This window comes from Solanum verrucosum, unplaced genomic scaffold, assembly GCF_900185275.1.
Source record: "Solanum verrucosum unplaced genomic scaffold, falcon-dt-bn FXZP01000278.1, whole genome shotgun sequence".
Classification (NCBI taxonomy): Eukaryota; Viridiplantae; Streptophyta; class Magnoliopsida; order Solanales; family Solanaceae; genus Solanum; species Solanum verrucosum.
This window is the reverse complement of record NW_026020332.1, coordinates 3,107,359-3,249,775: the sequence shown is the minus strand read 5'-3', so window position 1 is coordinate 3,249,775 and position 142,417 is coordinate 3,107,359. Positions and strand designations below refer to the sequence as shown.

Below are 142,417 nucleotides of genomic sequence, written 5' to 3'. Positions count from 1 at the left end.
TATTATCTTTGGCAGTATTTATCTGACTTTAATTTGTAATTAGGTTCCTCTAAAATATATGCATGATACTTTGAGTCATTTTTCTTCCAAAGGTAACATCAATTTCATATTTGAACTCACACTTTGTCGGGAAAGAAAGGAAAATAGAGTTCAACATGGTCAATGGCAAAGGCAAAATATTTTCATCACGAAGATTCAACATCTGTTATATATATTTATTTCACTTGAAAAAGAAAAATTGAATATACATAAAACGAATTCATAGGAAGAGCCATATGGAACATTTCACAAATGGTTCAAAAGTCGAGTCCCTTGCTCAACGGTTAATTAAATCAACACTTATATAATAACTGGTCATCAATTAATCAAGGCGAAATCTAAAACTTTCTAGTGACTTATTGTAACCTAACACCCTAAGACTTCAATTTATTCACACAACAAATTATTAATTAGAATAGTTGAGGGGAAGGGGGCAGCCAACGCACATTATCATTTTATAGAAGATCAGAATCGACTATTTTCAAGATTTAACTTCAATTTTTTGTATAATATAATGTGATTTTTAATAAAGAGATCAAATGAAATTCTTCTACACTTTAGGTAACACTGTTTCTAATGAGAGACATCTACCATTAGAGGTTTAGAGTTTGAGCATTATTAATAATAGAAAAATATCTGATGATAATTGATAGGTATACTACTTTCTCTATTTTATTTTTTTTGGTTTCCCACTCGGTGTTCGGTACCCACATTAGAGCCCGACTAAATTCGGATTCGCACCGAGAAATTCTAGATTGAGGGTAAAGGCTTCCTAAGAAAGGCGACTCCATACCCAAGGGGGCTTGAACCCGAAACCTCTTGATTAAGGATGAAGAAGTACTTACCACTCCACCACAATCCTTACGAGCCTTTATGTGATGTGAGTTTTGAGAATACAAATTGTTATAACAACAATATATATGAAGTGGAGTGTGAAAGGAAGTTATTTTTCTTCTCATTTAGCTAAAGTAGACCCAACATTTACTTTCTTCTACATTAGTTGCTTTGCTTTTTTCACTTTAGCAAACCAAACAAGAAAAGGAAAACTTCTGAAACCTCCCTTTTTTCTTTCCTTTATATCTATATTTCTCAAATAAAGGAAACCCCACTAACAAGGGCTGTGGTGAAGTAGTAAGTACACATTCATCCTTAATTAGAGTTTTCAGTTTGAGTCTCCCTAGCTAGCTACATAGTCGTCTTTGTTAGGGGGTGTTTTACCCCCAATGTGGGACTTCCTGATGCGAATCCAGATTTAATTAGACTCCAATATGACTATCAAACAATAATGGTAGGAACCAAAAAAGAAAAACCCCACCCACCCTTAATTGACTCCTAATAATATAAAACTTAATATTTTCTTCTTTTAACATAAAGAGTAACATAGTAACACCTAGATGAGCTTCAACCCCACCAGAAATCTTAATTATTATTGTTTTCCACCTAAATTATGAGAAAAAGTAACCACTTCATGTTATTGAAGTTTAAAAATTGGGACTATGAAATGTAAATTAATTTTTGAAAAAGAAAAAGAAGGCGCCAAAAAAGATGTCTTATCAGGAGAAATTACTTTTAATTTGTTAGACCAAAATCTGTAGAGACTTCCAGCTTTGGGACCCTCACGCATACGAAATTTCAAGTCACATTCAATCGGAAAGGATGTTATTTCGAATGCATTTCAAGTAATTATAGTAAAATTTTGACTTGTTGTCCCTTTGATCGTGATAAGTGAAACAATAACACAAAAATTAAATGAAATGAGTCATCTTTAGTGACGACGCTAGAATTTTAAAAAAAAATAATACTCAAATAAATTAAGGGAATTTAACATAGATATAGTATATGTATCATCTTTTAAATTTATTTATACATGTGGAACTCAACACCCTGCCCTGCCATATGCATGACTATGACTAGAACTGAAAAATCTGAAACATGAACAATATAAGATGAGAATCTAACATCAGGTTAAACAATGACTATCAATTGTATCAATACATATATATATATATATATATATGGAAAAAAAGTATGAAATATATCCGAACTTTGACCACAAGTGCTGTAACAATACTGAACTTTGGAAATGACCTTTTACCCATTGCATTATTTAATAGTGTATTTTAAAGGTATTTATGTACCCATGTGGACATCATAAATATTGTATCATTATAAATAGTAACGTGTCCATGTGGGCACATATATACCTTTAAAATACACTATTAAATAGTACAGGGGGTAAAATATCTTCCATAAAGTTTGGTATCATAACAACAACTTCAACCAAAATTGGAGTATTTTTCAGACCCTTTTTCCCGTATATAATAAAGGCCTATAATAAAATAAAACTCTGATCCTTTTCATTAGCATAGTTCCCTTTACATGCATAAAAATCCATCACCTTCTATCCTCCCACCTGCCTCCCACTTTTCCATTCCTACACTTTTTTTCTCTCTAGAATTATTTTCCCTTGTTAGATACTCTTTTATTGTTTCTCTTTCTCTACTATATATACACACCAACACTTGACTTTCTCTACTATATATACCTTTCTACATATATACTCTCTCCTTCAATAAGTGTCAAACTAGTATACTATATACTACAATTAGCTACTACTACTCCAACATCATATGATGAAGGAGTGTGGAAAAAATAGTAGCTCACCATGTGCAGCTTGCAAGTTATTGAGAAGAAGATGTGGCCATGACTGTGTTTTTGCACCTTATTTCCCTGCTGATGAACCTCACAAGTTTGCTAATGTTCATAAGGTCTTTGGTGCTAGTAATGTCAGCAAAATGCTACAGGTTCCACCTTTTATATATCTTCTTTTTATCTTCCTAACTTAACATCTCTACTTCTAATTAGGGCTATCTTCTACAATTCAACACCTTAACTATCTATAAATTCGAGTAGTGGAATCAGTCGTCGTCACTGATGTTTGTGTCATGCATGATAGTAAGATTGCTTATATCACCCCCTTGAGGACCCTTGATCCTAAATGAATACAAGATATTTCGTGCACCAGATTGTTATATGAAGTATTCAACATGAGATGGATCTAGAGATAAGCTTATTTAATTAAATAAAAATATTGGACATGGAACCTATACATGCACTTGGTCTGAACATGCTATAATAGAGAAGAGATAATGTATTTTAACATGTCACATGCAATAAAATCCAAAAGGTTGGAGTAAATATAAGCATAACAGACAAGTATATAAATATGATAAATATATAATCGCTTAAATTAAGTATCATAAATTATGGAGTATTTCTTAAAAGGCACCAAATAATGTTTATGCTTGAGCCTAATACGGTATAAAAAGTTTTAACCATATTTGTCCTCTAGCTATTGATCAAAATGTGCCAAACAATCACATAATTAGGAACAATGTACTATATTATTGGGTCAAGTATTTAAATTTTCACTTTCATCTTAACTTCAGTAGTGAACCACAATACTAACTACAAATTCAACATAAATCAATAATTAATTTGATTCGAAAAATCATATATTTATGTTAACAAAATTATTTAATACGTATAAATAATCTATTCAAAAATCTCAACAATGTTAGCTTTATTATGACAAAAGTTGTAGGGTCGATAGACTAGGGGAACAAAGAGATGTTTGTTAGTTGTTGAAAAACCGTTTCATTTGTTAAATGTGGAAAAAGTTTTAAGTAGTCTATTTTTGTCCCACATCAAATCCTAGAAAATATTGACAATTGAATATAATAAAATTTGAAATTTTGATGATCAAACAACGATTTTCGAGACATTTTCTCATGTTGAATGGGTCCTTAATTTGGAACCATAATCTCCATTCTCCATGTCCAATTGTTTCTTTATTTTCTTAAAATTTGAAAGTCAATTAATTTATTCAATATGAATATGGTCACTATCACAATATATATACTTTTTACAACTGAAATCTTAGGTGGACACATGATGTTTTTTCCTATCGTCATTTTTCATAAAATTTCTGGGGTTGTTAAATGGTCTCCTATTTTAAAATTTTAAAGGACAAAAGAATCAACTTTACTTCAAGAAAATGAACACATTTATTCTTTTGACCACATATATATACATATTTTGATAGTAACATATCACCTCTTAGCCATAATTAAAGACTTCTCTGATTTGACCTAAAAAAAGGTGATTTCTCTCTCTTTTTCCCTTTTCTCCTTTCATTTTTTCAACTAAACACTCCTTTTTAGTTATTTTCATTTTTATGACACAAAAATGATGTCAATATGACATACTCTTTGAAGATACCTTCTTGGGGTCCTCAAGGTGCAAATCAAGCCCATTAATTAGCCTATCAAACTTATTAGGGTAACTTACAAGATATTGGTGCGTACATGTATTTCGAGATACATAAGGTCAAAATTAAGTGTAATTTTTTCTACATACATTGTATCTAAGTGGATTCACATGTATCTGAGATACAAGTGACAAATCTCGTTCGCTTTCCTCATAACTCGCTCTTCGATCTCCTATCTCGCTCGTGTATGGTATCTCAGATACATGTGAATCACACCATATACATGTATCTGGTGTGATTCGCATGTATCTGAAGTATATGGACAAGTCTAGCTCGTCTCCCTCTTGTTCTTGCTCGCCTCTCTCCCTATTTCAGTGTGTCTGGTAGCAGAAAAAAAAACATGTATCTAGGTAATTCTGATATGAAAATATTAATTAGTAAGACAATAGGTAATTATTTCAAACTATATGGAGAAGTAGTAAATATGGTAAAAAGCCCATAAGGATTTTGTCTCCAAAGTTACTAATTAATGACATAGCACATTATGGCTATGATAAAAGTTGTACATGCTAACCACTTTTCGGATCGATTTTTGAATAATAATTAGTTCTTGAAAATTCATAAAAGTAGCCGTTTTATATGCAAAAACACAATGACAGTGTCATGGATTTCGATCTTAACGTAAAATGGCGTAAAATTGCAGGAATTGCCAGAGCACAAAAGAGGAGATGCAGTGAGTAGCATGGTGTATGAAGCTAATGCTAGAGTTAGAGATCCAGTTTATGGATGTGTTGGAGCCATTTCATCTCTTCAACAACAAATTGATATGCTAAGAACCCAACTAGCCATGGCCCAAGCTGAGGTTGTCCAATTGAAGCTAAGACAATCAACAAACATTACTAATAGCCCACCAAATAGTGGGTCACCCATTATGGGCTCAGTGCCCAAAGGATATTACCATATGGATTTGGATGTAGATCAGTCCAACACCTTCAATGAGCCTATGTGGCCATATTAGATGAATTTTGTTGTCTATTTAAACTTCAAAAATTATCTTGTGTCCTTTTGCCTCTATATATCTTTTTCTTATAAGAGCAAAGGTGATGATTAGGTTGTTGTTTGTGAGCTATGTTGTTCAGACTCTTCCAAAATGTCGACATGTGCGTGTCTGATCCACACGGATGTGACATCATTTTTAAAAAGTCCGAACAACTTAGTTTGTGAGTGTGTTAGAATGAAATCAAACCCTTCATGGGGTGTTCGGCCTTTTGGCAAAAAAAGATTATACTATCATCTTTGTTCTTGTGTATATATATGTAATAGGAAATTTTTCTTAAAAGGACATTGTGCTTTTTTTCCCAATCTTGATTGAAGACATTAAAGTCCCTTAATATACTTAACAACTAATGGTCCATAAAACTCTTATTTAACCGTTTGATATCTGAAATTCATGTCGCGCATAACACATTTAAAGGAGAAGAATTCCCTCGAGACCTCTATTTAAGGATAGAGCCACGACAATATCTATTGATACTTATTACAATCTTAACATCATAACATATAGAACTAATTAACAATCATCCACCACAAGATCTACACATAGTATATATGAAATTCTCAATGTTTTTTCATAATATAAACAAGTGAAAGCGCGATTACATGAGAATATCAAATTAGACATTAGGATCAATGAGATCTCCATTCAAGTACTCTCTGTAAGCAGCAACAGGCCAGATGAAGCCTCTCCAAACGAGCCTATTAGCCAACGGAACGTCGATTATAATTTCTTTCATTGTTGGTTTCTTTTCATCTCTTACTGCAATCAAGTAGCTCCTTCCTACCCATCCAATCCATCCAGCAATGTACAAGAAGAGGATCCCTGGTGTGATGAACTCACCCCAGTGCCTTTGGTCACCACTCACAATCAAGTGTGGCAGTCCATCTGATCCACACAACAATCCTTGTTTACCATAGTTGTCGAACCTGTAATGACAATAGTTGCGTGATTTTGTAAGTGAAATAATTGAGTGGATTTCTGAGATAATTACCTGCGTTTAGTTTTTTCAATAGTGGCATTAATAGCAAGTGCAGGGGCGCTATCAGGTGCATAAAGCTTCAAAGAACTCTCAAGTTTCTTGATCTGTTGCTTCTCCCTCTTAGCAAACTGTTTTGAATCCTTGCAAGGTGTGAGCCCAGAGATGTCAGCAGAAGCTGGAAGAACTGGTGCTGACAACAGAATAGAAGACAAAGCAAGTGCTGCAGAGAATGCTTTTAATGAAGATGAACTTTCCTCTGTTGAATTAGAAACAGGGGTCTGGTTTGAAGAACACACAATGCTTGAAGTTCTTTGTTTTGTGGTAAATTGAGACCCAAACTTAGATGTTGAAATGGGTTTTGAAAGGTTTGAAGGAATAGTAAGAGACATGGTGTTTTTTTTTCCTCTCTTTTGTTTTTTCAAGAAAACAGAGACGAAAGAAGGAGAAGATTGGAGTGTGGAGAGTGAAAGGATGGTTTTTTAGGATTTGTGGAAGAAAGGATTGGTGATCAAGAGAGAGGATAAGGAGTTGAAAGGGAGCTTAGGTGGAGGGATTTGATTGGCTAATAGAGTTGGATTTGATGAGTTTTGGGGATTTTTTGATCCATCTGTGGAAGAGCAAGAACCAGGGATTTAACAGATACAGATATTATGCTTTGGATCATGTACACTTTTGCCACACTAATTTGGGATAGTCTTTAATTTTTGTCCGTCGCGGTAAATAATTCTTTGCAAGGTATAAGTTTATAATTTCGTATCATAATAAATATCTTCGTAAATGACTTCAGTTTTTGAAAAAAAGTTTGTAAGTTCTAGTGCTAAAGAACAAAAAACTTAGAACCTATTTATTTGAAGAGTAGAATTAATAGATCAATACAATTTTATGATTTTGAGCAAACTGGCCATGCACTTCATGGGCTCTCAGCAAAAGCATATTTCCATATGGATTTAAATGTAAACCAGTCCAACAGATTCAATGAGCCCATGTGTTCGAATGAAATTTTAAATTTGATCTATGTACTGAGGGAACCATATCAATGTGCACACCGTGATCTCTATGCTGCTAAAATTTTGGTCATGAAGAAGCATACTATATTATGGATTTATGTTTCCATTATTGGGCCAAGAGTAGTTAGCTGAATTGTAGGCAATGGGTTGTAATACAGCAAGTTTTGACGAAAATAAAATTCATGAATTTTCCAGTTCGTTAGAGTGGGGCAAGCACCTTGACGAATGATATCTTTTCATCAACTGGTACCCTTGTCATGTTAAGCTCTCCATGTAGCAAATGTCATCTTCAAGGATACTTGTTTATGCCATATTTTTTGTATCCCATACTTGATTCTTTTTTCTTCCATCTTACGACCTCCCATGTTCATCAAACTACTGAGAACTTGCCCATTCATGTTAGCAGGAACAAGGTAATGTGTTTTTTGTGCTACCACATGCACTTTGGACTGTGGTTGGAATCTCCACATCTATCATATCATACTGTAAAGTACCTCGTTAAGCAGGATATTTCGGTTTTGCTCCATCAGGTAAATGACTACAGAGGACAATGGGGCTCTATTTTTGTTCAGTTGGCATACCAGAATGATATATTTCCCTTTCCAGGCAGACATACAATATTTTCTTTAACTTAGAGGTTTATGTCACAGAGGGCTCTCCAGCCGCATGACTGGCCTGAATTATGCACACCACTACTTGTTGACCTGATTATGTTTCATGGATCATACATGTGAAATATTTTTAGGGTGGCATTGATATTTGAGCATAGAAACCTCTATCAATTGTGATACGATATTGAAATGAACGACGAGCACACTCTTAGTTAATTATATTATGTCACAACATTAAATTGGAGACACTCATTTAGATGCCTGATCAACTTATCAAACCGTGAGAACAATTTCCAAACGAATCATAAAAAGAACATTAGACAGTGAACTAGCCATCATCTAGCAACACATGGTATAGAAAATTCACAATCTTTCATGGATATAAACAAGTGAAAGTATAATTCCACGAGTCTCCAACAAGAGAAATTTAAACATGGGTAATCAAAATTAGACATTAGGGTCAATGAGGTCTCCATTCAAGTACTCTCTGTAAGCAGCAACAGGCCAGATGAAGCCTCTCCAAACGAGTCTATTAGCCAATGGAACATCGATGATGATTTCCTTCATTGTTGGTTTCTTATCATCTCTTACTGCAATCAAGTAGCTCCTTCCTACCCATCCAATCCATCCAGCAATGTACAAGAAGAGGATCCCTGGTGTGATGAACTCACCCCAGTGCCTCTGGTCTCCACTCACTATCAAGTGTGGTAGTCCATCTGATCCACACAACAGTCCTTGTTTCCCGTAGTTGTCAAACCTGCAATGACAATAGTTGAGTGACTTTGTAAGTGAAATGACGCTAGTTTAGTGGCTTTCTGATGAATTAAACATCTACTCGAGTATCAAGGGGTTTGTATCAAAGGGTATGTATATTCTATTTTTGTATCAAAGGGTATGTAATGCTCTATTGATTCCACCATAACAAGCTGCTTTTCTTTGATAAGCAAATGTTAATGTACTTTGTGCTTTCGTTTGTAAAGAATGCTTTTAGCTCTTCCTCTACTCCTATGGGGATTAAAGAGAGAAGGCGTTGAAGGTAGCCTCGTTATCCATACTTCTGGTGGGATCAATAGAGCATTAGCCTACCCATATTTTTACGAGAATTGGCAGGTTCTAGATTCTACAGTACTGTCTATCAAGTTTACATACCCCGGTGATCATTGACACCATTTCCTTTTTTTATTTGTTTTAAAATGGAATGCTACATTTTTATATTTCACAACTTTTTAATTCTAAGCTTCTTAACTTCACCATATGCTATCATAACTATAAACATGTACTTATGTCTAAGATCACAGTTCTAAGAATACTAGTCCACAATCAAATACATCCGTGTAAGTGCAAGAAGGGGAAAAAAGAGCAGCCCCGTTACATTAAAGCTCCCGCTATGCACAAGTCCGGTATTTATTGAAGTATTAAAAAAATGATAACTAGGGGTAGAAGTAAACTTTTCAAGATTCCTGGAAATTATGAATAGGAAACAAAGGCAAACCTGCGTTTAGTTTTTTCAATAGTGGCATTAATAGCAAGTGCAGGGGCGCTATCAGGTGCATAAAGTTTCAAAGAACTCTCAAGTTTCTTGATCTGTTGCTTCTCCCTTTTAGCAAACTGTTTTGAATCCTTGCAAGGTGTAAGCCCAGAGATATCAGCAGAAGCTGGAAGAACTGGTGCTGACAACAGAATAGAAGACAAAGCAAGTGCTGCAGAGAATGCCTTTAATGAAGATGAACTTTCCTCTGTTGAATTAGAAACAGGGGTTTGGTTTGAAGAACACACAATGGCTGAAGTTCTTGGTTTTGTGGTAAATTGAGACCCAAACTTAGATGTTGAAATGGGTTTTGAAAGGTTTGTTGGAATAGTAAGAGACATGGTGTTTTCTTTCTTATTTTTAATGTACTACTATTATTTTTCAAGAAAAAATGGTAGAAGGAGATTGAAGTGTGGAGAATGAAAGTATGGTTTTTTAGGATTTGTGGAAGAAAGGAGAGAGGATAAGGAGTTGAAAGGGAGCTTAGGTGGAGTGATTTGATTGGATAATAGAGTTGGATTTTATGAGTTTTGGGGATTCTCTGAAATTTTATCTATCTGTGGAAGAACAACAACCATGGATTACAGATACGCATACTTTCGTGTGGCCACCACATAGGTGAAGAGAACTCTTGAATGAGCAATTATTAATAATATATATATTGGATGAGCATTTACTATTTTACACGATAATTAAAAAATCATTAGTCATAGATTTATCGACATTGTTATTTTGCCGCATGTCATATCAATGAACATAAAAATAAGTTATAAAAAATATTATAGGTTTTGGGTTGTGGGTTGCCCAAGTGAATTGATCCAATTTGATTTTATCCAATTTGATTTAATTAATTAATTGATAATTATGTTTTAAAGGATAAGAGAGAACAATTACAAATTGCTCAACCTCTCCTTTAAAGACTTCTAATGGGCTTAATTTTCTAAGCTTGATAAAAAAGAGTAGAGAACGTGAGATCAGAATTAGAAAAGAATCTGAAAGAAAAAACTATCCTAGATTTTTCACAATTCAATCAACACACTAGGGAGATTCTTAATTTGTGAATTGTACTACGTTTTCATTGAGAGACAAAGTCGATCTTGTGATTGTTTGAATTTGGAGAGAATCTACAACAAAAGGATTGTCAACAATTTCGGATGCAAGTATTTTTAAGGTACACATCATGTTGTTGTTCTGCCACTAAAATTTTTAGATTGGTTTCAGAGCGTGGTTGATTGATCCGATTATTCGATGCTTCCATGTGAATTCACTGAGTTGTTTAAAACGATTTTGCGATTGTTTTTTTTAAAAAAAAATCGGTGAATGGAATAATTTGGGAGAAGTTAGGGTTTTTTTTAGCCTTTTGGATATGGATTAATTACATTGTAGTCATGACCTACTCGTTCGTAGCTTTTCGTGCATATATTATAAGAGTAAAACGAATTTAAAACGAGTGAGATATGATTTTTTGAAAGTTGGCTGATTTAGGACTTTTTTTCCGGAAAAACTGGTTCTGTTTGTTGCGTTTTCGGAGTTGTTAAGTTTAAAATTATGGATTGAAACTTGATTTTTCAAGATCTACTTGTTTATAGCTTTTCGTGGATATATTATATGAGTAAAACAAATTAAAAACGAATGAGATAAGATTTTTTGAAGTTGGGCTAAAAAGTTGAAAAAAAACGTTTTTATTCCTTTTTTTTAAGGATTATTTTTTTTGAGAAAGTTTTTGTGTCTTTTTAGGATTATTCTTTTGGAAAAGGATTTGGTGTCCTTTTTAGAATGGTTTTTGATAATATATGTATTTATATATTATGTTTTTCAAAAATTGGTCTTGATAATTCGTTTAGTCCTTAAGTTTCTTAAACAATTTTGTCTTCTACAAATAATAGTGACATATGTTGTCACATTGAGTGGTACAACCATTTTTATTGTTTCATTATTCCTATTTAAGACATGCCTGAATAGGAACTAACTCGAATGATTCTAAGTGGGAGTTTTCAAGGTCGAGCAAAGGGACAGAGTAGAAGAACACGTCGTCGTAGGACATGTTTTCGAAGGCTTGAAATTGTATTGATTGGTATTACAAGGACGACACAAAATCTGTTAAGGAATCAAATTAAAGGGTTATTCAAAACAAATGAGAAAAAGCTTTTAAAGAGTTAAAGTTTTTGAAGATGGATCATCTTGACTCTTTGGTAGACTTCCTCAATCTTTTAACTTGAAATTAGATGAGACTGATGAAAATTTCATTCATGTTGAGGAAAAGGTTACATTCGACGTTTTGTATCATTTCTTACCAGAGTACTGGAAGATTGAACTAATTAAAACTTATTATGACATTGCACATAATGAACCATTATAGAGGTATATGGTGGATATAGTAGTTAAGTGGATAAAACTTTCCATAGAAGCATAATTTAGTATTGAATATCTAGTTTATTCTTAACAAATTATGTGTTGAACATCTTTGATTATGCTTTAATACAAATAAAAAATTTAAGAGATGTAAGTGCGTCTCCACTTTAATATGAATATTAAAGCATAATCAAAGATGTTCCCTACATAGTTTGTAAATAAATAAACTAATTATTCAAGACTAACTATGCTTCTATGAAAAAAAATTACCCATTTAACTCCTATATCCACCATATACCTCCATAATAGTTCATTATGCCCAATATCGTAATAAGTTTTAATCAGTTCAATCTTTCCGTACTCTGATAAGAAATGATACAAAATGTCGAATGCAATCCACTTCTCAACATGAATGGAATTTTCATCAATCTCATCCATGTTAAAAAATTTGAGGAAATCTAGTAAAGAGTCAAAATAATTCATCTTCAAAGACTTGAACTCTTTAAAATCTTTCTTCTTTCATTCGAATAGTTTTTTGATTCCTTAACAGATTGTGTGTTGCCCTTGGAACACCAATATGTGCAATTTCATGTCCTCAGAAATATCAAATATGTCCTATGGTGCATGCTCTTCTACTTTGTCTTTTTGCTCGACCTCGAAAATTCTCACTTGAAGTAATTCAAATTTGTGCTTGTTCAGTCATGTCTGAAATAGGAATAAGGAAACAATAAAAATGATTGTACCACTCAATGTGACACTATTATTTGTAGAAGACAAATTGTTTAAAGAACTTAAGGACTAAACGAATTATCAAGATCAAGTTTTGAAAAAAACATAAATATATAAACACATATACTATCTCATTCGTTTTTAATTTGTTTTACTCATATAATATATCCACGAAAAGCTATAAACAAGTAGATCTTGAAAAATCAAGTTTCAATCCAATAATTTTAAACTTAACAACTCCAAATACGCAACAAACAGAAGCATTTTTTAGAGAAAAAAATCCAAAATGAGCCAACTTTCAAAATAACATATCTAGCTGTTTTAAATCCATTTTACTCTTATAATATATTCACGAAAATCTATGAATGAGTAGTTCATGAAAATTAAAGTTTCATGCCAAATTTTGAACATGCAAAAAACACAGAAAAACGGTAGGAGATTCTCTTAAACAAATAAACCACATAATCACTTTCATTGTAGGACAAGAAATCCTATCTACAATATGAGTCAGTATCATTATAGGACAAGGAATCTTATCTAAAATGTAATTAATCCGCATTAAAAGGCTTTAAAACAATCTTAACTTCTTCCAAACTTTTCTTTTCACCGATTTTTAAGAAAAATCAGTCACAATTAATTTCTTAATAACAAGGGATAAAGGTCTGAAAAATATCTCAACTTTGGTCGGATTTGCTGTTGCGATACTAAACTTTCATGAGGACCTATTACCTCCCTAGACTATTTAATACCGTATTTTTTACCCCCAAAACTATTTAATAGTGTATTTTAAAGGTATATATGTGCCCACGTGGACACATTACTATTTATAATTTTGCATTATTTTTTATGTCCACGTGGGCAAATATATATGTTTAAAATACGGTATTAAATAGTCTATGGAGGTAATAGGTCCTCATGAAAGTTTAGTATCGCAACAGCAAATTCGACCAAAGTTAGGGTATTTTTAAGACCCTTATCCCTAATAACAACATAGTGAAATCACATGGAAGCATCAAAAAAGGGGATCAATCAATCATGCTCTAATACCAATGAAAGATTTTAATTATTATTTTTTTGCCATTAAAATTCTTTCAAATATATAAAGAAGCCATATTAATTGTGGGGGGGGGGGGGGGGGGGTGAGAAAAAAAATTAATTAAATTTTTAGTAAGACGCCCATCTAATATACAACAGAGGGGGTATCTTTTACTGAGTTTTCAAATATATAAATTTTATTTTGAGATTTATTAACAAGTTTAAATCTTGAAAAGTAAAAAAGTATCATATAAATTGAAACGGAGAGTAGTACTCTCTACCTTTGGTAATTTTTAAATGTAAATATCTTACACGACATATTTAAAACTACTAACATTCATATATACTCTTATGTCCCAATTTATATGACTTTTTTTTATTTTAACTCAGTTTCAGAAAAAATGACACATTTCTACCTTTAGTAATAATTTGTTTTTAAAATGCTCATTTTATTTTTAAAGAAATAATTTATAACCACACAAATATATATGACTTATTTTAGATCACAAGTTTCAAAAGTCTTTTTTTCTTTCTTAAATTTTGTGTCAAATCAAATTAACTCATATAAATTGAGATGGAAGGTGCGGGCGATATTTGGAGAGAGAGGCGAGAGGACATATAAGTAATTGGAAAGCAAAGTTCAATCTAAAAAAAGACTGCCAGACATTTGCATTATATTGTTTTAAGATTTGAGTAATTAGCAACAATATTAGGGCAGGAATCATAGCAATAACAAAGCCAAAGCACAAGTCCAGAACTACTTCAGTTAAAGAATAATCAAAGAAAAAGTAGTTTAGGCAAAGTAATAAAGGCACGATGTTCACAAAAAGGAGGTCAGCAGACAAGCAATTATCTCTAACATATTATTACAATATGTAGAGTTGTTGGTCTCTAAAAGAATCTGATATGCAAATGATCTTTGAAGAACTAAAAGAAACAAATAAATGGAACCAAAAAACAAAAGTATAGCAGAGCCAAATGCCACAGAATTTGATCACTAAAAGAGTGCTGTGTTCAATTGCCTATCACATTGAGAACGAATGAGGTCAGAAATGTTTGCTAGGATGGTGGAGGAGGTAAGTTGCATGACTTGTTGGGGCGCAGAACTTGTTCAGCGCGATTAACAAGACTTAGGTTCTGTGACTTTGAGATCATGCTGACCATAGATGGAGTTTCATACATGGTGGCGCCACTATTGCTTGAGCTACCACCTTGCAGTAATATTTGTGATGTCGTGTCTCCTCTAGTTGTCGCTCTTTGCCAAGAATGTGAGCTCAAACCTGAGAGGACGTAAGCTCGTCCAGTTTGTTCATAGCGCTCCCTGCTTACCATCCTCTCTCTGACTTCAGTCAATTCCATGTCAAGCCAGCTACAGAGAGCATCGCCTGCTTGAGCAGATACAGAAGATAGAAGAGTGGCTCTTCGGTTAGTTAGTGCGGCTTGAGCAGCCTCAAGATTTCCCATTTCTGCCAATTGTTGTGCCTCTGCAATGGTTTCTGCTACTGCCAGCCTGTTTATCTGCCTATCAACCTCACGACTTATTACCACATCTGTAGGCGACAGCACTGGTGGCCGACGTATCTCAACTGTCTCACCCTCCACACTGACCATTTCTTCCGATGTGGTATTCTTGTAACTACATGTAATTTGCAACAGAGATGTCTTTGTTGCGCCTTGCTCAATTTCAGCTGAGGGAACAGACAAGTAGACAAGGAATTCTTTTTCCTCATCTGCATACAGGTTTCCAATGTTTATTACCCCTTGCTTTCCCTGTTCAGAAATTTCACTTGCATATCTTCCTGAAGGAATGGATCCAATTTCTACTCCACGTGATGCTGACCGAACAGTAAGCTTGAGTTCCTGTACTACAACACTGAGGAGACCACCAATACACATTGCAAAGGCATCTTGAACAGTACCAACAGTCTCAATGAACGAAAATGTACCACCTGATGCATCTGAGATAGCATGCATAGCAGAGGAATCATGGTCTAAACCAAATCCAAACGTATGTACATGGAAAGTTGGCAGCTGTCCTGCTGCTAGTCCTTCTCTATTGCGAGGACAAATGGAAGAAGGCAATAGATTCAGAAAGTCGGGACCTGAGGTTGCATTAGAGGATCTGCAGTTCCGAGGACTCCGCCGTTGGTTGGCATTATCACCGTTATAGGTGTCTCTCCCATCTGACAAGAGAACAATGCTTGCAACTGGGTTCCTTTCACGTCTTTCTTCAAGAACCCGAACCCCCTTCTTGAGTCCTTCCACGATATTTGTCCCACCATTTGCTGAAATGGCATTGACAGCCAGTGCAGCCTCTCTACGCCCCTGTTCTGTCATCCTTCGCAAGGGGAAGTTTCTTTGAGCTCCTGATGAAAAGGTAACAATAGATAGACGGTCAGAAGGCCCCAAGTTATCTATGACAAAACAAACTGCTTGTTTCAAGAGAGTCAATTTTGATCCAGCCATGCTGCCACTAATATCTAGAACTGTGACCAGGTCAATAGGTGCACGCTCTTGGTGCCGAACATCATCAGCAAGTGGGGGTGCCCTTACTCCAACAAGAACAGCAAATCTTGACATACTTCCAGAAGCAGCAACTGCAGAATATTCAGGAAAAGCTTTCAAGACAGCAGTCTCTGGATGGACTGTGGAAGGGGAGGGGGTCTGATCCACAGTGATGCTGGGAAGATGTTCATCATCAGAGAAATGAAGGGGCTCAGGAAGGGGCAGAGACACGGGTGGTGGAACACGAGGAATGTTGTCAAGGTAATTATCTTCAAGTGGAGAGACACGAGTCCGCCCAGCATTATTAGTGTTTACATCAGTACTGAAGGACGACATGAGAGGAATCTCTTTCCATTTGCATCTGCAGATGGGGCAGAGGTAGTTTCCATGCTTAACGCTGTTGGCAATGCAGCTGAAGTGGAATGAGTGGGCGCATTCAGCAGTGAATATCGCCTGACCATTCCCTGCTTTCATACTCCCAAGGCAAATGGCACATGTTCGCTACAATCACAATAAAATGAAGTGGCAAGTTACAGTTAGAATATTGTAATCAGCACATAAACATGTAACATGCTCAACGAGGCAAATACATAATCACATTTGCTTAATCACTTCTCATTTAACTTGAGAAAAACTTTTGACACATACATAATCACATGTGCTTAATCACTTCTCATTTAACTTAAGAAAAACTTTGACACTTTAGGTATATCCACTCATCCAAGCAATTGCAACCTTTGCCACCAGTATGCATTCATGGTTAAAACAGTAAAAAATATTTTCAATAGTCAAAAAGGCTCTAGATCCCTTGGGCACATATCATTTCAAGTCACAAAAAATGAGAACATGGACTTCATTGACTAAACTAGTCATTGTTAGAATAAGCTTTTAGAGAGTCATTGGTTATAAGGTATTAAAACTTTAAGAAACATTGACTGACATAAATTGTCTAAACAGTAAGGACTTGTGGATAAAATATACTTGAGGTCATCTAGAAAAAAATTGCCAAAACGAAGTACTGATAAAAACTATTGAAATATTAATCTTGTGCATTTAGCAAACATAATTTAGTAGAAAACTGTAAGCAAAAGTTTAGCTGTATGGAAATCATCACCTCTTTGTAAAAACAACCACTCATGACTTTGCTACTTTGCTAGGGAATCATTATTCCATGATAACATTGTAAACAAATCAAATAACTATGGTCTTGATCTCAAATTACTTAAAGACAGGTCTTGATGGTAACAATGTGCAAACAATACAATTGCATAGGGTTAGGTTGAGTTAATTGAGCAAACAACTACTAATAAATTATATCATGTTGTGCATTAAAATGTATAGACCACCCAAGTCCTAATTAAGACGTCTACTAATCCAGAAACAACTAAACTAAGCAATAACCAGTTCAAAATTTACAAAAACCAACATAAAAGTCCAAGTGACATTTGTGACAAATGATTTGTCCAAGTATAGCTCCTAATCAAAGCCTATTAAACTAGCAAACTTACATTCAATATAAAAAAACCAAACAACAATCCGGCCGACCCAATTATATGACATTTTTTCCTTTTTAGTTAGGTATAAAGGATCTATGACTTATTTATGTCTTTCATACTTAAACTTCGTGGTCAGTCAAATAAATTGGGACAGAGGCAGTACATAAGAAGCAAACAAGTAATGTATAGGAAAATAATCTTCGTATAGGTAGCAAAAGTCAATTATAGATATGTTTAAGCTATCACCATTTATAATACTAGATTTCAGAAATGGTCCAACGACATGGACATACACATAGCTGGTGGCGTAGGAAAATGTCAAAAAGATCTTAACCAACAATAAAAAAGATCTCCAATTCGTCAAAAGCTGAAATCATCATAATTCCCAGCTAACCCACAAATAATCAACCTATTATATTAAATTATTAAAAATAAAATTATTAGCAAGTGTTAAACATTCATTAGTACCTTAATTAATAGTGGTTGTACACTAGGTGCCATTTTTTAATGAGTAGTAGAAAAAGGTATTTTTCACAAAGTCAAAACTTTAGAAAAAAGGCCTGCACGGAAAGCCAAGAAAGGTAATCTTTTTCTGCTTGTGGAATGACCTTTTTGACCTCTAGAAGAAGGCGTTGATACCAAAAGTAGAGGACAGTATAGTAATTTACACATACATTTCGTCATCTAAAACCTTGTAAAGCTGAACTTCCAATAGTTTATTCACTGATTAAGATCAAGCCAAACAAACGTGATAAATTAAAAATTGAATTTCCAATAGTACCCCCGTTACAGATCCCCAAATAACGTGAGAAACCGTAAATTTAGCAAAAACAGGTAGGTATTTTCGTCCAGAAAAGTTCTCCTTCTATTCCTTTTTTGGCAAAGCACAATTTTCTGCTCACCGTTCGCGATGGTAAGACAACAGCTGTCACACCGGTGTTGAAAATTGAACACGCAACCAACTTCCGGTCCCGGTCGAATCAAATCAAACACGCCGGCGAAACCAAAAACAAGAAAATACACAAAAATAAGGAAAAAAGGATGAAAAAAAAATTCGAAAAGAAAACGAACCTTAGAGGATCGGGAGGTACTACTGAAACTTCTGGTGAAACGGGAGAAAGTGGATGAAGATGCGGCGGAGGACGGCCGAGTGGACGGTGGCGATTTGGCATCAGAGGATGCATTTTCTGGAGGAGATTTAGGTTGCCTAAACGAAAGCGCTTTTTGGAGTTTGCTCCATGAACCTGACATTCTTTCTTTCAGCTCCTTCAACAGAAAGAGAGAGAGAGAGAGAGAGGGGAATTGATGTTAGGGTTTGGGTTTGTAAAATGGAAGAAAAGTAACGAACGCGAATTTGGAGAAGAAGAGATGGAAGAGGAGAGGAAAAAACAAGAAAATTTTAGGATTTTGAAAATGATTAATATAATTTTATATCTTTTTTTAAAATATAAATGAAAAGGGCAAGTATGATTACGGCTGATTTCATTTATTTACTCCTTCCGTTTTATTTTACTCGATATTATACTGATAATAAAATAAATATTTTGTTTTACTTGTTAGCACATTATAAAAAGTATTATTACTTTTTTTCATACTACCATGAGGCCCCATTTGAATATGACAAATGAAATCATTATTTGAAATTAAGATTTTGTTTTGATATGAGTATAATTTAAATTGTAATTTTTCTTCAAAATATAAAATTTTATAATCTGTGAAAACTATTAAAATAGTTAATTTTTATATAATTTAGCAAAGGAGCTAATCATAATTTACAAACAAAATATTGAGATATTTTAAAATGTCTTATTGATAAATCATATATATATGTGTTCCTTTTATAAATAAATAATTAAAACATTCCGTATACAATAAATTTTATGAAGACAAATTACTCAATATTTTTTAATATAACTCTTTCACGTTGTATGAACAATTTTAATGTTGAGTATGGGCCCTTTCTTTTTATTAAATTTAAAATGATGGATTTTTATTTTTACAAAATAAAAACTTATGAGTCAAATTTTATATTTAACTAAATTTGAAATCATGATATAGAATCTCAAATCATGTTGTTTTTTTAGTTGGAGTATTTAGATTTCAAACTGCACATTCAAATGTTTATTTGAAGTCATGATTCTATATCGCATATATATTCAAACACAATCTTAATAATAAATAACTACACAAAATAATTATGATAATCAAATTAAAAATTCTAAACTATTAATTAATAAGGTTAATTTTAAAATAACCGCTAATTAAAATATTTTTAAAATATATCGTGAATTCAGGAAGCTAAATAATATAAAACGAACATAGTAATTTTTATTCTTGATTTGGTACCATAAACGGAAGGTCTTTTCGTCTTAGCATATATATAATTAAATATAGAAGATTTATAAAGATTAAAACTGCGCGTTATTAAGTGAGTACCATTTTGAGTAATAAATAAAGTAAAAGAGGTGAATAGGGAAGTAATATTGGGACTTTAATTTCATTTATAGTAGTAATATCTTCATCTTTAAAATATCTAGATCTTCATTGTTGACTTTTGGCCATTTTATAAATTGTGGTCACCCACTTATCAAAAATAATAATTAACAATCTAACCATAGTGTTAAAGTTAAGATAAGATCTCTACTAATAAATTCAACATATTTATTTTAGTTTAAATACGTAATCAAAGTACTACTACAAATAATAAATACTTATAAAAAACAAGAGTATTCACATATACTTTATGAAGTTAAAATAGTACAAACTCACTTATTTCAACATTATATTTTTAGTGTCTGTTTGAATTGACTTATTTTTAGGTGTTTTTAATTTTAAAGTAGATTTTTTTTTATTGGAGGTGTTTAGTAGGTTATAAGGTGTTTTTAAGCACCCACTTTTAGGCCAAAAAAGTTTTTAAATAAATTAAAAGTAGGGTACCATCTACTTATAACTTTTAAATTTTGATTTATAAGTTACTTGTTATAAGCTCATCCAAACAGGTCTTTAATCTATGTTCTATTTTGCGATTTACATCTTATTCTATTTTTTCTATATGTGTGATTTGCATCCTAAATTTTATTATTTGTCAAAATCAAACTATCAATTACCTAACTTGGCCACATAGAAAATATCGAAAGCTCCTTTCCTCATCCATAGTTGCTCAAAATGGATCGACAAGTTTATAAAAATAGTAGCTTTATATTGTTTTACAAAAAATTGAAGATCTGGGATACAAATCATAAAAATAAAATTAAAAGGGTAGGATAAAGTGAAAATCACAAATTAAAAAACACACATTAAGGGTGTGCAAAACATCATACTCTCAAGTCTCAAGCATTATTTAGAGAACAATGAAGATTTCGTTTCTTGTATATTTATGATACGAATAGAATTAAGTTCTAAAATAATTTTCTTACTTATCTTCTCTATAAGGGGTCGTTTGGTTTGAATATGAGTTATGATGGGATAAGTTATGTTGGGATAAGTTATGTTGGGATTAGTTATGATGGGATAAGTTGTCCTGGGATTATTTCTTATTGAGTGTTTGGTTTGTTATATTCAAAATAATATATATTGATAAATTTTAAGAACAAGTTGTTTGTTTACAAAATTACCCTTCACTTTATTTAAACTTTTTAAATTTTTCTTTGTGAGCTTTAGTTATTCATTTTTTAAAATAAAACTTTTATTTTTTTTAACTTAAATATTTTTGTTTATGTATTCCCATGATAAGTACCATGTGTATTTAAAAATATAACTTTTTTCTTATTTAGCTTAAAAATAGAACTTTCCTCTTAAGTTTATTAAAGAGAAGAAAATTTATGAGAAATCAAAATAAAATAAACATAAGAATTAGTCAAATAAATTCATAAATAAAAATTATATTTATATAGTATAATTTTTTAATAGAAAAATATGTATAATTATCATAAAAATAAGGAGTAGTAAATATTATTATACATGGTATTAAAAAAAATGTAAATATACATAAATGTAAAAAATGATATATAAAAAGGATTTAAAGGGACATATTTGTCATTTACCTATTCTATCTCGGGATAAGTTATCCCGGGATTACTATACCACCCATGGGGAGGGATAACTTATCCCGGTACTAATTATTAATCCCGGGATAAGTTATCCCGGACTTGCCAACCAAACAACATAATTTTTTTTTTATCCCATCACTATTTCCTTATCCCATCACTATTATTTCTAATCCCTCACACCAAACGAGCCCTAAGTTTCTTTGTTTTATTCATGAGTCGTGACTCAAACTAACAATCTTAAAATTGAAGGTGAAATATGTTTAGCACTTGAGCAACTCTCTCGTGTCAATTCGAGAAAATTGATGTGTCTATTATTTTTTTCAAACTCGAAAACGGCAACTCTTGGAGGTATGAACAAGTTGAAGATGTAGGGCACAACACAAAACGCCAATCCCTTCAATTCCTCTCACACGAGACTCTCGTGACAAAAGGATGTTAAACATCATTGAATTCATAATAGTTACTATGCTTATATATTATATAGTAATTATTATAATTATAATAATAACTCACTTTTCAAACTCCTATATTACTTGAGATCTCCTAAGTTACTTAGTTGATTAATTGAATGTTAATATCAACAAAGTCAACCTAGGGAAGTAGTTACTTTTAGCACTTTGAAGGCCTCTTAAGAATAAATAACAACTACTTCATCCTTAATCAAAAGGTCTTGAGTTTGAGTCTTTTTTGTACAGAGTCGCTTTTGTTAGGAAGCGTTGTACCCTGTGTAGGGCTTTCCAGTGCGAATCCAAATTTAGTCGAGTTCTAATATGGATATCAAACACTGAGTGGAATACAAAAAAAAAAAAATTAGTAAGAACTCGTTTGGTCATGAGTATTTTTCATTTTTTTCATAGTATTTTCTTACTTTATATTTCAAAATTAGTGTTTGATTATAAAAAATTTAGATCCAGCTTTAGAGTTGAATTTCAAATTTGAAAAATTGTTTATATCTTGTTTTCCAACTCCATCTTCAATTTCAAGTCCGAAAAGTGTTCTCTTCTCTTATTTTGCAAAAAAATATCACCGAACATAACTTCATCATCAACTCTAACCTCATAAATTTAAGAAAAAAGTAAAAAAAAATAAAAAAAATAAATTTAAAACTTATGATCAAAGCCTGCTAAGAATAAATGCTTTTGAATAACACAAAGTATAGACTATAGAGTATATACATAATCAAAGAATAATATCTTTTTACACATGGAGAATAAATTGACTTAATGAGTATATATAGTTGTGATCACTATTTTGAAAAAAAAATCATATATCCAAAGGATGCTGATAAAGAATATGAAGTGTTGTCCAGTTTGTTCTTTGAAGTAATGCATTAGAAGAATACTCCATATTTTAATGAGTATATATATATATATATATTATATTATATACATCGTGTAAGTAATTTTTACACCAACAAATCACATTACAAATATACCACATGTTAATGAGGCTTATCTATACATACATATATTCTTTAATTTATATAGGTTCAGAATTTTTATGTTGACGATGTATATACATTAAATCAAAAATAGAAACAAAAATCACAAGCTACTTCAAGTAAAAGGACAATTAAGAGACACCAAGAAGTTACCAAAGGTCAAATCATATTTCATTTCTTTTGACATTATAACTATTAATTAAAAGGTAATAAAAGGGTTTATTGATTCACTTAGAAACCAAAATACACTACTCCTATTTCCTAGCTTTTAATGTGTCCAATACTCACATTGGAACCAGACTAAATCCGGATTCACCCTCTCTCAATTCTTACTTATCTATCAACCTCTAAATTGGTATAAGAATAATCAAGTACATTCAGAAGGAGTTTGTGGTCCAAAAAAATTCATATTTGCATTTGAACAAGTTGCAGTAGTGGTCTGTTGGCCATTCAAAGTTAATTCCAAACCCCTTAGCTCAATCCCTTGACATGGTACACTTTTGCTACAATCAAGCACTACTCCCTCTTTTGAAGCTGAAGTTCCTTTTATATTTATGAATTTTACATCTGAAATCTGCACTTGTGAATCACCCTGTACATAAATATATAATTAATATACAAGCTAAAAAATGCATTTTACAAACAATAAATGTTAAAATTCATATATTTTCAAATCTTTCTATAACAAAGTCGTTTGTACACATCATTTGATTGTTATAACAAGGCCGTTTGTCCATAGATGGGTGAACTATCTTAAAATATTTGTATTTTATTTTGAAGTAGGACAAACAGAGAGTTAACATTATTTGGGACAATTCGTTCATTTGTTGGCAAAGTGTCCATTTTTGTCTGTACGTGTTTTTAGAGAGGGTCCTTTTTGATATGTGATGCTCAAAAAGTGTTCATTTTGGAGTCTAACTAGACAAAATACATAATACAACAACATGAAAAAATGGTTTTTTTTTTTAAAAACGTGATTGTTATTGAAAGTTATTTATTGATCTCTGAATTAAGAAAGATCAAAATTGTACTCCCTCGGTCTAATTTCTGTAGGCAATAAGTGACTAGATGATACAAGAGAGAGAGGAAAACTATTTTTAAAATTTGTAATGTAAAACAAGTGATAAATATATACGTAGCAATAAATCTTCTCAATAAGAATAAAATTGAAAAAGAAAAACGTGTCACATAAATGACGTACCTCATTTTTACAAGATGAATGAGGACAATAATGTTGATCAATGATGATAGGATTTTCAACATAATTCATATTAATATTATCAAAAGTGACATTGAAAACTTTGCTAGGAGGTGAAGGTGCCCAACTCTTTATCCTTAGTCCATTTTGAGTTTTCCCAATATTACAATTTGTCACAATAACTCCATTCACATCACCTTCATTTTGGTATTTTCCTAAACTTCCAATGCTAATGCCATGTCCAGGCCCACAATTAACCTCAGAAATGTGAACATTAGAAGTACCAGGCCCAATAGAAACACAATCATCTCCTGTCGAAATATTTACTCTGTTAATAATTATATCGTTGGAGTCGCCTATATGAATCCCGTCAGTATTTGGGCTTTCGTCCGGTGCTGTTATGCTCAGGTTCTGAAAATGAACTCCTTTACTTTTATTAATTTGGAAGTGGAAGAACTTGCTGTTGATTGATGTTATGCCTTGTATTAAAGCATTGCTCATGCCGTTGAATTTTATAGACTGTATATAATATAGTAAAAATAAAATGTTGTTAGTCCATAATAAAAAAATTCAATACCTAAGTGAAAAGCTGTTTACCACTATGTGTTTTCTCCGTGAGTTGGTTCGATGGAAATGGAGTGAAAAAAATCATATTTTATAGCACAAAACTTAAATTGATTTGCAATGAAAATCGCCTATGTTTCTAATTTATAAAATATGTATATAATAAAAAGGTAGTGTATACTTTATATACATAATATACATACACTGTGTATATACTATATAGTATATACGTATATACAAATATACAACCAGAGTATATATATAGCGTATACTTAGTCATTTTGATAACCTAGATAGCTGAAGGGTACATTTACACATAAGGCTATCTTTTTCTTCCATTTTAATTTTTTTTTAGTTATGATTTCCTTGTGTATTTACTAAGATAATAAACAATTAAAAGGGAAGAAAATATTTGATATGCAATAAAATATTTTTTTTACCGAAGGAGGATTTGGGCCGTTGGCGTTATATAAGGACCATGCAGATGGGCCTTGACCATCTAAAGAACCTTCTCCATTAATAGTCAGCCCATCAATATGTTGAAATAATATCCAATAGTCATCTTTGCATTTACCCAAAGGAGCTTTCAAAAGTCCATTAATGTTAAAAAAGATTGGGCCTTTGCATGGCCCATTAAATGTTAATGTATTCAACAAAAAAGTTCCTGTTGGAATAAGGATTGTGCCTCCTCCATTGTTTTGACATGTTTGGTTCCATGTCTTCAAAAATGCCTACAAAGAAACAAAAAGACTTTGAGAATCATGATTACGATAATCGGCAGATGTATAATATATGTATAACATGTGTATAATGAGTGTATATTCTATGTATATTAACCAGAAAGGGTAAAAAGTGATTAGACATATACATTGAAAGAAGTTATTTATCTACGCACTGTAATTATCCACCAAAAATGCATCGATAACTATTTTGGACAAGGGTAACTCTATCACTGTATACATTATTAGTATATTGTAACATGTTATAGTATTATGTCTATCGTATTTTCTAGATTACTAATTTCGACTATTGTGATTTTACCTGACTACTATCAGTCTTCCCATCAGGACTAGCACCAAAATCTTGAACATTAAACACTGAACCAATAGCATGAACTTGAGAAACCTTATTTATTATTATCAAGAAAATGACAAATAAAGAAAGGGAATGAAAGAAAAAATGGGAAGAAGTCATTTCTTGTATTGTTTGATTTTGTGTTTTCCTTCAATACTTGTGGAAAATGATAATTTTAAGTTGGGCAATTAAAAGTGATTTATTGGAGTATTTATTTAGTCAAAATTTTATAGTCGAAAATGGAAATGAAACAAATCAAATCCCAATTTTAACGTGAAGATCAATCAAATTTTAACGAGGCATCTCACTTTCCACTTTATAAATATGTTATTAAGTTATATGGATCAACTTAACGATTTTTACATTATACTTACTTAGTATATAACCTTGCCTATAATTAGTATAACAAATATTCATATTCAGTATTATTATTCGTTATACACTATGTCAACCGCCCTTAATAAGATAAATGTATCCTTTGAGATTTACTATGTTGAGTTGCTTTTCTTATAATTCTTAATCACTGAATTAGGCAAAATAATCTAGGTATAAAGATAGTTCTTATATTATTACAATCCTAAATCATTTATTTAATCACAAATATACTACTTGTAAATACCATGTTGATATTTTTACACTAGATAATAGATTTTTATCATCACAATTGCTTAACATATATATTCCATTATTTATAGGAGATATGGAGTATATAATTTCCAATAAACCAAAAATATGGTATACTGTTGAAGTATATGATAGAGATTGCTTTGCCTTTTTTCTTCTTTTAAAAATCTTTAATAAGAATCCTATAATTGATTAAATCATTTTTTTTTTATAAATAATAATAATAATAATAATAAATAGACAAAATATTAATTTGCAAAACATTACGCCAAGATTCAAGGTTAATTCATTTTATTTTATTTTTACCATTTTGGTATTTTGTTTGAAGAGATGAATGAAATAAGTAGAAGATACGACTTTTTGTAACATTATTAGCGTTTGGAGGGTTAAATGATTTTATTTTTTCAAATGAGATTTGAGGAAATAGGTTTTTTTTTTTAAAACTTATATAAACACATAAAGGGAAAATGCATAAGTACCCCCAGCCTATGCCCCAAATCCCTGAGACACACACACCTAACCTTTACTAATGTCCTATTGCCCCCTCGAACTTATTTTACATATAATTTTCTACTCATTTTCGGTCTACGTGGCACTATCCTTGACAAAATTGTCAACACGCGCTGGGCCCACAAGATAGTGTCATGTAGGCCGAAAAGGGATAGAAAATTATATATAAAATAAGTTCGGGGGTAATAGGACCTTAAGTAAATGTTAGGTGTGTCTCAGAGATTTTGGGCATAGGCTGGGGGTACTTATGCGTTCTCCCACACATAAATAATAAAAAATTAAAAATTGAAGATTCTCTATTCAAATTCACTCAATTTGACATTTGGTATTCCAAATCATGCCAGATAATAAAGTAATACAAGAAGGAGTAAAATTTACCTACAGATAAACAAGCGAATTAGTTCGCACTCAATTGATACAATTTCATTACCAATATGATCAAAACATACTTTAATCACCAATTCGTACTACAACTTCAACAATAATAATAATAACAACATACTCAGTATAATTTCACTGACTCTCACAAGTGGAATTTGGGATAGTATAGAATATACACGAACCTTACTTTTACCTTATCAGGTAACAATAATACAACTCGAAAGAAAAGAAGTAAAATATATCATTCACAATATGATAAGCACCATAAGTCTTGAACTTTTACACATTTGAAGTATTGTCTTGTTTGACAATATGAGTTGAAGAAAAAGGAGCAGTAACATAAGTACCAGGTGGTGGGGTGGGTACCCCAAAGACTTGTGGATTGGTTTTTAAATCTTGTCTACCTTTAGCTCTTCCAAAGAAAAAACATCCAAATCCAATAAGAATTGTGAAGAGTATAAATGGAAGAGAAATAACAACAACCATACCCATCTCTCTTTTTGTTCTAATTTCTTAGCTTTTAATGGAGTGTATAGAGAATATTTGTGTAGATGCTCTATCTTTATAGGCAAATGGTGTGGGGGAATTAATTGGATTGTAACGTTAGGCATAACGTTCAACTTTTCTAACGGTTACTTTTTTTTGTTTAATTCTGAAAAGAACATGGAATATATGTTTGATTGGTTGGTTAAGGCGGTAGGGATGGCAATGGGGTGGAGTGGATGTGGGGTGGGAGGGATGCGGGGCTTGTTGAAGTGGATTTAAAAAAAAATTAATATAGGGTGGGGCGGGTTGCGGGGTGCAGATATATGGGATTTTATGTAAGATCAAATTTAAATTTAACTTCTTACATGTTATAAGAGTGATAGACATTATTTATTAAGATTTTTTTTTTAAAAGCTACTAAATATTTAAGATAGTAAATGAAAATGGTTCAATAAAAAATAATACATTTTTTACATGTTTCCTAATTGACCTCTAAAAATAAATTTCTAAGTCATTATCTATTAAATTAATATAACTTAATGAATAATGAATTTTATTTTTATGAATTTTATTTTTAACTAGAAAAAAAATATTTAAAAATTATGGGGGCAGGTCTATGCGGGACGGGTTGAAAATGAAAAAAATTATTATGCGGGACGGGTTGAAAATGAAAAAAATTGTTATGCGGAGCGGTGCGGAATAAAAAAATTGTGGGTTAAGCTAAACCCGCCCGGCATCACCCCATTGCCATCCCTAGTTAAGGGTCTCATTTGGTAGCCTTTTTGATAAGGTGTATAAGAATACTATTAAATAGAATTTATTAGTAATGTTTGTATTAATATGCAGAAATTATTTTTTATGAATTGTTTGATTTTGTATATTAAAATAGAATGCATTACATAATTTTCAAAAAATATATATTTATTTATAAAGATACTCTCCACAAATATAGGGAAAAAGATGTAAAATATGTTTTAAGAGGCAATTGAGTTTTTAATCATGCTAAGGCATTAAATCCTCTTGTATTATTCATACCATTAATTTTCATATATTAGTAATACACAATATACAATAAAATTTGTATAACTAATGCAAGCATAAGCTAAAAAAATTATACCAGACAAAGTATTATTAATACACAAAACTAATATATACCTTATTTCTTATAAATCATTATTTATCCATGTTATAAACTAGTATATTCAAAATTTGCGGCACAAGCTTAACCCTCCCTCGCCCCGCATCGCCTCATTGTCATCCTTAGTTAAGAGTCTTATTTGGTGGTCATTTGATAGTGTGTATAAGAATAATATTAAATAGAATGTATTAGTAGTATCTGTATTAATATGCAAAAAATATTTTTTATGCATTTTTTTATTTTGTGTATTAAAATAGAATGCATTACATAATTTTCAAAAAAATAATATTTATTTATAAAGATACCCTCCACAAATATAGCGAAAAAGATGTAAAAAATATTTTAAAAGGCAATTGAGTTTTTAATCATGCTAAGGCATTAAATCCTCTTGTATTACTAATACCATTAATTTTCATATATTTAGCAATACACAAGTCAATATACAATAAAGTGTGTATAACTAATGCAAACATAGGCCAAAAAAATTGTACCAGTACACAAAACTAATATATACCTTATTTCTTATAAATCATTATTTATCCATGTTTATGTTGTCGTCTTTGGTTGAGTTAGGTCCATTTGACCATGAATATATATTACTTTTTTTCGAAATTAAATTGTTTAGCCATAAAATTTTGAAAAATACCATAATTTGAATTTATGATTGAGCACAACTTTAAAAAAAAAATTGCATTTTAATTTTTTTTTCAAATTTCATCTTGATGGTCAGGCAGAAATGTCTGGAAAAAAGGAAATGAAACTTGAGAGTTTTGAACTGCACTAACGGAGTATTATTTATTTGAATTTGGAACAGACAAGCAGACCTTACTAGTAATAGTTCTTCAATGTAGCTGGTTATTTAAAATGAAAATTCATACTAGAAACAACTAAACAGATGGATGATCATAATAAAAAGTCTGAGAAATTCTTCGAAATCAATTTGCAGGTTCATCAGCTTCAGGAGTCTCTTGTTCAGCTTTCTCTTGCTCAGCTTCCTGCACTTCCTTCTCTGTCTTCCTTCCTTTCTTCGATTTATAGTACACACTCATGAATGTTCCGATAGCTTTGTACTTCCTTCTGCATTGCTCGTACAAACTGTTATCAAACATCCTCCAGAAATTCTTCTCTGTCAGCTCAGTCACCGCGTATTGAGCCTGAAATCCATGGTTTTCTATCAACCAAAGCTCAAGTTGGCGGCATTTCTCTGAACCATCAAATGGCTCACCCCTCAGGACTGCTCCCGGAACATAGTACACACCAACATCAGTGTACATTTGTGCATATTCCGTGTCACCCTGCCTTTTGTGTTTCTCAAATCCTGGTTCAGGGTAGATCATAGGTCTCACAGGCAGCTTGTAAATTCTGTGTGGGCAGAGCCAAATGGGATATACCTAAACAAATTCAATTCAATTCAAATACAATCAAATTTGTATATCTTGAACATAAATCAAATACTTCCTCCGTTAAAAGTTGTCAAAAACCAAAAAAGGAAGTAAGATAAACAAATTTTGAATGGAGGGGTATAAGAGTTTTACCTCCATCTCGCGGTGAACCCACTCGAGACAATCGCCGACCTTGTAAAGAGGAACAAGCAGATCCTGAATGACATGATGGTCATGGTAATAGTTTCTAATAGCCTCACTTTGGGTGGCTTTGAGCAGAGCAATCTTTGGTGGCATGAGCCATCCTAAGAGGAACCTAAACCAGAACTGATCACCAAATGGAAGAATTAGTTTCCCTTCCCAATACAACGATCTCGTGTGCCTGTGGTAGTAGTCCCTAGTTGGGATGTACTCCACAAATTCCCCTCTTTTCAGTGCGGTTTGAGCGTGTTGGTAAAACCATGGTTTGAACCACCAACCATAATTGTTGATTACATTACCCCTTCGTTTGGCTTCTTTCTTCGAAGCATACATACCGGTCATCATAACACCTTCCGTTGGACCATAAATCATGCCTTCTACCATCTCTGGAACTTTAGAAGGATTGTCCTGATCTCCATCTTTAGGTGCAAAAGAATCCGCATAAGCCTGTGCAAGCTCTTTAAGATTACCCCTTACAGGTTTGTAGGTAAGTTTTACGTATTGATCAACTGGTATAAGCTTGATTTCAGCTGAAACAAGAAGCCCCAATGTCCCTTGAGACCACGGAATAGCGTAGAAAAGATCAGAATATTCGTTGTCCTTTGTAGCTCTAACAACCTTTCCATCAGCTAGAACAACCTCAAGTGCTACAACAGTGTCAGAGAACAATCCAAAGATGTGAGAACTTCCTTCGACCCCGAACCCATTGATCAAACCACCAACGGTAAGATCATCAAGCTCAGCAAGAACTGCAAGGGAAAGATTCATTGGAATAGTGACCCTTGACATTTGGCCCATATTGACAAGAGGCTCAACTTTGGCAACCATACGTTCCGTGTCAATATCAAGTATATTTCTAAACTTAGAAAGATCAACTTCAAAATGACGAGCACGTTTATAGTCAACGTTTCTCATTCCAACAACAACCCAAGGAGGCCTGGCCGTGCAGACAAGACCATCCTTTTCTGCATTCCTCTGTCCAAGGCGCTTCACAACCTCTTTAACATTCTCATCGTGTTCCATCTGGCGTTGCTTGTAAGATTTCTTCTCAGACTTCAAATCCCCTAGATATATGGAGAAGTAATACAAGAACGAGAATGGAAGGACAAAAAAGATAACAATGATCCATCGGAACGAAAGAAGAAAGTCCACCAACTGGATCTTCCTCCTAGGGTGAACGGTGGCCGCGGGGGCCTTAGCATCCGACATCTTGGAAACTTGAGGACGTATAACTGTTACAACGACGAATCCAAGTTATGAACCACAGCCAAGAAATGTACTACTTGTCATCATCAATCACATATAGCAATTGAGCACTACTTTTCATATAAGAAACTCAATGCTATTGAAATAAACAACACAGAACCTCTTCCAAAAACATAATGCTATTCAAAGTAAGATTAGCAACATGATGTAACAAGCATTTGGAGAAAAACGCTAACTTCAGTATAATCTTGAAACTAAAAGTTGGAAATTATGCACAATATATAACCATTGACTATCCATTTTCTTGCTACTAATTTATCATTGTAAAATCAACTGATGTAAAGGTAAACGTCACTAATCTGAATGGTCACTCAACTTATACTAATTCACCGTTAAACGTCACTAATCTAAGTCGTCTTCCAAAAATCATCTAACTTTTTGACTAATTGACCTCCATGGTCATTTTAATTAGAAATATAATTTCAACTCTTCTTTTTTATATCCTCAGCCTTACAATCCTCTTTCAAAAATATATCATCCATTCACAACAAAAAACAAAAAAAAGAAAGTAAAAATAATCCATTCGGCATTCTCAATAATTTATTTATTCAAGTTTAGGGAAGAACAGTAGTAAACGAAAACAGAGTAACTAATGACAATTTTTGTTGACATGCAAAACTAACAAAATTACTAATATATGCTTCTAATTGCAGCATTACCAAAATAAGATTATGCTTCTTCACTTCAAAATTAGTAACTCATTCCACAACAATATAATTTGTTCTTCACAAAATTTAGCTTCAACACTTTGGTCTATACAAATAACTTCAAAAAATTAAACCCAAAAACTTCAGCATGCATGAAAACTCAATGAGCAACAAATTAATTTGTTCTACTCTAAATATGGCATGCATTGTACAAAAAACCAAATTCTTAATACTAATTATGATTTTTCATGAATAAATAGCTATAAAAATTAGCTTGAATTTAACAAAATAATAATCATACTGAGAAATAATTGAGAAGAGATGAAAAAATGAGTACCTGATAATTTGATTGCAGAGTGTACTCCCCAGAATGAGAGATGGTTTAGTAATGGATGAAAGTGTGCTTTATAGAGAACTTACAACAATAGGGGTATTTACGGAAAAACATGTCATTTGGTTGGTAGGGGAGGACATTGACAAAAAATGATACCAAATACACTCGTAAATTAGGCATAAATTATTAGTTTAATTCCTAAATTATTGATCGTCTTAAAATAATATATTTTTGATCTGGCAACATAAATACGTTATCTAAATTTTCGTTAAATTTAGAGATGTTTTCAATATTTCTCTCTTCCCATATAGACCATATATATATTTAAATGATGAAACAAATCAATCATGAATATAAAAAAACCAAACTCATTTTATCAGTGAGATTAATATCTTTAGCCCACCATTTTAGCCTACCAATCAAATGACCCCACACTACTTTAACTATAATTCAGAAAATGTACAAAAGTATCACTATAATTTTACATTTTTTATTCCACTTTTGAAGAGTCGTTAATTGTTCTTTATATACCGTTAAATGTCATTATAGAGATAATATCATTTGAAAATTACATAATTATTATAGTGAGGTACTATTTAGATTTTATTTTTGAAGAAAAGTATGAAAAATAATTAGTTTAATGATTTTGAATATAAAAAAGAGGCAATATATTTGTTAATTAAATTAAACGATAATGGGCATTCATCGTGAAGTGATAATCATAAATCATTATTTATGGACATTATTCAAATATGATGGATTTTAGATATTCATATTTAAAAACACTTATTATATATTTAACTTATATATTATATATTTTCCACAAAATATTATTACACTGTAGTTTAATATGTCTAGTATAAAGAGATAATTTTACGGATGATTTACTATTATATAATGAATATCATTATTCATATAAGTAAATAATATTACAGAAACAATTAAAATAAACATGAAAATTTGGTTTTGCACTAATTAGGTCAAATCCTGTTAATAAAATACTGTTACAGCGAATAATTATTGATAAATTAACTGAGGTTTAGTTTTAATAGATTTAAATAATTATAGATACTACTTAATATTGAAAAATATTTTTTTTCTTGATAAGTTAAATTAGATAACTAAATATAAAATTAATTTTTAATATATTGGGGAAAAAATAGGGAATAAAAATTAGAAGGAAAAAAGACAGAGTAACTTATCGCCCGCTGACAACCACGTGACCTTTGGCCCGCTTTCCAAGTGCATTATTTTGGTGAAACAATAAATGATTTGTCTGCCACGTAAATAGGTAAAATTATACTACCTCCGTTCACTTTTAATTGTCACATGTTTTTCAAAAATCAATTTAATTAATTTTTAAAGTTAAATTAGGTTACAAGTACCATAAATTGCAATATTAATCATGTTAATATGATGAAAAATACATCATAAAATATTTGTCAAAATTATTCTAGTTTAACTTTTAAAAAAGAAATCATGTCAATTAAAAATTAACGGAGGGAGTATATGAAACGTAGAATTTATTGAGTGCAAATGATGAGCTGAGAAAAATTGAGAGGTCTTATGTGATTATTTTGTCATTGTTCTATAGTATGAAATAACTTATTATATAAATTATAAAATAAATCAATTTTGAACTTAAACTGATTGCTTATCACACTTCACAAGATAAAAGAAAAAGTAATTTTATAAATTATTTAAAATTATTACTCTTATCCTATCAACAGACTTATCAAACGTACAAGTTAGATTTTGTAATTTTTTTTTATTTTTCCCTTTAACATTGGTTGAGCAGCATTCTTGAATTGTTTTTTTTAAAAGAAAATCCTATTAGAATATCTAGCTCCTTCAGCATCAATATATATATATATATATATATATATATATGAAATTATGATATTTCAAACCATTATAAATAAAAATAATTTTCATAAAATTCACTTTTAATTTAAAAAAATTATAAACCTTTTACACGTGTTCATTATTTATTCAAGATTCGTTTTGTTAATCAATCAATCTTAATAGCTGTTTCTCTGACCGTCACCTTGTTTGTTGATACTAAATTTATCAACAAAACAAAACAGATGAAATATAATACTACTAAAAAACTTGGGCAAATAAAAAAACTTGAAAATTCATAGTTAAATGTGGTCTGCAACGTGTACATAGATTAAGTAGACGTCAGAAAATATAACTATATACAATGAGAGAGTGACCATTTGTTAAAATTAGAGTTTTTAATTAATTATGAATACATAGATTAAAGAGATGTCGTTTTTTTATCTTTCTAAATTTTGAATTTTTCCTTATAATATTATTGTGACAGCCCGTGTTAAAACTATTGTTGATTCGAAGATAGTCGTAATTGGATATGTGAAATTCATAATCAAAGTATATTCTTTTGAAACCCCAAGTGACAGAATTGCTAACTACAGTTAATAATCCCAAAGTTTTACTTTTACGTTTTTCGGCTATTTCAAAAATATATTATTTTTTATTTTTAATATATTAAGAAAATACTATTTCTAATATATAAAATTATCATTCCTCTTTTCTCATATTATGTGGTACGATATTTAAGAATGTTTTTTATAAAAAATTGTTGTTCGAAACAATCTTTGGATACTTGTATAATGATAAATAATTACATAGAGTAAAATACTCATATCAAGTACTTCATCCTCCCAATTTAGAAAAAAATTTGAAATTTCTAATCTAAAATAAATCATAGATATTTGTATGTTTATAAATAATTTTATCAAGGGTAAAATGGACGTTTTAAAGTTAAATTATTACTAAATATATAAATCTGTCATTCTTTTTTGGACTGATTAAAAAGGAAAGTAAGTCATATAAAATGGAATAGGGGAAATATTACTTTCCTCTTATCCCATATTAATTGAATGATATAAAACATAAACGTGTATTTTAACTTGGCATCAACTGATATTTATGTTTTTCAATTTAGAATGTGCACACGTAGGCATTTTACCTTGTGTGAGGACTCAAACAGACTCTCTACCCGTGCGCGTGCCTATTTCACTTTAGGAGGTATCAGAGCGGAGTTTTGGGTAAAAACCGTCCGATTTCTACTAATTCTCTTCTTGTTGTACCATGTACATGACGATAGCAATGGAATGCAATTTTATATAAGTTTAACTATCTATTATTACATACTCAAAATTGGAGGGCATAGATACAAGCTGAAACCTACTTAATAACATATTTATATATTATGCCTAGTTGAATTTAGGGTATACCACGCACCCTTAGAAAATATATTTAAAAGTATAAAATCAAAGACTATTTTCTATATTACCCTTCTTATTATTCCTAAATTATTCTTATAGATAAATATACATTAGTGAAGAGCCTCATAAAAAAGAAGGTTTTATAAAAAAATTCAACTATTTTATTAAATGTAGGAAAATTTAATTATTTTTAACGATGGAGAAAGTCTCAGACAATTTTATTAGATATGTTTAGCCATTTGATTCAAAACATTTTAAGAAATTATTGGAGTTAAAGTTTTGTTTGAACATGTATTTTGTCACGATTCAGACCGTCGTGATTGCACCCACACTAACTCTCTGGTGGGAGAACCATTACTACAACCCAACTACACAACTTAACGAACACCAGAACATTTAAAGATACGGAAGAAGGTTTAAATGTCTAAAGAAATCTGGAGTTCCCATAAGTCCGAAAGTTAACAAAAACAAACTACCAACATTGCGGAAAACAATTCCTAGAACCTGAAAGTCAATGTACCAAAACTCTACTAACAACCAACAAGTCTAAGGAAAAAGGAGTACAACCTCGAAAGCTAGAACATAACAAATACCTAAAGAACTAGTCTAAGTCCGAAGAGAATGGACTAAACACAAGAAAATCCATGGAAGCTTGGAAGAACTGGCTCACCCTTGAATTCGGTCTCGATCAGTGATCTCCGAAATGAGATCTGTCAGTAATCGCATGAAAATGCCATGTATTCAACAAAGAAAAAGCAAGTGCAGTATCGGTACACAATCACAGTGTACTGGTAGGATCATGTGGCTACTCCCATAAGCACAATATACAACAAACAATCACAACATAATAAGCACACATATACATAATACCGTTCAGTTATTATTTCAGAGCAACATGCAGTCTTCCATTAACAATGACAAGTAGACATAAGCATAACAATCAAAATAGTTCTCTCATAGAGCCCATATCCAAACGGTTAGTGTGTCGAATCGTAACACCTGATCCAAAGTATGTGTCGGAACGTGACACCTGGTCCAATATATGTGTCAAAATGTGACACCCGATTCAATATATTTGTCGGAATGTGACATCTGATCCAATCAGCACAACCACAATCACAATCACATCCATAATAAACATTACTCAAATCCTAAAATTAAGTAACGGGTTCATAGCATGTATTGTTCACACATCATCATTTCATTAGGTTCGATTCACATTTCCCTATTCACATACACGCATTCATACAATGTAGCAATAAATCGACATATATCACACAAACAGGAAATCAAACAATCACATACCTCGAAACCAAGCTTGAATTCTTTTCGCTTGTTCTAGGTCTACAAACAATTAATACAACGCAAGGATGAATAATTAAGGTCTAATTTACCCGAATTATACCAAACCCATGATCTTAATGTGTAGCTAGGACTTTTTTCACCATTAATTTCAGGCCAAAACCCTCTCTTAATGATAATTACCCATGAATCTAAGTTCTATGGATCGAAAAACAGATCAGGGGAGTAAAATCCTTACCTTTAGCACCAAAAGTCGTGCAAAACTGTTAAGAATTCGTCAACTCTTAAGAATGAAGATTGCAGAAAAATAACAAAATTGAGATTTTTCTCTGACTTAAGTCGCGACTGGTCTGCTATAGTGACCACGCCCGCTACAGCGGCCCTGCCCTGGTGGCTTACACAGATACAAAACCTCGTAATTTAAGTTTCAAGCCCCCATTTCACAACACACCTTCAACCCTTGACGTTCAAAAACTACACTTTCACGCCAAGATTAGTTTCGGGAGTTCTACTTGCCCGAATTCGATTCTGTAAAGTCATACGGGTTCCTAAACGTCTTAGTTATCCACTCATGTGATCAAATTCATAAATATATCCCCCATTCATTACCAGATTTCTCTAGACCTCACTTGACTCAGATTTCATCCAAATCTGGACTAGGCTACAATTTTCTAAGTCACTACTCAAAAGTTTTTTGGCCCTAATTCTTTTCCCGTTGGCTTTTCCATAACGACGGGAAGTTACATAATTTGAATTGTTAATTTATATTTTTGCTCATACACATAAAAATTCAAGAAGTTGCTATAAATATTAAAATTGCCTCAACTATTTATGCAATCTTGCCAAATAAGTAAAAGTTCATAACAAAAGTATAAATATACTATCACAAAGCTATGTTTTTGTTTTGAAAAACAATACAAAATTTATTATCGAACTTTAGTTCAATAAAAAAGTAAAATTAAACATTAGTTGTAGTAGATTACTCTTTAATATAAACTGTTTGTTGAATAATAATGAGAAAAGACATAAAGTCACAATTGAAGTTTTCTCGAATTTTCAAAAAGACAGCTTAACTTTGCAACCGTCCTATACCCCACTAAACAATTATGAACTGATATTATTATATCATTTTTTGATCAGCCCCATATTTTAAGAAGCAAGTGTGTTCACGCACCAATCATTACATGACACGCGTTAATAAAATTAAAAATATTTCTCTCTATCAAATTTTTGACTTATTTTAATTTTGATTTTATCTTAAATTCCACTTCATCTTCCACTCCCAACTTTCAAGCTGACCCATCCCTCCATTTTCTTTATTTTTCTTCACCTCCCACCCTCACCACACCCCCCACGTCAAGTTGAACCCCTCTCCCTTTTTATTCATTTCCTTTTCTTCTTCTAGTCCAATCAAATTCTTTATTTCAATAGTTTTTTTGAAAAAAATAAATCATACTATTTTCTAGACTTTATTGATTTATTGATAAGAAAGCTGATTATTTTTCTAAGAAAATTTAAAATTTTGAAGGTATCATCAATTACTCCTTTTCATATAACTTCAAAATTAGAAATGATAATTTTAAAAGAATCAATGAATCCCCCGAAAATTGAAAGAACTTGATTGAAATCGGATAAAAAAAACTATATGATACCTCCTAATCATCTTGAAATCTAATGGGTTTATTAAATTGTTCGAAATGTAAGAAAAATATTTAGATAAAGTTTTAAAATTAAAGAGAGTAAAACTAATAGTAGTTAAAAAAGGAAGGTGAAGTTGTGGTAAAAACGGTGACATTGAAAGTCATGAGAAGCTTAAATAGAGCTGACAATGAATTTTTGAAAGAGAAAGAAGAAAGAAGAAAGAAAGAGAAAAAAAAAATTAAACTAATAAGAAAATATATTTTATAATAAAATACTTGTAAAATAAAATTATATTAGTTATTTTAGATTGTGCACACACTCTATGTAAGGTGGACAAAAAATGATGTAATAATATCAGTTCAAGATTGTTTAGGGGTAATAGGATGCCCACATAGTTAATGTGTCGTTTTGAAAATTTGAGATAAGTTCATGTGTGTATGTCTTTTCTCAATAATAATATCATTAGTAACTATATCATCATGGTCATATTTTATAAATATTTCATAACTATTTTAGTATTTTCGTAAAAATTTGTATACATATAATTATTTATTTATTTTTATAAAATATAGACTTGTGGGAAAATTCTTTATATGTGAAATAAGGATATGAAATTTTCAAAATTTATTCTCTTTATTTGAAATTAAACTATATCTTCAGACTCTGATTTATCTCATAATTTTAAATCACGAAACAAAATTACATATCCAAATACTTATTTAATATGAACTACAAGAAATATTTTTAAGAAAACGTTTGAAATTAATAGTGGTTAAATAAAAATAAACTTAAAATTTCACAAAATAAATCTGAACCATTAAATAATTGCAGTGACACGTGTATATTGTGACTGGGCCACATAGTGAGTGTCGAGGAGCCAAGTCCGGAGTTGAGGGAAAACTATTCCTTTTCTTCTGCCATTTTTGGTTACGATTCCATTTGAGAATCACGTGCTCTATTAGAATATTTGTACTTGGCACGCCGTTTAAAGAAAAAATAAAAATATTTTAAAATTTATGATTTAAAATAAATATTGATATTTGTGTGGCTAAAAATATTTTTTTTTTTATGTAATATTCTTAACTAAATAAAAAAAGAGAAGATTTTAGAAATAGCAAAAATAATACTAGAAAAATCTATAGTTATAGTTTTGATAATTGCGCTCTATAAATATAGTCTTGTTTGCTATATAGATTGTGGTTTGTATGTCTCGCTTACAAATAAACAAATAGGACAAGTATATAGAACTCCATTTATATACTTAGCTTGTCAATATACAAATAGCGTAATTCATTAATAGTTTTTTATAAATCATATACAAATAGAGGGTAAACATATATACAAAATCTAAATTTATACGGTCAAAAAATGAATTATACAAATTCTGAATTTATAAATTAAGAAATCAAATAGCAAAATTTTACAAAATTATATACGTTAGCAAAACATAATTAAAATTATAATCATATTACATAATAAGTATATTTAAGATATTTGTTATTTCACGTAATTTTTCCAAAAAAATAAGAAAATCTGAAAATGTCAGCGGGAAGTGACATATATCTAAATAATGCTTCCGAAGCATCAATGCACAACCTGTCATGCTTAAAATGTTTTCTTCTAAAAAAAATATGGATTTTTAATATAAATTTCGTGTTAGAGTTTAGTTATTAAGTCATAAGTGGGTGTTTAATCATATTTTACTATAAAAAATTATTTTTAAAGTTTAAAATAATATTTGAAAATTGATTGTATTTGGTTATTAAAACAAATTAGAGTTTTTCTCCCTTTTTTGTGATTAAGTGAAAAAGGTGAAAAGATTTTTTATTATTTTTCAAATTTTTAAAAATTCAGAAATTCAACTTCAAGTTAAATAACAAAGTTTAAAAATGCATTTTTGGAGTTCAACTTAAAAAACAAGTGAAATTTTTTTTCATAGTCAAACGTATTCATTTTTTACTTGTCTAGTATAATAATAAAAAAAAAAAAAAAAAAAAAAAAAAAAATATATATATATATTTCTTTTTTACTTGTCGTTTTAAATATATTAAGAAAGAATTAAAAAAGCTATTTTATTTTAAACATTAATTACTTATTTTCAAATCATTAATAATATCTAATTCTAAATATTAATTAATATGGTACTCCCTTTAATTTATATTAAGTGAATTATTAAGACATTTTTTTTATAGTTCAAAATAAATAAATTAATCAAAATTCAAGAAAATGATTAAAACTTTTTTCTATATGTACCATTCATTTAATGAGATTCTTACTACTTTATATTTTCTAATAGAATATATTTAAAAATAAGTATCAAAGGGTGTGTGTCAATTCCTAACTATTCACTTAATATAAATTAGAGTCAATACTATTATTATAAACAATACATATCATTTATTGTGTTTTTAAGGGTATGCAAAGTCCAAAGTCAATAATTCAAAAATCACTCACCAAGTTAAAAACTATTATCTTAAAAATATTTACACGTTTTCTAGCAAAATATTATTGGGATCAGAAAAGTGATAGAAGACAACAAATTTAAGGGTCATGGTAGATGGATAAAATGCAGGTATTAGTAATATAGGTATTAGTTATACATATATTAGTTATGCAAGATTTAGTTATATATGTATTAGTTATATAGGTATTAGTTATGCAAAGTTTAATTATGCACGGTTTAGTTATACATGTATTAATTATGCAGAGTTTGGTTAGGTAGAGTTTATAAACAAATTAGTGAGCTAATTTTATTTCTTAATTTCAAAACAAAATTAGTGAGCTAATATTTATCATCAATCATGAAAATAACCAACTATATAAACAAAACATTAAAATTAAATAAATATCAATAGCTAAAAACAATAAAATAAATAACAAATAACTAAAAATAACTAAGTAATTGTATTCAATATGATTAAGCAATAGATAATTTAATTTAAAATAAATAACAAATAACTAAAAAAAATAATGTATTGACGGTGCGTTGTAGAGAAACTAAACAAAGAAATTAATTAAAACTGATAGTCACTACCTTTTACCGCAAAAGAAAACAATTAACAAAAATTTAAGTAAAAGAAACTAACAGTAATTAAGCAATTAACTAAATAAAAAGCTCGAAGAAAAAGACGATTAATTACTTATTTCACATATATTAATTATTTGATTTGTTGTAAATTAATATACATTTAAAAGTAAATTAATAGGGATAAATTTGTAATTACTATTTTAATACATGTATAACTAATACCCACAAAACTTATTCCACCTTCCATCCCGCATAAATTATACGATTCCCTCATAAGTTATGCAAATATTAGTCATGTATGATTACAAAAAATACTACCAAACACCATATAAAAATAATACATGAATAACTTTTATACAATATTTGAAAACCTACCAACCAAATATTACTTGAAATAAATATATAAATAATTTTTATTCTAATCAATTATGATATAAAATTAATACATAAATAACTACGTTATTCATATATTAATTTTGAATTTATCCAACTACCAAGTTATTCTATTACAGAGTCATTTTCCTTCTCATTTTTGTTGAATTTTTTTTTTTTAGAAGAAATATTTTTAAAAATATTTGAACCAATGAAAAAAATAATTATACCCAATTAACCTTAGCCCTTAGGTCCACTCAAATACTTCATCTAATAGAGTTTTTACTTCTATTAGATAACAATATGAGTGGACAGAATAAAAGGACACGAATTATCAGTAACAGGCTAGGACGGTGCATGGAAAATGATCGGGATTTTAAACTTGATATACTAATTAAATTATTCCGCAACTATTATTTCACAAAATAAGATAAAATAATTTCAAATAAAATATAAATTTTATTTCAAATATTTTTATCTTATTTCACTTAAAGATTGAATAAACTACATCACTACTAGATGATATGGTATCGCAGATGAAGTTACTCATTTCTTAACCAAATATTTATAAGGCTCTACAATGCGTAATGCGAATCTGAAATAATCAGGTATATCAATTTTTTTATAAATGTGGCAGGTGGTGTGCTAAGCCATTTCATTTTATTGCATTTGAATGGTTGCAATTATTTGCATATTTTTCATGAGTGATAGAGAGCACAAGTATGGAATTGACAGGCTTTTAATTGTTGAGATCTAGACATGAAAAATTGGGCCTACTATATATTATGCAATTATATACCAATCTTTATAGACACGTTGTAAAAAGATAGGTGTGCTAAAGATTTTCGTTCTTTGAAAAATTATATCATATAATTTCATGGATAAAGAAAAACTTTTTTGCTTATGGATATTCTTATTCGAATCAAATTATTATGTTCCCACATTGGGTGAAATGCTAAACTTTACTTCTCTTTAAATGATTTTGGGCAATCAAACATCACCTTATAAGTTAGATGTTTGAATTTAATAATGTCTAAGGTTTGTTTTTCATTCATCATTGTTTAAGAGTTTGAGTTTGTTTCAATCTTTATTTTTATTTTTTTTATATTTCGGGATTCTACATGTTCGATCCAGCATGTGGAATTGTTGAGTGCTCATATCGATTGGGATGTTAAAACTTTGATCTTTTTATATAATTATTAACAATTTTCACCTCATAATTACATTTTGAGGTCGAATTAGATGCAAGATTCATTTTGTAGCACCATTTTTATGTGGAAAAATATAATTTTTTGCAAATATCATTCTTTCTCAATTTCAACGACTAAAGTACTAAATTACCCTCACCTCAACAACTACTTTTTACAGTCTCCCCACAAAAAAATTGAGGGCATTATAGTCAATCCCCCTTCTCCCTTCTCTCACTATAGTTTAAGTGAAATCTCAAAACTGTCCCTACCATCAGTGGCAAGTCAATTCGAAGTACCCTTAACTCTTAGCCCTAATTTGGGGATTTCATTCCATTAAATCATTATCTGCTCAATGCCAGAGTGTCAGAGATACTATTTTATATTTATATTTTCTACTACTATATAATACTCCCTCCGTCCCATTTTATGTGGCAACATTTGACCGGGCACGGAGTTTAAGAAATAAATGAAGACTTTGAAATGTTTACCAAATTGCCCTTTTAAAAAGTAGATTCAATTTCTCTCTCCTCATAAATGTATTGGAGTATTATTTTAAGATTAAGTGGGACCAACAAGGATAAAAAAGGAATTGTACCTTTAAATACTTTCCAAATAAGAAAATGTGACATTCTTTTTGGGACTGACCAAAAAGGAAATGTTGCCACATAAAATGGGACGGAGGGAGTAAAAGAGAGTTTATACCCAAAACATAACATTATCTAATATATATATAAGTTTTGGTAAATTGTGGTGAATAGTCATTTTCTAGACCATGAATTTTTGTCGTTTCTATAATCTTGATTTTTTTTCCCAGTGTAATTAGTGTCTTAATTGTAGTATTATGCTCTAATTGAGTAATAGGGTGATTTTAACTTTATTTTGGTTTTCTAGAAAAGTTTAGTACTCTATCCGTTCCAATTTATATAATGAAATTTGACTTGATATTAAGTTTAAGAGAGACAAAAATATATCCTTTAACTTAATTTTAAATGATATTAAAATCCTCTAATTTTTAAGTGCACAAGTAGACATTTAAATTATTATAATATTGAACCGGTAAGATGCACACAAACAACATTGCAAATCTAACGCAATTTGTCATGTAAGACGCGTGCATCTCAGAAAAGTTTTCATGTTAGACTTGTGTGTATATTCAACTTTAAATGTCTATTTGTGCACACTTAAAATTGGATCACACAAATGTCAATTTAGATCAAGTGTATGAGAAAACTTTGCAGTATTCTAAGGGCCCGTTTGGCCATGCGATATGGTATCATGATATGAAATCATGATATGGTATCATGATATGGAATCATGAGATGAAATTGAAGGTTTGTTTGGACATGCGATATAGAATTTTTGTGTTGTATATTTTCTCATAAACATAAAAATCCATAAGTTGTAAAACTATTAAAATAGCCCCAATTGTTTATTCAATCTTATCAAATAAACAAAAATTATAAAATCGCATAATAAATTATTACAAAGTTATTTGTTCTTCAGTTAAATAATTGTTTCATCTAACTTTAATTTAATTAAAAAAAATTGAACATAAATTGTACTTGATGTACATATCTCTCAACTACTCTTACAAATAACCTATAAAGTAGGAAAAAAACATACATTAGTGAGTAAATATTAACTTAGAAGTTAAATGCACTAAGATAAAAATTTAACAAACTTCACTAACTTCCAACTATTTACAAGAAAAATCAATAGTTAAATATTATTGAATAACGAAATTTTAAAAAGTTACCACAAGTTTGAGTCAAAAACACTTCTAATAAAATTTAATCAAAAAAATTATAACTAGTCCACTTGACTAAATATTAATAACTAATTGATCAAATTTTCCTAAGTCCTCAATCAATTGGACTTGAAATCCTTCAGTCATGTGAACGAACATTTTGCAAATACTAAGATTAAGAAAGTGTTGCACCGCCAATGAAAATTGTCTTTTATCAATATTATGCTTAGTCATAAGATTAAGACGTTTTTTTTTATTATGAAAAATCAAAAAAGTATTACTCCCTTTGTTCTCATTTATATTCACCAAATGAATTTCTACTTTATCATTTATATTCACCAAATTTAAAGTGATAATAAATTTTATATTGGTGAGAATAATAAATTTTAAAAAGTAATGATGTGATTATAAATTTTATTTACATATGAAATAAATGGTTAGTAAATATAAATGTGGGGTTGTTTTAACAAAATATAAACTCATGAATCAATTATTGTATTAAAATATCTCAAATCATGATATGAAATCACATGGTGATTCCATATCATGGTTTTTGAAGAATATGATATCACCTCTCATGATATGGAATCATGAGATGAAATCAACGTAAAATCGCATGTCCAAACGCTGATTTCATCTCACGACACCATATCGTGATATGATATCGCATGGCCAAACGCTTACTAAAATTACCTTTAAAATAAATTAAGTAGATAAGTACACCTACGTAGACTTTTTTTGCCAAATATATATATATTTTTTTTATTTTTTATTTTTTTTTTTAAAAATAATAATTTATCATGTATGGCAGTCCAGGAATTGGAAGTTGTATAGGGGAGCAAAGGTGATTATAGATACAACAATTATCATGTTTAGATATTATTCGAGGCTTAACTTGCATAGCCCCTTCTATATAAGGTCATTGCTGAGTAGTTAGGTGCTCTTTAGGTGTATTGGTTGGATTGTTAATGGTAATATTTATATTTGTTACCAAAATAAATTGTCTAAAAAAATGTGTCATATAAATTAGGATAAAGAGAGTCGTCTCTTCGTAGAATTACGATTTATAATTGTGTGAAGTGTTTAATACAACCAAATTAGCAGTCAATACTTTTTTTAAAATATATTTTAATAAATAGGTGTAACTTAGCAATTATACTATATATTATTATTTTATTATCAAGTGTGAAAAAAGTGAAAATGATGGTTAAAATTATGTAAAGGTGTATCATCTATTCAGAAGGTGAGAACTACTCTATATTTCGAATCTTTGTTGTTCACTTGTATTATGATTTTATGGTTACTAGAATTTTTTGATATATTTTTTTATTTCTCATTAAATGAACTATATCTTCTTCTGAAAATCCTATCGACTTAACTTTTTTATTTCTTTTTGGTCAAAGATCTTATTAGGCTGTTGAGGATTATTTTTAAAAAGATTTGACTTTGAAAATTAACCCTTTACGTTTAGCGAGTCCTTTTCTTCTCTAACATGCTTTAACCTTTTCATTTTTTTAGGTAATTCAAATCTATAATCTCAATACGTTAAACTTGAAAAACTAATTTGCTTAACATCCGAACAATTCCTTGAATTTGTTGAGTAATTTGTGAAAAAATAAAAGATGTTTTTTTTAAAATAAATAAATTGTAGATCTGTTTTTGGTTTAAGTGAGGTGAATATAATGTTAGTTGGACAAATAAAAGGACAAAATAACATATAGCCTGCTGGCAACCACGTGAGACTTGGGTCCGCTATACTTGGCATTATTTTTATGAAACAATAAATGACTTTGTCCATCATTAAATAAAATCGTAGAATATCTCTATAGTTTATTAATTGTATTGGACCTAATTAATTGTACAAGATACATTTTGGAGATTCTGTTTTTTTTTTTTTTCCATTCGGTGTCCGGAGCTCACATAAGAGCTCTGACTAAATTTGAATCACGCATTGCAGGGCTCATCCGGGAGTGACGCTCCCAACAAGATTTTCTCCATACCCAGGACTCAAACTCGAGACCTCTGGTTAAGGGTGAAGCCTCACACCAGTGCACCACACCTCATGTTGGTGAGATTCTGTTTGAAATCTTGTTTGAGTCACAAGAATAAATAATATGGTGGGTACTCCTTCTGTTCACCTCTACTTGTACATTATACTTCTTCCGTTTAACGGTAGTTGTTTATTATCAATTTTGTATATTTTAAAATAAATTATAAATAAAAGGCTATTTTTACTATATTACTCTTTAAATATAATAAATATAATGTCTTAAAAAAGGTATTAAGGAAATAACTATAATTAATGATAAGGATAATTTAGAAACTATCCATTGATTTATAAAGTGGACAAATATTGTTGGATATCCCAAAATAGTATCGGAAACAACTATTGTTGGACGGATGAAGTATTAAAAATAAGGCTTTGTTTAATAATGCTCCATGCATTCTTATTTACATGTTGTATTTACTCTAAATAAATGTTTGTTAATATTTGTCATTTCACAAAATTAACATATAAATAATATTGTTTTTCCTATTTTATCCTTGAGAATTTTTAGCTTTGGAAGTACGAATTTGACCTACATAAGAAAACTAAATGAATAATTTATGTTAATTGGTCAATTTAATTAATCAAAATAAACTATTTATGTTCATTTATTGAAACTTGACTTTAAGATAATACTAAATAAGAGTACAATGGTAAACTTATTTAATTTATAAAGGTACATAAAATCTAAATTGGTGATATATAAATAAGAATGGAGGGAACTTGTCTAGTTTAGAAAATTAAACGATAATTTACTCTTTTGTGTCTATTTCACCCTTATTATCAATCCTATTAAATATCTAATATATTTTCCTAAATATTAAATTTAATATATCCAAAGGGGATTGTGATAATATTATCCGCATTATACATTGTGTTTTTGCTGTATATGCCAAATCAATGATGACTAACTATTGTTGAATAGAGGGAATCTTATTTTAAAAGATACATTGACATAAACAGATTTCTTTCTTCTTTAATAGCCACTGAATTTTGAATTCAATATATCAATCTTGAACTTTTAGATTTCAAATTTTGGTACGTATTATATCATTATCATATTAAATTAGTTCGTATGGTTTGAAATTGTTGGATCTAATTTTGATATTTAGCAATATGATAATTTGTTAATCATAATTTATTTGACTTCAACTTACATGTATACATATAATAAAGAATTATAACTTTAATCTTTTCAAAAATGTCTCAATCATATTTGAGTAATAACATAACTTTATCAATCGATTCCACAAAAGAACAAATCAATCACGATGAAGTAATCAATAATGAATAACATAACGTAAATTTAAGCATAGTCCTATATAATTTTACACCAAAATTTTTATTCACTGACAACAAAAATCTAACTTGATTTACATAGCTCTTTAATGATTGAAATACTATTGAAATAATATTATTCAAATAACGAGTACTATTGCTGTGTGTACTTGTGCACATGTATACTAACGATACTTTTGACCAAATTAACAGTTCATTTAAGTCTCTTTATTGTCTTCATGCTTCACTCATTTTCAGCATTAATAGCCTATTATTAATTGGACTTTTCTTGAGCTAGGATATTACTTATAGATCTTTCATCTTTATAAAAAAAAATGTTAAGTCCTTTTCCTTTGGGAAATAGTTCAATACAAAATCTTTTAGCTACATAGTATTGTGTTGAGTTTTATTTCTTAATGATTTTTTCGGTTAATTTTGTGCTTTTAATTTATTATTAGAACAACTTGTTAAAATTTTAAAAATATATTTATACCGAATGAAATATCTTTAAGAACGATGTCATAGACACATCACAATTTTTGTAATTTCCAAAAATAATGTTTTTACACTATATGGCTATTAGGGTAAAATTATTTTCAGAACTAGCCTATATTTCAATTGTTACCTGCGTTAGTCATCAACCACTTTATATATTAAAACTGGCAATCATTTCTTCTTTATTTTGTGTAAAAAATTTAAGGATATGTGTAAAACTCTATTGTTGGAGTTCTAAAAAGGTTGAATTTGTTGAAAATTTAAACAAATTGATGATTGTGGTTTGTTAGCGATCATTTCATAATTGTATTTAATTTTTGATATTTGTATTCAAAAGATAACCATTTCGAATGAAGTTTCGTAGTCTAAGTTAGTAGGAAAACAACTCATTTTTATGTATAAGTTTGTATAACAACCTAAGCGTGTATAAGCACTTCTTATATACAATAATAATATGCTTTTATACAAACTTTATACCTTGTATATACTAAGTATATAACATTGTATATTGTGATTCGTGTGTATAAGTACTGTTGCAAAAAAAATTCCCTCGTGAGATAGCTAATTTTTAAAATTAAGTTAGACTTTAAATTCATTTCTTAACCAAAATATAATTTTTTATGTGAAAAACTATAGAAATTTTTATAAATTAGTTCAAATTAATTCATAATTTTAACAATACAACAAATTCAACGCTAAGATTTTTAAGATTCGATAGGTAGAATCACTTTTATGAATATAACGGCGCTAGTCTATTATGAGGGGACTTAGAAAGTTTAGTACTATTAACTTGGACCAGGAAGCTATGTTTAATTTCTTTTTTTTTTTTTTGGTTAAATTTAGACCATTGGCCTTTTTATTTCCAAATAATTATGTACAAGATGGGCCACAGATGTGACCAACTAACAACCACAAAACAAAACTGGATAGGCCATCCCCTTAATTCTAAAAGGTATGTTGCTAACCCATAGGAGGAAGGAACGAAAAGTAGAGTTCACTATCACTCTCAAAGAAGACATAGAGGCGGTATCAAAGAAGAGTGATAGTATGGATTAGGAAATCTGTTAAATTAGGTCTTAGGCCTAACTCACACCCCAAAAGCTAGCTTAAAGGGAGGAGGATTGCCCAACCCTTATAAGGAGTCCACCCATCTCATTAACCACCGATGTGTGACTTTTGTCATTCTTTAACACCCCACCTCACGCCCAGTGCTTAGCATCTGGTGCGTGGGCAATTTTTGATTTTGAGGGCCCCAACATCGGGTGAGACGGGCCCTGCTCTAATACCATATTAAATTAGGTCTTAGGCCTAGCTATGTTTAATTGTTTATCAACCAAGAGATATTTTTATTTTTAGAAAAGAAAGAGAACTGAATATTTTAAGGCGTAAATAAATTCATCGTCTCTAAAAAAAATATTGCTCGTATATCCTTACATTAAAGCCAAGATTATTATCGAAGAATCTTTAATCACTTTTAAGATAAACATAATTTATAGAAGAAGAAGAAAATCATCCTAAGAAGATTTCTTTATCTGAACAGGTATTTCAGTTAAAACTTAAATTTGGATTTCAAGTAAATTAAATTCATAACAAAAAAATTTTTTAAAAAAATTAAAATATTTTTTATTTAAAGATTGGATTCGCGTCTGTTTTATTTAAAAATATGTAAAAGGAAAAATGACTGAGTTTCTGAAAAATTGATTAAACTTATGGTTTAAGAGAAATCGAATTTCCAAAAGAACAGAGTCGCCACTTAATTTTTAGTAAAAAATCAAGAAAAACTATCGTTTTCAAAAGACTAAAACAGTAAATCTATTGAAAACTATTTAGGAGGTTCGAGGTTCCTATTAATATTCTAGGAAGGTTTTTAAAGCACCTAGAATATCCGCTAATACGGTTATCCGACAACTAATTTATTTGGCTAAATTAACTGTAACTTAGTTTGAATTGCAAATTGAACTATTTAGGACCATTTTAAGGGAGAAAAAGAAAATTATTGAAATATTATCTAAGCGAAATATTTTGTAAAGCTTATTTATTTGTTCATTTATTTGTTAAGTCAAGTAAAGAATGAATAGTTTAGTTTAAGCGATTAATTCAAAATGTGTATCCTTTGGGGCATTGATTAGGAAACCTTAAAATTAAATAAGCACATAAAACATGTTATAGCAAATAAATAGATAAGGAAAGAAGATTTGGGCCCAAGTCTGGATCTGTCCGCCTGGGCCAGTACCTGGGCCCATTTCCGTTTTGGCCTTTTAGCCCATTTGAGTCGCCTGCACCTGTCCTAACTAACATGAAATAAAATATTATTTGAGCCTTAGGCCCAATTTTCACCTGTCCTAAATTTCTAACAGAAATAATGATAAGACGACAAGGGCTTAGGCCCAAAACAACAAAATACAAATTTGAATTTTGGGACCTTTAGGCCCGTTTTCCCCTATTCGTATACACTAGGCGTATACTAGTGTATGCAATCCTGTATTAGCTCCAAACACCTGTATACCCACGTCAAGGATATATTCTTCAATTTGGAAGGTTGATCGACTCAACAAAAGGGGATTGGGTCTCCAAGGCCCCATAAGAAATGTAGGAAGGAGATGGAGTCCGCGAGGACATGGGCAAATTTCACATGCAACAAAAACAAGTAAACTTATGAGTAACAACCCACACAACTTAATATAAGAAACTAAAGGAAAGTAATAATCACTACCGCCTAATCATCACAGTGAAAAAGAAAATAAATAAATAATAATAATAAAATAAAAAAGAATAACGTTAATTAGGATTAGAATTCCACAAGCTCTAATGTTGTATGGTATATATTGATAGTTGATAGGAATATATATTGTTATATTCTAAAATGAAATTTGAAGGACATATGTATAATAATTGCTTCCACGTGAAAAGCTGATGGCAAATTTGGACAAACATTGTTGACCATTGAATAGTGATGTGTTAAAATTGGAAATGGGTTGGAAGTGTAATTGTTAGGCATGAATTAATGTTATTATTATAATGTTAGAAGATTGAGGTGTTGTATTCATATGGGTCTGCATATTGACATAATTAATAAGTAAGCATGGAGAAACAAATATTTCACATACATATATTTGTATCCCATAGATAGTAGTAAACATACAACCATGGATTAAAATGAACTAAATTCAATAATTAATAATTTATTTTTATTTTTACGGTAAATTCATTTAAAGGACAAAACCGACGGACAAGTTTAACCAAAATAAAAGACGAGAAGCACAAGGCGGATGAATGAATCCCAAAAGAGATAAACTAATAATATGCATATGGCCTAAGAAAGTGCAAATTGACAAATAGTCCTTTTGAAGGAAACATGCAGAGACACGTTTCTCAATCCATCACTAAAAAGGGACTAAACATTCATATCCCTTGGAATTTGATAAGAGATGGCAGCAAGCAAAATTAAAATAACACAGTGGACTTTTAACACATTTTCCATACATGAGCATGCATCCAAAATAAGCAGACAACTTTAGCTTTGGTGTAGATGAATCCTAGCAAGCATCTAAACATATTGAGGCATGTCATAAAAAGCTGGGCATGGAAATTTAGATTCGAAATGGCACAAAGCAGAGGCCACTCGCTTTTGGCCTATTATCCTCACCACGAGACCAAAGTAGACATCCAAAGAAAATAGACATGACTTGCCTATAAGTCGTAAATTAGACTAATAAAATACGTAACAGGCAACCTAAATGGACTGGACAAAATATCAAAACATACACAACAATGGGACTAGATTATACGGGTATGAGGCCATTTCAGAGACCGAAGTGAAGCAATTATTTTCTAATGACTAAAAGGTTCAGATTTTGCTCCAGTAAACATATTGAAAAGAGGAGTGATGGAAACACGGAAATGAACTCGGACAACTATATTTAACTGATTCATATACTTAATTTAAAGCAAAGAAAGCACGATACGATGTCGAATACGGATCATTTACACAGATTCATAGCAAACACACATCAACTAAGACTAACTTGTCATTTTGAAACTGATCATGACAACACTACGAAAGCTAGGACAATAAAGAGTAGCGGCAATTAGTAAACAATCTACCAACATCTTTATATCTGCATTCCGGTCAAATTATGACTAAAAATAAAACAGAACCATCGACAGAAAAGGACAGAAAAACCCCAAAACTTGGCGTCTAAACACCTCAAAAGCTGAAAATCAAACACACTAATGCATTGAAACCAATATAGACACGGATTGAAATTAAGAGAGGGGTTACCTTTTTTTCGAGCAGCAAACTGAGCGACGAGCTAGAGACAACGATCCTTTACCACCGGAATATGATCCTAAGAACTCCGATGAGCAGAAGGAGCAAACCCAGAGCAAAAAATCAAGCCAAAATTTTAGCTCCCGACCTCTACCGTTTCAAAAATTATCTAAAATACTCCTATATATTAGAATAGCTGAAAATTTGTGGTGTATCTCGTCCTTAAAGCTAACCGTTTTCGACTTTCTTTCTAGCTTTTTCCAATATTTTTCTCTAAACCCAAATTTTCGGCTAACAAATCTCCTTCTTTTTCTTTTCCCCCTGGAAATGAAGAAGAAGAGAGTTTATATAGGGGATTTTCTAGGGTTCGGAATGGGGAAAAAAGAGAGATGAAGATCGGACTCAAGGGCCCAATTCCAAAATTCAAACTCTTAATTTCTTTCACCCTTTTTGGTGCAGCACCTTTTTTCGCAGATTCAAACCATTCCGAAAGAGGAAATGGTGAGAAAACCGTGTTGCTGCCATGAGAGGGACGTGAAGAAAACGACAAGGAAGGGCAGAGTACTGTTGTACTCGTAGACGCCGTGACGATTTCCGTGAGTCGCCGCTTGAATTTTTGTTGTCGTTTGCTGCTGCCAGTGTTAGCGTTTTCTGATGCTGTGTTCTTTTCCGTTGCTTCACTGTTTGGAGTGTTGTTTGAACGTTTGGATCTCTTTGTGAAGAAAAGGGTGGGGCCGGGTCGATGGAATTGGGTATTGGGTCGGGTCAAAAGGGGAATTAAAGGAGTGTGGGTTGGAGGGATTGAATTAAGCTGATAATTGGAAGTGGGCCTGGGTTAAAGAGGGAATTGGGTCGGTTGGTTGCTGAAAAATTGAGAGTAGAGGGCCCAATATTTTAGTTTCTTTTTGTTTTTGATATGACCAAGTGAATTACTAATTTGGCCAAGTTGAATTGTAATTGGCCAATTGAGATTACGAATTTGACCAAATTGAACTTGTTTGCAAATTCGGCTAAAGATGAATAAGATAAATTAATATAATTAATTCATGAGCTTCTCATCTTAACAAAATAAAATAATTAATTCCACTATAAACCAATTGATTTTCTAAATTAACCGTGATCTTTTTAAACTAATTTTAATATAATATATAAAATAAAATATATCATGAGACATACCGATTATATCTATAAAACCATATGAAATATATTTACTATTTATAAATTATGAAAATCGACCAAGATCACTTAAAATGACTTTGAAAAGTATTTGAATTTTATAAAACTAATTATTCTAAATCGTTTGGAAATTGAGAAGCTCGAAATTAATTATTACCGGGAAGGGTCAAAATCGGGTGTCAACAACGTCTAAGCTCAAAGTACAAGTTCTGGTTATTAAATATACAATATTTATTTATAAATACAAAGACATTTGAAGAATTCACAAATTCAAGTACATATAGGAGGCGAAAATACTTGAAAACTTATCACTCCGGAAACAAATCTGGATTCTCAATACAAATACATAAACATTATATTCGTTAATAACCAAATTATAATAACAACACTTGAATTACAAAGAGAAATACTGAAATAACAAGTAACTGAATATAGATAAGAATGTGGATGAGAAGTTGACTAATAGAAAGAAGATGAGAGAAACATACCGTTTCTTTACAATACGCATAACCCTTCTGTATAACTCCTAGTCCTATTTAATCACTTGGTAATTGAGCCTGGATCTCAAATAAAACTCTCTAATATTTACTCGGCCCAATAATCCCATCTAAATTAGCCTCATTCAACACTTCTAACACATAAGCCCATATGAAGTCAACTTGATTCACAACAACTCCTTTATAAGAAGTTCTCAATAAATTATTCCTAACAGTTAAATAAACATATTATGTGTAATAATTTTCATTATGTTGAGAATATCATTAACTAATAAAAATGTCATCTTTCTAGCAGCTTAAACTTGTAGATAAGATGATCACACACTTCAATATGCTATCAGAGCAGAGCAGATTCTGCAATCGAACGAACACGTAGAGGATGAAGCAGTCCTATGATATTCTCAGCTCCAAACATTTTACTTACAAACCCGACAAGATGATCAACTCTTCAAAAAGTTGTTAGTACCTAGAGAAACTGTATTAGTATGAGAGACTACGTGTAATTCTCTCGTTGAATTCTGAACAATTTATCTCACTTTTTTGCTCTAACAATTGGTCAAATTGATCATCAAATTCAAATTAGGACACATGTAGTTGAAAAAAGGGAGTAGCTAGCATATTTTTCATTTATAAAGAAGAAGAGTAGCATGGAGTTTTATGAATGTATGTTTAATCTAGGGGTGTCAAATGGACGGGTTGAGTTGAAATTAGAGATATTAAAATGGGTTGAAATAGAAATTTGGTTGGGTTCTGACCTGCCCAAGTTTACTTTGGGCTCAAAAGGGTTGGACTCCAATGGGCTTAAATACAGACTGGGTCTTGACCCGCTTAATTCAATAATTTTAATATATTGTTATTTAAGTTTTATAACCACAGTTTGAATTTCAACTAAAGAATTTTATTTTTTTAAAAGAAAGTTACAATTGGATAGATAAATCCTAAAATATATTAAATAGATAATAATTTATACCTTTAATATTGAAACACATTACATCAATGCAAATAAAGAGTCTTTGATGAATCTTATAGTCATGGTTTCTCTTTTGCAGAAAGAGCATTGGTTTCTCTAGAGGGATATCTGATTATCATCCTCTATATTTTGTTGTCAGCTTGGCCTGTAATCTGTATAATGTTTATGGTGGTGCATTGGCAAAATTGGTTAATATATTGCCATGAAAATTTTAAATACGCACACATAGTAATAATGAAATGCATATTAGATTGTTGAATATGACTATAAAAAGGGCGGCGCATTAAGCTTCCTTTATGTGCAGGATTCAAGAAAGGACCGAACTATAAATGTTTATCGTACAATTTTATCCTAGGCTGTTTCACAACCTTGAAAAATCGGGGAAAAAAGAGGATTGCAGCCATGTAAGTTTGAAGTAAGATACTGGCATTTTCACTAGCTAAATAAAACACTATAAAGTATCATTTTCATTATAACAAAACCATATTTGACAATATTTGATTGAAATTGAAGTTAAATCTTATTAAATATTTTATAACCATTTGTCAAATTAATATGTTAAAACACTTTAATTTTATGATCACACTCGACTCTAGGGCAGAAAAATGGACAAAGGAAAACAGTAAACCTCAACTTGTAAATGTTGTTTCAAAGCAAGAACATCTGTTTAATCTTCAGAAGGAGTATCTCAGTCGCTGCGGCATTTTCCTCAAAACCCAATTCCCCTTTCATCCAAGATTCAGTTTTTCACAACACAGAACAGGTTTTAGCATCGAAAATAGCTTCAATTTTGCAATCTTGCACAAATTCTACAGAAAATCTTGGTTCTATTCTTCGTAAAGGGGAGCAGGTTCATGCCCAAGTAACTGTAAATGGAATCGACAACTTGGGTATTCTTGGTACAAGAATCCTGGGGATGTATGTTTTGTGTCACAGATTTATCGATGCCAAGAAATTGTTTTTTCAGCTTCAGTTGTGTTATGCTTCCCCTTGGAATTGGATGATTAGAGGGTATACAATAATGGGTCGTTTTGATCTTGCAATCTTGTTGTTCTTTAAGATGTTGGTTTTTGGTACTTGCCCTGATAAATACACTTTTCCTTGTGTGATTAAGGCTTGTGCTGGTATAAATGCTGTGAATTTAGGTAAATGGCTACATGGGTTAGTACAAAGTTTAGGTTTTGAGGATGATGTGTTTGTGGGTAGTGCTTTTATTAAGTTTTATGCTGAGAATGGTTGTTTGGATGATGCTCGCCTTTTGTTCGATAAAATGTCTCAAAGGGATAGTGTCTTGTGGAATGTGATGCTTAATGGTTATGCTAAAGATGAACAGTCTGTGAATGATGTAGTTGGGTTATTTATGGAAATGAGGAAAAGTGAAACTAAGCCTAATTCAGTAACATATGCTTGTGTTCTTTCTGTTTGTGCCTCGGAAACGATGGTTAAATTTGGTTGTCAGCTTCATGGGCTTGTTATGCGATGTGGGTTGGAAATGGATTCTCCAGTAGCCAATACATTGATTGCAATGTATGCTAAATTCTGTTCCTTATTTGATGCACGCAAGATCTTTGATTTAGTGCCACAAGCAGATCGTGTGACTTGGAATGGGATGATTGGAGGGTATGTACAGAATGGGTATATCGATGAGGCGCTGGATTTATTTCGGGAAATGGTAGCTAGCAGTGTCAAACCAGACTCTATCACCTTTGCTAGTTTGCTCCCCTCTGTTTCTATATTGGAAGATTTGTACCAGGGGAAGGCGATTCATGGCTATATCGTGAGACATGATGTATCTATTGATGTGTTCTTAAAGAATGCCATTATTGATATGTACTTCAAGTGCAGGAATGTTGTGGCAGCACGCAACATATTTAGCTGCAGCCCTGCGGTGGATGTTGTTATTTGTACTGCTATGATTTCAGGATTTATTCTTAATGCCATGAGTTCTGATGCCATAGATGTTTTCCGATGGTTACTTAATAAGAAGATGAGGCCCAATCCTGTTACTCTAGCAAGTACCTTACCAGCTTGTTCTGGTTTGGCTGCTTTGAGATTAGGTAAGGAACTGCATGGTGTCATTGTTAAGCGCAGCTTTCAAGGAATACTTTATGTGGGAAGTGCGGTGATGGACATGTATGCAAAGTGTGGAAGATTGGATCTTGCTCAACAAGTTTTCAGAAGGATGTCTGAAAGAGATGTTGTTTGTTGGAATTCAATGATCACGAGTTGTTGCCAGAATGCTGAACCGGAATTGGCCATTGACTTCTTCCAGCAGATGGGTGCAGTTGGAGCCAAATATGATTGTGTCAGCATATCCAGTGCTCTTTCTGCTTGTGCAAATTTGCCAGCTCTCCATTATGGGAAAGAGATCCATGGCTTCATTATGAAAAGTGCATTAAGTTCCGATGTTTTTGTGGAAAGTGCATTAATAGATATGTATGCTAAATGTGGGAACTTGGAGGTAGCTTGGCGCGTATTTGACTTAATGGCGCACAAGAATGAAGTATCATGGAATAGTATTATTGCAGCTTATGGAAATCATGGTCGACTTAAGGACTGTCTGAATTTGTTTCATGGAATGAGAAAAGATGGATTCCAGCCTGACCACGTCACTTTTCTTGCGATCATATCTGCTTGTGGCCACTCTGGTCGAGTTGAAGAGGGAAAACACTACTTCAATTGCATGACTAAGGAATATGGGATTACACCCCGAACAGAGCATTATGCATGCATGGTTGACTTGTTTGGCAGAGCTGGTCTTGTGGAAGAAGCATTTGGAGAGATTAAGAGCATGCCATTTGCTCCAGATGCAGGCATTTGGGGGACATTACTTGGGGCTTGTCGCTTACATGGCAATACCGAGCTTGCTGAAATGGCTTCTGAGCATCTATTGTGCCTGGACCCCCAAAATTCCGGCTACTATATGTTACAATCAAATCTACATGCTAACGCCGGTAAATGGGATATGGTTTCTAAAATTCGTCTCATGATGAAGGAAAGAGGAGTGCAGAAAGTACCTGGTTACAGCTGGACTGAAGTTAACAATAGCACTCATATATTTGTTGCTGCAGACGCGAGTCACCCGCAGTCTGGTCAGATATATCTTTTATTAGACAATCTTCTAATGGAGCTGCAAAATGAGGGTTATGTTCCTCAAATGAATCTTCAAATACAACACTCATTATCCCCAGAACTCTGATTAAATTCACTATTAACCAACCACAAGAATAGAGCTTAGCTAAGTGCACTGTATCCACAATTCAGGTAGCATAGGCATTTCATCTTTGTGTTGCAGCATTGATTAATTTATATTTGACCTTACAAAGGGAATAATGATCTAAACAGAGAAATGTATCATTTATAGGAGTATTTTGTTTTCTGATTCTTTCATATAACAGAATATGTGCATTTGTTACAAAATAAAGCTCTTAATTCTGATCTCCATTCAGTTCAGCAGTTTTCTTAGTCACCTGAGCAGAAAGTGGATCACATCATTACTTGAGCGGAAAATGGATCTACCGTGAGAGCACCCAAGGGTGTGGGGGAGTGTGGCCTAGTGGTGAATGGAGTGAGTTGAAAATCACGAGTAGAGCCATTAATATAGGCTAGGCCCGTTGGGCCAGCCTGGCCTTACCCGTGATTTGATAGGGTTGAGTTAAGATTTTTGGAGCCCATTTAAAAAAAAAACTTTTTAGTCCGGCCTGAATAAGCCAGTTGATTTGTGGGGCTTGAGAAATATGAATAGGGCGGATCAGTGGGTCAAATGAAAATTAATTAAAAAATAAAAATAAAATAGAATATACAAAATAACAAGAGTCCAAACTCAAAATGTATTTAAAGTTTGAAATGTTAAAATTTAAATACAAATTATGTTTATAAAATATGCACTACATAACATAAATATCTATATCTATATTACCTTAAAAGCATGAACTCCTAATTTGAATGTTAAATTACTATATTATCCCTAACTTAGGTTGTGACTTTTTCGATGAGTTGTGATTTTTTCATTAAGTTGCGACTTTTTCAATAAGTAGTGCCTTTTCCAAAGTGTTGTGACTTCTCGGAAAGGTCATGATTTTTCAGATAAGACACATAAAACAATTGTTTATACTACCCTTTGTTGACTATAAATAGAGGGACTTCCTCTCAATTTTCAACCACAATTTTTTCTAATCTTCTACTCTTCTTCTTCTTGAATTTTAATTTTTTTTGTGTGATTTATTGTCGTTGAGTGAGATCGAAGTTTAGCGGAATATGAGGTACCACTATTCTGATGAAGTAAGTCGTTCTATCCTAAGAGGGTATATTTCATAACCTTGAGTACTTGAGGAAAATAATAAGTATAATTTTGATGATATAATAATTATTTTTCTTAATATATACATTAATATGGAATGTTCCAATATATGAAGTTAACATGATGTAGTCTAAATTCATTTGTTTTTGTTAACAATTTCTTTTGTGATGTAGATATATGATTTTGAATATCTTTTTCCAAAATTTAGAGAATTGTCACGATTTGTTTGTGATGCTCAAGAAAAAAAAGACTTTATTTATCAATGCTACTTATGTAATTTAGACTCTCAGGAAGTTTGCTTCAAAATTAGTTATTATTACTATATAAACATTGCCCTTTTGTTTTACTTATTTACGATTTCTTAATATTTCAGTATTTTAGAAGAAGAAAAGTTCATATGACTTGTAATAATGCCAGTTGAAGTTCGTATTAATTTAATTTTTATTATTTATTTAATAGCTAATTTTATGAGATAAATATTTTCATTAATGCAAATATATATTTATATTTAGATAGGTATTTGTATTTAAATTAAAGTATTATATATGTCATAAATGTATTATCAAGTTAATGAGATCTTCTAACTTCAAAATATATTATTTAAAATGTTCCGAGTTCTATTTTTTTTTTTTAAAATAAAAATTCACAACAAATGTGAAAATATGTGAATATATAAAATGTAGTTGTTCTTTTTACATGTTCATATGACATCTAAACAATTTAACTTAGAATACACATGCAAAGCACATCTGGTTAGATGACAAGAAAAATACAAAGCAAATATTGTCTATAAGGTAATATTAGTGAGGTAAGATTAATTACATGAACCTTGAAATAAATATATACATAATTGCATTTAACTAATAAAATTTTTCATTGACCATCTTCATAGGTTTGTGTGATTAAGAGATATATATGACGATCCACATTGAACATTCACAAAAGAATCTGCAATATTATTTTTTGCTAATCTTATTATTCAAATCTTCGATAAAATAAACAATACTATTTACTATAACATATATTTTTGAAATTGGTAATCACGTGCAACGCACGTATCAAAAAACTAGTTCCCTAAATTTTCTAGGGATTCATTACGTAAGCCGTAACCTATGGAATACTGTCATAGATTTTGTGTTTTATTATGATCATTGAAAAACAATTAGGTTACTATTTCTATTTAATTATTCATGCTTTTACTTGAAATCAAACTTGCTAAATATTATAAAGATAATTTTATTTGTGCATTTGATTAACAAGTAATAACACTAACACCATATAATATTGTTTTATCGATATTTATGATAATATTTTTAAATTATAATTTGATTTAAAAAATTATAAAAAAATATACTTTTAAAAAAATTGGGTTGGCCTGGCCTGACACAACCCGTAGCCCACGTACTTGTGGGCAAAGCTGACCATTTTTTGGCCCACAAAAAATGGGCTAATCGGTCAAGTCCGTCAAATTTCAAAGTTTGTATAGATTAGCCCGGATGTGGTGACCCAGTTCATATTGACAGCTCTAACCACGAGGTTTCAGGTTTAAATTTCAATAAAGACAAAAACCTAGCCGCAGTGGATAGAGTTACCTGCTACCTGATGCTGGTCGAAAAAGTCAAGTAACTCATGAAATTAGTTAAGTTGTACACAAACTAAGCCTGAACACCACAGTTATGGGGAAAAGGCTCGACCATGAGCAGTTCAAAAGTAGTAGGCTTTATTATAAAAGGAAAGTTATATTGATAAAAATATCTTGTAAGATTCACCAGTTAGATTGTAAGCTTCACCAACTGAATACATTAATTTGCTTTATCTGTCCAAAACTAGTAGAGTCATGCATCACATAAAAATGTCATTTTTATCCCTTTAGTTTCTTTAAATAAAATACTACTACTAGAGTTTTTGGAGTGTTAGAGTCATGCATCACATAAAAATGTCAATTTTATCCCTTTAGTTTCTTTAAATAAAATACTACTACTAGAGTTTTTGAAGTGTTAAAACTGAAAATAAACCATTAATGTGGATTGTGTACGGTAAAAATTTAATTGAAATGTTCAAAACTTCATGATCGATTAACTAACATTTTTTGTATGCTAAAATTCAAATATCATGAATAACAACATCATAAGTACAAACAATGACAGTATATTTAGTGTAATCCCACAAAGTGATGTCCTAGGAAGATAAGTGTACACATATCTTAGATAAGTGTACACATATCTTACCTCTATCTTGGAGGTAGAAAGGTTGCTTTCGATAAATCCTCGGAAAATAATTATGAGTATATGTTCGCTAGAAAACTTGATATCTTGTTTCTACATACATATTCATATTCTTATTGACTTTAATTCCCTTTCCTATATACTTTGTCTTGAACCTCCAAACAAAAAACCAAAAAAAACTAGTGGCAAACTAAAACCTATGCAATGATGGAATTTGAAGACCAAAACACAAAGGAAATGCCTCTTTACCACAAATTGAAAACCCAAAAAATAAGAATCTTAATCCAATTATTGTCCTCCTTTTTTCTCTACCACATTTCTTCTATAATGAAGAATAATATAATGTGCTTTTAGTAGATCATTTTAATGCAATCCAGAAGCAAGTAAAATTTTTTCTAGCTGCAATTATTAAAAAGAGGAAATATGGTAGGATTCGTTTTTTCATTTTGGAATTTACATGTCCCATCGCTAGCTATTTAGTGGAACTCGTCATTGAGGTGACAAATACAAAACAAATTAAGAATGAATGAAATAATTGAAAAAATCAACTAGTTGTGCCACAAGATTCGTTGATGTTCCACAAAAAATCAAATTGGTGCCTGTATCCTGATTTTCCCTATTAAGGGAAATATAAATGTCAGTGACAGAGCCATGATTTTTATTAAAGGATTCAAATTTGAAGAGTAAACACCTGTTGAAGGAAATTCGAATGAACCCCTTGATCCTACCTGGCTCCGCCCCAGATAATAGAGAATATAATATGGTTTCTTTCATTCTAGCTTCTCTTTCACATGCTTATATGATCATAATAAAGATTCGTATACTTCGAACTTCGAAGTAATTGAAAAAAAAATATGAACTTCAATTAAAATATGATTTACTACGCTATTCTGCCTTAATTGGTACTTGGCATAAGCCAATTACTACTAAAGTCGCAGTGCTTCTTAAACTTATATTTGCAAACACTTTTTAGATGTTTTTTTAACAAAATCCTGATATCAATTATATATTAGTGTTTCTTAAATGTATACGTAAAAATCTTTGAAGTATTTTTTAATAGAATCTTAATTTCGTCTCTGTCTAACTTGGTGTTACCTTCATTTTTGTTGGATCAATTACTGAATTCTCGAGACTCTCCCTCCACCCTAGATTAACTTTCAATTGAAACAGAAGATGATTTATAGTTCTAGCAAAAACATATACTCCTATTTATATACAGTACATAATAATATAACAAGCTAATTAATTTTAATTCCAAATAATTAAAGCCATTAATAATTATATATAGCATCTACTCAAACTCTAATCACAAATATTAGTACTAATCCGCTGCTTAATATTTCTTCTTTTCTTCTTCTCATAAGCAATCCCCCTCGCTTTGGCTTGCGTGTCTCTCACTTCCTTCAAATACAATCTCACTGCTCGAGCACCAAACGGATTCGTCTCCGTCCGTCCTCCGTTCTCTTCAAAAGCGGCGCGTAGCCTCCCAATTAGCGCGTCAAGGCTCCCCCACGCCTGTTTCAACGGGCAATTGCACGGCGCCGGCGGATGAGGATCGCCGAAAAAGGGACAATTACAGTTGTGAACTTTCGTTTTTCCGAATTGATCCAGGTATTTTAAGAATTCTAGAATGTTCGCTCCGCTACATCGCGAAAGTATCAATGGTGGCTTGTGGTTTCTCAAGTACTGTCCGAATGTATTCCAATCTCGCCGTTTTTGGAGCTCGTAACGGCTCACAGTCGGTGGTGATGACGGCGGCGGTAGTGGCGGCGCCGATGGAAGGGAGAAGTTCTGTGAGACGGAATTAATGGTACTATACACGTCTAACATGGCTGTGTTTGTTTTGTGGGGGTATTTTTTGAAGTTGTTTCGACTCACTATATATAGGATGTGAGAGAGTGCAATAGTTTTACTTCTTGTGGGTTCATGATTTGATACATACAACTCGGTCCGGTGTACTGAATGAGGTTATTCAAGTCTCGACTTTGAATTTTGGAAATGAAAAAATTATTAATAGGGAGCGGACAAGCGTTATATATGAATGGAGCTCTATTTGATGTAAATTTGAATTTTATCAAACTCCAATATAAATATATTATATCAAATAGAAAATAAAAAATAAACTCACTTATCTCGTTTAACCATAGGAACATAAGATAATTATCTCAAAATTTTAGTGTTATTTTTATTCCGCATTGAGAATGAGATAACACTTGAAAAAATAATTTCCAGATAAAATATCTTAGTTACTTGGGGCTAGTTTGGCATGTTACGATGAAATTTAGTGCAGCTTTTGTCTCTTGTGTGGTTATTAATCCTGAAAAAATATATTAAGGTAAATAATTAGTATCAAGATTAGTTATTTTTTCTACGGTGGAATAACATTAGCAAAATTAGTTATTTTGGGATAAAATAACAAAAATGTCAAAAACATTTTTCTACTAAATAAGGTAAGGGATATTGTTGTAAACAAAATTTTTAATATAATAAATCAAATCATTAATAATAATAACAAGATAACTAGATTAAGCATAACCTGTCTTCAAACTAAATGATTCTTTAATTCTTTATTTCTTTTTACTCCATAAGTAAAATTCGTATATAATTGTGGATAAAATTAAATATATATAGTGGCTTGATTCAGAAGATCAAACTATTTAACGTTTAATATGTGAATTTTGAGAATTTTTAAATAGAACTTTGTTTGGTTTATAGTCTACCTAGTTATGATGGTATTCAATAATATAACAAAGATTGTTATGCAATGATACCACATAAATTATTATGTAAAGTAATTTTAAAAATTCTAGATTTTCTTATATACTTTCTGTGTAAAGGAGATAAAATAAAGGTAGAAATAGTGAAGAGAGAGTAGTAGGGGCGGCTCAACGTTATTGGGATCTAAAGCAAAATTTTAATACGAGGCCTAAAATATAAACAAACTTCATATATGTATTTATTCAAGAAAATATTTTTCTTACATTATTGAGATGAATTTTATTAGTATTTAAATTGTTTTTTTCAATCATTAGTTTTAGGTAAGATTTCATCAACTCAACATTGAAAACATCCTTTTAGTGAGACAATTATTATATGAATTGTTAACATAATTCAAAAGTAATAAGTTGATGAATATTAAATAAAGATAAGAGTTAGAACCATAAAATTTGACTCAAAAAGTTGATGACTTGGTATATCCCATTTTAATATAATTGTAGTAATGCTTGAAACTATAATTTAAAAAGAAATAAAAAAGAATTTGTAATTCACTTCGTTCAATACTTTTCACTATTAATTGTTATTTTTAACAAAGTACCAAAAATGCTTAAGTGGGTAAAATAATTTTTTTTTTTAAATATACTTTTTATAATAAATAATTAATTTTTTTATAAAAATTTTAACACATAATTTATTCTTGATAAAAATTTGGGGGTCTAAGGCAAAAACCTTATTTCCCAAAGCATAGAGCCGGCCCTGAGAGTAGCTAGACCATTTATAGAGGAAAAAGTAATGGCGCAGAAAGAAGGAACAAAAGAAGATAATGAGACCTTAGTGGCGCAGAAAGAAGGAACAAGAGAAGATCATAAGATCAATATGAGTCTTGGTGTAGTGGTGGGATTGGTTTAGTTTTAATTAGAAGTCTCGAATTTAAGTTTTGAATATAAAAAAAAATCCTATTAAAAATACTGTCTCAAATGAATGCAGTATTCTAATATGAACTCTGAACACTCGATAAAAAATAAAAATAAAATTATATATGGGAGGAGGGGGGCCAAAAGAGTGAGGACAAAGTAATATCACTTCAACTAGTCATGTCAAATGTAACTTCAATTCTTGTCTTATCAATTTCACCCTTTCTTCCCTTCCTTTTATTCGTGTGACAGTGGGTTAACTTGTATTGACCAACGGAATGTTTCGTGTGGCCAGTAACATTTTTGTTTTATCCCTTTGGCTTTTTTTATTTTGAGGTACCACTAGAATTTTGAGCAAATAACAAAACTTGATCCCTTCTAGATCTAATAATGACATAATAACAATAATTTATCCAGTTAATTTTATATAGTGGAATTTGAAGAAAGTGAATGTATACGAATCTTATTTTTATCTCAATATTTTTGATTAGTCAAGTTTTCACTTCATATAATATAATTTATTTAATCATTGCTAAGATTCATGACGGGAGAATCTAAAATACTTGAAACTTTCTCGCTTTTTGATGGCATGTATATCAAGTTTCATTGTCCGCCTCAGTATGCAAAGTATGGTTTTTCATCAACATGACTCTTTAGACTTCAAAAAATTGTCTTCAAACTTCCAATTTAGCATCAACTTCACTCTGAGTCTTTGCCAATCAAAATTATCTCATCTGCAAGTAACATACATCATGACACACTTTCTTAGATATATCGCGTCAATTTATCCATCACCAAGACAAATAAATTTGATCTAAAAGTTGATGTCTGGTGCAACCCCATCACAATTGAAAAGTGCTTTACGTTTTCTAGGTCTTGACTCCTTCATACATGTCCTTGATCTCTTTAGTGTACGTCATAGAATCCGACATCAAAACGGACATTTTTTGAACCCTAAACATCAAAAGGGATCCTCTCTAAAAAATGTTGGTGTGTGTGTTTTAAAGAGGGTCTATTTTGGTGTTTAGGGTTCAAAAAATAGCTGTGTTGTGTTGGTACCAGACTCGTACGTCATAGGGACACCTCCAACTTCCAAGCATCTCCATAGAACCTCCTTCAAGACTCTGTCTAAAAACTTTTCTAATCAATGAACAATTTTTTTCTCTCACTGTAATGCTTTACCAATCTCTTTATAATGACTTTTGAATACATGTGAAATACGTTTTAGATATAATGTGTATAGAATAAATTATATCTAATTTTGACTCGTGTGTATCTATTATGTCAGATGGATTAAAAAAATTCTGAGAGAAAATATAATTGGAAAAATATAGTTTCAGCATATAAATAGCACAAATATAAATGTGTGTTTTGTGTTGTTTCCTCTAAAATTAAATACAATCCGTTCAAATTTGAATGAGTTGTTGATCTACTCTTTTATTAGTTCAATTTATTTCAGTCTGTTAAAATATAGTTCATAAATAAATTAAATTGACTAACGAAAAGTGAGTTTATGTATTTTTAAATTATTAATACTTTTTATTTAATTTTTGATATATAAATTTTATACTATCAAAAATGTTAAAATTTCAAAATTAACTTGTTTGCTTTGGAAATCAAAAGCTCCCCCTCCACAAATTGGGACGGAATGAGTAATTTCAATTTTGCTCTCTGAAAAACAGAGGATTTTCAGTTGTTGGCTCAACCTAACTGCCTGCTCAATCGGATCCGGCGTTTTCATCTCCGGTATTCTTTCTCGTTTGGTAATTCTCATCGTACTTCTGCTTCGTTATTAGCTGTACTAGTTGTGGTTTCAGTAAAGGTTAACTTCTTATACTTGTAAACTCATTCTCTTGTGGCGGCTTGAATCAAGGATTTTGTTGTCCAGTTATGGCAAACGAAAAATCTGTTCAAAATATTTAGGGTTCTTTTTTGTTGGAAATTTTGAGGTTGTGATTTTGACCTAAAACTGTTAATTTCATAGATAGAGAGATTTTGTGTAATTTCATAGTGAGTATTGATTAATGGTATTTCAATTAACTTGTTCAATGATTGCTAGGAGTCTGTTTAATCTTTATCAGATATTTGTATGTTAGTAATAGGGAACTTCTAGTCTAGGGTTATAAAAACCTAAATTATTGAATATTGGAATGAAAGGGGTTCTAATGGAGAGAATTCGTATAGGAAACCCAAACTAATTCGGGATGGAGGCATAGTTCTTGATTACTGAGCTAAATTAGAGATAAAGAGTAAGAGGTGCATTTGGGATTGATTCATTTCTCCTTTTAATAACTATCTAATTTTACAGTTTTAGGTTTCATGAACTTTTTTGTTACATAATACTATCTACCCTTTTGGTTTGCTTGGGATTTTTCTACCTTCTTAGCTTTAGCTTAGGCTACTTGTACTAGTGCTGAATTTTTTTTTTCCCCTTCTGTACTAGATCTAACCGGTCACATCTTTTTTAATTTGGCATCTGCGCGATGCCCATTCAAGGATAGTCTTTAACCTTATCAAAAAGACATGGCTGCGGCAGTAAAATTTTCAATGTACCTTTTGATTTAACAACTTGAGCACCAAATTCATGCTGATGTTATGGTATTTTTTACTTGGAGATAAGAGTTTACTTTTAGTTACGATGGATGGGTTCAGTTTTAGAGGGTTTGTTCTCTTGGGTAGAAAAGAATAATTCTTGTAATAAGATGTGGATGAAATGTCTTTAAGGATTGATGGGAAAGATATTTTTGAAGTGGTTTGCACATTTCAGAATCTTAGGAATTATTTCTCTTTGCTACTCAGTCCATTAGTCCGGTTCAAGCTTTGATAGTTTTGGCTATTTATGTAGTACATGATTACATATGATGACAGTAGTTTATCCATTTCAGAACCAAAGTACCACCAGGTTTCAGCTCAACAGCCATTAGTTATGGACCACTTTGGAGGAGGAAGTTGGACAATGATCCCCAACATCCAAACTCACAGTAATCCTTCGACACCCTCCAATCAAGACAATTTATTTCTTCAGCAACAGCAATTTCAACAACAACAGTTCAATCAACCGCAGCTCTATCAGCAACAACAGCAGCAGCAACAACAACAGCAGCAGCAGCAACAACAGCAACAGCAGCAGCAACAACAGCAGCAGCAACGGTATCAACAGCAGATGCAACAGCAACAAATGCAGCAACAGATTCAGCAACAACAACAGCAGCAGCAGCAGCAGCAACAACAACAACAGCACCACCAATCACTTGCTTCTCACTTCCATCTTTTACAGGTATTGGGCGAAAACCATGATCTGTAGCTTGCTATTTCAATAGAGTAACGTGACATTTCTCTTTCTTAGTGAGACCTTTTGTTTTAACTTTGATTGTCATCTTACAGTTGGTGGAGAATTTAGCTGATACAATTGAAAATGGAAATCGAGATCAGCACTCAGATGCATTGGTTTGTTCTTCTCTTGATTGAGGCATTATACAATAGTTTGATCATTACATGTTGATTTTTCATTTCTTCTAGTTTAAACCAAGTGTATTTTTCCTCACCAGGTAACTGAATTGAAAAATCAGTTTGAGAAGTGCCAGCAGCTGTTGACATCAATATCAGGGTCTATTAGCTCAAGATCTATGGTATACTCAAGAGTTTGATTATTTTTTTTGCTGTGTTATTTCTTTTTATGGTGCTTTTCAGTTAGGGCCTGTTTGTGCAACTTATAGCTGTGAAGAATTTTACAGAAAAGTGGGGTTCATTATGTTTGATACAATGTTTACTTGAACAAAGTTACTCCACAAATTCTAATTTAGTTGTATGTTTTGATGCTTAAATGTGGGTAAGATAATTGGTCAATCCTGTGTTCTTTGGACAGACAGTTGAGGGACAAAAGCGCAAAAAGGCAGAATGCGAGCAAATGCTAAATCAACGGAGGTGTGTATCCTTTTTTGAGATGTGTATATGTGTTTCTCAAAGTTGTATTATTATCATTAGCTTCTATCGGATGGTCATGATTCATGCTTAATTCCAGGGATCTTATTTCGAGGTACAAAAGTTCGGTTGAGGAGCTTATTAACTCTGAACTGTAACTGCTACTCGCATTTTAACCAAGGTAAGATTATGCATTGCAAGTTGTTTCTGGCCTGCCCAAAGAAGTTGAGTTGAATCTCCTGTCATTTTGCTTTTATTCAATGCGAGTGGAACAACTAAGCAGTGTACTGGATGCAATCAATTTGCAGTTTGTTGTAATACATAATAATTAAGTGCTCACGAGAAATCTTTATTGATGTTACTGTTGTAATCACTATAGCGCCACAAATGACTGATCTGATTGTACTGAGAACATAAAACGTTTTGGGCCAAAGTTATGATAAAGATTAGTATTGCCTTCTTAACTGACTGATTGTATCTAAATCTAAATACATCGAAGTGAAGCAAATAATTGAAGTAATAGTGCTACCCGGGCTCTAGTCAGGCACCTGGATGGCTGATTGTTCAGTTTAATACTTGACTAGAAATAGTCTAAGCATTTAAAGTAGTTTAAGTAGCATGGAGCGTTGATCTTTCCATATAGTGGACTTTGAGGGCACACAGAAGTGATCTATGTTACATATCACGTACATTGAGAACTTTCCAAAGACATGGCTTTTGAAATCTGTATGTTTGCCTAAGTTGTTGGGAGCTTTGATTTGCTAAAAGATTAATATTTTGTTACCTTATGTATTCTTTTGGGTTGAATTCAATGCTACATAGAATTCAAATCAGCATTAGGAACTTCACATTTAAGTTGGACATCGCTAGCTATCGAAATATACAAGTTGGCATTTGCATCACTCTTAATCTATTCTCAAATATTGTTAAATATTCATTTAAAGTGCGCTTAACCTCTGAAGCTAGGTGAAGCCTGAGTTGGGGGCGGCTTTGCCTTGCTTAATTGACTCCTTGGCTCAGGCATCAAGTAGCTAAATAGTGTCCTTGTCATCTTTAAAAGTTAGACTACAGAGTAAATGTCAACTTAGTTGACTGATTGGTACAAAAATGTTGTTAATGAATTTTTAGTTGTTACGAGTAAGAAAATTAGAAATTAGATAAGAAGAATAGTTAGTGAAGACTTACAACTGCATTACATCCAAATCAGAAATTAAATTTCACTTAATGATAGTAGTTCTTCTAAGTCTTCTATCCAAATAATTAGTGTAGTACTATTATTTTTGTGAATAGTTATTTTTCCTTGTTCATCAGTGTTTTTCTTTGCATACGATCTCACTTGAACTTTTCACTTCAAGTCCCAACAGATTTTGGTGCTTTTCTATGCGTTTCACCTATAATAACTCTTTGATATTTTCAAATGGAATATTCCTCTAGTAGCTGGCTCAAATTCTTTTTGCCAGGATGTATTTGGTTATCTATGCTGGATCTGCATACCATCTACGGAAGTAAAACATGTTGAATCACTGAAATTCCTCTATGCTGGTTCTGAGATCTTGCCATTTTTCTCTCTTAAGCACTTGTAGTATTTTCTGTTTATATATGTGACAGAACTTGGCTAACGGATCATGAACCTAGAACATTATCAACAATGAAATGATGACTTTTAGTAACAATGGTTGTGACCTTTATTAAACATCTGAATTATCCCCATCCTTTTTCTTGGCACAGGAAAAATACACTAGCAACTTGTCCGAGCATTAGCATCTTTCGGTGGGAATTCATCATCATCAGGATTTTGCAGAAGAACATTAAATTCGAGCTAACGATGATGAATCCTTAAGACTCCATCATCAGATATGTCTTTATAATGTATTTCCTACAAAACCTATTTAGTGTTTTGACCTTGTTTGGATGCAAATTATTGCATCTTCCACCATTTATTTCTATGAGACTAGACATGCAGCACTTTTAAGCCCCCATTTTCTCCAATTCTCCACACTTGAACTTTTTCCTCTTTTTTGACTTGTTGACTGCCTAGCTCTATTACTATCATCAAACTCAACTGGAGTCTGCTGGTACTAATGAGTAGGGAGAGCTACTAGTAGGAAGGCGGCCATGATAGATGACCTACACGTAAAAATTAAATAATCTGTATCGGTATTTATACCAAATCAATACATCTGTAAGTCAGATAGTATCTTTTATATACATTCGTTTTTTAATTGTTAAGATTAATATCATTGATTTGACAAATAACAGTTGTTAGAACGGGATTGTTACGTGAGTTTGAAATACTGAATCAAATACGATCAATTACTATTACTATATGCTTTGTGGTCCCTTTATAGAACAATAATTTATGGTATTATTTAGAGAGTATAGATACTTACCCACCTCAACTACACTACTTAGTCCCTTGAAACATAATTTCTTTTGTACTCTGAGACGTCATTTAATTTTCAGGTATAGGCACTTTTGACTAAAGTACAAGTGAGAAAAAAAATTAATTCTCTTACCCAAAAATGCAACTTTTTTTTTAAAGCTTGAAAGAAAAATTCCGATGACATATATTGCTAATTTTGTTTATCCTTAAAACAGTATAGTTCAATTTATAATGATTAAAAAAAGGATAAATTATCTGTTGAATTTTTAAACTAGATAAATAAAAATGAAGATTTTATTTTTAATATGGAAGGAGGGAGTACTATTGCAAAAGCAAGTTCCGATTAAATAATTCAAAATTGGCCATTGATAAGCACAAGCTAGACATTACTAATAATTAGTGCTTAAAAAGCAACTATTTTTCTTCCTTTTTTGGGTTAAATATAAATATAATAATACTACATTTATGTTTTTACAGCTAGTAGAAAAATAAAAATTCAAGTAATTTAATGTCATTAATGGATTTTCGGTTGCAGTCATATATGCTCATAAATTAGTATGTGATGAATCTCGTGAACCTTTCATTTTCAAAATATTTCCCTCCTTCACTTCAAATCAAATCAAATCAGTTTTTCGAAAACCGAAAGAATAAGAAGCTGAGGAGTTGTCTCCGATCCCCAAAATACATATAGTTTTTTACTATATATATAAGAGAGTGATCTCAGTGTGTTTGGTTATAAAACAGTAAATCGTAATGGGAAGTCGCGATGATTATTGCAGTATCTCCATTATCACAGCTAGGGCTTGTACTGAAATTAGGAAAAGAAGATCGGAAACCTGTACCCGGAGTTTTACTACTTGTATATCGCCGAGATGGATTTTTTCCCGGTGGTTCGAAACAGGGGAGAGAAATAAGGACGTAGAGAAAGTGAATCAGCTTCAATGTGGAAGCACCAGAAATAAGGGGAAGAAGACGAAGAAGAAAAAGGAGAAGAATTCTCTTACGGAATTCGATACCAAATCATCTACCGTATTGGAAGATCCAGGTAAAAGTTCTCATCTTAGATGCTCTGTTTTGAACTCTGATTAATATGAATTCGAGCTGCATTACGTTTTTATTAAAAAGGTGAAGCATCAGGAATTTTCATTCGAACTCGAGAATTCTGATAACGATTTTTCTTTTAATAATGAGAATATATCATCTCTAAATTGCTAAAATGTTTGATCATTATCAACTTGCATATTGTGACAGCGTAAATACATGAGCATATTCTAGAAGTTGTTTGTTTTTATAAATTATGCTTATTTGAAATAAGTTTAAAAAAAGTTTAAAAGTCAGGATGAGAGCCACCAAACGGTAAAGAGAAATAAATAAGTGGAGTATACATTTCGAAAAATTAGGTGCATGGAAAAAAAATCATATTAATGTCATTTAAGGCTAGCATTTACATTTTTTTGCTTTTGATAAGAACCAAGTGCCCATTGCTTTAATCGCATGTTTGGCCAATCTATTAAGAGGTGAAAAGTGTATTACTCCTCAATTTTTTAGATTCTTTTTTTATAGTTCAAAATAATTTAATAATTCAAAGTTTAAAATATTTTTTCGAATTTTTATTTTTATTTTTGCCCTTTATTTACATTTTCTAGGTGATAAGTTCAGGTGAGTTAATGGCTCATATTTATAAATTTATTTTGAATTATTTCTACTTTTAATAATAGTTTGAGAATTACTAAAAATGTAAAATTGAAAAGTGATATTCCATTTATGTCCTATTTTTTTTCTGAATAAGTGTGCATTGCCTCACAAATTCACTTAATATGAAATAAAAAGAATAGTTTTTTTACCCCTTTTTAAAAGATATTTAAAATTTTCTTATTAATTTATTTATAGCTATTTCCTTTATTTCAAAAAAGTGAATTGTTGAGGTATTATTAAGGAAAAAAGTAAAAACATAAATTTAATATTATTTTCCACTTTTGCTTTTTTAATTTTTTTCTCAAATTATTCTTGAAATTAGAAATAAATTAAAGTAAAATTATAAATATAAACAATTAACTCTCTTTTTCACTTAAAAAATGTAAATGAGAGGCAATTTTTTTTTCCTATATCTCTTTGACTTTGAACAATTTACTATTTTAAATCATATAAAATAGAACAATTTAATATGAAGGAATATTTTTCAATACATGAGAATTGAGATCCTTTCCCCATACATGGGAAGTGAAATTTTTTCTTGTGTATTTAATTGTTGACTTTCGCTTCATAAATGTAGCCATACAAACAACTATGAATAACGTATAAATATTTCTGAGTAATTTTATTAAGAGACCTCCTAATTTGTTACAAAAAATTGGCCTAAATTTGGTCATAATTAAGAAAAAGACTGTCATAATCTTTGCTCGTATGATTGTTATTATTATCAATAGTTTTTTCTCAATAATTTCCTTCCAAAACATATTAGTAATGAATACATCAACTTATTCTTATTTTCGAAACATATTAAATAATTCAAAATGAAGATGAAAGGTTTTTACCTACTATGTTTTTAATATATAACCTATTATATGATATATTTATTGTCATACACATAAAATATAGTATGTAGAAACTTTTCATTTTAGTTGTTCAACGTGTTTTCGAAATAGGCATATAAGTTAATGTATTTATAACTAGTACTCCTCCGTTCTTTTTTATATTTTATCCTTATTATAAATAGTTGGTGCATGATATTTGTCATTTTATAAAATCATTGCATAAATTACAATATTCTTTCTATTATATTCTTGATAGTTAATTAGTCTTAAACATAAATATTTGATCAACATAGGAAAACTAATAAGTAATTAATGTTCATTGTACTTCCTCCGTTTCTTTTTACAATAAGTAATTACAATTAAAATTAATTACTTATTAGTTTTCCTAGGTTGGTCAAATATTTATTTTCAAAACTAATTAACTATCAAGGGTATAATAGGAAGAATATTGTAATTTATGAAATATCAAGTATTATGGATCAATTTTTTATAATAAGGATGACATATAAAAAAGAATGAAGGGAGTAATTACTTCATAATTGATTAATTACTCTCACCATTGCACTACTCTATAAAATCTTATTTTGAAATGAAATTTCAACAAATAAATTAATAATAAAAGATAGAGAAAAAATAAAAAATAATCTTGAAAGCTGAAGCTTCAACAAAAAATCATAAAATACTCTTTTGAAAAATATTTTTGAGAAAATAAATTTAGAATCACTTTTTAAAAGATTAGTCAAACGCAAATTGTTCATGTACTTTATTTTAATTTTTTTTTTTAAAATAAGTTGTTTTTAGTAGTTTGGCCAAACATGAAGTAATAATTATTGGATATGACCATGTTTGCTTTGAAATAGAAAACTGAGACATACTACTTGACCATATTTTATCGTGAAATTAGAAAAAAAAAGTAATTTTTATTTTTCAAATTGAAAAATTATATTTGAAAATTCGTATTCCAATCGCTTATTGTCTTTTCTTTACTTAGTTTTACCTCTCAATAAATAAGATTCAATTTTTGAATTTGTTCATTTTGCAGTAATATAAATAAAACTTTAAGGGCTCGTTTGGTGTGAGGGATTAGAAATAATAGTGATGGGATAAGGAAATAGTGATGGGATAAAAAAAAAATTATGTTGTTTGGTTGGCAAGTCCGGGATAACTTATCTCGGGATTAATAATTAGTACCGGGATAAGTTATCCCTCCCCATGGGTGGTATAGTAATCCCGGGATAACTTATCCCGAGATAGAATAGGTAAATGACAACTATGTCCCTTTAAATCCTTTTTATGTATCATTTTTTACATTTATGTATATTTACATTTTTTTAATACCATGTATAATAATATTTACTACTCCTTATTTTTATGATAATTATACATATTTTTCTATTAAAAAATTATACTATATAAATATAATTTTTATTTATGAATTTATTTGACTAATTCTTATGTTTATTTTATTTTGATATCTCATAAATTTTCTTCTCTTTAATAAACTTAAGAGGAAAGTTCTATTTTTAAGCTAAATAAGAAAAAAGTTATATTTTTAAATACACATGGTACTTATCATGGGAATACATAAACAAAAATATTTAAGTTAAAAAAAAATAAAAGTTTTATTTTAAAAAATGAATAACTAAAGCTCACAAAGAAAAAATTAAAAAGTTTAAATAAAGTGAAGGGTAATTTTGTAAACAAACAACTTGTTCTTAAAATTTATCAATATATATTATTTTGAATATAACAAACCAAACACTCAATAAGAAATAATCTCAGGACAACTTATCCATCATAACTAATCCCAACATAACTTATCCCAACATAACTTATCCCATCACAACTCATATTCAAACCAAACGACCCCTAAGTTCATTATCTTTAACTAGAAAGTGTCTCATGCAATCCATATAGGAATTTGCCAATATTAAGTGAAACTGATTCGTGATATAATAAGCATAAGCACATTTATATATTTCATACTATATTTTAGGGGAAAAAGTTTTGAAAAATACTTCAATTTTGGTCGAAATTGCTGTTACGATATCAAACTTTATGGAAGACCTTTTACCCCTGCACTATTTAATAGTGTATTTTAAAAGTATATATGTGCCCACGTGGACACGTTACTATTTATAATTATGCAATATTTATAATGTTCACGTGGACACATATATACCTTTAAAATACACTATTAAATAATGCAGGGTTAAAAAGTCCTTTTCAAAGTTCGATATTGTTACAACAATTTTGGTCAAAGTTTGGATATATTTCCAACTTTTTTCCCTACATTTTATGATTTCATCTTCCCAATACATTAATGTACATATTCATGCAGGAGGAGAAAAGAAAGCAGATTCTATGAACTTAGGCATTGGATTTGGTCTAATTTATCTGTTCAACTCTACCAAAAATGAGCTCAACAAGATCGTTGAGATTCGTCGAGAAATGGAAATCCTGCTTCATAATTCCAAGATGGAATTACAAAACCAAAGAAGAATCAGAAGTAATCCATCTGGTGCATCAAATTTAAGAACCAAAATCTCATACTACGATTCGGATTGTGTTGAACAGTTTGCATACTCAACTGATATAGAAGAAGAATCAGAAATCACTTGCAGCCATGATGATCACCCTTTAAACTGCAAATTGATGAAAGGAAATGAAAGGAATTCGGAAATGAACCAACTTGAAGCAGAGCTTGAAGTCGAATTAGAACGTTTGCAGTTCCATTTAGATTCAGATATTATGTTCAAATATCCAAAACAACAGGATGCAGAGGTATGTTCTGTTAGCAGCTTCAAATCCTAAATCCGCCTCTGTGTAAAATGATTATAATCAATTGCTTTTAGTTTAGCATGAACATTGCGAAAAAAAGGTATAATTTTGTATACTTGAATGTGGCAGATTATGGATGAATATAGCTCAGGGGAAGGAAGCCATAGCACAAGCTTTGCAGAAGTCTACAACCCTAACTGTGGAGTTCCTGCAGAAGAATTGAAGAGGAGGCTGCATGAGCTTCTACAGACAAGGCAAGAAGAAAGGATCAAAGAACTGGAGTCAGCTTTAGAATCCACCATGCAAAATCTTGCAGACAAAGAAAAAGAGGTATGTTGGTGGAGAGACACTGCTAAGGTCATTTCTCAACATGCTCCGAGTCGTCGATCACTTACTAAGTTGGGTTAAAAACCACACCCCACCAACATTGAAGGAAACTGTCCAAAGCTTTTTTGGATAGAAAGAACTTAGGAAACAAGGAGGGAAAGTTGATTTCCTAGAAAAAGTGAACTTTTTCCATGTATACAGTTTCATGTAAAAGAAGGTGAAGGAAATAAACCACAACTTATATATCAAAAATACTCAAGTTTAGTTTGCAGCAACAAGAGGAATGGATGCCTTTATTCTGCTAACTGATAGTATATGGAGGCATCATGAACAATAACATCACTGGATTAAAAACTTTCATAAGAAGAAATTCAAAGCCCTTCGACATGTTTGGTGTGAGCATTAAAAAATATTAAGTAATTATCGCCATATATGTGGCACAGAGACTACAAAAGTAACACATGCATACTGTTGACTCTTATGCATATTGTTAATGCAACAACAAATGTGGAATGACCTGTAAACTTTGTATTATTATTTTGTTCTCTCATTGAATTCTTCCAGAAGTTTCTCAATCGTTTTCCTTGATACAATTTTTTCAATCTCGAACACCCTCATCTCAGCAGCTAGACCTGCAGAAAAAAAAGGAAAAATTTGGTTTCAAGACAGAAATATAATCTTGAGATGGATCAAGTTCTATATGAAGAAATATAGCTCACTGACCTGATTGGCGCAAAGCTTTGAGTGGAAGTACATTTGCATAGGAGTAGATAAAACGGAGCAGGCTTTTCATAAGCTCAGCAGATTCAGCTGAGACTAGAATCTCTCTCTAAAATTGAAACACAGGAAAATGGTTAGATTGCTTGAACATCAGCAAAATGGTATCAAATATCTAGTTAATACAAGTACACACAATACAGAGCCATTAGTGCCCTATGATCCTTCATCCTAACGCCTATCCTTAATATGTAGACTCACCGAAAATTCCACACTTGGCTTCCCATTTTGGTTTGCAGAAGCATGAAAAAAGAAAACAATTATAGCCATGATCTTGTTTACCAAAAGTTGAAACTGTTATACCATCATCAGCATAGATGTTAGCAAGCTCCATTTGGATCATATTAAGTTCTCTATTTCTGTCCGCATAAACAAATTGGAAAATTCTTTAACGAATTAGGTAAAAAGAGAACTTCACCCAAGAAGTTGAGAAATATAAGTAAACTCGCAATGAGAATTTAGAAATAACTGTTTTAGAACACAAATTTAATACTAATCCACCATGAACTAACAGTATAATGCAAAACTAGAATGATCTGGCTGACACAAAATGGAGCAACTTGATCAATCAAAATAGAGAAATCATTCAAAGAGGAGGTCACTAAACCTTGAAACTCTTCTCTGCATCATAATACCCTGAAACGATCAAGAAGATGTGAAGTTTCTCTAGTTCTGCATATCCAAAAGAAAATCATTGTCAACCCAAGGATGTGAATTTTCTCTACCATCCCACCACTCGGCCCCCTCATCCTGGCACACAAGAGTAAATGATCTCTTGCAGCATGATATGATGAAAATTATCGCGTGATTAGTTACTGACTGAAATATTAATGCTTCCAAACTGGAAAAGGGGCAGAGCAGAATCAATTACTTACGCTGGAAACTTCTTATGTTTTCAGCTGAAGTAGAGTGATGTGTTAAGAGCTCTCCTATAGATATTCCCACTGAACTCATTCCAATATTTGAATTCCCCATTCTTGATCCTGTACCACCAGGTTTCCCTGCTCCCAACTCTGAAGGTCAGTCCACATAAATTGTATACTAAAAACGTCGCTGAAGTCATATCATGTACATGATATCAAAATGTAAAACTCTGAGGAAGTTTCTCAAATTTCCAAGTTCTGTAAATTCTAACCATAACATGATTGCATTAATTTACTCCACACAAGTCCGTAGACCATTTTCTAGTTCCTTCCCACAAGAGTTGCTGCTAGCCAAATATTTGTCAAGAAAAAGGAAAAGCAGAATTTGTAGCCAGAAGCCATTAGGCAGAAAGCAGTATCAAGGAGAAGCTAATTACTTTCTCTAGAAACCACTCATACAGAAATGAATCATCTAGTTTAAAGTGGCACACATGGACAAGGCATCTATACAAAAACATACCCAGTGTAATCCCACAAGGCATCTATGAAAGCTTTAATAAATCATGGCTTTGAAAGGAAAGGTCTGTAATTAGGACAAAGAGAAGCTGATGAAAATACCTGATTTTGACCATTTTTTCAAAATCAGAAGAGAAACAGATAACAGTACCTGATTTTGACCATCGTTTAATATCTTTCCGTAAAACTTCTCCTGTTCTGGGGTCGGCTGCATCCGATTTTGACAAATTTATATTATCTTTTCGTAAAACTTCTTCCATTCTGGGCTCAGCTGTATCCGACTTTGACAATTTTTTGATATCTTTTTGTAAAACTTCTTCTGCTCTGTGATCAGCTTCATCCGATTTTGACAATTTCTTAGTATTTTTTTGTGAAACTTCTCCTACTCCGGGGTCAGCTGCATCGGAATTTGACAACTTCTTACTATCTTGTAGTAAAACTTCTCGTACTCCGGGGTCAGCTGCATTGGGTTTTGATGATTTCTTAGCATCTCTTTGTAAAACTTCTCCTACTCCGGGGTCAGCTACATTGGATTTTGACAATTTCTTAATATCTTTTTCTAAGACTTCTCCAACTCTGGGGTCAGCTGCATCTGATTTTGACAATCTTTTAATATCTTTTCGAGAAACTTCTCCTGGTCTGGCATCAGCTGCATCATGCATTTTGTATCTCACTGAAAATGACAAAGTTTTAATTGTGATATGAGTTTGATCACATGGAATTAGAAATCTAGAATAGTGACTAAATATAATGACTATCAAAGCCGCATAACCTACAAATTTCATAAAGACCATTGCATCCAAATCGACCTGCCCCATTTATCAATAAGGTGGTCATGTACTTATCCTTTGTTGTAGTCTGTGAGTTTGTCAAATTTCCAGTATCCATGAGTATACCGGCCAGCTGCACATATAATCAGTCATAAAGAGATTATACCACATAAAGACATTTGAACTTGCATACACAATGGAAAATCAAGATATTGGAGTTAGTACCAGAAGACGACTGAACCATTGACCCACTAATAACTCTGGTGAAGTTAGTGTAAACTTGTCAGCAATAAGTGTACAGCATGATGCCTCCTACAATAAATAAGTACATATAAAAGGCGTCAAGCGAGCTTATAAGAACGATCATTTGGTTCCCTGCAGAAAATTTGATATGCGTAAACACATGAACCTTAGACTAACTCAACCACAAAAGCTAGCTACAGATTCCCTAAGGCGGTAAGGCCTAACTTTCTCCAACGTCTGCTTACTCCTGCTATAATTTTTCTCTACTTGTTCTTAAATTTATGCTGCTTAGCAATAATAATCTCTGTTAACTAGTTTAAGAGGAAGATGACATTTACTGGTATGTTGACTTTCTTCCATATTTCTAACAGAATGAGTAAGATACCTTCCCAATAGTGACAGCAGCAACTGAAGAATAAGGTGTATCTTCCTGCATAAACAGAAAGATTAGAGCATAGCCTCTCGATTGAACAGATTTTACTACTTGACATGACCAAAGCATAATGGAGATGCAGAAACAAGAAAACCAAAATAAAAGTAGAACCTCTCTGCAATTGAAGATTTCAACCACTGCATCCTTTAATGCCTGCTCCAGTAAGCAGTAAGTAATCATCATTTAACTGATTAATAGCAAATCAGCAACCTCAAAACAAAACACTTACCTCCTGATTAGCTGGAAGCTTGCTACAATTGACTAAAACAAGTTTAAGACTCCCATATAATTCATAGTAGGACAGGTCAATCTGTTCAAATAATATCAAGTTATCAATTGAATATATACAAATTAGTTACGCATATTTAGAGTATAGAGATATTTTCTTTTTACACTGAAGACAATCGTGCTTTCCAAGGAAAGCAGGATTGTTGTTTTGATTCCATTCCTGGTTTTCATTTACTATGTGGACGTAATTCTAGAGAATCTAGACTTAAATTTCATTTCCTTTCCTAACTTTGCATATAGAATGGAACATACCTCATCAACGAATATTAAGGAAGATTCATCAACAAAGCAAGAATCAAGTAGCCATCTGAGCTCAGCATGAGAATGAACATCCGACCTTTTCATGTTGATGACAGGCACAGTGCATAACTCGTCATCATTTAATGTTTCATTCAAGTAAAAAGCATACATTATGGTTGAAGCAACAGATCCAACATCTGCATCCAGATGCAAACAAACTTACAATTAAGCTCAACCAGTGTAAGACTCAAATTGTTAGATGGTCACAGACACACTTCTCTAAATTAGGATTTGTTTCTTCACTACTGCAGTTGATGAATTCAACGAAACAAGCACTTCTCAAATAATGCCACAGGACTATATAAGCTTAGCATTTCTCTTTTTTTGTAGTTGAATTTGCTTCGAATCTATTTACTTCTAGTCCTACAAAGTGGTACTTCATGAAAGAGATAAATTTAAGCAATTTGCAAAATCTCTACATGTGGAAAACAGCTGGTGCAACTTTCTCAAAACATTAAAGATAACCAATCAGAAATACTTATGCAATTACTAAGCAATATCTGTACTAATAAAGAAGCAAATTTGTAAAATCAAATGTGATATTACTAGGATCTAGTTCTTTAACTGTAGGTTTAGACCATTTGTTACTTTTGTGCCCAGAAGCCTCTTACTCTGTTGGATTATGCACTCATTTTACATAGTTTATGTTTTCAGTTGGAGACGTCCTGGATCTAGAATAGCATTCTTTGCTTAGTATTTGGATAAATTTGTTTTCTACCTTGTTTAAATAGAATCAAACATCAAGAAACTGGTCGTAATAGAATTCATGCATCACAGAAATATATATGAACACTCCTTTCGAGATGATCTTCTAAGCCCTAAGGTGGACCATTTTGGACATGAAATTAAGACCAATTTAAATATGGTATGCTTTAAGAATACGTTGGATGCCACTAAGCTACAAAGTTGAGAATGATTTATTTTTCTATAATAGAAGCTGGTTTAATATGGAGGTCACTTTTATTTAGACAGTGAATGGTTCTTAGATGTTACCACAGCAGTCCGGCCCAATCACCGCATGCAAGAATTTTGATGGTACTCCTGGACTAACATAATCTCTTCTTGCCTTTAGAAAAATATTCAGCCTGTGAATTCCTTGACATGATCCAAGAACTTCCATCTGCACTGAATTTCCACAGTAGAACGATGCTGCAGATGGAGGAAGTGGAATATCGGAGACAGTTCTACTTTTCTTGGTCACGGTGTAAGATCTTTCATAGGCAGGCAAAGTCAAGCCACCAGGAGAGTGATACTCTCCATTTGCTTCAGATGATTTTGGACTAGACTGCACTGAAGACTCATCTACATCAGGCAGATCAACTTTCAAACCAGACCGAGGACTTCCCACAGGAGGGGAATTCAATTTGGATGCTGCTAACCACCTTACAGATAATGACCGACCAAGAGGTTCATGTATTCCTTTTGAAGCTGAATTAGGAGAATGTCTATTGTTATAAACATCATTTTCAGATAATTTTACACTAATCTTTTTCTGTCCTCGGTTACCAACATCAGAGGCTGACCTCGTTATATCATTCCGAGTGACTTTTCTAAGGATGTCTAAACCACTTCCTTTGTTGATGGCTTCTGTTTCACCTCTTCGCATTCCATCGAAATAAGGGTCATCTCTGGCACGTACATATTTTTCCTGAAAAGTATAGCAGAAATAAGTAATTTAAGTGCTAATGCAGCTATAAGCATGTTTTGCCTTAGGTCCAACAAGACCACAGACACGCGCTTGATCAGGTATTTAGATTGAAGTTACACTGCAGAATCACACATTACAGATCTTGTCTACATCACTGTTTGGATTACTGAATATGATATGAAAAAAAAAATCAACAGAGCACTAAACTTTGTTTTCATTTATATTAGAAGTAATGTCGGGAATTCTGATTATGATGGACAAGTGATACAGTTTATGGGAACAGAATCTAAAGCATGAGCTCCAACCAGTGTCCGAGCCAAAATTATCTAGGAGGTTCAAAATATGAAGAAGTAAACACACGAAGAAGCAAGGGGATTCAACATCTACTCTATATGGATACATAAAAAATCATTCTAACCATGCATAGATAATGTATTTTTCTACCGAATAAGCCCCTTTGCACCCATGTGGTTCCGCCCCTGGTGCCAGCATCCTGGGATTCTTATGGATCACAGGTCATAATTATTACTCCTTATGTTTCAATTTATTTGCCTTACTTTCCTTTTTTAGCAAATCTTTAATTCTAACTTTCCACTTGTCATGTTTAAGACCACAAGATTGAAACACATTTTGGTACCTTGTAGGTATCTTTAGTTTAAGGCCACAAGATTCAAAAGTCTTTTGTACTTTCTTAAAACTCAACTCCATGCCAAGTCCAAACTAGACATACAAATTGAAAGTGAAGAAGTAATTTCTAGCCTAGCAAATGATTGAACCAAGAATTTCAGGCATCTGTTACGAAATCAAACGGAACATGTAAAAGGAGATTCTACAAGTACATGAAAAAGGGTCTAATAAAAATTGAACTTTGAGCTAGAAAAAAGTTAATTGAAAAAAAAAAATTCTCACTTTCTGAAATTCCGCCATTGGTGAACAAAGAATGTTTTGAGAAAGAAGAGAAATAGTCTGTCAAAAGAGAAAATAGATAGAACCAATGGTAACCCAAATTTTCGAAAAAATAAAAATGGGACGGTTAAGAGTAGAAAAAACAGAAAATAAAGCCAAAATAGCATCTTTGTGGCCTCCGCCATTGCAGCTGCTATATGATACAAGACAATTGAGCCAAAACAAACAAATTTTGGCCATTTTGCTTATTATAATAATCTCTTGCACATTCTTGAATGTTTTCAAAAATATTCTTTCTACATTTATACATCACCTTACGCAGACCCCATTACACTGAATAAGTTGTAGTCTTAATGTTTTTTGAAAAATAATTAAGGTCCAAAGATAATGTTGGAACTATTAAAACACATTGTTATCTATTACATAAAAGTTCAAACTGTTTTTTCACCATGCCAAGTAGTATATTGATAGAAAACTTGCATAAAAGTTCTAACTGCTTTTTCACCAAGCTTTATATACTATATACCGAAAACTTGAGATCTTTCTGCTTCCATCTAACCCAAAGCAAAAAATTGAATACAGAAACATGAACCAATTACCAATGGTAAGGAATATCATTGATGTCAGCCATATTTCCACAAGGACCTATTTTTCACTTATACATATGTGTCAATACTTGGATTGATGGTTACTGAGATGGTAAGCCCTCTATCAAAATTGTACTTCATCACAAAAATCTTTACCAATGGTAAGGAATATCATTGATGTCAACCATATTTCCACAAGGACCTATTTTTCACTTATACATATGTGTCAATACTTGGATTGATGGTTACTGAGATGGTAAGCCCTCTATCAAAATTGTACTTCATCACAAAAATCTTTATCTTCTATTTCTTGTTTAAAGAAAGTGCTAGGCCCCGTAGCTCCTCGAAAGCTTGCATAGTTTCTGCATCAAATCCTCCAGCAAACTGTACCAATAGAGATGAAAACTAAACTAAGATGACATTCACAATAATTTGATGCAGGTGAGTTACCAATCTATTCTTCATCAGTAGTAACATCCTGTTCTTCTTAGCAGGGGAATTCATTAATATCTCGTATTTATCGATTGCTTTATATAGAGTGTGTGTACAGTTTTGACAAAATGTGCCTTTATCCATAAAAAAAAATGTACATTACATGTTCATTTCAATATTTCTTTTTGTTGCACAATTAGAAAACTTGTTTAAGGTTTATAAAAAGATGAGAAAGGAGAAAGTGAAAGATGCAGACTGCAGCAGAGGAAATGCACAACACAGTATTTACTAATATCACACAAACCTGATGAATCCGGAAAGCAAATCTCACTCCTTGGAGTAGCATGTAGTCCATGGAAGTGTCTTTATCTAATGGTCCTTTGGACTGAAGCTCCGAAGCTACCCTCTTCATGTACACCTTAGCCAACTTCACAGAGCCAAACTTTATCTGCATAATTTCTTTTGAATTAAGTCCCAATGCAAAATGACAACTAGATAACAAGAAAAAAGGTACTGTAGTTTTTTGCTGAGTATTCTGCAGAGGAGGACATGCACCTATGCAAGAATGAAACTGCAAATAGATAAGCAATTTTAATGTTGAAATGTTGAGATACTGAAAATGGCATGCAAGGATGTAGTTTAAGATAATGTACAATCTTGAAACTCATCATCTGTCTCATATCAATCTCTCATCATATTCCGTAAAGTTTGGATTCCCTTCTGGTGGTGAACCGTATAATATGCATAATACAGTTAATTAACTTAATAAATAAAAGTTTTTTAGGACAATTTAACATGTCAGTATACTGCTTAGTTGTGTACTTCCAGTTCTGGCTAGTTATATCTCATTAGATACTCATTGTATCATTCAAGCTCTATTACCATTTGAAGATCTAAATCAACAGATGATTTTCTACTTGGAATAGTCAGAACTGACCTTGCTTAATATCCCATTATCAAGCATCCAGTGAGTGGGGATTTTGAACTCTTTGCTGTGGCGCATCAATGAGTCTCTTGTCCGAAGAAGGTTATAGACACTACGTTCCATCCTGCAATGTGAAGATAAAATTTGGACAATTAGGTGAAAAAAATTAACTTTCTTGGTAGAAGGGCCAAGGAGGTACCAAATTATAACTACTTTATGACAAAGTAAGAGGTCATACTTCTCTGACAAAGAAATAATCTTCTTTAGTGCAATATCACATGGCGATCGAGGATCGTCCTTATAAGTTGAAACTTCATTCTCCAACTTCTTGAGATCTCTATATCCAAATGCTGCCTCCCTTAGTGTGTCTGCTTTTCTCTCTGGCCAGTCAAAGTGCTTTAGGACTGCCCTTTCATCCACCTTCACAACAGTGCAAGCGCAATGATCAAAATTAACAGTAAATTACAGACTGTAGCTTCTATTTAATGTGAAATGAAATATAGCAGATATAGTTCCTCAATATTTGGTAGAATTTCCTGAGAACTACATTTTTGTACTCTGAATTCAATTGATAATAATTACTGAACTTAATGTCATACAACTACTACGAACTAGGACAGATGCATGATTTTTCTTTGAGTTATTCTTCATTTTCATGTGAATAATCCCAAAAATTTCAAAATGAGACAATAACAAGCTTCTCTTTGCTGTGACAGTAGATAAAGGCATTCTTCTCTATGCTGATACGTCTTACCAGAAAGCAAAGTTCATCATCTAGCCATTTCACAAAAGCAACCACGTCGTCGATGTCTGAATAAACTGCATTATTGACCTCTGCTATCAGGGAAATCACAAATTCTGCTTGAGTTTCCACATCTGCCCTTATCTGGAAGTGGGACAATATTATGCAATCAGGAATAAAATTAAGTCCAGAGACTAAAATAAAAAAATCTGAAACTTCCTCATTGCTGGACTAGTAATCAGAAAGGAGGACCAGGAAAATTCAGATACAGTGGCCAGACTGTGTCTGTCAATGTTCTGGATATCTCGAGTCATTGGAGTGCAATTTAGTGGTCATTGATATGGTTAGTGTGCCTTATTGACAATAATAGAATGAGAAGACTAGAGAGAAAGAACTTACAGCCAGCAAATATGATGATCTGTTCTCAATTTCACCGATCATGCTACTACGAACGTCTGAAACACTTGATGCATCACATACTCCTCCATTTAATGAATCCTTCCTCGAGTCTCTCTTCATCAGTGAATGATAAAACTCTACTACTTGAGGAGCTCTCTGTACCATGCCTGATGTAGTTTTGGCCATAAGTTTTGGAGGTGGTGGTGGAGGAGGAGGAGGAGGTGGTGGTGGAGGACCAGGAACTTGAACAGAATTTTCTCCTTCTTCTTCAATTAAAGCAACAGATGAAGGCCTCGGAGGGGGATTAGGAATCCGCAAGACACGTTTCTCGACCTCCAAAGGATTGGTTAATTTATGTTGGGAAACAATAGGCTCAATCTCCTTTTCCACTTCCTTGGAACACATAAAGACATCTGATTGCCTTCTCTTATTAAAAATCAAGTCCTCAACACAAAATTTTGATCCACTTATCGAGTGCCTGCGAGTAGAACTTTGTGTATCCTCCCAACTATGAGTAATGATATTATCCGGGCTCCCTAGTTGTTGCATATCTTCATCAGTAATAGGCCACTTCTTTAGCTTCTTAACGAGGCTTAACCTCCTTGCACTACTACATTTTGAGTCCTCATCACTATGATCATAAGACAAGCAAAGTGATTCCCTACTTTTCTCACTGCCATGAGGGCTAGAAGTCTTATCACATGTCATGGACGAGCAGCTGCGCAACTCTTCTCGCAAACATGAGTTCACCCACTTCAAGTAGGCAAGCTCCTCAACCTCATTCAACCTACTCATTTGAAGACCCTCAACTTGTTTGCAAAGGTTTTCATTTTCATGTCTCAACAAAGAAGCCTCTGCTTTAATATGCTCAATTGTATCTCCCTGATGAGAATAAAGTGAAACAGAGAAACAAGATATAATCAAGCCAGCCAATTACAATTGTTAGACATTTTCAAAATTTTCCGATACGACCACAACAACTCATACCCAGTGTAATCCCACAAGTGATACAGGTTGAACCACATTTTTCAGTATATCACTTACAAACTACTAGAGAAAACTATGCATTTTAGGCATATAAAGCCAATTCATCAAGGTTATTCAAATTCAAGATTTCAAAACTGGGTTTCCAAGAAAATGCAAACTGGATACTCTTATCTCATATTAGTTCAATAAGACAAAGTAGTAAAAGTAAATACCTCTGGAACTTTTCCAACAATGGCTAGCTGGGACTCCATGGAAGACAGCCTGCAAGAAATATCTCTTTTCTGTAGCTGGAGCTCCTTATTCAAGCGCCTCAACTCCACAACCTCCATTTCCAAACTAGTCACACTTTTGAATTCTTCCTTATTGGATTTCATATCTTGTCTCTCTCGGGAAGCAGTCAATGAACCTAATTGATGAGAAAGGACTGCCTTTTCACATTCCATCAATTCAACTTTCTTGGCAAAGCTATTAATCTCACTCTTCTTCAGTTCGAGTTCCCTCTCGAGCTCAACCACCTTTGGACTCCTCTTAAATTCAGATAATTCAGTCTGCAATTTCAATTCCCTTCCCTTTGATTCTTGTAGCAAGCTCCTCAAATGATCAATTTCATTGAATAGATCACGCGAACCGGAAGACTTAGTCCTGTGAATGTTAACTGTTTGAGGATGAACTTGAGAGGAAACGACTGAACAAGACAAGTCTCCCATTAGAGACCTCTTCACCCTTGGCTGCGAAATTCCAGAAGAGTTCTTCTGGTTCGAGTTTTCGTTGCCAGGAACCAACTCTTTCTTGGCATGAATTATGGTCTGCAACTTGGTTTTTCTCTCCCCTGAGAAACCCTTCACAATTTGAGAACCCCAAGAGGATCTCACCTTTGACATATTGTTATTACCTTTTACATTGCTATTACTACCCTTTGGTACCTTATTTTGATCAGCAAATTTTGAAGCTTTCACTCTATTCTCTAATGATTTTTCTCCCCCCATTATGAAAACTACAAAGACTCCTCACCCCTTATACTCAATACCCTGAACAGTTATGAGCTCAGAAACTCCAAACTTCCATGGATTAAACTCTAAATCCCTGAACATACAAATGGAGTTTTCTCATAACATGACTAAACCCAAGTTTAAAGCTAAAAAATGAAACCTTTTCACCATAACATGAGCTCCAGAAAACAGAGAATTCTTAATAGGTTTCTCAAAGCTCAAAATTGAATCTTTTACACCAAAACATGAGCTCCAGAAAACAGAGAACTCCTAAATTAGTTTATCAAAGCTCAAAATTGAAACTTTTACACCAAAACAAGAGCTCCAGAAAACAGAGAACTCCTAAATAGGTTTATCAAAGCTCAAAATTGAAACTTCTACACCAAAACATAAGCTCCAGAAAACAGAGAACTCTAAATGGGTTTAGCAAAACTCAAAACTGAAACTTTTACACCAAATTTCAGCATTGATCATCACAGATATCAAATGGGGTCCTTCAGTTTGAGCTCAAAACTGAAACTTTTCCATTGCATATGGTCTCTCTCTCAGAAAAGAAAGTGGAGCTCAAATTTAATAACGTTTCCACTGTAAAATCAATTACCCTCAAAAGTTCAAGAGTTTCCCTCTTAGTTTAAGCTGAAAAACTCAAATGGATTTCACTGGTAATTCAATTTTGACGATTCTAAAAACCCCCCTTTAAAAAGAAAAATCTTTTTACTACTCAAAAGCCAAGAAAGCTTACGAGTCGTCTTGTCGTTTCTGTGATCGTGCAATCAAGACGCTCCTCTGTTCAGTCTTTAATCATTAGTTGAAAATGAGAGAAAGAAAGGCTCATACTTTGAGGATTTCACTATACATTTCGAGAGAGAAAAAAAGGGAAGATTGTCGCAGCTTTAATGGCTGTTTGAATTTTGAAATTTGAATTTGTTCTTCTTTCTATATAAACTGATCTTAGCCGTAAGATTTTAGTTGGTCCCACCAGCTTACGTGTGATGGTCTTAGATGAACGGTTGAGATTGGAAATTAAGAAAAAGGTTCTGCAACGGTCGATAAATTTGCAAAATTAGTCAACTCTCCCACTAAAATTTGCTTTAAAAATCCTTTTCAACTTTCCCAAATTTAGTCATTTATGTCACTCCTTCCTGTTTCGTCGTAGATTTTGATGTTGAAATTTAAAGATTTGAATTTTTAAAGCTGTGACTTTTAAATTTTTAAATTGTGTTTGAATATATATTTTATTTTTAAAAAAAAATTACGACTAAAAGTCCCCGAAAACCCAAAATTGATTTGAGCTAATTTTTGAGAACTTGAAATATTTGACGATTAGATTATTGAATTTCACGGTCTATTAAATATTTAAAAGATAAATTTTCAAATTACTCTCAAATACTAGCTTCATCTTATATTTTATTTTATTTTACACTTTCCAATCTAAAATAATTGTTGTTTTATATTTGGGCATATGATTAAGTAGGCTTGCGTCCATAGGCCTGTGTAATAAAGATCATCCCACTAAAATTTAAAGGTGAGTTTTTTAAAGTAGTGGTTACATCATATATGTTATATGGGGTAGGGAGTAGAGTGTTGACCAATCAAGAATTTTTATATGTAAAAGATGAAATTTGAATTGAAATGTTTTATTGGAACACTTTACTAAGAGAGATAAAGTTTAGTAATGAAGGTATACAAGATAAGGTGAGAGTAGTATCAATGATAGACGAGATATAGAAAGTGAGACTGAGATAATTCAAACATGTGGAGAGGATGCATGAACACCCCGTTGTTAAGGTTGTAGGAGGTGTCTATGGATGGCTTCAGGAGAGATAGAGGTGGATCGAAGAAATATTAGGCAAAAATGAGTTGACATGACATGACGTAATTATAGCTTACCAAGAACATGATCTTAGAGACGAGGGTATAAAGGACACTAATTACACTAGAAGGTTGGTAAGTATTGAGTGTTTATCCTTTCATACTAGTAATTGTGGTTTTATTCTTGTCGTTTATTGTTATTCAATTTATGTTACTTTTTTATTGTTTCTTGTACCCAAGTTATTGTCTTATTTTGTTGTAGTTATTGATCCTTTTAAGAATATTTTATTATATATTTTTTATTTCTTGTCATAGCTTCTTCACTCCCGTTACTTCTTTTTCTCTTGAACTATTTTTTTTCACCAATGATTTATTGAAAACAATCTCTTTCTTCCAACGTAGGAGTAAGGTCTTCTTACACATTTCCCTCTCCTAAACTCCACTCATAGGATTACACTAAATATATTACTGTTGACCTCAGTCCCCAATATATATGATCTTTTTAAGAAAATAAATAAATTATTTTCACATCTTCAATTTGTTTGTCTTACTTTTTTTTAAGTCTATTTTAAAAGAATGTCTCTTTCCCTTTTTAGCAACTCTTTAATTATAATTTTTTCACATGAATATTTAACACCACAAAATTAAAAAATATTATGATACATTCTACTTATCTTTAGTTTAAGATCACAAAATTAAAAAAATCTTTATTTTCTTAAATTTCATGTCAAATTAAAATTAAAAAAATGAATTGACATAGAGAAAGTACTGTAGAAGTCAAATAATAAATTTAAACTTCATAAATCTCAAATTCAATTTTCTAATAAGTGGGGTGTTGGAAGCAAATAATAGCTTCAAATTTTGATGGCATTACACTACTAGAAGTTTCTGACGACAAACTTTGAATTTTTTTGATAATTAATTACTATTAACTACTATTAAGTATGCGTTTGACCCGTATGATTTGAGATTTTAATTTGAAATCAACATTTATTTATGAAAATATGATAAAAACTTTAATTTTATGATCGCTTCTCTATAATATAATATAATATATAATATATCAATTGTTGCTTCATTTAATTTACTTCAGTGATAGGCTCTCAAAATATTCAAATCAACATTTAATAATAATCAGAATATTCCGTCAATCCTTTAGGATTAAGGAATATAAGCTAGCATTCATAAAGAAAGTTGCATAAATATTTTAAAATTTATTATACCAATTAAAAACATTTATAAGCGTTTTAAAAGAACCAAGTATATCTATTTATTTTCAACTAGCTTCATTGGTTTATTTTTAATTAATGTTTGAATCTGAATGATTCAAAATTTGTTTACATTATTAAGTATTTATTTGGTCTGACTAGGTCTTAATCATTAAAATTTTGAATAAATTCTTAATATCATTAATAAATATTTTGTGTGAATAATTTTTACTAGAACTCTTTCCAGAATCATTAATCACCTTTATCGTCAATCACCCGTCATTACCATCGACCACTTTTGTCATAACAACCATTACTAACAGCTATCTGCCACTTATTACTAACGGTCATCTCTATCGTTATAATATATTCATTGTCATTGTTATCACTGCCATCTCCATTATTATTTCAACCACTATCACCACTACGGCAAATCCTTAGTACTAACCACCTCCGTCATTACAAGTTTGCGCCATCAACTAACATCAATACATCGTTAACTACTAACATCAATCAACTTCTCCACTACAATCATCACCACCACAACCAACCTCCACCATCATAATTACTTGCCAGTAGCTAGCTACTACACTAACCATTCCAGGCACTTAGGACTCGTTTAGTGTGAGTTATAATGTATAATAATCTCATGAATAAATGTATGATTATTTTATCCTATATTTGGTTGGAGATATTAGGTAGTCATTGAATTAGTTATCCGACCAATTTTACTATAGTGATGAGATAAGTGTTGACACCCAATTTTGACCCTCCCCAATTTAATTAATTATCAAGCTTCTTAAAGTTCAAACAATCTGAAGTGATTATTTTGAAAAAAAAAATACTTTAGAAATCATCGTCAAGGCGATTTTCCTTTTTCCCTTTAAAATATATCTCTATATACTTGAAATATATAGATTTATATAATTTTCATTTTTTGAATAAATATTTAGAAAGTAGTTTTACTAAAATGGTGTTTTAACTGAGTTAGCATTTTTATTTCTTCAAGAATAAATTAAATTACGTAACTAATCTTTTTTTTTATTATTTAAAAAATAATTAAGATTTTATGTCAAGATGATTGTTTTATATTGTCGGAGTTAAGAAGCTTAATAATTAATTGGATACATAATTTATTTTCATACCAAGGGACTAAGGCCATCTCTTTGCCTTTAAACTATTTTAAAATCCATTTCAAAGCCCAAAAAGCTTCCGGCCCAACTCCACTTCAACCCAACCCATGTTACATTAAGAGACCCAAGACTTAATACTATTCTTCTTCTCTGAGACGCGAAAGGACGACAACAAAAACCAAATGATGCGATTTCAGCTCAGAACGACGTCACGTCTCATTCCTCTCTCGAATTCGTACTATTCAGCGTGCCAGGCACGAGCCTTCGTACGAGTAACCTTCGAGATGAGCCACGCGACTCTTATCCATTTAATTCTCAATTTTCCTTCTCAACCGTTTGATTTGGTACGAATTTGTACCTCCTCCAACTCGCAAATCTAATCTGATAAGGAATTTTAGATTTTTGCATTACTCCCACATCAAAAAATTTCTCAGAATTTGGAGACTTTGGGTGCTATAAAAAGCCCTTCTCCTCACTGTTCATGGGGACAATTCTTGAAACCTGAGAGTACCCCTAAAAGGTTTGGGAATTCTCAGTTCAATAATTTAAAGCGTTGTGGTTGTTCGAGTTTAAGCGGTGAAATCGTCTTCATCAAACTCGTTGTCTTGGTGGGTTGCTCGGCAAAAGGTAATTGCTTATCTTTTACTTCTTTCTAGTTTAATTTGATTTTGCCTGCTTAGATTTTGCATTATGCAGTGTTTTGTCTGCCTTTGTTTGGATTATGGATGATATAAGAATTTATAATTTGGCATCGTTTGAGTATATGCTTTGGCAGACTATAGTTATACAGTAGTATAAAACTCGATTTGCTAGTTTGATTCCTCCAATTTAGAGTTTGAGTTTGATCAATGATAAGATACTCTCGTTTTTGGTGAAAAGGTCCAGTTTTAGTTATTGTGTTTACTTCTTTGCCTTCATAATGATTTATAGTTTAGCACTTTCATTATATTGGATTGGCTGCATCTAATTATATTCATAGAAATTACAGGTTTTCTTCAACTTTATTGGAAAACTAGAGTACCCTTTTTGTTTAATTTTAGTATTTCCAGCTTAGGATCAATCTTTGCCCTTGTGAAGTCATTTAAGTTGTGGATGATTAGAATTCGAGATCCATATTGCAAGAACCCTGTTACTTTCATCTTAGAGCATGTTTTGTAACTTATAAAGATAATTATGTCATCTCATTTCATGGTCTTGCATTTTTCCCTTTCCATGTCGTCTTATCCCTCTGATGGTATTATGTTGTCTCTTTATTTGTGAATTTTGTGCTTTGTGGCTTCTATTTATATTACAATTCAGAATTTGGTTTGAGATGATTAGCTCTTTGTAGTTGTATTACTTCTATGGTTGTGTTTAAATTGTAGTAGGACAGGTATCATTAGGGATTATCTCTGTTTTACTTTTATGTTACATGAGTTTAGTTCTTAGAAATTAAAATGAAATTGTTTCCCTACAAAGTCCTTTAACGAAGCATGATTGGGTATTTTAAATCATGTATGTGCTTTCTTTCAACATTTGTTTCATAAGATACCGTCGTCTATTCATTCTGCTTGCTTAAGCGATAGTTCTGACCAGTTTCTTGTGCTTATATTTAAGTGTTAGTTAGGATGGATGAAAGCACATATAATAGCTTTATACGTCCTAAAATTTATTTGATTTCTCTACTTAGATCCTTGTTTAAATTTGTTACGTTATTTTAATGTGAAGTTATTTTATATCTCCCTGCTCTCTGTTTCTTGTTTGTCTTTGGTATATGATAATTGAGTTGGCTTAAAACCTTGATCAAGTGGAGGATTTGCTTTTAATGTGTTCACATCCATGTGTGTGATAGTGTCATTGTTTTATTTTGTTACTGTGTCATTTTGTATTAGATTCAGTCTATTGCTAATAAATAGTGCATGCTTTCCTTTCGTCTAATTGTTAAATTTCGGTTTCTGTGTTTTGTCTTTTATTTTATTTATTTCTTATATTGGTTTAATTGTTATGAGCTTTTGAAGTATTTTCATATGTTAGATCAGAATGTTAATCTCCCTTTTTCTTTTTTTTCTTGCGCATGAACTCTCTCCGAATGAGTTAAATAGACTCTCATCTCTTGCATTTTTTTCTCTCTTCGAGTCAATCTCATCCGGGTCGTGAAAGGGTAGCTAATATTAGTGGGACAAAACCCAAACTGATAGTAGCAGCAGTAACAGGGTTGAAATTCAAGTTTTTTTTTATTTGTAAAGTCCACTAAATACAGTAGCAGCAACAACATCTAAGAGGCAGAAAAACGAGGAGCGAAATTGGGTTAAAACCCCGACAAACCAACAGGATGATAGCAGCCCCAAAGGATAGAAAATTGGATTCTTTCCGGACTTAAAAAGTCCAGTTAGATCGGCAGCAACAAAGAACATTTAGGCCAAGTGCCTAGATTTTTGTTATTTGTTATCTTGACTTATGTTTTTAATTTGTTTTAGAAATGCTAACAATTTCTTCTTATATCTAATTTAAATGAATCCTTGGGAAGTTTCCTATTTTGTTACTTATTTTGCTTCAAGTATTCAACTTTTCAAATATTTTTAATTCATGCAGTGTAAGTTTCAAGACTAACTTAAGAATTATTTATATTCTTTCATAGTTAGTATTTAGCTTTCAAATTCACGCCTAAGTGATTGTGTTGATTATTCGACTCAAAAACATGGCTCGGATAAATTGTTAAGTTAAAATTTTATTTTGGCATTTTAACATTTGAATTATTTCATTATTTGGGATAATACGAATGTATAAGTATCAAAAGATTTCTCATTTATCAAAAAAATAATAAAATAAGATTTTTCAAGTAATTTAAGTTTTCTTTTAAAATTAGCCAACTTTAAATTCGTCGGTCAATCGCGTGTTAGCGGATTCTCTAAAATGCCTAAACCCTTAGAAAATTATTTGAACCCTTATTCGACTTTGGTTTTATTTAAATTATTTTTTAAAAAATTAAGTGGCGACTTTCAAAGTAAAATTTTTTCCAAAAATTAACAAAATTACCAAAGTTGCGAAAATGGTTTCGAAATCTTAATTTTTGGAATCAAATCGTAACAGAATGGTGACTCCGCTAGAGATTCATCTAAGTTCTAACCAAAAGGATTATATCGTTTGGCTAACTATTATTGTATTAATTGTTACTTTATGCAATTATGTGTTTAAATTTTAAATATTAACTGTCAAATTGCATTCATGACATTTTTCAATATGTATGTATAGTATATTAAAGAACGATTTTATGGAACTGCAACCGAAATTTTTTATACTCAATCATTTTACGGAATGATCGGTAATTTATTGCTTTGTCATGCGACCAATGATTGTTGTGAATTCCAGCCTAAGTTGTCCGCTTGGGTTCTCGATCTTTCAAAAACCTATCTTAGTCAAATAGCGTAGAGCGAAATCAAAACCCTCTTTTAGGTGCATTAACCTAAGATGACCCAATATCCAAAGTGTATTGGGCCCATTAGAAGACTACCTTGTGTCTAATTGACTCACGGTCAATATAAGACGATCATCCAACTATTTGTTAAATTTGAAAGATATGTATGTCGATTTGTGCGTATCATTGTACCTTGGGGTTGAGTTTTTATTTTATAGGTAGTTTCTTTGTTTTAGTCAAAGGAAGATCCTTCTCATCCGGAAGAAATTCAAAAGCATCAAGAAGTTCGATAATGAAGACTTTATGTAAAAACTTAATTTAGTTTACCATTGTATCCCTGCGTGGGATTGATATTTATTTCCCTCTCCTCTAATATGTATCCCCATTTATTTTATTCATAAGGTTTGTATAAATATTTTTGGGGCAATGGAATGTTTCACAAACGATATACACATCCTTCAAACGTTAGACCTACCTTTGGCTCAAAAGGTCACATGTATGTTAGGAGGTGTTATATATTGTTTGTGTGTTAAATGTTACAAATTTTGTTTTGTTTGTGTTTGTTTTGACCTATGCGTTTATATACACATGTTTTGCTTTAAACATAATTGGTCAATTATTCTATTCCAAAGTCTCAAAACCTTATACTCAATTTTCAAGCCTTCCAAAATACTCTTTGACTCCTTATCAAAATACGTTCAAAATCACCCAAGTTCTAGATTCAATAGAGCTTTAAAAATTATTAAGTTATCATTCAAATTTAAGTTGACCTCGTTGTTTTTTGAGAATTATTTTCACACCTACCTAGCTGGCGTTACTAAATATTCCGTCAGTTTCATGTCAATTTAGAGACGTCTTTATTCTCAAAAGGGTTTTTCAATTGAACCTTCCAAAAGGTACATTTGAATCTTTACCCAAATCGTATAGTTTGTTTTGGTCAAACTCCTTTATTTCATTAAAATTTTAGTTCACAAAATCAACAAAGTTTTTTCCATTTGCTCACCCTTTTAAAGTCTTTTGTTCTTCGAATTTTGGACTAATTTGTTTAGAGCAAAACAAATGTTATTTGTTTTATATGTTATTTTGGTTGATTATTATGATTAATGGACTAACTCTCTTATTTTTGAGTTGTTTTTAGAAGAAGAGATTGATTTGTGTTGGTAATCAAACTTGCTAGTACCCGCTGGCAGAACAACTATATTTTACACGGTCTAAGGCCAAAGAATTTCTACAGACTCTTTATTTCTTACTTGGACTACTAAGAGGACTCGTTCAAAAATGTATTTCACTATCAACACGGTTGCTTCGTTCGAAATGATCCCCACTTCATCTGTCGCGGCCAATTCTAGTACTTCGGTAGCAACATAATCACCCATGGAAGTCATCGCTCGTCTAGAGCGACAAATTTGTGAACTAAATCTCCTGGTAGCTCAATACCAAGCTGCTTCTCAGAACCTACCACCTGATGCTCGCCAAAAAGGGCCCATGCCACCTTCGTTTTCGACTTCAAGTGAGCTCAATCAAGGAGATCATTTGACCACGTTTCAACAAACTCAAGGTGCTTCGCTCACTCATTCAACTCAGGATACTCCTCTTGTGTACATATTTGCTCCCCTGAAAGCTCCAACGGTAACACATCATGCTCCGCCAGTGTACACTTATGTCACTGCTCCACCTGTTTCTAAGGCTCAAGAGTTTCACCGCCAAGATGTTAATCACTATGTTGAAATTGAAAATGATGCAAAATCAATTGATGCTAAAATGATAAGTAGGAAGATGAAAAGCTTAGAAGATGTTATGAGAGCTCTTCGCGGGTTCGATAGTAGCCAGAGTGTTAAATACGAAGAGTTGTGCACATTCCCCGAAGTTGAGCTGCTACCTGGTTACATGATTCCAAAGTTTGATAAGTTTAGTGGATCAGGAAATCCTTTCTTTCACTTGAAAATTTATTGTGAAAAGTTGATTGGTATTGAAAACAACGAAGGGATAAGAATCAAGTTATTCAATCAAAGTTTGACTGGAAAAGCCTTGGAGTGGTACTCTAAGCAAGATGTGACCAAATGACATACTTGGGATGATCTAGCGAATGCTTTTATGGATCATTACAAGTTTCATGTTGAAATCGCTCCTGATAGGATCTCTATTACCAAGCTAAAATCAAAGTCGATTGAATGTTTTCGAGAGTATGCCATTCGTTGGAGGGAAGAAGCTGCTAGGGTGCACCCACTTATGAAGGAATCAGAAATGATCACCTACTTCATTCAAGCTCAAGATTTAGAATACTATGAGCGTATGGTAACCATGGGTGGAAAGACATTCGCCGAAGTTATCAAGACTATAGAAATGATTGAAAACGGTCTCAAGACGGGTAGAATAGCGAGTTACACCTCATCTCAGTTTGCTAACAGGGCCTATCAAACTGTTTCCTTTGGGGAAAAAAGGAGAGAGAGGTTATGGTGTTAATGACTCGAAGAGTTACCTCATAAAATCGCCAACCACCTCCAGGCTATCCTGGTTCACAATACTATATTTGCAACAATCAAGCAACATTTCATCCTCCACGACCAATGCAAAATTATCGAAACAATGCACCTCATCCCAATTTTGAGAAAAAGTCTCCCCGAGTCTTCACTCCATTGTGTGAGACACAGACTCAACTTTTTGAGAGATTGAAAGAGGCATAAATACTATATCCAGTGGAAGCCAAAACTGTGAATACTTCAACCGAGTGGTATGACCCAAATAATCATTGTGCTTATCATTCAGGAGTCGTTGGACATGATACCGAGAAATGTATCACTCTTAAACACAAAATTCAAGACTTGATTAACAACGAGGTGGTAAAACTTGCTCAAGCTCCACCGAATGTGAACACCAATCCGCTACCCAAGCACAAAGAGTAGTTGTTGGCATATCCAGTTACAAAGAAGAAGCAAATTTCCTGGAAGTCACGTTTTTGGCATCTTTTAGTCTTGCATTTGGAGTTTGTTGTTTCGTTTCTTGTTGTCACAACCCAAGCCTAGGGCCTAGACGTGACCGGCGAATGGGGAACCCGAAGGAACCCCAAACAAGCCTCATAGCGTATCTTACACATCATTGGTCGCGGAAGCAATTAAAATGACCATAAGCGATAAGTATAATCAAGGGGGAAATCGGGACTAAGGGAGACAAAAAAAAAAGAAAAGAAGAAATGATACATAAATACCATAGATGAATCAAGCTCAAACATAATACACCACTTGTCCAACACCACCTCTAAACATAGGTACTTAGCGGGGGCCAAGACAAACTACCGGGCTCACCCTCATAGTCAAAACATAACTAAAAAGAAAAGTCTTATACATAGCAAAAGATCATGAGCAACGTCCCCGGAATGGAGGACTCACCAATAACCTTGATAGAAAATCGTATTAGCCACGCGGAGGACGAGGGTCAAGCGGTGCTCCGGTCCCTACATGGTGACATCATGTAGGCATAGAGTATGCGTTAGTACGTTTGAATGTACTAAGTATATGGGATGCAATGCAAGACAACAAGGGATGGACATCATAGGCAAAATGCATAATCGTACCCGATAGATAGCATATTAATGAGATGATATGTATAATGATGCTTATATAAAAATCATATTTAGTAGGACATAGTATATGTGTAGTGAGTGACCATCAATATAGTATTTCCAAGGCCTACCACCCCCTTGGAGAGGCGAAAGAGGTACAAACCCCTCAATATGGTTATACGGGCCTACTACCCCCCGTACTAGGCAACCAAGGTACAAACCCCTCGATACGGTTATACGGGCCTACTACCCCCGTACTAGGCAACCAAGGTACAAACCCCTCGATACGGTTATACGGGCCTACTACCCCCCGTACTAGGCAATCAAGGTACCAACCCCTTGATACGGTTACCCGGGCCTACAACCCCCCGAGCTAGGCTTGATCGACTCACACACTATATAGAGAAAATCATATACATGTATCCATTTCATCATCATTTCAATACTTATATAATCATCCGACTCATAGGACGTACATTGGACCTTCCATTTCGTAAGAATTCTATAAATGACATTTTATCAAACATATGGTGGGCTACTTGTTCATGTAAATAAAATCATGTGTTTCAAGAGTACTAAGTCCAACCAATTTCAAAATCCATATAAAACAGCCCACCAACAACATACATATATATACATATATAACAACCTTCATAATTTGATCATTGAGGCATGAAAACCATAAACATCATATAATCATTCCATTTCATGATAATATACAAAAATAGACCATAATAGGATGTGTAGTAATAATTCCATAATTCAAGAGTTCATAAATGATCATAAGGACCCATAAACTTGAAGTAAAATAGAGGATAAATGGTTGGACTTGTGGAAAGGAAGGTTTCCACAATCAACCCACATACCTCAACTTTGGAGAATTCTTGATGAAGATTGGAATGGAGAATTGCTTGAGATTGAATCTTGAATCCGGAATTAAAGCTTGGGATCCTTGAATTTGGTTGATGATCTTGGTGGAATTTTTGGAGAGGGTTTAGAGAGAGTTTTTGGATGTTTTGAAGTTAAATGACTAAGTATGGATATGTCTCCTTTTTATAAAAACGTCCCAACACTTAGAAAAAAAAATTGAGGCGGGTGAACAGTGTTTTCGGCTACTGGAATTTGCATTTTCTGCCGGACAGATTTTACGAAAATGGTCATAACTCCTTCATCCTAACTCGGAATGAGGTGAAACAAATTGCGTTGGAAAGCTAACTCACAGAGCTTTAATTTTGATAGTTTGAGATCCTTCCAGTTCCTTGTGTGCTGAGAGATATGCCCCTTTAAAGTTGACCCTCAAAATCGCATTTTTTGCGATTTTCGAATTTTGATACGGTTGTTCTAAAATTCGGGTTAGACCCATTTCCCACTCAATTTGACCCCCTGAATAAGAATATGAAGTCGAATTTCCGAAATCATGCACGGATTTTGAGATATATGGAAATTACAATTATAGGTGTTTTCGAAGCACATTTTCGGGCATTTTTGGGGTCGTTTCACTTGTAATCGTTTTTTCATCGCTTTGTTTCCTTTGTAATCATTTGTTTGGATTTGATTTCCTTTGTAAGCATCTTTCATCTTGTAATGAATTACGTCGGACCTGAATTCTCAAGAATGAGATACGTAGGCGGCCTATGTCGATTTCGGTCACCCCTCTATCCCTTTTTAATATTTTCTTGTACTTGAACTATGTTCGACCTGAATTCTCAAGAATGAGATACGTAGGCGGGCTATGTTGGCTTCGGTCGTTTCCTTAGTTAAATTTTTTTATTCCCGTTAATCCTCAAGAGTGGAACTACGTTCGACCTGATTTCTGCTTAGCGGGATACGTAGGCGCCACACCGGCTCGGTCATATTCCCTATAAGTTTTTCATTTCCCTTTATAATGAAAATTGGGGCAGAATTTTGAAAGGATCTCAAAATTCATTAAAAGAGGAATTTTTCCAACAAGCCAGAATCAAGGATCACTTCAGAGTACAATTAGGGCAGAATTTTTTAGATTCACTCAAAAATTCAATAAAAACTACAGAAAGTTCAAAATTTATATTATGTTTTAAATCTGGGCAGGATTTTTCAGGAGGTCCTCAAAAATTCCATCAAGCGACATTTCAAGACTAGACAAGCTTGTAATCCAGAAGGCAAAGGAGCATTAGAATGACAAAACAAAGCCAATATGAATCAGTCTCTCAAAACTAAGAATTTTTCTTTGTATGCAGGAACTACAAAGTTACAAGGCATCATTAGACCCACAATGGCCTCGTCATAACTCAGATGATTTCTACTCTTACTCATCTTCTAAAATTTTCTTTCGCTTTATTATGACTTGCACATTCTCAATTTTACAGATGGAATAGCTTGGTACAATGGCGAAGACCATAAGACGTTATCCAGACCAATATAAGCTGAAGAACTTCATCCTTAACTTATCTTTTGCTATATGATTTACTTTGATAATTTTATTTTGTTACTAACTCACGACTGAGTTTTGCAGGTATTATTACCAGAATTGAAAGCAAAATTTCAAAAGATCTTCTGAAGTTTTGAATGATCAAATCAGATATTCATCAGAAAAATGACAGGAGCCAACCTTTTTCAAATTTCATAATGAAGGATTCCCAACACCGAGGATCCTGTCCAGCAAGCTGAATCTTATCCTCTATTCTACGTTGACGAAATTTGTCTTCCGTTATTTCAATTCTTTTACCCCTTTTAAGGCAAATTTCATTTTTTTTCTCCAAGAATTCTTTTAAGTTTCAGGTTCGAACTACGCCAAACCTGGTTTCTTGTTCCAACAAGATACGTAGGCAATCCTATATAAGGATTTGGTCTTCCTACTGTTTCAAATTACAGGCCTTAGATGAAACTAGGGCATGTTTTTGAATTAGTCATCTGCCATTTTTTGCAAATTATTTCAGGACTACAAAGTTTTAATGATAACTCGAGATATTACCAGCTTCACAAACTACAAGAAGCTAATCAGAATACTATGTTACAACTTTATTCTCTATTTTTGAGTGTCACTTCCTTCAACGTGACATGATTATTGGAGCGTCACTTCCTTCAACGTGTCACGTTAAATTATTATTGGAGCGCCACTTCCTTCAACGTGGCACGTTAAATTATTATTGGAGCATCACTTTCTTCAACGTGACACGCTAAATTATTATTGGAGCGTCACTTCCTTCAATGTGACACGCTACACTATTATTGAAGCGTCACTTCCTTCAATGTGACACATTACACGTTACACAGCAGTCTAAAGGGCTGAAATTCAAGTTTTTTTGGACTTTAAAGTCCACTAAAAAACAATAGCAGCAACAACATCTAAAAGGCAGAAAAACGAGGAGCAAAATTGGGTTAAAACCCTAACAAACTAGCAGGATGACAGCAGCCCCAAAGGGCTGAAAAATTGATTTTTTCCGAACTTAAAAAGTCCAGTTAGATCGGCAGCAACAAAGAATATTTAGGCCAAGTGCTTAGATTTTTGTTATTTGTTATCTTGACTTATGTTTTTAATTTGCTTTAGAAATGCTAACACTTTCTTCTTATATCTAATTTAGATGAATCCTTGGGAAGTTTCCTATTTTGTTACTTATTTTGCTTCAAGTATTCAAATTTTCTAACCTTTTTAATTCATTCAGTGTAAGCTTCAAAACTAACTTGAGAATTATCTATATTCTTTCATAGTTAGTATTTAGCTTTCAAATCCACGCCTAAGTGATTGTGTTGATTATTCGACTCAAAAACTTGACTCGGATAAATTGTTAAGTTAAAATTTTATTTTGGCATTTTAACATTTGAATTATTTCATTATTTGGGATAATACGAATGTACAAGTATCAAAAGATTTCTCATTTATCAAAAAATAATAAAATAAGATTTTTCAAGTAATTTAAATTTTCTTTTAAAATTAGCCAACTTTTAAATCCGTCGGTCAACCGCGTGTTAGCGGATTCTCTAAGATGCTTGAACCCTTCCTTAGAGAATTATTTGAACCCTTACCCGACTTTGGTTTTATTTAAATTGTTTCTTTCAAAAAAACCTTTTTTAAATGGTTTTCTTAATTTTTCCTAAAAAATTAAGTGGCGACTTTCAAATTATAAATTTTTCCAAAAATTAACAAAATTACCAAAGTTACAAAAATGGTTTCGAAACCTTAGTTTTCGAAATCGGGTCATAACAATAAATTATCTCATATATATAGTGGAATAACTTATTTCGAGATAACTTTCTCATGATTAGTTATCTTAGGATAACTTATTCTCCAACCAAATGACCCCCTAACACTATAAACTAATCTCTGTTATCATTCCCAAACATAAATGATTCATTTTTTTTATGAAACAATACTTTATTTTATTAAATTTATGAATTTTTCAATATTTAATTATTTTTATTTAAATTTTATATTTATTATGCTTACAAATAAATTAATTATGCACATAATTTCAATCATTAGCATCTTAACAATATTAATCTTAACCAAAACAAAGGAGGCCAAAAGGGCCCACCTGCTAATCTCTACCCGTATTTGGACCCGATTCCGGAAGTGACCAAAACGGCTTTTGGCTAACCAAAAAGCACTGAACATTCATAACTACTTGCCGGAAAAATCCAATCTTTGGTCGCCGGCAGCCAGCGGACCAAACCAGGAAGAAGAAGAAGAAGAAGAAGAAGAATAAAGTGCAGCCTTTAATGCGTGGTTGAGTTGAGATGGTGGCAATTATCTTGACAGAAGCTCTATTTGGAGCTTCGCTTTGTACTGATTTCAATGGAGTTTTTGGTTCAAATTACCTCCGTTGCCCTTGTTTTTCATCAGGATTTTCAATTTCTGAGACACCCACTTTAGAAATTTCTCTGGGAAAGAAAAGGGTGAAGAATCAGAAGAGGAATGCGGGTTCCGTGGTAGTTTCTTGTGGCTTAGATAATGTAATTAATAGAGAAGAGCTTGAATTCAAGCCTTCATTTGATGAGTATTTGAAAGCTATGGAGTCTGTCAAAGAAAAGAAACAGAGGGATAGTGTTAGAAGAAAGAAAAGTGAAGAAAAGGGTAAATTTGTGAAGTCTGAGAAGGAGAAATGTGTAGAAAGTTCTGATTTTGTGGAGCTGAATGAGAAGTATGAAGGAGTTGGAGTTGTGAAAGAGAGTGGTGGTGGTGGGAAATTGGAATTTAGAAAGGTGGAGAATCAAAAAAGACAGAGCATAAGTAAGGACAAGAATGTTGATGAGATGGTGAGTATGGAAAGAGAGGCTTTTAAGACAATGGATGGTGATGTTTATGATAAGCCAAGAGTTACTAAAGCAGAGATGGAGGAGAGAATCCAAAAGCTTGCAAAGTGGTGAGTTATTCCTATAGTTTTGCACTTTGGTTAGTGTGTTTTCCCATTTGATAAATTCCTCATTCGGTGGTACTGTTTCTTTAACATGTTCTTCTGCTTTGTTTATTCTATTTGTTTTTGATGCATGAATTGATTGAACTTGTCATAATTCACCTTGATTTTGGTTACTTTAAGGTAATATGGTTTACATATGAGTTGTTAGGGTAGTTTTCCTTGTTCCTTTTCTGGTATAACCCCTTTATAACATAGTGAGCTCCCTGTGTATGCAGAAGCTAAGAGTAAAATGACCGATTATATTACAAGATTAAAATTGGTTTGAAATAATGATTTGAAATGTGAGAAAGTGGAAATTTGTTAAATGTGAAGATGTAAAGATATACTTTTCTGACAATGAAGATATAAAGATATACTAGTTTATATTAGAATTTCCGGAGGGAGAATGAGATTCCTTAAGGAAGATGTCAAGTTTTTTATGTCATTCCAAACAGGAAAGTATGTCAAGTGTTGTGAAGTATATGGAACAAGTAGAATAGAAGATTTGTCTCGTAATAGTGAAAATAATACACTTGTATTTTTGGGGTAATGAGAAAATACCATGTTGTATCGATAATTGATTAATTGGTCAAACTTGGTGGAAGACAATGTACGATTCAAGCAGAGTCACACACCGACTTGGTGTTTATTAATGAAACTTTTTGACCTGTAAAACAGAAGTGTTTTGGGTCCGCTGGAGTAGTAAGGTTAAACTCTTGGAATTTGTTCTTTTCCATTAGCAGGTTACATAGCTCTTAAGTGCTTCACAATTACATTTATGTTTATTTATCAAATAGGAATAGGGAAAAAGATGGGAAATAAGTGTTGGGGACGATAGCCTGGATACTCAACTCTTTGGGTTAATTTGCAAAGGAGCTGTTCCATTAATAACTGGTGATAATTTTGTCATTTTCATTTCGGATAAAAAAATTAAAGCTGAACATATTGATGTGAGATAGTGCAATTCCCATTGTTGGTGCTGCTTTAAGTTTGTAACATGCATGCGTTTTGCATCATGTATTGTTTGTATCCTAAGAGCTTCCATCTCCTTATGTCTAAATGGCATTTTCTTGTGATGTTGTGTTAGTCTCTCTCGCCTGTACACTTTCCATCTAGCAATTCCTTCCCCTAAATCTAACCTAAGATGGCATGCCCAATAGGATAAACAGTTGGCGATGAGGCGTACTCTAGGTTGCATGGTTGAGGCCAAGATGGCATGCCCAATAGAATTATAGATACAACTAATCAGGACCTTTTGGTAAAAAGTGAGGGTGCCAATACCTTAGAGGTAGAGAGGCTGTTTCTGAATAAGTTTAGTGTGGAAGAAAATCAAAAGAAATACTAACTCCAACTTAACTTAGACAAAAGTAGACATATATGTCTTAGAACAACTGGGATAATGGCACATTGTTACAGAAAAATCGCTAGGCATTTCCTCCAGTTCTGGTTTAATTTGAAGTTTGTTTTCTAGAGTCAAATATCAATTGGTAAATTGTGAAAGCATGGTTTTTCTTAATGCTTTATTGCATCTGTGTGCTTTGTCATGCTCAGTATTTTTTCCTTTTTGGATAAGAATCTCTGAAAACTAGTTATATTTGATATTCAATGGTGCTTAAAGGATAGCTCTATGCTTGAGTTACGCTTATGGCCCTTCTTATGCACGCCTTACAGAAAAAGTGCCTTGTCTATGAAGTTATGAAAATAATTCAATTCCCACAATGTCCTTCCCAAATTCCATAACAATCACCACAGAATCAAAAAATGAAGGGCTGATGCTTATCACCCCCAAAAAGGACCTATGTTGCAGTTATTAAGGATCCTCTAAAATTGCTTAACAGTTGGCAGTTCGTTAGTATACTCTTCTTTTCTGACTCGTAATAAAATATTTTACTCGTACAGTCTAAATGGTGCAGACATTGACATGCCTGAGTGGATGTTCTCTCAAATGATGCGAAGTGCTCAGATTAAATTCTCAGATCATTCTATCTTGAGGATTATCCAAATATTGGGTAGATTGGGAAATTGGAGACGGGTGCTGCAAGTCATTGAATGGCTTCGTTCACGTGAGCGCTTTAAGTCACACAAGTTAAGGTATCTTTTCTGTGACCACTTCTCCTACTCCTTTCCCGGTAGGAAACTTGATAGCCATTTTAGTGTATTGAGATAGTGCAATGTCTTAGTGATTCCTGAAATATATTGTGTATATTCTTGATTTGGGACTGTGATATAGGTGATTGATTTAGATGTGGTGCTGATGCTTATGTTACAGTTAGCTATGTATGATGTTATCATAATTACTTTCAGATATGTGAAGAGGTGAAATAACAGTGCTTCATTTCTATACGTTTGTCGGTGCTTTTGTTTTTGTTGTGGTATGCTTGATTTACTATCTATATCTGCAGCGGTGATCATTCTCATGGATCTTTTACTTCCTTTAAATGTGTCTTAGGAAAGCATTTTACATGAAACTCTCAAAAAAATCTACCTGATCTTCTAATTTTTCCTTTATGAACCTTCTAAAAATGTTATTCTGAAATTGTTCCAAGTATTGAATTATATTTTCGGTGGCACATCCTTCCTACATTTTTTTCTGGTTGGTCTAGGATCAAAGTCTTTAATGGGAAATTGATGCTGATGGACCCTTGGATTGAATTCTTTTGCAAGATATATTTACACGGCTGCACTGGATGCACTGGGAAAGGCAAAGAGGCCAGTGGAAGCACTAAACTTGTTTAATGCAATGCAGGTAACACCTATAAACTTTATTTCCATGACTTGATCTCTCCTTTAATCAATATCTTGTGTCCTATTGAGATAGATAGCTTGTGTGATATGTAACTAATACATCCAACCTCGACTCATTTCCATAGGAGCACATAACATCGTATCCGGACCTTGTAGCTTACCGTTGTATTGCTGTCACTCTTGGACAAGCAGGACATATGAAGGAACTATTTGACGTCATCGATACCATGCGATCACCACCCAAAAAGAAGTTCAAGACTAATATTATTGAGAAGTTTGATCCACGACTTGAGCCAGATGTTGTCGTCTATAACTCTGTAAGTAATTGAAGGGTACGCAAGAAGGGCCAATATTTTGGGATTGTTCTTAGTTAAATGCACTTGTGGCTCTGACTGCTTTATCATTTGGCATAAGAGAGTGATGTTGTTTCACCATCATGCTGGGAACTTCTTCTGTTCAGTAAAGAATGAGAGCTTAGCATCTTCCCTATTTAAGGAAAAGATAATCGAGATAGACACAAGAAAAACAAAGCAGAATTAGAAGGCAAACGGAAAAAAAGTTCAGTTTGGCATTGGTAATTTATCGTTGCTATATCTGGAAAATCGTACTGACGATCTATAGCTAAATGGTTAATGCATCAGTGATTCCCCATTTTAATTAGCACTATATTCAGTAATCTATGCATCTCTACTTTCCTATGGAAGCTAGGTCTCAAAATTTGAAGCAATCATTTTAACTCAGTGCTATTGCTCCCTGCAAGCTGAACTTGTTTTGCTAAAATATGTCTCCTTTACAGAGTTTGTTTCTGAGCTATAAACTCTTCAAGTAAATAAATACATATGATAAGGAAAGGAGAAGAGACAATCATAAGGGTACATCCAACTATGTGGAGCCCTTCCTAATGATTTGTGATTCAGTCTTGGTTGAAGTTCTTGTGTAATATTTGTTCTTGATGCTAAAACGTGGTGCAATTATTTTCTGCTGGAAGTCAGTAAATTTCAATTTGGTTCAAATGCTAACTTCATGAGAATGATTTTGCTCTTTGCTTGTAGGTGTCGCTATATTTTTATTTGGTTCAAATGAGATGACAGATTTATGAGAACAATTTTGTTCTTTGCTTGTAGGTGCTAAATGCATGTGTTCGCCGTAAAAGCTGGGAGGGTGCCTTTTGGGTACTGCAACAGCTAAAGCTCCGGAACGAGCAGCCCTCAATAACAACATATGGATTAGTCATGGAGGTAGTTGTCTTTTTTTTTCTTTTTCTGTAGGTGTTTAGACTTTAGTGTGGGGTGACAGTTTAGAAGGCTATTAAATCATTGGGTCTTTTTGTATTTTCTCTCTTCACAAGGAGTCACTTCCACCCTAATTAGCTTTAAGCAGCTTAGCTCCCATGGGAGGTTTCCTGGCATTTGTTGGCAAATACTTGCATGAACTGGCATCTCATGTTTTGTATAACCATTAAGATCTAGCATTAATTGGTACATGCTGGCCTTGAGATGGGAAATTACATTGCTACATTTTTCCTCTTATGATGTGATTCCCGTCTTCATCAAAGGAAAAATGAGAAGATTAAGTACAAGATGACATAATGTGTTTGGTATAGTTGGTATAGCAGAGAGCTTATAAGAGATACATTTCCATAACACCTCATCCAAAAAAAAAAAAGAGATATATATCCATAACATCAGAAGATCCTTATCTATTCTTTCCCTTTGCACTGTGGTCTTCTCTTAACTCAAGTAATAAGAGTCATCTTACACATATATGTCATAATAATATTAATAGCCAAGTCCCTTAAGCTCCAAAAAGTAAGCCGAAGATCTTGAAGCTTCTAGGATATACACTTGCCAAGGAAATTAGAAGAGCAATTTTTCATGAAGTATGTCGAAAGACCTCTACACATGTAAATGTCCAACTACAAATTGACTTCAATTTGGAAAAAGATTACTATTGATCAATTTAATATTGATTATACTTTGGAAAACTGTGGTTAATAGTGTATCCTACTTACTTCTGATGAATTTTTCATGATATGCAGCTTTTGTGCTTTAAATTTTATTTTAATATTTAAGCTATAAATGAGAGAAGAATGAAGAACCTGCAGCATATTGCATATATGAACAGAGGAGAAAAAAGAAAAGGACAGAGAATCTTATAGCATAGCAATCTAGCTGATTGGCCCTTTACTCATTTCTTCTATTGTTGTGAAAAGACTGTTTCTTCTCTTACTTCCCTTTTTAAATACTTTTGGGTTGGGATGGGGTAAGGGATCCCTCTATGCGGACTTTAGTGCTTGCCTGGAACATGTTAGTTATGGAAATATGTTTGATTATACCAGTAGCTAAACTGAAGTGTTCATTCAGGTTATGTTCGAATGTGGCAAATACAATTTGGTCCATGACTTTTTCAAGAAAATGCAGAAGTCATGTGTTCCCAATGCTTTGACCTATAAAGGTAATGCAGAAATATGTGCTTAATTGACATGCTGCAAAAGATTTTTGCTGAATCAAGTTGTCTTTGATGCATGTAGTTATTGTCAGTACTCTTTGGAAGGAAGGGAAAACAGACGAGGCCTTACTAGCTGTAGAAGACATGGAGCGACGAGGAATCGTGGGCACTGCCAGTTTGTATTATGACCTTGCTCGTTGCCTTTGTAGTGCAGGGAGGTGTGAAGAGGCGCTGATGCAAGTACGTTTCTTGTAATTAGCTTCCATTGATCTTATTCTATTATGCCATTCTGTTTCCGGGCCCAATGATATATCTTGAATATTCATATACGCTTTTAGACATCAAATGAAAGGACGTCATCACGTTTCAATAAAGTTGTTGTTCCTTCATCAAAATATTTCATTATGTTTCTGACTATATAACATTAGAAGCAAAATGCAATTGATTACAAAGGTAGCATACATAAGTACGTGAATGTCCTGATAAAAAAGAACATAAGTACGTGAATGCAAATTCACTACTATTATTCTTTATATGAACTGCAAACAAATAATCATAAGCTATCTGTAGGACTGCAAAGACACCCACAAGAAACCTAAGCTTGTACTCAATCTTCATATAATTCAAAATTCTAAGCACTGCTTCTCTGAGATTTTCTCATGTATTTTGTATTGTCTGATTTGTTACTTCACTCTTAGTTTGCTGAAGAGGTTAGTGCTCTTTTTGTTCATCAAGAATTTCATCTGTGTACTAGGAGATCCTACGACTTTTAAAGCATTAAGTCAAATCTGATATATCAAGTTAGTGTCCAGAAAGTGGACTCCTTGTTTACCATTTTTCTAATAATTCTAAGTTTTAAATTCATCCGTGATAACAACCAATAACTGTGATGGAATAAAACTTCGTCTCATACTTTTTCAAGTGAATTAAATTAAATTGTTACATCATTTTCAACTGAGTGATATTCAGGACCTTGTTGTGCAGTTCAAATAACTGGTATTAGTTCTCTAGGTTCCATGATCCTGTAGCACATGAAACTCTCGTTGGTTTTGTCATCCATGAAACTGATTAGTCAATCCCATTTTACCTGGCCTTTTGAGCATCCCATATTTGGAAAGCAGGATTTGTTTTGGATTGTCTCCTGTAGATCCATTACGATATCCATTACCTTTACAGCATTGTTAAATATGGGACTGTTGAAATGCCCTCAGTCATCGAATAAGAGGTTTTGATTGATTATCAAGGAGCAAAGAATTTAGGCCATAATACCAAATGAAAGTTCTTGTAGGTCCTTTACTTTCTTCCACGATACAGCAATGAGTTTATTGGTTTTATTTCAGAATAAGGAAGATGTCTTCTCAAGAAGATCATGTATTGGTACATACATGACTAGTCTTGCTTAGATGTACTCAAAGAACAGATAACTTATTTATACTTACATGACTTGATTAATTCTGACCTTTCAGTTAAATACTAATGCTCCTTCTATTTTTGGGTCCATCTTCTACTGCGGAACAGATGGGAAAGATATGCAAAGTTGCTACCAAGCCTCTAGTGGTGACTTACACTGGTCTAATTCAAGCCTGTCTGGATTCTGGTGACATTCAGAGTGGAGCATACATCTTCAACCACATGCACCAGTTTTGCTCCCCAAATTTGATAACTTACAATATAATGCTAAAAGGTTATCTAGATAGTGGGATGTTTGAAGAAGCAAAGCAAATGTTTTTCAAGTTATTGGATAATTGTAACTCTATTAGCAGTAAATTGGATGGTAAGGATAAGGTTTTCCCAGATGTCTACACATTCAACTTGATGTTGGATGCATGTGCTGCTGGAAAGAAATGGGATGATCTCAAGTTTGCCTACTCACATATGTTGAAATATGGATACCACTTCAATGCAAAGCGTCACATTCAGATAGTACTTGACTCCTGCAGGGATGGAAAGGTACACTTTGTCAACCCAGTATTCAGTTCTCCTATGTGCACTCTCGCCTTTCATGTTCATTGGCTGTCATTCCTAGGAAATTCCCCTGTGAAATTTTATTTAGCTGATCATGGTGTAGACTGTCAAATTATTGTACAACTTTCTGTTTTGTTGAAATATAACTAGCTTTTCTTTAGAGAAAATATTTGAAAACTGACCCACCCCCAACTTTCCGTCTATATCATAGTGGATATTGATTTGGGAATGAATAATAAAGGCAGATAGTTCTGTCTGTCTAAATTGCCCATCTTCAAATAAATATCTCTGGGTACTTGTTATGGATGTAACTGTTAATGCAAAAGGCAGGGGTGGGGGAGGATATGGTTAGATAGCTAATGATGATAAATAATAAAACCATCTAACTTATGTGTCAAAGAAGTAGTATGAAACTTGTGCACAAAATTTAAGTACAATAATACTCTCTGCCATTCTATTGACCTAAAACTAAGTCTCTTCTTTCTACATTATAAAAACTAACTTGAGTTCTTTATAGTCTGTGTAAGTAAATTATTGTTTCAGTTTTTGTTATAAAATGTATTGATGATTCTGGGTAATAATAGAGATCAACACACCTAGAATTGTTACAGCAAAGAGAAGAAGCTCGAAGATTAAAAGAAGCTTCTTTAATTAGTTTCATCCTTTAGCCAAGTGTTTCTTGCTCATATAATACTTCCGGATGTTTTTGTTTTCTTTCTGTGAGAACTATGAGTGTATTTGTTTGCTCATGTACTTGGTGAAGTATAACTGATTAGTTGGGTAGTTCTTCACCGACCTAATTGGTATTGTGGAAGTGAAGATAAGAGCATGATCGTCTGCACTCGGAATTATTTTTGTTGGCTTAAGGAATTAAGAGGATGTTCTGGCATGGAAAATGCTGTCTTTACTTGTTTCCAACAAATTTCTTACTGAAATGAGAAACCAGTAGACACAATGGGGATTCTTTTGATTACCAGGGTGGCAAACGTGGAGTTCAAATTGTTTTCAATTTATTATTTTCAGTTGGTGCGTATTATATCCATTTGATGCCAGGTACTATGACAAGCCAATGGTCTGAGAATTATCAGCTCATATATCCAGTACCTTCAGTGATTGTCTACCTATTGCTAGGAATTAAAAAAATAGAGAGAGGAAGTGGTGGCTGGCACTCTCTTTTCCCTGTCAGTGCAGGACACAGGGAGTTTGAGTTTAGAAGGTAACGTAGGCTTGAGAAGATACTTTCTATTACATAAGGAGGTTTCCATTCTCCAACATAGAGCCTAGGTAGATTGAGTTGGGAGGGTGGGTTGCTTGAGAAGCTTCTTGAATCTCTTTTTTTTTTACAGCTGCATCCCGTTTCCTAGTTCTGGAGAGAAATATTATGGTTTTTTAGTTTCCTGGGAACACACCTCGAACTTCCCAATAAATTCTAAGGGTGCAACTACTATCCTTTCATCACTGTAGCACACAACGTTGTGGCCTAGTGGTCAGTAAAGACATCTATGAAGACAAAACATTAGGTGGTAGTTTCTTCCCATCTTTCTAAGCTTTTGGTGGTCTGAATGCCACCTTTAGGGAAAAAAAAAACTATCCTGTTATCATATGACAGTATCATTGGTTTGTCATATCGATCTTTTGGCCAGTATTAAGTGAATCTAAGGTTGTTTTGGTTTTACTCTGACAAAATCCCACTTTCATTTCTTTAGCTGATGATAGGTAAGAATTATGACTATTCTACACGGACCTTTTCAGGTGGAATTATTGGAAGCTACATGGAAGGACTTGGCTCGGGCTGATCGGGTTCCACCAGTGCCACTAGTCAAAGAAATGTTCCGCGTGCAGCTGGAAAGAGGGAACATTGCTGCTGCCCTGGCTTGTGTTACTGATTATCCTCCTGCTGAGTCTCAGGCATTTTCTTCCAAGTTTTGGATGAAGCTTTTCGTGGAAAATTCTGATCGATTATCAGATGGTACTCTTTTCAGATTGCTACAAGAGGTGAGCCGGGTTGTTGCCAGAAATGACAGCAGAATACTCAACAATCTGATGGCTTCTTGTAAAGAATTTTTGAGAACTCGATCGACAAAACTAGATAGAGTTCACAGTGAAACAGCTCTAGTTTGTTAACTTTGCTACACCCCAAAAGAAGAAAAATCATCAGATACTGTATCATCTGTTCTTGAACAAGTGCTCTATTTGTTAAGAGTTGAGTCAAGTTCATAACCAACTATTCTTTAATCAGTATAATTATATTTGATTGTATAGTTCAGCAAGAACTTATCTGAAAGAATTAACCTGCCAAAATTAATTTCAAGCTGGATGTTGGACTGGACTCTTGTCCATACAACTCAAATAGTTGAAGATTATCAAATTTACAGAATTTATCACTGATATGGTTGAAGCAGCTTTCATTTCTCCAAAAGTGGAGGCAACTATAACACCCAGTTTTCTATATACATACACAAACAAAAGAATAAAACACGCAACAAATTCAAATGAGCACAGATGAGGGAAGAATCTATACCTGGCCCAGAACTATTATTGATCTAAATATCTGTTTTACTAGACTAAGATACACATCATAAATGACTGGATAAATAGGCTGACTAATACACAAACTCTGTTATGTATTCAATCTAGATGAACGAAAAAATATAGACCCTCTTTAGCTTCCAAAAACCTACTCTGGTGACACTAAAAAATCCACGACAATGTTAAGCTGTGTGATGGGGTTCATGTCAATCTTCCACAATGATAAGTTGTCAATGAATTACGAAGACTTGACCAGAGATGAACCATAACCATTAAGGTGTGATTTCTGCCATCTCCATGCGACCTGCAAACTCTCTTGAAGATCGGTGTGTTTGGCTGTCCAGTTCAGTTCAAGTTTTATCTTCGTAGGATCACTAAAGACTTCTGCATAATCACCAGGTCGACGAGGAAGGAAGTCAACTTTGATAGGAACTCCAGTGGCTGCCTTGCAAGCATCCACAAATTCCTTCACTGATCTACCTGTTCTCGGTAGACGAAAAGAATGGAGTGAGAACTAGACTCAAAGTGAGAAACTGAATATGATGACACAAGCAGGAATGCCTTACCTCTTCCGGTTCCAACGTTGTAGATTCCCACCTTCCCGGGACTAGACTTTTCAAGAGCTTTCACATGAGCATCAACCAGATCAGTGACATCTATATAATCCCTAATGCATGTACCATCTGTAGTCTTATAGTCTGTTCCTCTAACCTGCATGACAAAACAAAGGCACTCAGAGGTGAGGGCAGATTATGACTATTCATGTTATCATTGACACATTCAGTTTCCCCTAGCCCATATTAACAGAATTGCTGATAGAACAGCTGAATATTTGTCTTTTGCTTGTTATTAAGAGTGACAATGGCGACTGGGAATCAGAATAGAGTAGCCAGTAAACTTTATTTGTATGAATTTCACTCATAAGAACCACATAATTTCTGGTAGATATTAGAAATGCTCAATGCATGAAGCGACTTCAGACAATTCAACGATCATGAGTACATAGATGATAAATAGCAAACACATCGAGTACAGAGATAGCTATTATTGGCTGACCTTAAGATCAGGTATGATTCCACGAGCTGCATCATAACAAGCACCAGAAATTCGCCCATGTTCACGAAGTTCAGGCCGGGGAGCTTCTCCTAGTCTTCCCTCTGGATCAGATCCAATCACATTGAAGTACCTGAATTTTCAGAAAACAATTTAGCATTAATTTAACCCATGCTAATTGTGCTAGACATAGCAAGTCAACCAATAGTTATGACTCAGGTTTCAATCATCGATCAAAGGGAAAGGGTATATTAGCAAGATATATCAAACACCTACCTCAAAATCATGACAGCCATGTTTGAGTTCTTATGGAAATCCAAAATAATATCCTCTGCCATTTTCTTCGCTTTTCCATATGGATTAATAGGGAGCTGCAATTTGACAAAAAACTCTCAGTTGTTGCTTGCCATTGACATAAGAGAGGCAATCATACGGTTCTAGCGTACTAAAAGCAAATACAGCCTTTAAAACACTCACCTGTGGAGTTTCTTCAGTAATAGGCATCTTTTCAGGCTCTCCATATGTCGCACATGTACTAGAGTAAATCAATGTGGGGACTCCATGAGCTGACATAGCTTCTAAGACAGTGAGCGTATTTGAAGTAATGTTGTGATAGTACCTGATTGGAACATGCAGCAGCTCATGAAATATGAGTTTCGGAGGACAAAGGCAAAGAACCAAATTACAGAGGCATATTTAACTTTATACAGTATCACGACATGGAAATTACACTAAATTTACTCATTAATGAGACATGCTAGATCCTTCAGTTAGAAATATTTAATCCAAACAAGTTCAACAAAAATGATAAAAATTCCAAGCCCCCTAAAACAAATTGCACTTTTCCGATAAAAAGTCATGTAAAATGCACCTTGATTCAAAATAGTAATATTAGCCTTAATTTGCTTGTATTTAGAGTAAAAATCAATCAATGCAGGAAAATGTAATGCTACATCAGTGATACACTAGACGCACAACCAGCTTTGATAGAGATGCAATATCTGTACATACTTGATGTTTTGGCTTAACCTGTAAAAGATTAAGTTTTCTATTCCTTACACAATGCAACAAGTGAAACACTAATTTACATTTATTTATTTATTTGAGTGTTAACTCTCCAATTACATGTTGTAATGGAAAGCTTTATAGAAAGATCAACAATACTTACTTAAGAGGATCGAGGGTGCTCTCTCCGACATATGCTACAGCTGCAAAATGCATCACAGCATCAAAAGCATTCTGGGAGAATATCTGGTGGACCTGCTCATTTCGGTTATGGGTATAAGTGAATGCCAAAAAACAATAACAATAAAGAAGGTAGTTTCAGAACAGCTGCAGTTTACCACTTTTGCATCCCCCAAGTCGGCATATATAAACTGAAGCCTCCCTGGTTCAGGAAATAATTCTTGCAGAATCCTTACAGCTCCTATATTTCCTCGTGAAAGGTTGTCCTGTCAAATTGATAAATCATTTCTCTTATGAAGTGTCTCATTCACACATTTTCATGCTCATAAGTCGATTATGTGAAGTTAAAAGTATTGAAAAGAGTCATTCAAGAATGACTGTCAAAGGATCTAATCACAACTACAGAATAAGAAATTACCACTATCGTCACCCGGTAATTTTCTTTTAAAAGTCGTAATGCTGCATGGGAACCAATGTAGCCAGCACCTCCGGTGACCAAGACATGAATAACACCTGGTTGATGGCGAGAGAACTAGGAGAAAGCATCAACAAGAAAAACCAAACACAATGAGTGCAAAGCTTAGAATTTCAAAACCATAAGAACTTCAATCTTTTGTTGCAAAAAAATCCTATGCTAAACAGACTTGGCTACGGGCAAGCATTTGGTGCATCTGATACGGATACATGCAGAAATTTGTTAATTTTTAGTGCATTTTGAAGAGGCTGAATGAAATATGTGCACCTTTTTTCAGACCTATTCGACAAGGATATGTCAAGGCAATGAAATATTGATGCAAACAGAATCTTTTGATGGTAACTTAGTGAGATGAAAAGGATTTAAAATTTCGAATTTTAAAATCCTTCTTCATCTTACACTGTACATGGCCAGTTAGTGCACGCTATGAAATATATGAAATTGGAGATATTGTAAATTGAGATAAGTAAACTGGAATCCTACACTGCCAAATGGGTAACAGAAATTTCATGATCAACAGAAGAATGCTTGTAACATGAAGCATCAAAGAAAAAGGGGCTCAGGAAAACTCAAGAAAGCAGCAAATAATACTCTTCTGATTTCAAAGGGTTTCCAGCAATTGCAGGAAAATGAACAACCTAGCATATCTCAAGTGTAATTAGCTACTTGGACCGAGAGGCTGTAGCTATCAGGAAATTGCCACTAACCAAGATATATAATATATTACCAAACTAGTTCTCCAGTTGCCATTGCTTGTAATGGTGCAAGTGCAACGATGTAGTGTTTCACGAAAAGTAGAAATATCAATATATCCAAGCATCTGCACAAACGGAACTTAATGCCACATCAGGCCCCTAAATGACCACCCACCAAAAGCAAGAGTAGACCTTCCACAAGTAGACAATGCACTCATGTACTGAAGAGGTGATGTATCCAAGTTTCATATATATAAGGACCTTTCACCATTATTTGGAAAAGGGCACAGGAATAAAGACATGGAGGAGAAACATAATTGTCACTACTCTTAGTGGCATGGCAGTTACAACAGCCTTTGTGTCTCAGCTGATTGGACTAAGATTTAAGTAAAAGACTCCAAGCATCCTATACATTAGAAAACATCACTTTGGTTGGTCAATGGTAAGTTACAGTGATAATCGATCTAGAACTCTAAGCTGATGATTCAAAGAACCACATGTTTGAAGGCGCATTCTGAATACATAATAGAGCATGTGAAATTACACAAGAGCACTAGAAACATTAGTAAATTTGTTCAAACTGGGGTCAAGATTTGAGAAACACTTACATTTCAAGAATCAACACAATAACTCAACTTTAAACATACGAAACGAAGATAACTTAAGAGGTACACACTTCTGGGAGGTTTTTCTGTTGGAAGAGGTTGGTTAAATATTCCCACTATCTTAAAGAAACAAAGACTCAGAACTTGAAGAACAGAACAAATGTACTATACAACCATCTCATGTCAAATAAAAATTACAAAAGAAAACCATGGTGGTAATGACACAGGAGAGCTTGCAGTCCAATATATAAAAAACTCCAAATATCAAATTGTCAATCTAGTCCAAGCATATGGACACAAAACTGAGATAATAATTTAACAAAGAGAAGGATCAGGGAATTACTGCACTTGGGGTATTAAAAGTTGGGGACTGCTTGAGCATAAGAATGCATAGCGCTGTTAGCACAGCAGCCATAAGAATTTTACCCACTAAATTGCTCTTCTTCTTTGGGTCTGCATAATCCATGCCTACAATTACCAAAGAAAGTAGTAGTTTTAGACCCTAGAAAACAAGTGTTATTCACAATAACTAAAGAAAAAAAGGAGACCATTGATCACATTGCCTAACCATCAGCAGAAACATATCCAATGACCAAAATTGAAATGTTATACATTGGCATCAACTGCCAAGATGATAGTACTACTTTCATGATTTAACCAAACAGAACTAGGCCAATTGTACCCAACAACTGACCAAGAAACAGAATGTACATAACAAGAAAAACAAACCACTTTAAGGAGCATGGCTCACCTCCTAGAGACATAGATCTGCTAGACCTTGTTTGAGCTCTTGTCCTGCCCAAGCCTAGCATTGCAGAATCTCTCCAATGCCAAATAGGCAAACAATCAAAATAGATAATCTTATTACTTGAAACTGGTGATCAAGTAAGCCCCTTCCTTGTATGTGGAATTGTTAACAGTCTGCAGCAACAAACATTAAATTTTACTCTTTGATTATCATTATTTAAAAACTCAAACATGGATTACCAAAACTTAAACCAAAAGCTAAACAAAAAACAATCAATAACTGGGCCCTGTTTCAAAAAGATGGACATAATTATCACATACTCAGATATGAAGTTTGTCCCTTCCTTTGCCCCCCTCCCACCCACCCACCCCCAAAACAAACCCCCAGAAACGATCAATAAAGTTGGAAAATTATCCGTTTGTAATAAAAAAAACCTACTAGTAGACCAAGAATGAAGAAAACAACTAAATTTCAAAATTCCCAAAGGATCTGAGTTGAAAATCCAGCAAGAGAAACAGCATTTCAGTTAAACTGAAACCTGAATCAATCCCAGAAAAGAACAGTTTTTTCTCATTCAAGAAACATGAAATTCAAAAACCCAGAAAAGAAACAACAAAAAAGAACCCAAAAATACAATCTTTTTTCCAATTTAGACCAAAAAAAATCATCCATACCCATAGAAGACAAACTAAAAAAGAAGAATCAAGAATGTAGAAAACCCCGCAAACCTTTCAGTTAAACTACAGAACCAAAGCAGCACCCAAAACCTTCAGCTTCAATTTCCAAAACAAAGCATATATCAGAGAATATACAGTAACTCCTTATGATCAAGAGATCTATGAAATAAAATTTTAAAAAATCCTCTAAAGAAATTTATAGTAGAAGAAAGAGAATTGAATAGAGTCCACGATCATGTTTTTTGGGAAGAAAAAAAGAAAACGTACAAAGAGGGAGAAGGTTCAGTGTATGTATCGGTAGAGTTGATAAACAACAAACTCCTTGCTCTCTAGCGCGTATTATTGTATATATTTATTTGTTTTTTTCAACTTTACTTTACTCTTACTGATTTTATTATTAAGTCAAATAGGAAAGGGAGAAGTGGCATTAGCTAGCCATGTGTTGTACTACTTTTAGTCACGAACATGTATTTTATCGATTTATTCGTTAGGTATATGAAGTTAAAAATACGAAAGAGGGAATTGAAAATGACATAGCATCTTTAGAATAGTAAATTCATTAAGTTTTACTCTGATTGTTCGACGAGTCATCCATTTAAAATAATTTTCCACAATCTACTCTACTCTTTCATGAATTATGCATTAGTAGTCTACTCTTTTGTAAATTACTTAATTATGACAATACTTTTACAAGAAAGAGGCAATGAAATCGTTTTCTCTATTCATTATTTTCTTAAACATAGTTTTATTGTATTTGTATAGTAATTATTTTATTTTTCAAATTTATGTTGTTTTAATTGTTTTTTTTGTCTATCTTATTCCATGCATTGAAAATTTATTGAGTATATTATCGTTAGAAAAAAGGGAGAAGTGGACCTTTTTTTGTTGGTTGGTCTCCACTTTTCTCGTGGGCGGAAGGAAGAAAAAGAGAGGCGGCTATATTTCCATTTTTGTTGTTTTTTCCTATATTTTCTGAATTTAATACTCTCTGTCCTATAAATTACTTGTTTATTTTTAAATTGACTTACTTATTAAGAAAATAATAATAAATATAGTGAGTTTATTATTTTATTTCTATTAATTATGAAGTAGATGAATTTAAAATTTTTAAGAAGTTCTATATTTTTCAAAGTAATTAGTTAAGGATATAATAGATAAAAAAAATTGATATTTCTTAATTATCAAATTTGATAAATGATTAGGAATTATTAAAAAAAAAATTGGACAAGTAATTAAGGACTACCGTACTTGTATTTAAATTCAAACTTCAAACTTGGATTTCCTATTTTTATTGACTTTTCAAATTTGGCCAATTTTTCATTGAATTTTTCAAAACTGCTAAGCACTTTCAGACCTTGATGATGTTACATGTCAAATAGTGACAGATATTTTCTAATATTTGTAGGTTTGTATATGATAAAAATATTACTCCGAAATATGATAGAATTATTCGATATATATGTAACAATGAGAAATAATAAATATTTGATAAAATAATTAGATATATTTATAAATTAGTTGGGATACTATAATCGTTAAAAAGGTGTGATTACTAACAAATTTTCTCACACATCTCGTGATAAAATATGAATGGTTTTTATTTTCTAAGATCCACATTTATTTATCATAATGATAAAATATGTCTATACCAACAAGGATTGTAGTGGAGTGGTAAGTATTCTTTTATCGTTAATCAAGAGGTTTCGAGTTCGAGTCCTCTGGCCCTGGGTACGGAATCACTTTTGTTAGGGAGCATTTTATCTCCCAATATGAGACTTTCAGGCGCGAATCCGGATGTGAGAAACCAAAAAATAATAATATAATATTATTGCCTAGCAATAAGACTTTTCTAATTTGTGATTTTACCTTTATTACCGTAGTAGTTAAAATTCAATTATTTTAAAATAATGATTTATTACTCATAATTTTACAGTAATTGTGAGAAAAGTTAGGTGAATGAATGATTCACCCAATGTAGAGCTATTATGTATGATTCACCCAATCTAAAGCTATTACATTGCACTATTTTGTACTTGTATATTAGATTTTTAGTTAAGATGTGAATATAAAATAAAATGATATACTTTTCTTTTTAGTCGTAGTAAAAAAGAAAGATTTTTTTTCTTTTTAAGTAATATTTTAATTTCAGATTTTCAATCGATAAGTTTAAGGTCATAAAATTAAAGTGCATTTTAATATATTTGACATAATTTTAATTTAGGACCATAAAATTAAAAAAATATATTTTTATTTTCTTAAATTTTATATCAATTTTTTTTTTTTTTTTAAGGATGTATTTATTTATGTCAGTATCTTATGCAGAGAAGTCATGTTAACTTTTTAGATCCCAAAAAAAGTAGTTTATTTTAGATGCAACGTGTCCAACTAGTCTTAAGACTCTGTCATTCACATTTATACTTTTCCACATTATATACATTTTAATTAATTATCATCATATATTATAACATGGCAGTATATTATTGGATTTTAGTACATGCTATAAAGGCTTTGTAGGTCCAATGAGTCATTCAAAGTAAAAAAAGGTTTCTCAATTTAAATTTGAAAATACATTACTCCTACTTAAGTTGGGCTGTTGACAATAGAATATAGAACCTACTTCAGTTTGAAGTTTTGATTTACATGTTTTATATAATTTTATCAAATGAGTAAATCATAATTTATTATTATAAGTAATGTATGGTAATATCTTAAGGCATAAATTATGTATATTCATAATCATTTTATAAATAAATATGTGATTATATATTATAAAATAATTAAAATACACATAATTTAATAAAGATTTACTGATCAAAATAAATCAATTATAGTAATAGCTAACTATTTTTCAATAAATTTTCCTACGTGATACAAATAATCTCTTCAAGTCACATATACTTTTTGCAAAATTTAAAATTATGATTATTTTTTAAAAAGTAAAATATTAATTTTAAGTCAAATACGTTCCAATTTGTGGGGATAATATTAATACCATTAGAAAAATGTTAGCTCACATGCATGCAAGGAGTATAGTAAAATAAAACTTCAAAAAAAGATACCTTAATCATTGTCTAATGTTTTTTAACTAAATAAAAACAAGACATTGACAACTGGTTCCAACGATAGAATTATTGTCTGTATTTTTAACCTGTATATATGTCATCAACACTTTTATATATGGACCACATTTTCAAATTAAAAGGAAAAAAAAACACTCAAAAAAGGTGTATTGATTTTCTTCAATAATTATTTTTCCAAAAATGCTGACTTTATGAGTTCCCAATGGCCAAATATTTTCTTCACCAAGACAGTGTTTGACAATCAAAATTAACTTATTTTGAGAAGTATTTTTAATTAAAAATATTTTTTGAAAAGTATTTTGCAAGAATAGCAGTTTGGTATGTTTTTTATTTTGAACAGTGCTTACAAAGAAAGAATTTGGTATTAATTAATTTAGTACGTATAATTTTTTTAATATGTAAATCTCTTTAGACTAATCGAAAACACTAATTTTTTGAAGAAAAAACACTATTTTCTTCCCACCCGATCCGAAATTCGAAGCCTACATTAGAGCTCCGATTAATTTTGGATTGCGTATTACATGGTCTATTTAGGGGTGGCGCTCCCAACATAATTTTCTCAATGCCCAGAGCTCATACCTCAAACCTCGGGTTAAGAGTGGAGCAATTCAACCACTGCACCGCAACCTCTGTCCATGGAAAAAAAACTAATTTGACTTCTGCATTATCCAAAAATACTTATTTCGAAAAGAAAAACACTCTATCAAATACCCTTCGGGGTGGCCCAGTGATTTGGGTTTGGGAGTTCCATGTTGAAGGTCTCAAGTTCGAAACCCCTTGCCAGCAAAAGCAAGAAATTTACCTTCTGGGTCGAGCTCATCACACCAGACTTGGATTTGCTTTGTCATAAAAAAAAAAAAAAAAAAAAAAACTCGATCAAATACCTTTATTCTTAAAATTAAAATTAGTAGTAGTACATTGAAAAAAATAAACATATTGGGTAATAAGGAGGTTTGGCATATTGGCATTGTCATTGTATAAGAATGAGGTTTGATGGGGTCTCTCCATCTAATTATTATGCGTATGGCAAGGACGAAAAGGAAACCTTACTCTTTTTTGAACAAGAAATTGCACCTATCACTACTCTTTCTTTCGTTATCTATCGTGATTTTTAAAAATAGTTATTTCAAATAAGAAATTTATGTTAAAATTAATTTTTCCATCCAATGTTACTTTTAATAGTAATAAGATAATTATACATATATATGACGAATAATTTGAGACAGAAAGAATACCTAACGGAATCCCTACTAAACTAGAAAATTGAAGGCAATTAAATGTTTTGTACATTTTCAATCTTAGTGTGACACATCAACACGATCTTAATTTTTACTTCATGTTTCATGTTTTTTATTTCTCTCTTTGTTCCTTTTTTTGAAAAAAAAAATCTTTGGTACGACGGAATTAAATCCGTTATTACAAGCCACGTGTCTTGAGATTTTGTCCACTTTCATAAATGAGGAGGTTAATTTAATTGTTGGAAGATTAATTTAAAATTGGAATAGGAAATTAAAATTATTTAGGATTTTAGTATTTTCTAATTTTTAAAATGAATGTCTAAAATCAAATTATATAGGGATATATTTTCCAGATTATAGTTAAAATTGATTATTATTATTTTACTTCTTTTATAAAATATGAAGAATTATGGAGAACCGTAGAGAACATTAAAACATTTATTTTTCTTCATTAAACAAAGGAAGATAAAAAAATTAATAAAGAATCTCGAATTTAAAGATGAATTTAATAGGCATGATACTAGGTAGACTCATGATTAGGGGTGTGCATTCGGTTTTTTGGTTTGGTTTTACACTATTCAGTTTGGATTTTTCGATTTTTGGTTTTGTAAAAGTGTAACCTAATTCAATCCAAAATAAATTTGGTTTTCCTCTATTCGGTTCAACTTTTTTCAGTTTGGTTATTCAGTTATGTCAATAATTAATAACATAAGCAAAATAATAATGTTGAATCTCTTAAATATACTTTCTAATATAAATCATAAGTAAAACTTAAAACACAATACTTATAAGTATACCTATTATAGATATTCAAATATAAAATATAAATGTAATCATGATGAAAGGCAATAACCAAAAAGGGACAAAAGTGGTTAACTCCAACTTAATTCTAAACCTAAGCATTTATATATATTATATATATATAATTCGGTTTTTTCGATTTTTAATTTTTTAAATCCGAAACCAAACCAAAAATCCAAACAAAGTAATTTATTAATCCAAAACCAATCCGAAAAACCAAAAAATCAATCCAAATAAAAATTCGGTTTGATTTGGTTTGGTTATTCAGTTTAATCCGAATAGTGCACACCCCTACTCATGATCATGTTATTTTAAGTCTTGCCATTTTTACTAATGTAATATTGAGTTGCCACACTCCTTATAATAATTTTATTATATCATTTAATTATTATAAATTTAATTTCTTGAAAAATAATTAATAAGGTTAAATTAGATATTACTTTTTTCATTTCATATTAGTTGTTCACGTTACTAAAATTATTTTTTTCAAATTATTTGTCAATTTACAAAATTAAGATAAAATTAATTAATTTTTTCTCACTTTACCCTTACCACCTTACAACTAATTCTTAAAAGTGTAAACAAGTTAGTAAAATTCCAAAAAAATATCTCAATTAAAACTACCATTCTTTTATTTATGACTTCTTAAGAAGCGCATAAAGAAAAAAGTGGACAAGTAATAAGGTAGGAAGAAAGTACGCAAATGATAAATTTTGTTTGAACTGTAGCAATACCCAGACTGAAAGTCCATATTTTTCCATCTGAAATATAAGTGATCCAACTCATCAAAATGTTGCAGGTAAATTTTTTACATTAATAACATGCCAATCTTTAAATTGTTTGATGAGAATAACCAAATGAACAAGCACAAGAACTGACACTACAAAAGATGGCTTCCTCATTTGCCTGTTTTACTCATTAGTACATGCAGCAACTTTTCCTCAAGCAACAGTTTGGACTGCTCTATCAAAACTTTCTTCAGCAGATGCAGCGCGCTTGACAAGTGTGTGCTCTGGGTTCGATAATTTCAACTGGCTGCAAACATCAAGTAACAAAAGCAGCCCATTAGTATTCCTTTCTAGCTACCAAGACAACAAATTGGTGTTGTCATGGTTAAACTGTCTTAATCTTCATATCACCATAAAAAGTTTTATGGACTGAAGATACTTCCAAAGTGGACAATTTTTCTATCCTTCTATAACCATTATGGAATCACAACTAGATTCATTCAATAAAAAGTTGAAACAAATGGTAAGTATACGGACTCATCGTACTTGAGATAACGTGCGGATGGTTTCCCAAGGTGAAGACTGCAGACAACCAGATTGGCCAGTGTTTCTGGATCTTTAGCGTCCTGCATAAATGAACAAGCTTGTAAGTGATAAAGGAATAGAGGGATACATTCTAAAATATCGTCATAAAAATGATGTGCACATAACGGGAAGGCATCAAAAACAACTGTAAATGCCATGATAATGCATTGTGAGAAAGACTTTCTAAATGAATGATTAGCAAAATTGTTCAGTGTAATCAACCGAATTTGGACATATGAAGGTTAATTGATTCTTTTATAAGTACTAGCTCAACTGATAAATAGAAGACAATTATCAAGTCAAAGTGACCTTGTTTAAGGCTTCAAGCAACAGTGTCTCAGCTTCGTCAAAGTTACCCATGTGCATGCAACATACAGCCTTCCCATTCAGGATTAAGCTAGTCATCTGATACTTCTCAGAGAAATCTTGGTAAATAAGATATGCTTCTTGTATTTTTGAACCACCCTGAAAATAGAATATATTTATAAATGTTCCCAAGAGTAATAGTTTTTTGTAAGGTAACCATATTTGAACTTGTTATGTACCACTGCCAAGTTTAACCATGCACTTGCAAGTTGAGTTAGTGTATGATCTTCTTCAACTTGCTGCATGATTCTCAACTGTTTCTCTGCATAATCTGATCTATGCATCTTAATGAGTATCTGGACATTCAAAGCATGCCTGCATAAGCACATTTAGTCAGGGAAATGAAAAATGATTTTTATACATAGATTCTAACCTCAAAGTAGATGGTTGAAAAATAAAAAGTATTCTTAACCTCAAATCCATTAAAGGCTAAAGCAGAAATTCATTAAAAAGTCAAGACTACAACCAGTCGCACAACTCAAAAATATGAGGGTACATCTAGAAACTAAACTAGCCAAGGTAAAGCAAGAAAGGAATGACAAAGTCAGTTTGAAAGGAAGCTTCTTAATCTAGCTTAAGCCTTGAGGCATAAATTTTGAATTCAACCAAGATTAGTTATGGAGATGTATCAGTCTACAATTTCCTTAGCCAGTACTCTCCATGATTCCTACACAAATTTCAAAATGATGGTGTTCCACTCTTCTTCTTTTTTGTGATTACTATGAAGTTCCATTAATAAGAATATCGTGATTGGTATAATCAATTAAGAAATAACAAAAAAGCGAAAGACAGTGTACAAAAGTGTGCAAACAGAAATAGATAACCAAACAAAAGATTTAGAAAGAGCCATGTCAGAATTGGAAGCTTTTGAAGGAGTGTTTGAAGTTGAACCACCAAAAAATATGCGATTTGATCAGCTGCCAGGAGATCTAGCATAAACTCATACTTGCACAGGACTGCATTAAGACTATTAGCACTTCTAAGGTTCTAGTTGTACTTTCCCCAGAAAAGAAGCTATGTTATTATATCCATTCTGTAATATTTTTTGGTAGACGACCATTATCACAATCACGTCTCACAAGGACATGCCTTTTTGTCCCAGAACAACCATTCATGCAGTTCCTGGAGCAGATTTTATAAATAGCATTTGCCAATAGTATAATTAGTACAATGCCAATAGTCATAGAAAACAAGGCAATCAGTCCATTAAAAAGAAAATTTCCTCAATGCATCTCTACACTATTTAGCATAGCACCATTAAAGCAATTATACAATCAAAGAAAAAATAGCAACTCACAGTTCCATTGTTCCACCAGCATTTGTGTGTTTCAGAGCTTCATTATAATCCTGCTCATGCATGAACACAATCCCAGCAATAAGCCTTAGTATAGGATTGCTTCCTATGGCTGGATCTCCTAATAATTCATGAAGACTGGCAATTGCTGCTTCCTAGAACATAACAAAGAAAGTTACAACTAATTACCCTCTTCTTGTCCATAATAAATAGGGAAGAAGAAGAACACTTCTTCAAAGAGCAAAAATGATGATTATAACAAAGCATCTTCCTAAAAATTTATAGTTACAAATAAATGATTCATTTTCTTTGATCAAGGACTATATAGGAAGGAGAACTCATCTCAACTCCTCTCCATGTTTTTATCAATAAACAGGAACCCGTAATGTAATGTCACTCAAACTGAATTTCCTAAAATTTCTATTCCAGCTGCAAATACTATAGATGAATGGATGTACTTGAGTTAACACCCCCCACCCCCACCCCCATCCACCCCAAAGGGATGGAAAGACTTGTTTTTTTTTCAAAATTGGTAACTTTGGAAGAAATCCTTTGTAATTGGGAGTTTATTTTCAATAAGATCTACCACATCAGATCAGGGCACCTTCAAAATTACAGATAACAAGACACGGTACCAACCAAATTCTCAAAAGGATCACTAGAGTAAAAAAGGGGAGATTTCGGAATCAAATTTTCACCTTATTATCAGGGCTGGCAAGGTACAAAGCGAGCAATTTGACAGCTTGAAGAGGAGTAGCAGCTGATGCATCGATCTCATTGATCACAAGCTGTAATGGCAAAACAAAGAAGAAACTAACTAGTAAACACAAAGAATAAACAATCAAAGAAGAATTCAAACAAAACCCAAATCATAAAAATACTCAAAAAGAAGAAAAAACCTGATAACTGGAAAGGGCAATGTAAGATCGGTAAACAAGAGTGTCTCTTTCAACGGCGTCATCCTGAGAGAGATTTGGTACATCACTGTTGTTAATTGCAGCTTGGTAAGCACCTATGTAGAAGTTGTTCCTCAATCCGAACAATGGGTCGGGTCCTGATCCTGCCATTTCTTCTTCTTCTTCGTTCAACACAAAGTCTTTTTTTTTCTTCTTCAATTTGTTGTTTCGATTCAGATCTCAGAAAAAACGTAACTTGAAGTGAAAATTGAGCAAAGAGTATTAAGAAATGAGTTAGGCGGGTCGTTGGTTATTAGGCCCGATAGCATTTTGGGCTTTTAACACACTTATCATTTTAGCCGAACCATAAATACTAATCAAACTCTATAGTTTGAAATAATTATATATTGTCTCACTAATTAATAAATTTATACTATATTTTAAATAAGATAAACCACTCTTTTATATTTCAAGACAGATAAATGTATCAAAGATACTAGATACATGTATCTCTTGATATCAGATGCATTCTGAGATACATATAAATGTATCAAAGATACTAGATATATGTATCCCTTGATATCAAATACATTTTGAGATACATATACACATGGAGAGAGACAAACAAGAGAGGGAACGAGACATATAGATAGGAGAGGGGCGATTGAGAGAGTCAATATGTATGTTTGCTATAAAATACGTTTTGAAATACATACATAGGGAGAACGAGAGAGATGAGTGAGAGAAGAGAGAGGCAAGCGAGAGAGATAGTGTATCGTAAATACATGTGAATCACTCTTGGACAATGTATTTGTAATAAATTAGACCTAATTTGACCTATATGTATCTGAGATACATGTATTTGAGTGCGCAAATACTTGTATTTGATGAAGTAAATGTGATACAAAAAGTAATTTCCAAACTAATAACCCATTTATATTAAAAGCATAATTATCCTTTTTATTCAATAACAAATTCTTAGTAGGCATTTGGCCATGCGATACCATATCATGATATGGTATCGTGAGATGGAATCAGCGTTTGGACATGCGATTTTACGTTAATTCCATCTCATGATTCCATATTCTCCAAAAACCATGATATGGAATTATATGTGAATTCCATATCATGATTTGAGATATTTTAATACAAAAATTGATCCACGAGTTTATATTTTGTTAAAACAACCCACATTTATATCTACTAACCATTTATTTCATATGTAAATAAAATTTACAATCACATTATTACTTTTTAAAATTTATTATTCTCACCGACATAAAATTTATTATTCTCACCAACATATAGTCTTATGTGCTTGTGATTTTGATATGCGATTTACCTTTGTTGTTGGTGGTTGGGAAGGTACTGCACATGATAGTAAAGTACTTGAGAATGCACTTGTTGAACCACGTCAAAATTTCCATTTCCGCCACATGGTAACTTTAAATTACATCCTTAGAATAAATATTATTTATTTACACAAAGTTGTCTCATTTACATCACATATGCTTTTAGTAATTCTTTATAAAATGTTTGTTGGTAGATAAATATTATGTCATTGATGTTGGTTTTCAAAACACAAGAGGATTTTTAGCTCCATACAAAGGACTACGCTATCATTTGCAAGATTACGGAGGAGGTGAAAGAGAGACTCAAAATGCCAAAGAACTATTTAATTATAGGCATTCATCTCTGTGCAAAGTGATTGAACGGACTTTTGGAGCTTGGAAAAATAGATTTAGAATACTGAAACAAGGCATGAACCATTATGATATTGATACACAAGTGAAAATTGCCATAACTTGTGTAGTGTTACATAATTATTTACGAGAATATCAAAGTACTGATGAAATATTTATGGTCTATAAGCATAAAAATATAGTTGTGGATGATATTGACCAACAAATGGCTCAAAGTAACAATGTTGGTTCGTCTTCTCGGTCACATGATCGAGAAATGCAAGTTCAAAGTGAGGAAATTGTCCGTACTATGTGGGAGAATTATATTAAAGACTAGTACACTACAATTTATGTTCATTTTTTTATTATTAAATTAAAGTTAGATGAAACAATTACTTAAGTAGAAAACAAATAACTTTGTAATAATTTATTATGCGATTTTATAAATTTTTGTTTATTTGATAAGATTAAATAAACAATTGAGGCTATTTTAATAGTTTTACAACTTATGAAATTTTTATTTTTATGAGAAAATATACAACACAAAAATTCCATATCGCATGTCCAACAAAACTTCAATTTCATCTCATGATTCCATATCATGATACCATATCATGTTTCCATATCGCATGGTCAAACGGGCCCTTAGTGAACTTACAACTTTTAAACAAGGTAATCAAAATAAAACCAATAAAAATAAATCTACATGTCATTGAACTCTTCGGATAGAAATTAATTAAAGTACTAATATATGACTTTTCATAAAATTTCAATACTTGCATCAAACTAATCTAAAAACTACATATATTTTATTTTAAAAAGTCCGACCAACATAACTTTCGATTAATATTGTTGATGAAGACGAATTGGGAGTCCATTTTCTGGTGTTGGCATCATATCACCAACAATCTTCTCATTAGGTACTAACAATTCCCACTTATATTTCATTACAACATTGTGAAGAAAAGTTAGAATTGCAAGACGAGCATACTCTTTACCAGGACACATTCTTGGACCACCACCAAATGGTACATATGTGTATGGAATTGGTCCATCACATTTCTCATATCTTGATGGATCAAACACTTGAGGGTCTTGAAAATATAATGGATTTTTGTTTGTGCTACTTGTTGTCCAATAAACCTACATGTCAAATACACATAAAATGTTCATTTTTGGAAACAATTCAGACATACGTGATTGAGATTGAAAAACGCATGAAGTGTTTGGTGTGGATTTCAAAGAAGGGTTGGTGTGTAATTTGGTTTCAAGGTTTTCAGATTAGTGGATTATTAACTAAACTTAATTAATTAACTTTTGATCAACCCACTAATTGGGTTGATAAGATTATTAAACTGGTAAATGAGCCATCAATTAAAGCCCCTTTGGCAATAATATACTCCCTCCAATTCACTTTTTTACTTGTTCACTATATCAAAAATGAATTTTTAATTTTTACTTGTCACTTTTAACATATTTAGAAAAATAATTCTTTTTAATGTTTTATCTTTACCATTAATTACTTATTTTTTAAATCATTTTTGAAGACTAAATATCAAACATCAATTAGGGGTAGTGTAGTAAAATAATCATGTCGATTATTGTTTGCTTAATGTGTGTGTTAAAACCAAATATAACAAGTAAAAGCGAATTCAAATTAATTAGTGGAAGTAGTTGGAAAATGGAAATTTTGTACTCTTAGATTCGTATGGTGTAAGTCCAAATTAATTAGGTCAGTAAATTCTGAATAATAGATGATTAAATAAATAAAAAAACGAAAAAAGTATATTGTATGAAAATAGATGAGATGGTCGAAATAAAATCAATAAAAATTACCTTCCAACCCTTGGGGATAGTGTAACCAGCATAGGTGAAGTCTGTCAACACTTCTCTAAAAGTTCCTTGAAGTGGTGGAGTTAGTCTCATTGTTTCACATATCACATTCCATGAATACTTCATTTTGTTCATGTCCTCCCACTCTAACAATTCTCCTTCCTTCTTCGCCGCAGCAATCTCCTTTTGCTCTGTATTTACAAGACTAGAACTTGATTCAGTGATTTAGAAAAGGGCATAAATTCAAAATTCACCTCGAGATTTCATATTCAAATCTCAAACACTACATTAATACTATTCATAAAATAATAAAAGAAGTGAGACGAATTAAACGTACGTACCTTTCAAAATCTTTTCATAGATATCAAATCTCTCTCCAACATATTTCATGAGGAAAGTTATGGTAGTTGCAACAGTACTATAGCCAGCAACTAAAATTCCCATTATTTTATCAGCAATTTCATTTTCACCCATAAACTCTCCATTATTATCCTTAACAACTATCATATGACACAATATGTCTTGCATTTTCACTCCTTTAGACATTTCATCTTTTTTCTCCTTTATAACATCTATAAGCTCCCTTCTAATTGCAATTGCTGCCTTATTAGCGCGATAAAAAGCCATCCCTGGTACGTTCAAAATCATCGCATGTAACCCTAACGTAATATCATCAAAATAATGTACGAGCTTCACCATCCTTTCCGAACTACTATTCGTACTCCCAAGAAAGAAACGACTAGCAAGTGACAATGTCAAAATTTTAGCAAAATGATAGGTTTGAATCTCACTTTTGCCTTCCCAATGGGATTGCAAAAGCTCTTTTGTTATACAATCCATTTCCCCTAAATAACGGGCTAGGGCTTCGGGCTTTAAAAACCCGGGCTGACGAATAACCCGAGTAGATTGAGAAAGAGAAGGAGGAGGAGGACAAGATGGATTTTTGGATTGGTAAGAACGAAAAATTCTTTGCATGGAGTGAGTACGAAACACAGTAAATAATTTCTCTTCATTCGAGAAAAGGAATTTGTGGCCATTAGGGCCACAAATTACAACTGTTTTCTCTCCCATTATTTTAGTTTTAAATATATCTTGAGAATACTTATTCATCCTATCACGAACGAATTTTTCAGGATTACTAAACAAGAACTCTATCGTTTCCCCTATTACGGGCCATCCGAAACTACCCGGGGGTAGTTTGGTATTTTTAGAAGAACGATTTTGGGAGAGAATAGTAGTGAGGATGAGAAAAAAGACAACTAAGAAAATGGTGGAGAGATCAATAGCATCCATTGATGGTGTGTTAGGCAGATAAGTTTAATGGATGTGTGCTAATTTATATAGAAGAGTGTTGATGAACTAATTGCTACGTAACTAATTCGAAAAAAGAATATAAACAAATAAAGAATTTAATTAAGTTATGTACGTTGATAACGTGATAATTTAAGCACATGTATAGGTAATTCTAACTTTTTGAGTAACTAGTTTTACTAATTATGAACAATTATCTACAGAATTAATTATTATTATAGCAATTTATCTTATAAATAATTTGTTTGTGTAAATATTTTTATGCTATTGATATTAGGCCAAGAAAAAATTCTATATATAGCCATTTTTTTACTAGTATTATTTTAATTATTCTTTGAATATTAATTATATTGATGTATACTTAATATTATATTTTTATATAATAGGAATAAAATGATGTGAAGATGAAGAAATTTCGAGTTAAAAAAGTTAAAACAGAAAGAAAATGAAAAGGAAAAAGAGGAGAGGATAAGTGGAGACATAATGATTGTCCAACATTATCACTAGAATTTTGGTAATGGCTCGCATCACATCAAGTCAATTTCGAATTTGATCTTTTTAAAATTATTTTAGATTTGGTTGTTTTATTTGAGACTTTTTCTTTTTTTTTAATAATTGTAAATAGTTTATAAACACGTTTCGGGAGAAGAGTTCGACCTAAAGAGAGAGTGAGAAGCCGTGTGGAGCAAGACAAAAGATTTCGGCAACGAGTTTTTCTTTTCTTCTTCCTTGTTTTCATTATTGGTTATGAGTTTTAGTATTGTGTTTTCACATACTTTTATGAGTATTTAAATTTTATATCTTTGAGTTTTAATGGGATCTTTGTAGGATGAATTATTATTGTTATGCTTTTTATATTGCTGAGTCGTTCTTTTATCTCTATTTGTTTAGTTATGCAGTGATTGTAGTTAAATGATTGACCTAACGATTAATGGTGTCGCTGTTATATCTTGTTATTCTCTAGAGATTATTAGATTTGGTTATAGTTTAATAGAGTCACTTCGAAGAATTAAGAGTAATTAATGACTGAGATTTAAAGAGGGTTATAGTGATAACAAAGCCTCAACGCAATTTAAGTCAATAGATTAATTGTTTAACTAGTTCATTCGTGAAAATACTGTTAAAAAATCACTACACTTAGTCAAGAAAAATTTGTTGTAAAAGAAGATTCTTGATTGATCGAGATTATAGGTAACCTATATAACAAAAAGGAAGTCATTGGACATAACTTGAATTTGTTACTGTCACAAATATTTTAAGCAATTTGATAATGTAATTTTAACCCATAATTAAATAAGTAAACTTGACTTAATGGAGAAACCGGTTTATTGCACGATTCGGTCGTGGATCAAGTGACGGAATATGTAGGACTTTGATTTTCAAAAGTCAATTTGACACTATTAAATTAATCAGGTAAGTTTTTGTATATTAACAATAATATATTTAATGTAGTTTCATACATATATAAGTGGTGTGAAAAAAAATAAAATGTATGTAAATCTTATACATATCTCGTTAAGACATAAAAAAGTTATTTTCGATAGATCTTTGATTCAAGGCAAACATAAACACAACACATATAATAACAGAAGCAGTAACAATAACAGAATAATAAGAAAATCCAAACATAAGAGATAATAGATAGCAATAAAAGAATGAAATTATTTTATATGAAATGGAGGGGAGACTTTCTTTCCTTTTCCTTGAGATCCAACTACTTTAATTACCTCTTACGACCAAATTGAGGAAAATTATCATTAAAACTCTAACAAAAAATAATTAAATCTTGTTTAAGTGGTGCACTACGTATTAGTGTTAGAATTAGGTTGATAAACAAATTCATCAATTATTATAATCATCTTGAGTCAACAAATACTTTTGGTGGAATTTTTCCCACTTTTAACCACACTCATTGGAAAATTCTTGACAGTGCAATCGTAGGTCCATCTTTTTCTTCTTGAATTTTCATTGAGGGTCTGGTATCCTATTAGAGTCCGATTAATTTAGATTCGTGTAGTGCATGATTCTTTTTTATGGATCGCATTTCCAACAAAAAAAAATTATATTCAAAATCCGAGATCTAATTAAGGATGAAGAAATTCCAACTATTTCCCCACAACATATATTTACACAATCAATTATAATGACGGCAAATGTAACTTGACCTTTTTTTTTCCTTTTAAAATACTTGTTGGGATATAACCTATTTAGGGGAGTTGTTTTTAGGCAACTATACGATTGTTAGTTACCAATGCACAAATTTGACTAGGTTGAAAGGCTTCGGCTTGGAGTTATTTAAGAATTTTAGTATTCCTTCTATCTCAAATTAGTTGTTGTAATTTTTGAAAATAGTTATTTTAAATTATTTATTAATTTAGAGAATTGAGATAAAATTATCTCATTTTATCCTTACTAATTGTTGTTCATAAAGAGAAGAAAAAAGTACGTACACAGATTTTATCCTACCATATGCAGGTAGAGATAAATTGTTTTGACAGGCTTTTGGCTCAAGATAAACATAAACACAACATACAGTAAAATTTTACTAAATTAATACAAGGTAAATGAATAATCTTTCTACGATAATATTTTCCTCTGGTCCGTGCTTGGCCCATCACTCTTCGATAAGATAATATATTTTCAGAAGACCCTATATAAATATATGGTTTCATTAATATTATAAATTAACAATTCCTTAAAAGTACAAAATATTTTAAAGGCAATTTAGTGAAATATGATTTTATTGTTTTTTGTTAAAATTTAAATCTTGTTAAAGCTCATCTCTAACATTTTTTGTTGCATTCAAAAGTTTCGGTCTTGCCATGACTGCACATCTTTTTGAGTGATGTGGAATGATCTATTTTGTAGTCATGTAATGTTTTACGCATTTGATTTGACATTGTTGATTTTGTGACACTTTTAAATGATAAGCTATTTTTGGACACGGTTTCAAGAAATTTCCTATGTTTCTTATATAGTTTATTCTCTCACCATCATACATTGAATATTTTTAATAAAGATACTATGAATAATATTTGATTATTAAGAAATAATGAACATTATGTATAATAGATTTATTTTTACAATAAATCACTGAATTCTTGAATTTATATTACAAATGAATCACTTAACAAAAAAATATATTACAACGAATTATACACATATATTGTACTTTATGTATAATGATTTTTTTTTTATATGAATTCAATAAATATGATACATAGTAACATACAATGATTTGATGTATTCATTGTACTTTATGTATAATAAATTTATTTTTTACATCAATTCAATAAATATGATACATATATTAGTAAAATACAATGATTTTGATGTAATCAAAGTAACCTTCATTGAGTCTCAAAACACTCTTTTAATTAATAAATATTAATTTATCGATTAAATTATACCTCTACAAAATAACAATATATATTTCATGGTCTCACATATATTAATTTAGTGAGGTTATATTGTATATGAAAATATAAAACAGTAACAACATCATAATAGTAAGAAAATCGAAGCATAAGAGATAACAAATAGTAATAAAAATTAAATTAGGAATGAAAAATATGAAACCAAATATAATTTAAGATATACCGATAATAATACTAATAATATTATTGGTAGCGACAAACAGAACACGAGAATATCTACTACTAGCAATATACAATAATCTTTGATAACATTATGATAACCATGTCTTTCATAAGATGAAACTTTTTACCTCTCCTCGCCACTAACATCAACCTCTCACATCTACTTATTATTATGTTTGTGCATATTTTTGAGTCATAATTGATTGATTGATTCCATGTTTAGTCATTTTATATTAGTTAAACAATTTATTGATCATATCGATATATGAAAGTACATTCAAGAAACATGAATTCTAGCTACACTAGGTTGACTATAATTTGAGAATTTGTTATCTGAATAAAGAAAAATCTCCAATATGTTGTAATAGGATACTCTGGAAGATGAGATCTTGTTATTAAAATTCATTACTATATTGAGAATTTTTTATTTTTTTTTGCATTTTAGTTTTTATGACATAAGTTGGTTAACTGATAATAGTGACTTGTGTTTAACTTGCAAGTGATTTTTGAAGAATTACTGGACTAGCTAGGTTCTTGTACTTGGTTAATTACAATGTGAAGCCTTTTGTCTTGTCATCGATCATGAGATGATTAAAGCATTGAATCCTAATTTCATGGTAGCATTCCACTGATGTTGTTAGTCTTGGTTTATGCCCAAGAGTATGGACTAGTGGTTAATGAGATTGCTTGAGAATTAAATGCCGCAAGAATAAATTATGGTGAAAGTAAAATATTAGGTGATTTCTTTATGTATGTCAAAGCCTTGATAGATAGGATTATTTGATATATGTGCTGGTTGGGGGTAATAATGATTATCTTATGAATTAATCGAGACGTACGCAAACTAGGATGAGGATAAAAACATTTAAATAACTAAATGCTATAAATTTAATAATTAAATAAGAACAGAAGAACATTTTTTTCTTTTTTAAAAAATATTTTTTTATTACCTTATTCCACCCGACCCAAGTACCCCAACCCCACACCTCACTAGCCACCTACCCCAAAAAAGTTTCTTTTATTTTTTTTTGGGTGGGGGGTGGGGTGGGATGGAGGGACGATTTAGGGTGTGGGGCTGGGGTAAGAAGAAATAATAATTTTGTTTTGAAAGTAATTTTCACTTTTAATTTCTTTGGGGGGAAGAGGTCTCGGCCTCTCGGGGTTGGGTTGGGAGGAGTCGCGTTAGAAGATGGTGTGGGATAGGGGTGTGCATCGGTCGGTTCAATTCGTTTATCGGTTTTCGATTTTTAAATACGCTAAACCAATAACGAACCAATAAGATAATTTTTTATCGGTTTATCGGTTTTGTTTCTTAACGGTTCGATTTTCGGTTTAACCAATAAGAATATGCTTATAAAATAAATATACAACTTCTCTAATAAATTTGACACGACAAGACAATAATGTAACTTTACAAAAGCTCATAAAATAGAAATAATAATAACAAACATGAAAAGAAATATACATGTGTAACACAAAGAGAAATAAAGAGGAATATGATTCTTACTTTAGGTTTTGACGATTTGTATAATGTAAAGTTGTGAATTCAAATTCATAGCGAAGTATGAATTGATGGCTAAATGACAAAGACATAACTATTAAGATATTGAGATTAATATTTATTAATATGTACGTATATGTAAAAGTATTAAATTACTATAGTCTTAATGGGTTATCGGTTTACCCAATAACCAATATTGAAAACCAATACCGAACCGATAACCCGATTTTTTTTTTATAAAACCATTAAAAAGCCGTTAACCCAATAACCCAATAGCAATAAATCAATAACACTTTTTTTGGTTTGGTTTATCGTTCGGTTCGGTTTTTGCACACCCCTACTATGGGATAAGAATATCTTTTAAGAATATTTGGAGGGATGGGGTTGGGAAACTGGGTAGAGGATGTGGTAGGGTAAGAAAAAACATATTCTTTAAAAAAGTTTTTCTCTTTTCTAATCACTAAATTTTAGCATTTAATTATTTATTTATTTTTACTATTTATATTTATGTGTACGCCACATCAATAGAAAGTTTCACATATACGCATGAGTGGATAACATGTAGCATAAAACGAGTGTTGTACTTAATCAAGTAGAGAGGTGTTTTTAAAATTGTCAATAGTTGAGGGACTAAAGTAATAATTCACGTCGAGTTTAGAAGTATTTTCAATACTTATCTCAACAGATTATTAAAAAGGAACTCGTTGAGTAGCATACTTCACAAGGAATTAGTTTTAAAACATTTAACAAAATAAATGAACAGACTTCTGAAACTTAACTGTCTATCTATGAAGCCTCTAAATGACAAAGATGGAAGTCGGGACAAGACCCACGACATCCTTGTAACTGATATAACTGAAAGTAAACGTGGAACCCTCCGGAAGCAAGGAGGCCCACCATAGCTAGCTCGAACTCCATGTGGTATCAACGAAGCTCCTGTTGATGACCCTGAATACCTATATCTACATCATGAAACGATGCAGGCCAAATGGCTCAGTACGTGGAATGTGCGATCATGTAAGGGGAATTCTAAAGCATAACATAAGCTTGAACATGATAAAAAGGAAACATACTTACCTCTTCTCAAACTGACTCAACTCAAGGAATACTCAACAATATTCAAAACTACTCAAACTTACTCAACTCAGAAGTACTCGAGGATAAGGTACTCAACTCAGTAATAAGGTTCTCAACTCATTAATAAGATCTTCAACTCAGTGAAATAAGGCTCAACTTAATAATAGGATATTCAACTCAGTGAAATAAAGCTCAACTCAATTAAAAGATATTCAACTCAGTGAAATAAGACTCAACTCGATAATAAAATATTCAACCCAGTGAAATGTGGAACAACTCAATAATAAGATACTCGACTATGGGTACTCAACTCTGGATAAAGCAACAATAAAAGATGCAATATATAGAAAGCTTTTAAAACAGTAGAAATCAACTCAATGTATTAAAGAATACAATAATAACTCAGTTTGTATGCAAAGATACAAAATAACTCTGCTTGTATATGAAAATACAAAATAAACTCTGTGTATATAAGAATACAAAATATCTCTGTGGGAGTTTCTCTAACCGACAAACATCACTATGAGCTATGTGATGATACAACGTCTCACCCACACTGTCAGAACTGTCCTATACTTTTCCAGGGTATAAGACCTCTCAACTAAGTGGATCCACTAGTCTGTGCTAAAAAACATTAAAGAATCATCTAAAAAGTATGACCTTTCTACCCACGTTGGCTACATGGTTTATGGGGGCTGTGAGTTGTATGAACTCTTTCTCATATCGGTGCTCAATACTACTCCCA

General features: G+C 32.2%; 17 protein-coding genes across 20 annotated transcripts; 5 read left to right on the top strand and 12 right to left on the bottom strand.

Annotated features, from left to right (window-relative positions):
• Window positions 1-2,657: 2,657 nt before the first annotated feature.
• On the top strand, window positions 2,658-5,420 carry LOC125836525 (LOB domain-containing protein 4-like). Its single transcript, XM_049515696.1, has 2 exons — window positions 2,658-2,843; window positions 5,013-5,420. The coding sequence occupies exons 1-2, from the start codon at window positions 2,670-2,672 to the stop codon at window positions 5,325-5,327; spliced, it is 489 nt and encodes a 162-aa protein (XP_049371653.1). The 5' UTR covers window positions 2,658-2,669; the 3' UTR covers window positions 5,328-5,420.
• A 471-nt stretch (window positions 5,421-5,891) lies between these two features.
• LOC125836522 (photosystem I reaction center subunit III, chloroplastic-like) lies at window positions 5,892-6,866 on the bottom strand. Its single transcript, XM_049515692.1, has 2 exons — window positions 6,358-6,866; window positions 5,892-6,292 (listed from the first exon to the last, which is right to left on the bottom strand). Exons 1-2 carry the CDS (start codon window positions 6,732-6,734, stop codon window positions 5,983-5,985), a joined length of 687 nt encoding a protein of 228 aa, XP_049371649.1. The 5' UTR covers window positions 6,735-6,866; the 3' UTR covers window positions 5,892-5,982.
• A 1,454-nt stretch (window positions 6,867-8,320) lies between these two features.
• LOC125836520 (photosystem I reaction center subunit III, chloroplastic-like) lies at window positions 8,321-10,121 on the bottom strand. Its single transcript, XM_049515691.1, has 2 exons — window positions 9,456-10,121; window positions 8,321-8,720 (listed from the first exon to the last, which is right to left on the bottom strand). Exons 1-2 carry the CDS (start codon window positions 9,830-9,832, stop codon window positions 8,411-8,413), a joined length of 687 nt encoding a protein of 228 aa, XP_049371648.1. The 5' UTR covers window positions 9,833-10,121; the 3' UTR covers window positions 8,321-8,410.
• Window positions 10,122-14,407: 4,286 nt separating this feature from the next.
• LOC125836514 (E3 ubiquitin-protein ligase WAV3-like) lies at window positions 14,408-19,084 on the bottom strand. The gene is made up of 2 exons (XM_049515681.1): window positions 18,680-19,084; window positions 14,408-16,613 (listed from the first exon to the last, which is right to left on the bottom strand). The coding sequence occupies exons 1-2, from the start codon at window positions 18,857-18,859 to the stop codon at window positions 14,667-14,669; spliced, it is 2,127 nt and encodes a 708-aa protein (XP_049371638.1). The 5' UTR covers window positions 18,860-19,084; the 3' UTR covers window positions 14,408-14,666.
• Window positions 19,085-23,465: 4,381 nt separating this feature from the next.
• LOC125836394 (exopolygalacturonase-like) lies at window positions 23,466-27,964 on the bottom strand. Its single transcript, XM_049515568.1, has 5 exons — window positions 27,797-27,964; window positions 25,902-25,957; window positions 25,301-25,591; window positions 24,300-24,815; window positions 23,466-23,690 (listed from the first exon to the last, which is right to left on the bottom strand). The coding sequence occupies exons 1-5, from the start codon at window positions 27,939-27,941 to the stop codon at window positions 23,466-23,468; spliced, it is 1,233 nt and encodes a 410-aa protein (XP_049371525.1). The 5' UTR covers window positions 27,942-27,964.
• A 1,904-nt stretch (window positions 27,965-29,868) lies between these two features.
• LOC125836515 (delta(24)-sterol reductase-like) lies at window positions 29,869-32,950 on the bottom strand. Its single transcript, XM_049515682.1, has 3 exons — window positions 32,907-32,950; window positions 30,609-31,888; window positions 29,869-30,464 (listed from the first exon to the last, which is right to left on the bottom strand). Exons 2-3 carry the CDS (start codon window positions 31,863-31,865, stop codon window positions 30,009-30,011), a joined length of 1,713 nt encoding a protein of 570 aa, XP_049371639.1. The 5' UTR covers window positions 31,866-31,888; window positions 32,907-32,950; the 3' UTR covers window positions 29,869-30,008.
• A 23,860-nt stretch (window positions 32,951-56,810) lies between these two features.
• Window positions 56,811-59,543, top strand: LOC125836393 (pentatricopeptide repeat-containing protein At4g21300). Its single transcript, XM_049515567.1, has one exon. It carries the CDS (start codon window positions 56,811-56,813, stop codon window positions 59,367-59,369), a length of 2,559 nt encoding a protein of 852 aa, XP_049371524.1. The 3' UTR covers window positions 59,370-59,543.
• A 4,441-nt stretch (window positions 59,544-63,984) lies between these two features.
• On the bottom strand, window positions 63,985-64,525 carry LOC125836524 (protein LIGHT-DEPENDENT SHORT HYPOCOTYLS 4-like). The gene has a single exon (XM_049515694.1). The coding sequence runs from the start codon at window positions 64,523-64,525 to the stop codon at window positions 63,998-64,000; it is 528 nt and encodes a 175-aa protein (XP_049371651.1). The 3' UTR covers window positions 63,985-63,997.
• A 4,679-nt stretch (window positions 64,526-69,204) lies between these two features.
• On the top strand, window positions 69,205-70,716 carry LOC125836523 (mediator of RNA polymerase II transcription subunit 9). The gene is made up of 5 exons (XM_049515693.1): window positions 69,205-69,604; window positions 69,712-69,774; window positions 69,876-69,956; window positions 70,193-70,251; window positions 70,349-70,716. Exons 1-5 carry the CDS (start codon window positions 69,254-69,256, stop codon window positions 70,404-70,406), a joined length of 612 nt encoding a protein of 203 aa, XP_049371650.1. The 5' UTR covers window positions 69,205-69,253; the 3' UTR covers window positions 70,407-70,716.
• A 2,624-nt stretch (window positions 70,717-73,340) lies between these two features.
• On the top strand, window positions 73,341-78,389 carry LOC125836519 (protein POLAR LOCALIZATION DURING ASYMMETRIC DIVISION AND REDISTRIBUTION-like). The gene is made up of 3 exons (XM_049515690.1): window positions 73,341-73,676; window positions 77,507-77,949; window positions 78,076-78,389. Exons 1-3 carry the CDS (start codon window positions 73,385-73,387, stop codon window positions 78,352-78,354), a joined length of 1,014 nt encoding a protein of 337 aa, XP_049371647.1. The 5' UTR covers window positions 73,341-73,384; the 3' UTR covers window positions 78,355-78,389.
• A 418-nt stretch (window positions 78,390-78,807) lies between these two features.
• Window positions 78,808-82,055, bottom strand: LOC125836517 (uncharacterized). The gene is made up of 9 exons (XM_049515688.1): window positions 81,987-82,055; window positions 81,828-81,872; window positions 81,425-81,511; window positions 81,206-81,332; window positions 80,581-81,102; window positions 79,926-80,051; window positions 79,658-79,722; window positions 78,997-79,102; window positions 78,808-78,905 (listed from the first exon to the last, which is right to left on the bottom strand). Exons 1-9 carry the CDS (start codon window positions 82,053-82,055, stop codon window positions 78,808-78,810), a joined length of 1,245 nt encoding a protein of 414 aa, XP_049371645.1.
• A 31-nt stretch (window positions 82,056-82,086) lies between these two features.
• On the bottom strand, window positions 82,087-85,038 carry LOC125836390 (uncharacterized). The gene is made up of 4 exons (XM_049515562.1): window positions 85,021-85,038; window positions 83,457-84,111; window positions 82,416-82,600; window positions 82,087-82,185 (listed from the first exon to the last, which is right to left on the bottom strand). The coding sequence occupies exons 1-4, from the start codon at window positions 85,036-85,038 to the stop codon at window positions 82,087-82,089; spliced, it is 957 nt and encodes a 318-aa protein (XP_049371519.1).
• A 733-nt stretch (window positions 85,039-85,771) lies between these two features.
• LOC125836511 (protein CHUP1, chloroplastic-like) lies at window positions 85,772-90,188 on the bottom strand. The gene is made up of 7 exons (XM_049515679.1): window positions 89,302-90,188; window positions 88,103-88,984; window positions 87,716-87,847; window positions 87,200-87,381; window positions 86,974-87,085; window positions 86,341-86,484; window positions 85,772-85,988 (listed from the first exon to the last, which is right to left on the bottom strand). The coding sequence occupies exons 1-7, from the start codon at window positions 90,073-90,075 to the stop codon at window positions 85,908-85,910; spliced, it is 2,307 nt and encodes a 768-aa protein (XP_049371636.1). The 5' UTR covers window positions 90,076-90,188; the 3' UTR covers window positions 85,772-85,907.
• Window positions 90,189-105,748: 15,560 nt separating this feature from the next.
• LOC125836512 (pentatricopeptide repeat-containing protein At1g30610, chloroplastic) lies at window positions 105,749-115,873 on the top strand. The gene is made up of 9 exons (XM_049515680.1): window positions 105,749-106,523; window positions 108,456-108,647; window positions 109,221-109,302; window positions 109,427-109,618; window positions 110,426-110,539; window positions 111,665-111,755; window positions 111,832-111,989; window positions 113,268-113,699; window positions 115,467-115,873. The coding sequence occupies exons 1-9, from the start codon at window positions 105,898-105,900 to the stop codon at window positions 115,836-115,838; spliced, it is 2,259 nt and encodes a 752-aa protein (XP_049371637.1). The 5' UTR covers window positions 105,749-105,897; the 3' UTR covers window positions 115,839-115,873.
• Window positions 115,874-116,201: 328 nt separating this feature from the next.
• LOC125836516 (UDP-arabinose 4-epimerase 1-like) lies at window positions 116,202-122,028 on the bottom strand. Of its 4 annotated transcripts, none has more exons than XM_049515687.1 (11): window positions 121,949-122,028; window positions 121,008-121,177; window positions 120,600-120,724; window positions 118,900-119,013; window positions 118,640-118,747; window positions 118,465-118,556; window positions 117,774-117,915; window positions 117,573-117,667; window positions 117,300-117,429; window positions 116,810-116,954; window positions 116,202-116,723 (listed from the first exon to the last, which is right to left on the bottom strand). In XM_049515687.1, exons 2-11 carry the CDS (start codon window positions 121,066-121,068, stop codon window positions 116,482-116,484), a joined length of 1,254 nt encoding a protein of 417 aa, XP_049371644.1. In that variant the 5' UTR covers window positions 121,069-121,177; window positions 121,949-122,028; the 3' UTR covers window positions 116,202-116,481. The 4 variants fall into 4 exon arrangements, with proteins under 4 accessions (XP_049371644.1, XP_049371643.1, XP_049371642.1 ...); XM_049515686.1 differs by having other exon boundaries at window positions 121,733-122,000; XM_049515685.1 differs by lacking the exon at window positions 121,949-122,028 and adding an exon at window positions 121,764-121,832 and having other exon boundaries at window positions 118,465-118,559; window positions 118,643-118,747; window positions 121,008-121,182.
• Window positions 122,029-127,547: 5,519 nt separating this feature from the next.
• LOC125836509 (coatomer subunit epsilon-1) lies at window positions 127,548-130,892 on the bottom strand. Its single transcript, XM_049515677.1, has 7 exons — window positions 130,673-130,892; window positions 130,472-130,561; window positions 129,777-129,928; window positions 128,659-128,794; window positions 128,423-128,578; window positions 128,075-128,154; window positions 127,548-127,835 (listed from the first exon to the last, which is right to left on the bottom strand). The coding sequence occupies exons 1-7, from the start codon at window positions 130,838-130,840 to the stop codon at window positions 127,742-127,744; spliced, it is 876 nt and encodes a 291-aa protein (XP_049371634.1). The 5' UTR covers window positions 130,841-130,892; the 3' UTR covers window positions 127,548-127,741.
• A 2,302-nt stretch (window positions 130,893-133,194) lies between these two features.
• LOC125836389 (beta-amyrin 28-monooxygenase-like) lies at window positions 133,195-135,477 on the bottom strand. The gene is made up of 3 exons (XM_049515561.1): window positions 134,526-135,477; window positions 134,188-134,375; window positions 133,195-133,494 (listed from the first exon to the last, which is right to left on the bottom strand). Exons 1-3 carry the CDS (start codon window positions 135,475-135,477, stop codon window positions 133,195-133,197), a joined length of 1,440 nt encoding a protein of 479 aa, XP_049371518.1.
• Between the last annotated feature and the right edge of the window lie 6,940 nt (window positions 135,478-142,417).

What these genes read in the sequence shown, in the direction of transcription:
- LOC125836525 (XM_049515696.1), top strand. Translation starts at nt 2,670, where the DNA reads ATGATGAAGGAGTGTGGAAAAAATAGTAGCTCACCATGTGCAGCTTGC. An exon ending in ATGTCAGCAAAATGCTACAG is followed by an intron (nt 2,844 to 5,012) that starts GTTCCACCTTTT and finishes GTAAAATTGCAG; the next exon opens with GAATTGCCAGAGCACAAAAG.
- LOC125836522 (XM_049515692.1), bottom strand. Translation starts at nt 6,734, where the DNA reads ATGTCTCTTACTATTCCTTCAAACCTTTCAAAACCCATTTCAACATCT. An exon ending in ATTGAAAAAACTAAACGCAG is followed by an intron (nt 6,293 to 6,357) that starts GTAATTATCTCA and finishes TTGTCATTACAG; the next exon opens with GTTCGACAACTATGGTAAAC.
- LOC125836520 (XM_049515691.1), bottom strand. Translation starts at nt 9,832, where the DNA reads ATGTCTCTTACTATTCCAACAAACCTTTCAAAACCCATTTCAACATCT. An exon ending in ATTGAAAAAACTAAACGCAG is followed by an intron (nt 8,721 to 9,455) that starts GTTTGCCTTTGT and finishes TTGTCATTGCAG; the next exon opens with GTTTGACAACTACGGGAAAC.
- LOC125836514 (XM_049515681.1), bottom strand. Translation starts at nt 18,859, where the DNA reads ATGTCAGGTTCATGGAGCAAACTCCAAAAAGCGCTTTCGTTTAGGCAA. An exon ending in GTACCTCCCGATCCTCTAAG is followed by an intron (nt 16,614 to 18,679) that starts GTTCGTTTTCTT and finishes TTGTGATTGTAG; the next exon opens with CGAACATGTGCCATTTGCCT.
- LOC125836394 (XM_049515568.1), bottom strand. Translation starts at nt 27,941, where the DNA reads ATGGGTATGGTTGTTGTTATTTCTCTTCCATTTATACTCTTCACAATT. An exon ending in GGTACCCACCCCACCACCTG is followed by an intron (nt 25,958 to 27,796) that starts GTACTTATGTTA and finishes CTATTGGTTCAG; the next exon opens with TGTTTAATGTTCAAGATTTT. An exon ending in ATTCATCTTGTAAAAATGAG is followed by an intron (nt 23,691 to 24,299) that starts GTACGTCATTTA and finishes ATTTATGTACAG; the next exon opens with GGTGATTCACAAGTGCAGAT.
- LOC125836515 (XM_049515682.1), bottom strand. Translation starts at nt 31,865, where the DNA reads ATGTCGGATGCTAAGGCCCCCGCGGCCACCGTTCACCCTAGGAGGAAG. An exon ending in GGGTTCACCGCGAGATGGAG is followed by an intron (nt 30,465 to 30,608) that starts GTAAAACTCTTA and finishes GAATTTGTTTAG; the next exon opens with GTATATCCCATTTGGCTCTG.
- LOC125836393 (XM_049515567.1), top strand. Translation starts at nt 56,811, where the DNA reads ATGTTGTTTCAAAGCAAGAACATCTGTTTAATCTTCAGAAGGAGTATC.
- LOC125836524 (XM_049515694.1), bottom strand. Translation starts at nt 64,525, where the DNA reads ATGTTAGACGTGTATAGTACCATTAATTCCGTCTCACAGAACTTCTCC.
- LOC125836523 (XM_049515693.1), top strand. Translation starts at nt 69,254, where the DNA reads ATGGACCACTTTGGAGGAGGAAGTTGGACAATGATCCCCAACATCCAA. An exon ending in CTCACTTCCATCTTTTACAG is followed by an intron (nt 69,605 to 69,711) that starts GTATTGGGCGAA and finishes GTCATCTTACAG; the next exon opens with TTGGTGGAGAATTTAGCTGA. An exon ending in ATCAGCACTCAGATGCATTG is followed by an intron (nt 69,775 to 69,875) that starts GTTTGTTCTTCT and finishes TTTCCTCACCAG; the next exon opens with GTAACTGAATTGAAAAATCA.
- LOC125836519 (XM_049515690.1), top strand. Translation starts at nt 73,385, where the DNA reads ATGGGAAGTCGCGATGATTATTGCAGTATCTCCATTATCACAGCTAGG. An exon ending in TACCGTATTGGAAGATCCAG is followed by an intron (nt 73,677 to 77,506) that starts GTAAAAGTTCTC and finishes ATATTCATGCAG; the next exon opens with GAGGAGAAAAGAAAGCAGAT. An exon ending in CAAAACAACAGGATGCAGAG is followed by an intron (nt 77,950 to 78,075) that starts GTATGTTCTGTT and finishes TGAATGTGGCAG; the next exon opens with ATTATGGATGAATATAGCTC.
- LOC125836517 (XM_049515688.1), bottom strand. Translation starts at nt 82,055, where the DNA reads ATGATTACTTACTGCTTACTGGAGCAGGCATTAAAGGATGCAGTGGTT. An exon ending in AATGGTTCAGTCGTCTTCTG is followed by an intron (nt 81,333 to 81,424) that starts GTACTAACTCCA and finishes TTATATGTGCAG; the next exon opens with CTGGCCGGTATACTCATGGA. An exon ending in TAAACGATGGTCAAAATCAG is followed by an intron (nt 80,052 to 80,580) that starts GTACTGTTATCT and finishes AGTTGGGAGCAG; the next exon opens with GGAAACCTGGTGGTACAGGA.
- LOC125836390 (XM_049515562.1), bottom strand. An exon ending in GATTGGGCCGGACTGCTGTG is followed by an intron (nt 82,601 to 83,456) that starts GTAACATCTAAG and finishes ATCTGGATGCAG; the next exon opens with ATGTTGGATCTGTTGCTTCA. An exon ending in CCTTAATATTCGTTGATGAG is followed by an intron (nt 82,186 to 82,415) that starts GTATGTTCCATT and finishes TTATTTGAACAG; the next exon opens with ATTGACCTGTCCTACTATGA.
- LOC125836511 (XM_049515679.1), bottom strand. Translation starts at nt 90,075, where the DNA reads ATGGGGGGAGAAAAATCATTAGAGAATAGAGTGAAAGCTTCAAAATTT. An exon ending in TTGTTGGAAAAGTTCCAGAG is followed by an intron (nt 88,985 to 89,301) that starts GTATTTACTTTT and finishes TATTCTCATCAG; the next exon opens with GGAGATACAATTGAGCATAT. An exon ending in ATAATGGGATATTAAGCAAG is followed by an intron (nt 86,485 to 86,973) that starts GTCAGTTCTGAC and finishes GAAATTATGCAG; the next exon opens with ATAAAGTTTGGCTCTGTGAA.
- LOC125836512 (XM_049515680.1), top strand. Translation starts at nt 105,898, where the DNA reads ATGGTGGCAATTATCTTGACAGAAGCTCTATTTGGAGCTTCGCTTTGT. An exon ending in TTTAAGTCACACAAGTTAAG is followed by an intron (nt 108,648 to 109,220) that starts GTATCTTTTCTG and finishes TTCTTTTGCAAG; the next exon opens with ATATATTTACACGGCTGCAC. An exon ending in GTGAAGAGGCGCTGATGCAA is followed by an intron (nt 111,990 to 113,267) that starts GTACGTTTCTTG and finishes ACTGCGGAACAG; the next exon opens with ATGGGAAAGATATGCAAAGT.
- LOC125836516 (XM_049515687.1), bottom strand. Translation starts at nt 121,068, where the DNA reads ATGCTAGGCTTGGGCAGGACAAGAGCTCAAACAAGGTCTAGCAGATCT. An exon ending in ATTACCGGGTGACGATAGTG is followed by an intron (nt 118,748 to 118,899) that starts GTAATTTCTTAT and finishes TCAATTTGACAG; the next exon opens with GACAACCTTTCACGAGGAAA. An exon ending in GAATCATACCTGATCTTAAG is followed by an intron (nt 116,955 to 117,299) that starts GTCAGCCAATAA and finishes TTTGTCATGCAG; the next exon opens with GTTAGAGGAACAGACTATAA.
- LOC125836509 (XM_049515677.1), bottom strand. Translation starts at nt 130,840, where the DNA reads ATGGCAGGATCAGGACCCGACCCATTGTTCGGATTGAGGAACAACTTC. An exon ending in TTGCCCTTTCCAGTTATCAG is followed by an intron (nt 130,562 to 130,672) that starts GTTTTTTCTTCT and finishes TTGCCATTACAG; the next exon opens with CTTGTGATCAATGAGATCGA. An exon ending in CATGGTTAAACTTGGCAGTG is followed by an intron (nt 128,579 to 128,658) that starts GTACATAACAAG and finishes TTCTATTTTCAG; the next exon opens with GGTGGTTCAAAAATACAAGA.
- LOC125836389 (XM_049515561.1), bottom strand. Translation starts at nt 135,477, where the DNA reads ATGGATGCTATTGATCTCTCCACCATTTTCTTAGTTGTCTTTTTTCTC. An exon ending in CTATGAAAAGATTTTGAAAG is followed by an intron (nt 134,376 to 134,525) that starts GTACGTACGTTT and finishes TTGTAAATACAG; the next exon opens with AGCAAAAGGAGATTGCTGCG. An exon ending in CTATCCCCAAGGGTTGGAAG is followed by an intron (nt 133,495 to 134,187) that starts GTAATTTTTATT and finishes TTTGACATGTAG; the next exon opens with GTTTATTGGACAACAAGTAG.